At 43.3% G+C, this 141,711-nt stretch overlaps 3 protein-coding genes and 1 pseudogene across 4 annotated transcripts; all 4 read left to right on the forward strand.

Moving 5' to 3' along the window:
- Nucleotides 1–26,131: 26,131 nt before the first annotated feature.
- On the forward strand, nucleotides 26,132–95,814 carry LOC121549708 (myelin-associated glycoprotein). Of its 2 annotated transcripts, none has more exons than XM_045210408.1 (8): nucleotides 26,132–26,185; nucleotides 27,603–27,677; nucleotides 28,013–28,399; nucleotides 28,512–28,817; nucleotides 30,210–30,476; nucleotides 30,988–31,081; nucleotides 31,177–31,237; nucleotides 95,602–95,814. In XM_045210408.1, the coding sequence occupies exons 2-7, from the start codon at nucleotides 27,629–27,631 to the stop codon at nucleotides 31,229–31,231; spliced, it is 1,158 nt and encodes a 385-aa protein (XP_045066343.1). In that variant the 5' UTR covers nucleotides 26,132–26,185; nucleotides 27,603–27,628; the 3' UTR covers nucleotides 31,232–31,237; nucleotides 95,602–95,814. The 2 variants fall into 2 exon arrangements, with proteins under 2 accessions (XP_045066343.1, XP_041717484.1); XM_041861550.1 differs by lacking the exon at nucleotides 95,602–95,814 and adding an exon at nucleotides 31,398–32,343.
- On the forward strand, nucleotides 85,231–89,120 carry LOC121549437 (annotated as a pseudogene).
- A 12,740-nt stretch (nucleotides 95,815–108,554) lies between the features above and the next one.
- LOC121549436 (sialic acid-binding Ig-like lectin 7) lies at nucleotides 108,555–112,042 on the forward strand. Its single transcript, XM_045210309.1, has 7 exons — nucleotides 108,555–108,655; nucleotides 108,991–109,377; nucleotides 109,499–109,804; nucleotides 109,920–110,186; nucleotides 111,124–111,217; nucleotides 111,330–111,387; nucleotides 111,764–112,042. The coding sequence occupies exons 1-7, from the start codon at nucleotides 108,607–108,609 to the stop codon at nucleotides 112,040–112,042; spliced, it is 1,440 nt and encodes a 479-aa protein (XP_045066244.1). The 5' UTR covers nucleotides 108,555–108,606.
- Nucleotides 112,043–135,030: 22,988 nt separating this feature from the next.
- On the forward strand, nucleotides 135,031–137,595 carry LOC121549435 (sialic acid-binding Ig-like lectin 7). Its single transcript, XM_041861242.1, has 5 exons — nucleotides 135,031–135,112; nucleotides 135,448–135,834; nucleotides 135,947–136,252; nucleotides 136,389–136,664; nucleotides 137,582–137,595. The coding sequence occupies exons 1-5, from the start codon at nucleotides 135,064–135,066 to the stop codon at nucleotides 137,593–137,595; spliced, it is 1,032 nt and encodes a 343-aa protein (XP_041717176.1). The 5' UTR covers nucleotides 135,031–135,063.
- The last annotated feature ends 4,116 nt before the right edge of the window (nucleotides 137,596–141,711 follow it).

The following is a 141,711-nucleotide window of genomic DNA, read 5'->3' on the forward strand; positions in this document are numbered from 1 at the left end:
GGCGAGAGGTACTGGGGTGTGTTACCAGTCCGGTCCGGCCCGTTCCAGATCCCGGGGTAGAGCCAGTGGTGTGTGTCCCCAGTACGGTCCGGCCTGTTCCGGCCCCTCGCACCAAGTGTACGGTGCGCGTCGCCAGCCCGGCCCGGCCTGTTCCTGCCTCACGCACCAAGCCTACGGTGCGCGTCGCCAGCCCGGCCCGGCCTGTTCCTGCCCCTCGCACCAAGCCTACGGTGCGCATCGCCAGCCCGGCCCGGCCTGTTCCTGCCACTCGCACCAAGCCTACGGTGCGCGTCGCCAGCCCGGTCCGGCCTGTTCCTACTACTCGCACCAAGCCAGGGGTGCGAGACGTCAGCCTGGTAAGGCCTGTTGCTGCTCCACGCACCAAGCCTACGGTGCGCGTCGTCAGCCTGGTCCAGCCCGTTCCTGTTACTCGCACCAAGCCAGGGGTGCGAGTCGTCAGCCTGGTCCAGCCCGTTCCTGCTACTCGCACCAAGCCAGGGGTGCGAGTCGTCAGCCTGGTAAAGCCCGTTGCTGCTCCACGCACCAAGCCAGGGGTGCGAGTCGTCAGCCCGGTAAAGCCCGTTCCGGCTCCACGCACCAAGCCAGGGGTGCGAGTCGTCAGCCCGGTAAGGCCCGTTCCAGCTCCATGCACCAAGCCAGGGGTGTGCATCGTCAGCCCGTTCCGGCCCGTTGATGCTCCACGCACCAAGCCAGGGGTGCGAGTCGTCAGTCCGGTGAGGCCTGTTCCGGCTCCACGCACCAAGCCAGGGGTGCGCATCGTCAGCCCGGTCCGGCCCGTTGCTGCTCCACGCACCAAGCCAGGGGTGCGGGTCGTCAGCCTGGTAAGGCCCGTTCCTGCTCTACGCACCAAGCCAGGGGTGCGTATCGTCATCCCGGTCCGGTCCGTTTCTGCCTCACGCACCAAGCCAGGGGTGCGCGTCGTCAGTCCGGCACAACCCGTGCCTGGGTCACCGGTGCCTAATCAGGTACCGGTCAGCTGCTCCACAGCGGAGCTGAAGCTATCCGCTCCTACTATGTCCAGTTCAGCTCCAGCCAGTGGGGCCAGATCGGACCAGGGGCGCTATGGTGGGATGATTGGAGGGTGGTGGGCAAGCCCGGACCCAGAACCGCCGCCGAGGAGGAATGCCCACCCAGCCCTCCCCTGTTTGGTTCTAGTTGAGGCGAAGTCGCAGTCCGCGCCTTTGGGGGGGGTACTGTCACACCCGGGCTCTGGGACTCTATATGTTGAGCCAGGGTGTGGTCATTCTATGTGTTGTATTTCTATGTTTGGGAGTTCTAGTTTGTATTTCATTGTTGGCCAGAGTGGCTCCCAATCAGAGGCAACGAGTGTCAGCTGTTGCTGGTTGTCTCTGATTGGGAGCCATATTTAAACTGTCTGTTTTCCCTTTGTGTTTGTGGGATCTTGTTCTGTTTTGGTTTGTTGCCGTGTCGGTTGTGTTATACCGAGGACGTCACGTTTTCGTTTTGTTGTTTTGTTCGTGCATTCATTCATTAAATAAATATGTTTGCAACTAACGCTGCGCATTGGTCTACTCCATACGACGATCGTGACAATCTCAAGGCAGCTGGGACCATAGTCACCAAGAAAACAATTGGTAACACACTACGCCGTGAAGGACTGAAATCCTGCAGCGCCCGCAAGGTCCCCCTGCTCAAGAAAGCACATATACATGCCCGTCTGAAGTTTGCCAATGAACATCTGAATGATTCAGAGGAGAACTGGGTGAAAGTGTTGTGGTAAGATGAGACCAAAATCGAGCTCTATGGCATCAACTCAACTCGCCGTGTTTGGAGGAGGAGGAATGCTGCCTATGACCCCAAGAACAACATCCCCACCGTCAAACATGGAGGTGGAAACATTATGCTTTGGGGGTGTTTTTCTGCTAAGGGGACAGGACAACTTTACCGCATCAAAGGGACGATGGACGGGGCCATGTACCGTCAAATCTTGGGTGAGAACCTCCTTCCCTCAGCCAGTGCATTGAAAATGCGTTGTGGATGGGTATTCCAGCATGACAATGAACCAAAACACACTGCCAAGGCAACAAAGGAGTGGCTCAAGAAGAAGCACATTAAGGTCCTGGAGTGGCCTAGCCAGTCTCCAGACCTTAATCCCGTAGAAAAGCTGTGGAGGAAGCTGAAGGTTTGAGTTGCCAAACGTCAGACTCGAAACCTTAATGACTTGGAGAAGATCTACAAAGAGGAGTGGGACAAAATCCCACCTGAGATGTGTGCAAACCTGAAACGTCTGACGAACAAGAAACGTCTGACCTCTGTGGTTGCCAACAAGGGTTTTGCCACCAAGTACTAAGTCATGTTTTGCAGAGTGGTCAAATACTTATTTCCCTCATTAAAATGCAAATCATTTTATAACATTTTTGACATGCGTTTTTCTGGATTTTTTTGTTGTTATTCTGTCTCTCACTGTTCAAATAAACCTGCCATTAAAATTATAGACTGATCATTTCTTTGTCAGTGGGCAAACGTACAAAACCAGCAGGGGATCAAATACTTTTTTCCCTCACTGTACATTCTACTGAGCCATTTACTTTATGTTCGTATTCTAATCTTTTATAATTTCTTATGTTGTTGCATTGTGTTAGATTAATTTGGATTTTAAGAATAATGACTAAAGAATTTCACCCCAGACACAGTATAAATGTTAGAATTATCATGTAGTGTCAACCCACTAACAGAAGGGGCGTTACTAACCATTCAAGGGGGAAGGCGGGAACTGTTTAAGAAAGGTGGGAGGAGCATAGTGTCTTTGTTTGTCAAGGAGTATAAAAACAGGATATTTGTGTTTTTGAGCAGAGCTCTCCTTAAATAAAATTTACTGATAATTACTCATGGATTGTGGACCTTGAATCATTGATGATTAAAACCAGAGCTTTACAACCTCTGGTAATGATTCAAGCTTAGGTCGAATTAGAGATAAAAATTCACATGACAGATTGGTCCTTCGAGCCGGATCTTAATACATCTTTATCGTTCTAGAGACACCGAAATCCGTGCACGGGCGGGTGATAGCATCCGTTAGAGAGTCCTGGCCTTCCACGTTAAGGTTAATAAACAGGCCGGTGATTACTCTTTATGAACGATAAAGACGTTAACAAGTTTGAAAAAGCATTTTAATCCAGACTGCAAGGAAAAGGTCAGTAATTTTTATTCATGGATTTGGTAAAATGAGTTGAACTTAGTTACCAAAGTCAAAGAAGGTAATAATTATTACGACAGGGAGGGTCCGCAATTGATCCTAGAGGTAAATAGCTATTACAAAAAAAAACTAGTCCGAAATGACATGGTAGTGAGAATTGCAATCACAAATGTAAACTAAGTTAATATTGTCATTGTACGAATTGCAGTATGACAGTATAAACAGGGAAATAATTATCATCATGTGAGAGGGATGTGTCGGGATTCTATATGCGACTGGGAATTTGCTAGAACTGTGCAAACAAGTTTAACAGATGATAAGGTCATATATGTGTGAGACTTAATCCCTCGGAGACGTGATCATTATTTCAGGGGTGGAGGAAAAAAATAAGTCGCGTGAGGAAAATTGGGTAACTTACTCTTTTCATGAAACCGGAGTTTTAAATAGAAACTCTGGGTTAGGGGTTAAATAATTTTAAAGGGTTAATTACAAAAGCAAGAGGCGCACTAAGAGATTGGCTCCTACGGAAATAATTCGGGAGTGAATTATTTAAAAAACAAAAAGGGGGGGAGGGATTTCTTATTGTTCCACGATGGGAAAGACATCTTCTAAACAAGTCCGAGAATTAACGGGAGATGAAATATATATGTTAGGGAGGGATCGGAGAAATATGTTTTAGGGATCCATTTGGGAGAAGAGGTATGAATTTATTGGGCATCTCGAAGTAAAAAAGTTAGTAGACAGATGCATATAAAATTAGATGAAAAAAAAAGCGAAAGGAGGGGCTGAAGACAGGGAGTGTGTTTTTTTAAGCGCGAAAATGCTTTAACTGGGACAAAGGAATATTTAACCATCGTGACTGCAGGGGAAAAGGAGAATGACAGTCAATATTTTGGGTTCGAACAAATGTTTGACAAAATGATTCGTGTCAATTAAGAATTGGCTAAAAACACCACAAAGCGATTATTTGAGAGGTACCTATAAAATCCAACGATGTGGTCCTCTGTAGCTCAGCTGGTAGAGCACGGCGCTTGTAACGCCAAGGTAGTGGGTTCGATCCCCGGGACCACCCATAATAAAACATTTATGCACGCATGACTGTAGGTTGCTTTGGATGGAAGCGTCTGCTAGATGGCATATTATTATGCATGTGTCTGGACTTTCGCACTCAAACGTAGACGTACGTAATGGGTGGGAGGGTGGAGAATATTTGCGTTTTTGGTCAGTTGGCAGACGCTCTAATCCGGAGCGACTTGAAAAACCAATAGAGAGTTGAATTGAACTATTCTGTCGTGTTGGGCATTTGAATGGCAGAAGGTGAAATATGTGTGTATGAGGAAATTCAACGGCGGGTATGAATGATAACCGGATACTACTTAGTATTTGGTTGGTTAAATGCTAAATAAAAGATTTGAGGCGTGGTTATTGGGTAACTAGGAAGACGCACTTATTCAAAAAGGAATGGGTGGAGAGAGAGAGTTTTTTTACGTGTATTAAAAATTGCATAAGATAACTTTAGTAGTATTCTAAATAATCTATGAAAATATGTTACAAGTACGAATGACATTATTTCCTAAGAAGATAGATTGTAGGGAAGTTTCCCGTGCCTCCCCCATAATGTAGGAAGGAGCAGGAGAGGGGGGGAGTGAGAGACAAGACATCGTTCAAATGGTAGGAATGTCATTAAACGTATGCTGATAAACGATAGCAAGTATTTGTTTTATTAATTAGGGCCTAATTAGAGAGAACAGTTAAATAAATTGAATAGCGAACTGAAATGGGTTAGCGGGAAAATACAGAATAATTGGACGATTTTAAAACGATAATTTATTTTGGTTAGGAAGCAAGTGGCATTGGCTGTTGTGCTGGGGGAATAGCGCCAGCCTGTGGTGGGTTCTGGATTTGTTATAAATAACTTTATATTTTAAACTAAAATGAATAGACTACAATTGGAACATCAGAAAAAGGACAATATAATTCGTAATAGTTATTATAATTATTATTGATAGTTATTGCAGTTATTATTATCCTGAGTGGCGCAGTGGTCTAAGGCACTGCATCGCAGGGCTAACTGTGCCACTAGAGATCCTGGTTCGGAACCAGGTTCTGTCGCAGCCGACAGCGACCGGGAGACTCATGGGCGGCGCACAATTGGCCCAGCGTCGTCCAGGGTAGGGGGGAAAATGGCCGGCAGGGATGGAGCTCAGTTGATAGAGCATGGTGTTTGCAACGCCACGGTTATGGGTTCGATTCCCACGGGGGGAGGCCAGTAAAAAAAAATAAAGATTAAAATAATAAAAATGTATTCACTAGGTTGCTCTGGATAGGAGCGTCTGCTGGGTGACTAGAATGTAAATGTATTATCATTGATTCAGTAATGATAGGAGGGAAGTAGCGATAAAGTAGAGGGTTGAGTTGAGGACAAGGAGAATGATTTGTGGCTCTGGTTGGCGGGAAAAAGGAGAGGCAGAGACAGACTTAGAGAGACAGAGGAAGTTAGAGGGAGAGAATAAAAGAAAAAGAGAGAAGGAAACTGTTTAGGTTTGAAAAACAAGCAGGCTGAGAGAGATTTTACTAGGGGGTGGATCAAATAATTGATAATGGATCATTTGAATGAGATCACATGTAGCAGATTTAGAGTAATCAATTAAATAATCATTGTATACTCGAGGAATTTTGAGGGATTTTATGAAGTTAGGCAATATTTAGGTCATAAGAGGGAGCTACCAAATTAAGTTGAGCCTAACTATCTGTGATTGTTATTTTTCAATTGGGTTTTTCAAATAAAATAAAAACACACCCAGCATGATGTTTATAAAGGGTTGTTATGTTGAATTTAGGGAATTTTCAACAGTTCATAGGTGGTGTTTACTATGCTGTGGGATGGAATGGTTTATTGGGTGATATTTGAAACTAAATTCATGGAATAAGCTGCAGTAATCAGAAGAATGTACAATCTAAGGCGAGACAACTATTGCCTAGATCATTGATTTAGCAATAGGGTCAGGTAGATAAGGAAAAGAAGAAAACAATTAGATGAAGAATGATGAGCTTTTTGGTAAGGATAGACTTCTGTAAAGCTAAGGTCGTCATTATGTACTGCATACGGGGAAATCAAGTGATCTTATCTATGGGAAGGCAATGGCAGCCCATGGTAAAATCATTTGGAACTCTGAGGAGGAAGAACAGGTTATGTTGTTGCTCTCTTCCCAAACAGTCTTAGCTTTTAATAAATATATCAGGGATGTTACCCAAATGGTAAAGAGTAAAGAGGGATGACATTGGTCGTGGTTTAAAGATGATGTTTTTTTTTTGGTGGGCTATTAGAGATAACTGGGTTAATCACGAACATAGAGGTTTTTATTCTTTGCTGCTAGGCAGAATACTTAGGTGACCTAAAAAAAAAATGGACTTGTCATGTCCAACAATCAGTCTTCAGGTCAAGCCCGGGAGAGCCGGGGTAGAACAGAGGTTGAACTAAACATAAATGTTTTTACAAGATAAGAGATTGTTTGATTGGATTACTAATTGATTCTGAACTGAATGAAAGTCGAATTTAGCCGCCATAAAGACAAAGGAAGTGGGAGGAGCAATAAAGAAGCAAAAAAGAATCTAAAAAATGAAAGGCATGGCAATTGGTTGATAAATAACCTAAGGGAATGTTTAGGAAGGTGGAAAAAATTGACACATAAGCAGAACTATGTGTCAAGAGGGGGGAAGAGGCTAATTGTATTAGATAATATACGAAGGAGAGGACAAAATACTTTAAAAAAAAACATTTTTTAGATAGTCTAAAAAGAGAATGCAGTCAGAAATTGTTACATTAATCTGAACATGTGTGAAGATAGTTTATTAACCACACCCGTATGTCAGAGGTTTTGTGCCCCACAGGTGAACTAAAGGAGAAGGTGACCCACTATCTAACCAGGTGACTGGTGAGCATCCAGTCACTAGAAGGAAAACTGGAAGCAGGCCTGTTGGGAAGGGCCCTATCAGGTTATGTTGGTAACCACCTTGGCCATTAGAATAGCAGAGAGAGGAACCTGGGTCCATGTTACCCACTGCAAGAAGGTGACCACATACAAGCACCGCTTAGCACACGCAGAGTTGACGAGCGGAACTGCGCCACAGGGTGCGGGGGTCACCTCTGTCAACGAAGATCTCCTACCCAGACCTATCATCACTGTAGTGTGTTCCTAGGGTGTGAGTATGGGGTGGTACCGAGCAGAAGGACTCAAGACAGGAGAGGGTTGGTATTTTTTTGGGAATATGGGTGACCCTGAGCTGCATCATAGTCTCGGCAATAGTCGTGGTAGGTCAAAATCCACCACCACCTCGCACCAATTACGCTATGGCCTTACCATTATTAAGAAATAAAGGGAAAGCGACCCGACATACTGACCATCAAGGGCGAGTGATCTACAAAATAGGAGTCAGAGAAGGGTGGGGAGTAAGATTCAAAATTATGATTAGGGATCTTATCAGAGCGGATGAGCAAGCAACATGGGATTATAAGATCCCGTTGTATTTATGTTCAGCCCCCTCAGCGGATTGTTCCTGGGCTCAGGTATTTAGACATACTGGGGGAAGGAGATATGAGACGGGGGGGGGGCTGGACGTCCAGATGGAGGATAAGAAGGTATAACGACATCCCCACAGAGATGGTAGTAACGATAGTAAAGGTCACTAAAGAGGACATGAAAAGAACTTACTGGGATTGCGCGGACGTATACGGACGGGATACTTGTCTAAGATTATATTTAATGGCAGCAACTTCAGAAGCGGCATCTTGTCTGCTAACAGAAATCCGACTTGAATGTCTGGAGCTGCTTTGAGCATGAGAGGACTTAGTGCATTGGGATTTGATACTTATCTTGTCTGAGGCTACAGACTTGAATATAGACGATGTCGCCCTGTTGCCTCGTTGTTCATCTCCTCCACCGTTATCTGCTGTCTCCAAACGATCTTTTGCAGTTTGGATGATCTTCCTGGTTACTGCATCACAGGTGTCAATTCTGCGACGTGTGTCATGGTCAGGGTTGTCTATGCGCCTTAACTCATCATAAGCAATGTTCAGATTCTCTGAGGCAGCACTTATTTTGCTTATGTGTTCATGTAGCAGGTTGTTTGAGCATTGTCCACTCAAAGCTTGCTTGGCGTCTTTAGCAATAGCCTTCCCCTCCTCATAGCTCACAGTGAAACGGTGAGCAAATCTTCTTATTTGCTCATTGTACAGTTCTTGGCCCTTTTCTGTTAACTTTCGGTCTCTTTGGCTTCTTCGTGGTTCTTGTGAGGAAGTGTGGTCATTAGCTCTTGTGCCTCTAGTAGCCTGTGATTGCATGTCTATGCACTGCTGCTCTATACTTTCACCTACATTAACGTGCTTTCTCCCAGAGGTAAGACTAGGCTCTGACATTGTTACTTGGTGTACTTAAATGTGGGTTAAATCTAATTTGGCCTGTAGCTAAGTGATTCAGCTCCCATTAGCTATTCACATTTATACTATTTTTACCACTAATATTATTTTTTAGAACATATTCACATCTACTTCACACAAATCAATATCACGTTGTTCTATGAAATGCAAAATTCAGTCTCTTGGTTGTAGCTTAGTTAACACTTAAACATACACACAACTATACCGTATGAATATGAAGGCAAAAATGTGTCAGTCTCTTGTGGGAAATAGTTTAAGCTTCTTTGCATCAGCTGGATTCATGGTAAGGCGCCTGGATTCTTCTGTGGATGCTGCGGCTGTGTAAATGTCAGGAGCAGATGCACACTCTTGGATGTAGAGATGTCCCTTCTTGTCCATGGATCACGGCTCTTTGGTACTGTCTTCCTCGTCTACTCATGCAGAGCAGATGAGTTCTCACTGTAGCTCCTCCAGTGACAGGCATGAGGCAAGAGGTTTTGATTTGAATACAGGGCTTTAATGCTGGTCAACCCGTGAGAACTCATTCCTGCTTATCACACAGAGGTGCTAAACATCCTTTTAAATGTCCTTTATCTTCTTCTGTATACTTTCTTTGTAAGTATGCACTTAAACACGATAACAGTGGAAAAATAATTCGCTTTTTTTTGCGGTAAAGTTTCGTCGGTGCGTCGCTAAAGGCGCTCGGGTGACAACACTCGGGCGGAACCAATAATTAGTTCCGTCTTGCTGTAAACGTACAATTCAGAAGAAATTAAATAATAAAAAGTGCAAATACATGAAATAACTAAAGTGCTAATATATGAAATAAACTGGCGACAGAGGCAGTTACAACCTGGTTCAGTCTGCTTTTCAAAAGACACTGGGAGACAAATTCACTTTTCAGCAGGACAATAACCTAAAACACAAGGCCAAATATACACCAGAGTTGCTTACTAAGACAACATTGAATGTTCCTAAGTGGCATTGTTACAGTTTCGATCGGCATGAAAATCTATTGCAAGACTTGAAAATGGCTGTCTAGCAATGATTAACAACCAAATTGAAAGAGCTTGAAGAATTGTTTTAAGAATGATGTGCAAATGTTGTACAATCCAGGTGTGCAAAGCTCTTAGAGACTTACCCAGAAAGACTCACAGCTGTAATCGCTGCAAAAAGTGCATTGACTCAGGGGTGTGAATGCTTAAGCAAATTAAATATTTCTGTATTTCATTTTCAATAAAACTCCAAACTTTTCTAAAAACATATTTTCACTTTGTTATTATGGGTTATTGTGTGTAAATGGGTGAGAAAACAAATACATAATCAATGTTTTATTCAGGCATTAACACAACAAAATGTGGAATAAGTCAAGGGGTATGAATACTTTCTGAAGGCCCTGAGTATACCAAACATTAGGAACACCTTCCTAATATTGAGTTGCACCCCCTTTTGCCTTCAGAACAGCCTCAATTCATCGGGGCATGGACTCAACAAGGTGTCGAAAGCGTTCCACAGGGTTGCTGGCCCATGTTGACTCCAATGCTTCCCACAGTTGTGTCAAGTTGGCTGGATGTCCTTTAGATGGAGGATCATTGTTGATACACACAGGAAACTGTTAAGTGCGAAAAAACCCAACAGTGTTGCAGTTCTTGACACAAACCGGTACGCCTTGCACCTACTACCACACCTTGTTCAAAGGCACTTACATTTTTTTGTCTTGCCCAATCACCCTATCAATGGCACACATACACAATCCATGTCTCAGTTGTCTCAAGGCTTAAAAATCCTTCTTGAACTTGTCTCCTCCCCTTCATCTACACTGATTGAAGTGGATTAAACAAGTGACATCAATAAGGCATCATAGATTTAACCTGGATTCACCTTGTCAGTCTATGTCATGAAAAGCGCAGTAAGATACTTCTAAATGTTGGTTCTGATCTATCACCTAATACCTACTCATATATCCATTGACAGTGAGTGGTTGCCTGAACTGCATGCAAACAAGTCGTTTTATTGTAATTTCATACATTTTACCCACATATAGGCAAAGCAGTTTCCACCAAAATGAAATGAGCTTGTTAGTCCCTTTTCTGTCAGTCTCACCATATCCCCATCCCCACCATATTGCAGCATCAGCATAGTGTAGTGTCCAATAGTCCATACTTTCTCTCTTCTCTCTCTGAATCATCTGGTCCCTCCACCTCTCACTTCCTGACCCTGTCCTCCAGAGCCTTCAGCTCTCCCTCCACCTGTTGGGGGAGGTCGGCTCTCAACTGCTGGGTAAAGTACACCCTCGGCTCCTGGGTCTCCTTCTCCCAAAAGTTTGATGAGGTTTTTGTCTAGAAGGGATACAGCTTTTGTCAAAATTGACTTTTACTAGCAGGTTTAGGAGAACTAATGCAGCAGGTTCGGATAATTAACGTGGCAGTTTAGGAAAATGAGATTAAGGTAAGAGAAAGGGTTATGGTTAGCTAAAATGCTAAACAAATTCAACTTTTGACATCAATTTGACATTTGACATTTTTTTTTTTTTTTACATTTTAGTCATTTAGCAGACGCTCTTATCCAGAGCGACTTACAGGAGCAATTAGGGTTAAGTGCCTTGCTCAAGGGCACATTTACGTCATTTAGCAGACGCTCTTATCCAGAGCGACTTACAAATTGGTGCATTCACCCTATAGCCAGTGGGAAAACCACTTTACACTTTTTTTTTTTTTTTTTTTGGGGGGTAGAAGGATTACTTTATCCTATCCCAGGTATTCCTTAAAGAGGTGGGGTTTCAAATGTCTCCGGAAGGTGGTGAGTGACTCCGCTGTCCTGGCGTCGTGAGGGAGCTTGTTCCACCATTGGGGTGCCAGAGCAGCGAACAGTTTTGACTGGGCTGAGCGGGAACTATGCTTCCGCAGATGAAGGGAGCCAGCAGGCCAGAGGTGGATGAACGCAATGCCCTCGTTTGGGTGTAGGGACTGATCAGAGCCCGAAGGTACGGAGGTGCCGTTCCCCTCACTGCTCCATAGGCAAGCACCATGGTCTTGTAACGGATGCGAGCTTCAACTGGAAGCCAGTGGAGTGTGCGGAGGAGGGGGGTGACGTGAGAGAACTTGGGAAGGTTGAACACCAGACAGGCTGCGGCATTCTGGATGAGTTGTAGGGGTTTAATGGCACAGGCAGGGAGGCCAGCCAACAGCGAGTTGCAGTAATCCAGACAGGAGATGACAAGTGCCTGGATTAGGACCTGTGCCGCTTCCTGTGTAAGGCAGGGTCGTACTCTCCGAATGTTGTAGAGCATGAACCTGCAGGATCGGGTCACCGCCTTGATGTTAGCGGAGAACGACAGGGTGTTGTCCAGGGTCACGCCAAGGCTCTTCACACTCTGGGAGGAGGACACAACGGAGTTGTCAACCGTGATGGCGAGATCATGGAACGGGCAGTCCTTCCCCGGGAGGAAGAGCAGCTCCGTCTTGCCAGGGTTCAGCTTGAGGTGGTGATCCGTCATCCATACTGATATGTCTGCCAGACATGCAGAGATGCGATTCGCCACCTGGTTATCAGAAGGGGGAAAGGAGAAGATTAGTTGTGTATCGTCAGCGTAGCAATGAGATGAGAGGCCATGTGAGGATATGACAGAGCCAAGTGACTTGGTGTATAGGGAGAATAGGAGAGGGCCTAGAACTGAGCCCTGGGGGACACCAGTGGTGAGAGCACGTGGTGCGGAGACAGCTTCTCGCCACGCCACTTGGTAGGAGCGACCGGTCAGGTAGGACGCAATCCAGGAGTGAGCCGCGCCGGAGATGCCCAGCTCGGAGAGGGTGGAGAGGAGGATCTGATGGTTCACAGTATCAAAGGCAGCAGACAGGTCTAGAAGGACAAGAGCAGAGGAGAGAGAGTTAGCTTTAGCAGTGCGGAGAGCCTCCGTGACACAGAGAAGAGCAGTCTCAGTTGAATGACCAGTCCTGAAACCTGACTGGTTTGGATCAAGAAGGTCATTCTGAGAGAGATAGCAAGAGAGTTGGCTAAAGACGGCACGCTCAATAGTTTTGGAAAGAAAAGAAAGGAGGGATACTGGTCTGTAGTTGTTGACATCAGTGGGATCGAGTGTTGGTTTTTTGAGAAGGGGTGCAACTCTCGATCTCTTGAAGACGGAAGGGACATGGCCAGCGGTCAAGGATGAGTTGATCAGCGAGGTGAGGTAGGGGAGAAGGTCACCGGAGATGGTCTGGAGAAGAGAGGAGGGGATGGGGTCAAGCGGGCAGGTTGTTGGGCGGCCTGCAGTCACAAGTCGCAGGATTTTATCTGGAGAGAGAGGGGAGAAAGAAGTCAAAGCATAGGGTAGGGCAGCGTGAGTAGGACCAGCAGTGTCATTAGACTAAACAAACGAGGATCGGATGTCGTCAACCTTCTTTTTCAAAGTGGTTGACGAAGTCATCCACAGAGAGAGAGGGGGATTCAGCAGGGAGGAAAATGTGGCAAAGAGCTTCCTAGGGTTAGAGGCAGATGCTTGGAATTTAGAGTGGTAGAAAGTGGCCTTAGCAGCAGAAACAGATGAAGAAAAGGAGGAGGAAGTGAAGAGAGGAGGGAGTGAAAAGATGCCAGGTCGGCAGGGAGTTTAGTTTTCTTCCATTTCCGCTCCGCTGCCCGGAGCTCTGTTCTGTGAGCTCGCAATGAGTCATCAAGCCACGGAGCTGGAGGGGAGGACCGAGCCGGCCGGGAGGATAGGGGACACAGAGAGTCAAAGGATGCAGAAAGGGAGGAGAGGAGGGTTGAGGAGGCAGAATCAGGAGATTGGAGGGAGAAGGATTGAGCAGAGGGAAGATATGATAGGATGGAAGAGGAGAGAGTAGTGGGAGAGAGAGAGCGAAGGTTGCGGCGGCGCATTACCATCTGTGTAGGGGCAGAGTGAGTAGTGTTGGAGGAGAGCGAGAGAGAAAAGGAAACAAAGTAGTGGTCGGAGACATGGAGGGGAGTTGCAGTGAGATTAGTAGAAGAGCAGCATCTAGTAAAGATGAGGTCAAGCGTATTGCCTGCCTTGTGAGTAGGGGGACGGTGAGAGGGTGAGGTCAAAAGAGGAGAGGAGTGGAAAGAAGGAGGCAGAGAGAAATGAGTCAAATGTGGACGTAGGGAGGTTGAAATCCCCCAAAACTGTGAGGGGTGAGCCATCCTCAGGAAAGGAACTTATCAAGGCGTCAAGCTCATTGATGAACTCTCCAAGGGAACCTGGAGGGCGATAGATGACAAGGATATTAAGCTTAAATGGGCTAGTGACTGTGACAGCATGGAATTCAAATGAGGAGATAGACAGATGGGTTAAGGGAAAAATTGAGAATGTCCACTTGGGAGAGATGAGGATTCCTGTGCCACCACCCCTCTGACCAGATGCTCTCGGGGTATGCGAGAACACATGGTCAGACGAGGAGAGAGCAGTAGGAGTAGCAGTGTTTTCAGTGGTAATCCATGTTTCCGTCAGCGCCAGGAAGTCGAGGGACTGGAGGTTAGCATAGGCTGGGATGAAGTCAGCTTTGTTGGCAGCAGAACGGCAGTTCCAGAGGCTGCCTGAGACCTGGAACTCCAGGTGTGGGGTGCGTGCAGGGACCACCAGGTTAGAGAGGCAGCAGCCACGCGGTGTGAGGCGTTTGTGTAGCCTGTGCAGAGAGGAGAGAACAGGGATAGGCAGAGGCATAGCTGACAGGCTGTAGCAAATGGCTACAATAATGCAGAGGAGATCGGAATGAAATGAACTAAACATCTGGGAGAGGAGAGAGCAGGGCCTCTCTCACCAAAACGTCCACCTCAGAAACTATAATTGTTTCACTGAACCACCCGAACAAAAACTCTCCCAACTTCCACCTTTAGAAATCAGAATTGTTGTGAACCACAGCGGTTCAATGTTTCAAGGAATAGACTCAACCCACTTTATTCAGCTAGCTAACTATGACACCATAGCTAACTAGCATGCTAGCATCCAATAACACACAGTTTAGCACCAACACTTGGTCACAACAAACCACCAATAGTGTGTTAACACACTAAACAGATAATTCGTGTCATGTCTACTTCCTTTCATAACGCAGCAATAATTAAACATTGGCTAGCTAGCACAAATAAATTGTATTTAGCTGCCACAGTACAGCACACAATGGCTACTGTGTTGACTCTGTTCGAAAAAACGGCTAGCTAGCTAGCTTGCGTACACCCGGCACCGCCGAAAACAATGCTAACCTACAATAACTACCCACAACAGCCCACGATGCCTAACTATGACACCATAGCTAACTAGCATGCTAGCATCCAATAACACACAGTTTAGCACCAATACTTGGTTACAACAAACTACCAATAGTGTGTTAACACACTAAACAGATAATTCGTGTCCGTGTCTAGTTCCTTTCATAACGCAGCAATAATTAAACGTTGGCTAGCTAGCACAAGTATATTGTATTTAGCTACTACAGTACAGTTAGCTGGTCGTGTTGGCTAGCTAGCAATGGCTACTGTGTTGACTTTGTTTGAAAAACGGCTAGCTAGCTAGCCGTGCTACACCGGCACCGCCGAAAACAATGCTAACCTACAATAACTACCCACAACAGCCCACGATGCCTAACTATGACGCCATAGCTAACTAGCATGCTAGCATCCAATAACACACAGTTTAGCACCAATACTTGGTTACAACAAACTACCAATAGTGTGTTAACACACTAAACAGATAATTCGTGTCCGTGTCTAGTTCCTTTCATAACGCAGCAAAATTAAACGTTGGCTAGCTAGCACAAATATATTGTATTTAGCTACTGCAGTACAGTTAGCTGGTCGTGTTGGCTAGCTAGCAATGGCTACTGTGTTGACTTTGTTTGAAAAAACGGCTAGCTAGCTAGCTTCGTGCTGCGGGCCTATCTACAATACCTAACTACAATCTAAATACATAATTAAGCCTTACTCGACAAAGACAAGCTATGTATAACGCCAAACTTACCCGACGCCAGCTAACATTTGTCTTCTGCAATCAGTAGGTGTAATTAAGTACAGTAGCTACTAACTACCTAACGTTGATGGCTCAGATAATGAGGTTAGAAAAACGGCTGAATGGTAGGTAGCTAGCTAGCTGGCTTATTTACAGGTACTCTTAAGCGTGAAATAACATTGGAAACAACTCTCCACCGTTGCTAAACGTTACCAGTAGCTACCCGCTAGCTAGCTAGCCTCGTGCTTCGCCGGGCTCCGCCGTAAACAATACTTACCTACAATAATTACCTACGGAAACCTACAATAACTACCTAAATAACTACCTAAATAAACTACCTACAATACCTAACTACAACTACCTACCTACGATCTAAATTTTCCCGTTGCATGTCCTAATGAGCTTGACCCTGTATTAGTATAGTGTATTCTGAGCCTATTGGTATCTGGGTGCAGATTAAGCAGGTGTCTTAACCTTTGACAAAAGCTGTATCCCATCTAGACATTACTGAAAGGGCGACCATGTCCACCTTGCCGCTCATGCCCTGCAGGTCGCTGGCTCTCTCCTGAGAACCCGGGACACTCTTTTCAAGCCACTTCAATAAGAAGTGATTTTGGTAGCAGGTCAGGAGCAGGGCTGGATTACTGAATGGCCCCAGACAGCATATGATAGCAAAATGTGTAGAATAGCAGGAAATTAGCTTTAAAGCTGCAACATTTTCTGTCAGCTTCATGACAAAATGTGTAGAATAGCATTATAAAACTGTAAATACTTATCCCTGCACCATGGCAAAATGGGTTGAAATGCTCTCTGCACCATGACAAAATGGGTTGAAATGCTCTCTGCACCATGACAAAATGGGTTGAAATGCTCTCTGCACCATGACAAAATGGGTTGAAATGCTCTCTGCACCATGGCAAAATGGGTTGAAATGCTCTCTGCACCATGGCAAAATGGGTTGAAATGCTCTCTGCACCATGGCAAAATGGGTTGAAATGCTCCCTGCACCATGGCAAAATGGGTTGAAATGCAGTAAGTAAAGGGGGGGGTTGTGCCGCGGGCCCCAAATGCCGTAGTCTGACACTGGTTAGGAGAGCATTTTCGCTAACCATAACCCGTAACCATAATTCTCCTAACTTGCTGCACACATTTACCTTGCCTGCTACGGAAAAGTCCATTCCGTATCGAAGTGGCGTGAAAAGAATGTTTCTATGTGGCATCCAGCCCACCAGGCTCTGCTTGGCAAATAGACTCCAAAGAGGAAGTGAAGCAAGAAAAACAGGAAGTTATTGCAGTAGAAGTTGAGTGGTGTGTTAGAATCAGTCAGATACAATTATAGTTACTATGTTACATACCAAGTCTGTTTTTCATGTTGAAAAATGATGTGACAACAATGTGTTTTGTATCGAACTCAAAGTTAACTTTCTTTTTCTGTCTTGTGTAAAATGAATAGTGGATTTTGGTTTATGATTTAGCTCAATAAAATAAAAAAATCCACATACATACCCATTGAAGCCTGGGAGACAGGGAAGAGGGAGATGGTTATATTACCTAAAGTTTCCTTTATTATATTTATTGATGTATCAGGGGAGGACTTAGCAATTTGGGGGCCTGTTTCAACATGCTGTTGAGGTGTTCTTCTACCCCCAAAAAGGGACATTTACCCCCCCCACCCTACATAAACTGCTATTATTATGATTATCCCAACATGAAAAACATATTATGTGTAACTGTTTCATATCTGGCAGAAATGAAATGTATAGGCCATATAAAGCTGTTCAATCAGTGGCTAACACACACAGTGTGGGCAGCTAGGGCCCAAAACATGCATTCTGTTTGCAATAAAGCACTAAAGTAAAACTGCAAAGACATGGCCTGATGGCCATATGGCCTGAATACAAAGTCTTATGTTTTGGGCAAATCCAACACATCACTGAGTACCACTCTCATATTTTCAAGCATGGTGATGGCTGCACCATTTTATAGCTACACTTGACATCAAGTATTTTAGGAAATATGCTAAGCACAGGAAAAATGCTGGAGGAAAACCTGGTTCAGTCTGCTTTTCAAAAGACACTGGTAAAAAAATGCACCTTTCAGCAGGACAATAACCTAAAACACAAGGCCAAATATACAGTGAAGTTGCTTACCAAGATGACATTGAATGTTCCTGAGTGGCCTAGTTACAGTTTTGACTTATATCGGCTTGAAAATCTATGGCAAGACTTGAAAATGGCTGTCTAGCAATGATAAACAATCAACTTGACAGAGCTTGAAGATTTTATTTATTTATATTTCAGTCATTTAGCAGACGCTCTTATCCAGAGCGACTTACAGTTAGTGAGTGCATACATTTTTATTTTATTTTCATACTGGCCCCCCGTGGGAATCGAACCCACAACCCTGGCGTTGCAAGAGCCAAGCTCTACCAACTGAGCTACACGGGGCTCATTATTGAAAATAATGTGCAACTATTGTACAATCCAGGTGTGCAAAGCTCTTAGAGACTTACCCAGAAAGACTCACAGCTGTAATCGCTGCCAAAGGTGATTCAGTCATGTATTGATTCAGGGGTGTGAATACTTATATAAATCAGATATTTTTGTATTTCATTTTCAATGAATGTGCAAACATTTCTAAAAACATATTTTCACTTTGTTATTATTGGGTATCAATACTTTCTGAAGGCACTGTATACTTCATTGCAAGATGTCAGTAAGATGCTGTTAAACATTGTTCTGATCTATCACCTAATACCTACTCATATATCCATTGACAGTGTTCGGTAGCCTGAACTGCATACAGACAAGTATTTTCATCGTATTATTTTACATTTTACCTACATATAGGCAAAGCAGTTTCCACAAAACTGAAATGAGCTTGTTAGTCCCTTTTCTGTCAGTCCCACCATATCCCCATCCCCACCATATTGCAGCATCAGCATAGTGTAGTGTCCAATAGTCCAAACTTTCTCTCTTCTCTCTCTGAATCATCTGGTCCCTCCACCTCTCAATTCCTGACCCTGTCCTCCAGAGCCTTCAGCTCTCCCTCCATCTGTTGGGGGAGGTCGGCTTTCACCTGCTGGGTAAAGGACACCCTCAGCTCCTGGGTCTCCTTCTCCCAGAAGGCCTTGGGCAGGTCCAAGAGGGTTTTGTTCAGAAGGGATACAGCTTTTGTCAAAATTGCCTTTTACTTAGCGATTTGGGGTCCCGTTTCAAAAAGCTGTTGTCTTGTCCTAACCCCAAGAAGGGATTTACCCCTCCCCCCTCCCCCACTTTGTGTTAAGAATCAGTCAGTGGGCAGCTGAGGCCCATTTCATTTGAAACTGGTGAAACATGGCTAAGGCCACCTCTGCAATGTCTCAAGTGACTGAAACAAATTGTGCAAAAGTAGAAGGTTCATTAGAAAATGTCAATGTTCATAGCACTTACAGTGGGGAGAACAAGTATTTGATACACTGCCGATTTTGCAGGTTTTCCTACTTACAAAGCATGTAGAGGTCTGTAATTTTTATCATAGGTACACTTCAACTGTGAGAGACGGAATCTAAAACAAAAATCCAGAAAATCACATTATATGATTTTTAAGTAATTCATTTGCATTTTATTGCATGACATAAGTATTTGATCACCTACCAACCAGTAAGAATTCCGGCTCTCACAGACCTGTTAGTTTTTCTGTTCTCCACTCATTACCTGTATTAACTGCACCTGTTTGAACTCGTTACCTGTATAAAAGACACCTATCCACACACTCAATCAAACAGACTCCAACCTCTCCACAATGGCCAAGACCAGAGATCTGTGTAAGGACATCAGGGATAAAATTGTAGACCTGTACAAGGCTGGGATGGGCTACAGGACAATAGGCAAGCAGCTTGGTGAGAAGGCAACAACTGTTGGCGCAATTATTCGAAAATGGAAGAAGTTCAAGATGACGGTCAATCACCCTCGGTCTGGGGCTCCATGCAAGATCTCACCTCGTGGGGCATCAATGATCATGAGGAAGGTGAGGGATCAGCCCAGAACTACTCGGCAGGACCTGGTCAATGACCTGAAGAGAGCTGGGACCACAGTCTCAAAGAAAACCATTAGTAACACACTACGCCGTCATGGATTAAAATCCTGCAGCGCACGCAAGGTCCCCCTGCTCAAGCCAGCGCATGTCCAGGCCCGTCTGAAGTTTGCCAATGACCATCTGGATGATCCAGAGGAGGAATGGGAGAAGGTCATGTGGTCTGATGAGACAAAAATATAGCTTTTTGGTCTAAACTCCACTCGCCGTGTTTGGAGGAAGAAGAAGGATGAGTACAACCCCAAGAACACCATCCCAACCGTGAAGCATGGAGGTGGAAACATCATTCTTTGGGGATGCTTTTCTGCAAAGGGGACAGGACGACTGCACCGTATTTAGGGGAGGATGGATGGGGCCATGTATCGCGAGATCTTGGCCAACAACCTCCTTCCCTCAGTAAGAGCATTGAAGATGGGTCATGGCTGGGTCTTCCAGCATGACAACGACCCAAAACACACAGCCAGGGCAACTAAGGAGTGGCTCCGTAAGAAGCATCTCAAGGTCCTGGAGTGGCCTAGCCAGTCTCCAGACCTGAACCCAATAGAAAATCTTTGGAGGGAGCTGAAAGTCCATATTGCCTATTGCCAACACAGGTAGCATCTGGACTGAGTTACACCCTCAATGTGACTGTTGGTGATGGAGGACTGTACTACTGTGAAGCAAGAAATAGTCACGGCCGTGGGAAGTCAGAGGAAGAGAAGCTGGCTATTAAAGGTAAAACGGGCATGTCGGGCACAATCTTAGATTAGATATATACTATATATACAAGAGTATGTGGACACCCCTTCAAATTAGTAGATTTGGTTATTTCAGCCACACCCATTGCTGACAGGTGTATAAAATCGAGCACACAGCCATGCAATCTCCATACTCAAACACTGGTAGTAGAATGGCCTTACTCAAGAGCTCAGTGACTTTCAACGAGGCACTGTCGTAGGATTCCACATTTCCAACAAGTCAGTTCGTTAAATTTATGCCCTGCCAGAGCTAACCCGGTCCACTGTAAGTGCTGTTATTGTGAAGTGGAATCTTCTAGGAGCAACAACATCTCAGCCGCGAAGCGGTAAGCCACACAAGCTCAGAAAACGGGACAGCTGAGTGCTGAAGCGCATAGTTCGTAAATATAATCTGACCTCAGTTGCAACATTCACTACCGAGTTCCAAACTGCCTCTGGAAGCAATGTCAGCACTATAACTATTTGTGGGGAGCTTCATGAAATGGGTTTCCATGGCCGAGCAGCCGCACACAAGCCTAAGATCAACAAGCGCAATGCCAAGAATCGTCTGGAGTGGTGTAAGGCTCACCGCCATTGGACTCTGGAGAATAGGAAACCGGTTCTCTGGAGTGATGAATCCTGCTTCACCATCTGGCAGTCCGACGGACAAATCTGGGTTTGATGGATGCCAGGAGAACGCTACCTTCCCCAATGCATAGGTCCAGCTGTTATGTTTGGTGGAGGAGGAATAATGGTCTGGAGCTGATTTTCATGGTTCGGGCTAGAACCCTTAGTTCCAGTGAAGGGAAATCTTAATGCTACAGTGGAGGCTGTTATAACAGCAAAGGGGGGACCAACTCCATATTAATATTAATGCCCATGATTTTGGAATGAGATGTTCGACGAGCAGGTGTCCACATACTTTTGTTAATGTAATGTACTTTAGAGATCTTTTAGTTAGAAATGACAATAATATGTGCTGTATTTTCAGGGCAAGAAGAGCCTGTTAACCCAATGGTTTCTGGGATTGCAGCAGGAACTCTGGGGGTCTTTCTGCTTATCAGCCTGATCAGTCTTTATGGATGGTAAAAACTATTCCTGGCATCAATGCAAAACTATTTATTTATGTTGTGTTTGTGCTTTTGCATGTGAAAACCCTCTCAGTGCATTCAGAATACCTTTTTAAATGTCTTCCAGGAGGAGAAACTCTAGGCTCCCCGATGGACTTGAAATGACGGACAATCCACAGGGACAGGTGGGAATAAGGCTCAACTTTCAAAACACATCTACAAAGTGTATCTAAGGAAGTACTGAATTAATGATGAAACTCTCCAAAGCCATGAGGTTAACATCATTTTAGAGGAAGTTCACGGGGAGATGACCACACTGATAGCAATGCTACGTCTTGTGAGAACATTGAATGATAACAGAATAGCTGTTGGACTTTGACAATGTTTTCTGTAGATTGGAGCTCATTTGTTGTCAAAATGTAATTATTTTCTTCTGTCAGTTTAATTGACATTGTCATTGACATCCCCTCAGTATGTGTTGTGTAACCTGCTGACTTTAGAGTTTTACAAATGACTGAGCTTAGAACTTTACACCTGTTCCTCTCTCTGTGTTCTCTCCACAGAACTCCCCGGTTGGGACGGTGTGTGTTAACCAGACCACAGCCAGAGAGAAACCTGTGGAACCTGCAGAAGACCAGCCTGAAGAGATCCATTATGGTGACATAGACTTCTCCAAACTACGGCCCAAAGAGACCCCAGCTGCAGCCCAGGATGGGAACAGGGTCCAGGGGCAGGAGAGTGAGTACGCTGAAGTCAATGTGACCATGAGAGGGCCCCAGGAACCACACCTTAACTACCTAGATGGGCTTTATGCACAAGTGAATAAAAGAGGTGCATTTTAAGTATTTTGCCAATGTGTAGTAAATGTTTTTACGTACAGTATTGTCGTTGTGTATTTGTTTTCTGTTGGTACTTTTGATACATTTATAATTGTGTGCTCTTAGTTTATCTGCACTTTGTATAATTTATTTTAGCCAATTCATTTTGAGTGTTGAGTTCACAGAGCATCCGTTTAATGGGTTCCAGTATAGAGGAACTGCTGAGTTCAACTATCTTACTGAAGGCAGTTTAAGACCATATAAAGTCAATGATGACTGAGGAGAGAAGACACAGTTAGTTGGAGAGACAGTGGTCGGATACAAGACAGGAAGTTGGTGAAGTATGTCTACATGACGGCAGAATGGTGTTAACATCTACTAGTCACTGTTTCTCTGCATCTTTTGTGCAGTTACCAGAATAATAATATTATCTATTTTAACTTTATATCTATTTAGAAGTTATTGTGTCAGTTTTATGTTGAGTTTTAAACAAGACAAACAATTTAGGCTGATTTTAATATTGTTAATTCATACAAATAAAACTTAACATTCAACTTCAATTAAATCTTTTGGATTTTATTGGTCCAACCTTTTACATATCTAATTTAAATGGATTAAATTGAGATTTTGTGTCACTGGCCTACACACAATACCCCATAATGTGGAATTATGTTTTAAAACATTTTTACAAGTCAATAAGTATTCAACCCCTTTCCTCAACCCCTTTCTTATGGCAAGCCTAAATTATTTCCGGAGTAAAGATTTGCTTAACAAGTCACATAATAAGTTGCATGCACTCACTCTCTGTGCAATAATAGTGTTTAACATGATTTTTGAATGACTACCTCATCTCTGTACCCCACACATACAATTATCTTAAAGGTCCCTCAGTAGAGCAGCGAATTTCAAACAGATTCAACCACAAAGACCAGGGAGCTTTTCCAATGCCTCGCAAAAAAGGGCACCAATGGTAGATTGGTAAAAAGAAAACAAATCTGACATTTAATATCCCTTTGAGCATGGTGAAGTTATTAATTACACTTTTGCACATGCAAAACGCAAGAGGAAAACCTGGTTCAGTCTGCTTTTCAAAAGACACTGGGAGACAAATTCACTTTTCAGCAGGACAATAACCTAAAACACAAGGCCAAATATACACCAGAGTTGCTTACTAAGACAACATTGAATGTTCCTAAGTGGCATTGTTACAGTTTCGATCGGCATGAAAATCTATTGCAAGACTTGAAAATGGCTGTCTAGCAATGATTAACAACCAAATTGAAAGAGCTTGAAGAATTGTTTTAAGAATGATGTGCAAATGTTGTACAATCCAGGTGTGCAAAGCTCTTAGAGACTTACCCAGAAAGACTCACAGCTGTAATCGCTGCAAAAAGTGACTCTAACATGCATTGACTCAGGGGTGTGAATGCTTATGCAAATGAAATATTTCTGTATTTCATTTTCAATAAAACTCCAAACTTTTCTAAAAACATATTTTCACTTTGTTATTATGGGTTATTGTGTGTAAATGGGTGAGAAAACAAATACATAATCAATGTTTTATTCAGGCATTAACACAACAAAATGTGGAATAAGTCAAGGGGTATGAATACTTTCTGAAGGCACTGAGTATACCAAACATTAGGAACACCTTCCTAATATTGAGTTGCACCCCCTTTTGCCTTCAGAACAGCCTCAATTCATCGGGGCATGGACTCAACAAGGTGCCGAAAGCGTTCCACAGGGATGCTGGCCCATGTTGACTCCAATGCTTCCCACAGTTGTGTCAAGTTGGCTGGATGTCCTTTAGATGGAGGATCATTGTTGATACACACAGGAAACTGTTAAGTGCGAAAAAAAAACAGCGGTGTTGCAGTTCTAGATACAAACCGGTGTGCCTTGCACCTACTACCACACCTTGTTCAAAGGCACTTACATTTTTTTTGTCTTGCCCGATCACCCTATAAATGGCACACATACACAATCCATGTCTCAGTTGTCTCAAGGCTTAAAAATCCTTCTTGAACTTGTCTCCTCCCCTTCATCTACACTGATTGAAGTGGATTTAACAAGTGACATCAATAAGGCATCATAGATTTAACCTGGATTCACCTTGTCAGTCTATGTCATGGAAAGCGCAGTAAGATACTGCTAAACGTTGGTTCTGATCTATCACCTAATACCTACTCATATATCCATTGACAGTGAGTGGTTGCCTGAACTGCATGCAGACAAGTCGTTTCATTGTAATTTCATACATTTTACCCACATATAGGAGAAGCAGTTTCCACCAAACTGAAATGAGCTTGTTAGTCCCTTTTCTGTCAGTCCCACCATATCCCCATCCCACCATATTGCAGCATCAGCATAGTGTAGTGTCCAATAGTCCATACTTTCTCTCTTCTCTCTCTGAATCATCTGGTCCCTCCACCTCTCAATTCCTGACCCTGTCCTCCAGAGCCTTCAGCTCTCCCTCCACCTGTTGGGGGAGGTCGGCTCTCAACTGCTGGGTAAAGTACGCCCTCGGCTCCTGGGTCTCCTTCTCCCAGAAGGCCTTGGGTAGGTCGAAGAGGTTTTTTCATTCTAGAAGGGATACAGCTTTTGACAAAATTGACTTTTGCTAGCAGGTTTAAAGCAATTTATGCAGCAGGTTCGGATAATTAACGTAGCAGGTTAGGAAAATTAGACTGATGTAAAGAAAAGGGTTAGGGTTAGCTGAAATGCTAAAAAAATTCAACTTTTGACATTCATTTGACAAAAGCTGTATCCCATCTACACATCATCGTCGAAGAGGGTGCCCATGTACACCTTGCCGCCCAGGCCCTGCAGGTCACTGGCTCCTTCCTGTGGCACCACGGCCATGCTCTTTTCATGAAATTTCAATAAGAAGTCATTTTGGGAGTAGGGCCCGATTACCGAACGGCCCCAGATAGCATATGATAGCAAAATGTGTTGAATATCAGGACATTTGCTTAAAAACAGCAACATTTCTGATCAGCTTCAGGACAAAATGTGTGGAATAGCATTATAAAACTCTACATTTTTCTCTCTGCTCCATGGCAAAATGGGTTTAAATATAGTAAGTAAACTCCTGGGGGGAAATAGACCTCAAAAAGGAAGTGAAACAAGAAAAACAGGAAGTTAGTGCAATAGAAGTTGAGTGGTGTGTGAGAATCAGTCAGATACAATTATAGTTACTCTGTTACATACCAAGTCTGTTTTTCATGTAAAAAAATTATGTGTATCGAAATGTTTTGTATCGAATTCAATTGTAACTTTTTTTTCTGTCTTAAAGAAATTAATAGTGGATTTTGGTTCATGATTTAACTATATGTTTTAATCCCACATACATTCCCATAGAAGCCTGGGAGACAGGGGAGAGGGAGATGGTTATATTACCTAAAGTTTCCTTTATTATATTTATTGATGTACCAGGGGCGGACTTAGCAATTTGGGGGCCTGTTTCAAAATGCTGTTGAGGTGTTCTTCTACCCCCATTAAGTCACATTTAATTAAATGTATAGGCCATATAAAGCTGTTGAATCAGTGGATAAAACATAATTTGTCTTTAGAATCAGTCAGTGGACAACTAAGGCCCATTTCATTTGAAACTGGTGGAACATGATTAAGGCCACCTCTGCAATGTCTCAAGTGACAGAAACAGAAGGTTCATTAGCAGAGCAGAAGGTTCATTAGAAAATTGAAATGTTCTGAGCACTTATTTATGCATACAGTGTTTTCACAACTGATGAGGACACCCAGTACATAGACTATTCAAGCATCCTGTTATATAAATACTGTAGTATTCTTTTAAAATAATTTCTCACACTCTTATTAGGAAGTACGTCACTGATGAGATGTGAGATGTGCCACATGAATTTCATCACTTTATCTTGTCAGACCACACTATGGGTGTGTGATAGTCTCTCCTGTGGACCGTTTACATCATTGGAAGGCAAGTGTCGACTTCTTCACTATCTTATCTTTACATTTTAATGTTCAGATTAAATTTAGGAAATGAATTACAAGTAATGAAATTCAATATGTGCAAAGTACTGTTATCCGTTCATGTATTAGCTTCACATCTGAAAGACATACACTACGTGATCAAAAGTATGTGGACACCTTCTCATCAAACATCTCATTCCAAAATCATGGGCATTAATATGGAGTTGGTCCCCCCTTTGCTGTTATAACAGCCTCCACTCTTCTGGGAAGGCTTTCCACTAGATTTAGGAAAATTGCTTTGTGGACTGCTTCCATTGAGACACAAGAGCCTTAGTGAGGTCGGGCACTGACGTTGGGCGATTAGGCCTGGCTCGCAGTCGGCGTTCCAATTCATCCCAAAGGGTTTCAATGGGTTTGAGGTCAGGGCTCTGTGCAGGTCAGTCAAGTTCTTCCACAACGATCTCGACAAACCATTTCTGTATGGACCTCGCTTTGTGCACGGGAGCATTGTCATGCTGAAACAGGAAAGAGCCTTTCCCAAACTGTTGACACAAAGTTGGAAGCACAGAATCGTCATTGTATGCTGTAGCATTAAGATTTCTGTTCACTGGAACTAAGGGGCCTAGCCCGAACCATGAAAAACAGCCCCAGACCTTTATTCCTCCTCCACCAAACTTTACAGTTGGCACTAGGCATTTGGTCAGGTAGCGTTCTCCTGGCATCCGCCAAACCCAGATTCATCCGTCTGATTACCAGATGGTGAAGCGTGATTCATCACTCCAGAGAACGCGTTTCCACTGCTCCAGAATCCAATGGCGGCGAGCTTTAGACCACTCCAGTCGATGCTTGGCATTGCGCATGGTGATCTTAGGCTTGTGGGCGGCTGCTCAGCCATGAAAACTCATTTCATGAAGCTCCCGAACGAACAGTTCTTGTGCTGACGTTGCTTCCAGAGGCAGTTTGGAACTCGGTAGTGAGTGTTGCAACCGAGGACAGACGATTTTTACGAGCTACCCACTTCAGCACTCGGCGGTCCCGTTCTATGAGCTTGTGTGGCCGACCACTTCGCGGCTCAGCCGTTGTTGCTCCTAGACATTTCCACTTCACAATAACAGCACTTACAGTTGACCGGGGCAGCTCTAGCAGGGCAGAAATGTGACCTATGACGGTGCCACATTGAAAGACACTGAGCTCTTCAGCATGGCCATTCTAATGCCAATGTTTGTGTATGGAGATTGCATGGTTGTGTGCTCGATTTTATAGACCTGTCAGCAACGGGTGTGGCTGAAATAGCCAAGTCCACTCATTTGTTGGGGTGTCCACATACTTTTGTACACAGTGTATTTGATATTGGGATGGTTCAATGCAATGTGTTGTGTGAGTTAAGCTACTCTACCAGTAAGTGTATGTTTGTCCTGTTTCAGGTGATCAGTAGTGTGTGAGTTCTCACATGGCTTGTCCTGAGAACATGTTTTTTCTCATTGGCCTCTTTATGTCAGGTGAGTCTTCCACACAGCAACAACTAGTTATGAATCAGACAGAGGAATAAGCACAAGTCATGATATTTCATGGTATGAGCTATATTCCCATCTGTCTCAATGTGTAGAAAAGTGTACAGTTGACTCCTGATAAGTATAGTTTAATATTCTGGATTCAAACATTCTTTGCTCCAGATATGTCCATAATCCAGTTTAGGGCATGGAGTCAGGACATCAGGAATCACCTGTACATTGAAATGAGTTCATATGTTTTGCTGCAGAGGTAGAATATTGGGAGAGAGTGACTGTACTGAAAAGATCACAGAACCTCCCTGATGTTGTCCTTTATGTTGCAGGTGTTTTGGCCTGTTTTGGCCAACGAGGTTTGATCGCCACAATGCCAGATAGACTGGATGTACTGACTGGCTCCTGTGTGCAAATCCCATGTGCATTTGATAATCCTTACCAATATGTCTATTCATTTGACAGCACAATACTTACCTCTGGAGTGTGGATTAAAGAATCACCACAGTTTGCTCAGAGTCCGAACAATGTTGTATTTAACAGTGGTAAGAAGGTCAACAGATATCAAGGGAAGATAACTGGAAACATGTCCCAGCAGAACTGCACCACAGTCTTCTTCAATGTAACCACAAGTTACTCTGATAAATACTTCTTCAGGATTGAAAGTCAACCATTCCGTTTAACATACCCTGAAAAGTATGTTGAAATAGTTGTCATGGGTAAGAGACTATTTAACTTTTATCAACTTTTCTAAAATGATATGAGTAGAATAAGACCAAGTAGACAGTGTGCCTGTCAGTGTAAAATATATTTATCTGCAATGTATTACAGATTTGCCTCCCAGCCCCATCATTACTGTCTCAGGTGAGGTGCAGGAAGGGACCCCTGTCAGTTTGAACTGCTCTGCTGTCGCTCCCTGTCCTGAACACCCCCCTGAGCTGGCATGGACTCTCCCAACACAGTTCACACCTGAGAACCAACTGCAGGAGAATCCAGACCAAACCAAATCAGTTCTCTCCACGGTGACTTTCACTCCATCATACCTTCATCATGAGAAGAACATCACTTGTACTGCAGTCTACCCAGTAGGGACAAGCAACAAGACAGCTGAACATACCATGATGCTTCACGTTTCATGTAAGATTTAGTCCCAGTGTCCTGTAGAATAGATAATTCTATCATGTTTTCACTGATGATTATCATAGAGTGGTTTTGATTAGACTGTTCAATATACCACATCCAGATACATTCTAAATGAGTGTCACGATCGTTCGAGGGAGTAGACCAGTGCGCAGCGTTAGTTGCGAACATACTTAACTTTATTATCTAAAGTGATAATACAACAACAAAACAATAAACGAAACGTGCAGTCCTACAGTTAACACAGAAACAACCAAACGGAAACAAGATCCCACAAACACTAAGGGAAACAGACTGTTTAAATATGGCTCCCAATCAGAGACAACCAGCAACAGCTGACACTCGTTGCCTCTGATTGGGAGCCACTCTGGCCAACATAGAAATACCACAACTAGAACTCCCACACAGAACATAAACACATGGAATCTACACACCCTGGGTCAACATATAGAGTCCCCAGAGCCAGGGTGTGACAGTACCCCCCCAAAGGTGCGGACTGCGACCGTGGCTGAACATAAACAAACCAGGGGAGGGCTGGGTGGGCATTCCTCCTCGGAGGCGGTTCCGGCTCCGGGCTAGACCACCACCCTCCAATAATCCCCCCGTAGCGCCCCTGGTCCGGTCTGGCCCCGCTGGCTGGAGCTGAACTGGACATCGTAGGAGCGGATAGCTTCAGCTCCGGTGTGGAGCAGCTGACCGGTACCTGACCAGGCACCGGTGACCCAGGCACGGGTTGTGCCGGACTGACGACGCACACCCCTGGCTTGGTGCGTGGAGCAGGAACGGGCCGGACCGGGCTGACGATGCGCACCCCTGGCTTGGTGCGTGGAGCAGCTATGGGCCGGACCGGGCTGACGATACGCACCCCTGGCTTGGTGCGTGGAGCCGGAACGGGCCTTACCGGGCTGACGACTCGCACCCCTGGCTTGGTGCGTGGAATGACCACCCAGCCCTCCCCTGTTTGGGTTTTGTTGAGGCGCGGTCGCAGTCTGCGCCTTTGGGGGGGGGTACTGTCACACCCTGGCTCTGGGGACTCTATATGATGAGCCAGGGTGTGTAGATTCCATGTGTTTATGTTCTGTGTGGGAGTTCTAGTTGTGGTATTTCTATGTTGGCCAGAGTGGCTCCCAATCAGAGGCAACGAGTGTCAGCTGTTGCTGGTTGTCTCTGATTGGGAGCCATATTTAAACAGTCTGTTTCCCTTAGTGTTTGTGGGATCTTGTTTCCGTTTGGTTTGTTCCTTGTTGGTTGTGTTAACCGTAGGACTGCACGTTTCGTTTTGTTGTTCATATTATCACTGAAGATAATAAAGTTAAGTATGTTCGCAACTAACGCTGCGCATTGGTCTACTCTCTACGACGATCGTGACAATGAGCCCCTCTCCCTCAGTCTCTCCTAAGGACACCTCAGCCTCCATCAGTCCAGCTGATCCAGTATTAGTGGGCAGCTGTGTTAATCTGACCTGCAGCAGTACAGCCAACCCTCCTGTGACAAACTTCACCTGGTTCCAGATCAGTGGGGGTAAACCAACACAGGTAGCATCTGGACAGAGTTACACCCTCAATGTGACTGTTGGTGATGGAGGACTGTACTACTGTGAAGCAAGAAATAGTCACGGCCGTGGGAAGTCAGAGGAAGAGAAGCTGGCTATTATAGGTAGAAGCAGTGGCACATTCAATATGACACAACATTAAGAACAATATAGAGATAGATAGATATAATGTAGAAGATATATACTTGTTTTTGTGGAACAGACCAGATAAAGCATGCCTGCTATATGTATCTAGGCATGATACAGTTGTAGGATCTTAAATTGATTACTATTTTGTTGCTGAGAAGTTTCTTGCACCGTGGGAAATGCAGATAAGCTTTGTGATTTACATAAATTCACAGAACACCTGCACCAAAACATGGTTGTATTAATAGTATTGCACTTTTCATGTAGCCTTATTTTGGCCAGCTAATAGCCTAACCACCAATGGAACAACATTATGGACTAAACGTTAAAATCCTTTTGCTGCAGGATTATTTTGCTGCAACAATACTGGTAAAATTAAGATCTTACATCTGTACATCTACAGTACACGTGTAATTTGTAATATTAGACAATGTGCAAAATGTTTCCTCTTTTTGGAACAGATGACCATAATATGTGCTTTATTTACAGGGCAAGAGGAGCCTGTTAACCCAAAGGTTTATGAGATTATAGGAAAAACCTTGGCGTTGCTTTTCCTTTTCAGCCTGATCGTGTTCTTTGCATGGTAATAAGCTATTCCAAGCCTCAATGCAAACATATATATCATGCTGTTTGTGCTTTTGTATATGAAAACCTAAATGATTTATTCTTGTCTTCCAGGAGGAGGAGAACATCTAGACTCTCCAATGGGTTTGAAATGACAGACCGTTCATAGGGACAGGTGGGAATGTTAGAGTCATCTTTTAAAACCCATCTAGAATGTGCATTTAAGGAAGAATTGAATGAATACTGTGTTGTATAACCAACTGTAACTATGAAGTCATTCTTCTTCTGAAGTGTCTGTCCTGACACCTGTTCCTTTCTCTGTGTTCTCTCCTCAGAACTCCCCGGTTGGGACGGTGTTCTCTAACCAGGCCACGGTCGGGAGAGGGGACCAGGAACCACCACGTAACTGCCTAGATGGGCTTTATGTACAAGTGAATAAAAGAGGTGCATGTTAAGTATTTTGCCAATAGGTATTAAGTGTTAATGTAGATTAATGTCATTATGTATTTGTTTTCTATTGGTACTTTAGTTACTTTTATATTTGTGTGCTCTTTGATTATCTGCATATTTGTAGAATTTACTGGGATGAAAAGTGTTTAACTGCTACTATAGTGGTGATACGATGATGTAGGCTACTCTTTATTTTGAGCCAATTTATTGTGTGTTGAGTTCACAGAGCATTGTTTAATGGGTTCCAGTATAGAGGAACTGCTGAGTTCAACTATCTTACTGAAGGCAGTTTAAGACCATATAAAGTCAATGATGACTGAGGAGAGAAGACACAGTTAGTTGGAGAGACAGTGGTCTGATACAAGACAGGAAGTTGGTGAAGTATGTCTACATGACGGCAGAATGGTGTTAACATCTACTAGTCACTGTTTCTCTGCATCTTTTGTGCAGTTACCAGAATAATAATATTATCTATTTTAACTTTATATCTATTTAGAAGTTATTGTGTCAGTTTTATATTGAGTTTTAAACCAGATGAACAATTGGGACTGAATTCATGGTTGTTTATTAATTGCACTGTAATCAAAACCTTTACATTAAATTCCCATGAAATATTTTGGTCTTATTGGTCCAACATTTTACATATCTCATTAAAATGGAATACATTGAGATGTTGTGTCACTGGCCTACACACAACCCCATAATGTGGAATAATGTTTTTAGACATTAAAAAAATACAAAATGAAAAAAGGAACTTTCTCGAGTCAATATTTATTCAACCCCTTTCTTAAGGCAAGCCTAAATAAGTTCAGGAGTAAGATTTGCATAACAAGTCACATAAGTTGCATTGATTCACTCTGTGTGCAATACTAGTGTTTAACATTATTTTTGAATGACTACCTCATCTCTGTACCCCACGCATACAATTATCTGTAATGTCCCTCAGTCGAGCAGCGAATTTAAAACAGATTCAACCACGAAGACCACGGCGCTTTTCCAATGCCTCACAAAGAAGGGCACCTATTGGAAGATGGGTGTATCCCTTTGAGCATGGTGAAGTTATTAATTACACTTTGGATGGTTTATCAATACACCCAGTCACTACAAAGATACAGGCTTCATTCCTAACTCAGTTTCGCTCGTGGTAATGTGTTTCATGCCATTCCATTTGGACCGTTCCGGCCATTATTGTGAGCTGTCCTCCCCTCAGCAGCCTCCACTGATTTCACCATAAGGCCATTGGTGACTTTAAAACAGTTACAAAGTTTAATGGCTGAGGGTGGATCAACAACGTTGTTGTTACTCCACAATACTACCCTAAATGACAGAGTGAAAAGAAGGAAACATTTACAGAATCAACATATTCCAAAACATTCATTCTGTTTGCAATAAGGCACTGAAGTAAAACTGCAAAACGTTTTGCTAAGAAATTAACTATATGTCCTGAATACAAAGTGTTATGTTTGGGGCAAATCCAACACAACACATAACTGAATACCACTATTAATATTTTCAAGCATGGTGATGGCTGCACCATGTTATGTTTATGCTTGTCATCAAGTTTTTTAGGATAAAATAAATGGAATAGAGCTAAGCAGAGGCAAAACGCTAGAGGAAAACATGGTTCAGTCTGCTTTTCAAAAGACACGGAGACAAATTCACTTTTCAGCAGGACAATAACCTAAAACACAAGGCCAAATATACACCAGAGTTACTTACTAAGACAACATTGTACAATCCAGGTGTGCAAAGCTCTTAGAGACTTACCCAGAAAGACTCACAGCTGTAATCGCTGCAAAAAGTGATTCTAACATGCATTGACTCAGGGGTGTGCATACTTATGTAAATTAGATATTTCTGTATTTTATTTTCAATAAATCTCCAAACATTTCTAAAAACATATTTTCACTTTGTTATTATGGGGTATTGTGTGTAAATGGGTGAGAATACCAATCCATTTACTCAATGTTTTATTCAGGCATTAACACAACAAAATGTGGAATAAGTCAAGGGGTATGAATACTTTCTGAAGGCACTGAGTATACCAAACATTAGGAACACCTTCCTAATATTGAGTTGCACCCCCTTTTGCCTTCAGAACAGCCTCAATTCATCGGGGCATGGACTCAACAAGGTGTCGAAAGCGTTCCACAGAGATGCTGGCCCATGTTGACTCCAATGCTTCCCACAGTTGTGTCAAGTTGGCTGGATGTCCTTTTGATGGAGGATCATTGTTGACACACACAGGAAACTGTTGAGTGTGAAAAAACCCAGCAGTGTTGCAGTTCTTGACACAAACCGGTGCGCCTTGCACCTACTACCACACGTCGTTCAAAGGCACTTAAACATGTTTGTCTTGCCCAATCACCCTATAAATGGCACACATACGAGGAAGGCCCTCAAAATTGTCAAAGACTCCAGTCACCCTAGTCATAGACTGTTCTCTCTGCTACCGCACGGCAAGCGGTACCGGAGTGCCAAGTCTAGGTCCAAAAGACTTCTCAACAGCTTCTACCCCCAAGCCATAAGACTCCTGAACAGCTAATCATGGCTACCCGGACTATTTGCACTGCCACCCCACCCCATACTTTTTACGCTGCTGCTACTCTGTTAAGTATTTATGCATAGTCACTTTAACTCTACCCACATGTACATATTACCTCAACTACCTCAACTAGCCGGTGCCCCCGCACATAGACTATGCAACGGTACCCCCCTGTATATATAGCCTCCCTACTGTCACTTTATTCTATTGTATATATAGCCTCCCTACTGTCACTTTATTTTTACTTCTGCTCTTTTTTTCTCAACACTTTTTTGTTGTTGTTTTATTCTTACTTTTTTGTTTAAAATAAATGCACTGTTGGTTAAGGGCTGTAAGTAAGCATTTCACTGTAATGTCTGCACCTGTTGTATTCGGCGCATGTGACCAATAAAATTTGATTTGATTTGATTTGATTTGACATACACAATCCATGTCTCAATTGTCTCAAGGATGAAAAATCCTTCTTGAACTTGTCTCTTCCCCTTCATCTACACTGATTGAAGTGGATTTAACAAGTGACATCAATAAGGCATCATAGATTTCACCTGGATTCACCTGGTCAGTCTATGTCATTAAAAGCGCAGTAAGATACTTCTAAACGTTGGTTCTGATCTATCACCTAATACCTACTCATATATCCATTGACAGTGAGTGGTAGCCTGAACTGCATGCAGACAAGACGTTTCATTGTAATTTCATACATTTTACCCACATATAGGAAAAGCAGTTTCCACAAAACTGAAATGAGCTTGTTAGACCCTTTTCTGTCAGTCCCACCATATCCCCATCCCCACCATATTGCAGCATCAGCATAGTGTAGTGTCCAATAGTCCATACTTTCTCTCTGAATCATCTGGTCCCTCCACCTCTCAATTCCTGACCCTGTCCTCCAGAGCCTTCAGCTCTCCCTCCACCTGTTGGGGGAGGTTGGCTCTCAACTGCAGGGTAAAGTACGCCCTCGGCTCCTGGGTCTCCTTCTCCCAAAAGTTTGATGAGGTTTTTGTCTAGAAGGGATACAGCTTTTGTCAAAATTGACTTTTACTAGCAGGTTTAGGAGAACATATGCAGCAGGTTCGGATAATTAACGTGGCAGGTTAGGAAAATGAGATTAAGGTAAGAGAAAGGGTTATGGTTAGCTAAAATGCTAAACAAATTCAACTTTTGACATCAATTTGACAAAAGCTGTATCCCATCTAGACATTACTGAAAGGGCGACCATGTCCACCTTGACGCTCATGCCCTGCAGGTCGCTGGCTCTCTCCTGTGGAACCCGGGACACTCTTTTCAAGCCACTTCAATAAGAAGTGATTTTGGTAGCAGGTTAGGAGCAGGGCTGGATTACTGAATGGCCCCAGACAGCATATGATAGCAAAATGTGTAGAATAGCAGGAAATTAGCTTTAAAGCTGCAACATTTTCTGTCAGCTTCATGACAAAATGTGTAGAATAGCATTATAAAACTGTAAATACTTATCCCTGCACCATGGCAAAATGGGTTGAAATGCTCTCTGCACTATGACGAAATGGGTTGAAATGCTCTCTGCACCATGACGAAATGGGTTGAAATGCTCTCTGCACCATGGCAAAATGGGTTGAAATGCTCTCTGCACCATGACAAAATGGGTTGAAATGCTCTCTGCACCATGACAAAATGGGTTGAAATGCTCTCTGCACCAAGACAAAATGGGTTGAAATGCTCTCTGCACCATGACAAAATGGGTTGAAATGCTCTCTGCACCATGGCAAAATGGGTTGAAATGCTCTCTGCACCATGGCAAAATGGGTTGAAATGCTCTCTGCACCATGACAAAATGGGTTGAAATGCAAAAGGTAAAGGGGGGGGTTGTGCCTCGGGGCCCCAAATGCCGTAGTCTGACACTGGTTAGGAGAGCATTTTCGCTAACCATAACCCGTAACCATAATTCTCCTAACTTGCTGCACACATTTACCTTGCCTGCTACGGAAAAGTCCATTCCGTATCGAAGTGGCGTGAAAAGAATGTTTCTATGTGGCATCCAGCCCACCAGGCTCTGCTTGGCAAATAGACTCCAAAGAGGAAGTGAAACAAGAAAAACAGGAAGTTATTGAAGGAGAAGTTGAGTGGTGTGTTAGAATCAGTCAGATACAATTATAGTTACTATGTTTCATACCAAGTCTGTTTTTCATGTTGAAAAATGATGTGACAACAATGTGTTTTGTATCGAACTCAAAGTTAACTTTCTTTTTCTGTCTTGTGTAAAATTAATAGTGGATTTTGGTTTATGATTTAGCTCAATAAAATAAAAAATCCACATACATACCCATTGAAGCCTGGGAGACAGGGAAGAGGGAGATGGTTATATTACCTAAAGTTTCCTTTATTATATTTATTGATGTATCAGGGGAGGACTTAGCAATTTGGGGGCCTGTTTCAACATGCTGTTGAGGTGTTCTTCTACCCCCCAAAAAGGGACATTTACCCCCCCTACATAAACTGCTATTATTATGATTATCCCAACATGAAAAACATATTATGTGTAACTGTTTCATATCTGGCAGAAATGAAATGTATAGGCCATATAAAGCTGTTCAATCAGTGGCTAACACACACAGTGTGGGCAGCTAGGGCCCAAAACATGCATTCTGTTTGCAATAAAGCACTAAAGTAAAACTGCAAAGACATGGCCTGATGGCCATATGGCCTGAATACAAAGTCTTATGTTTTGGGCAAATCCAACACATCACTGAGTACCACTCTCATATTTTCAAGCATGGTGATGGCTGCACCATTTTATAGCTACGCTTGACATCAAGTATTTTAGGAAATATGCTAAGCACAGGAAAAATGCTGGAGGAAAACCTGGTTCAGTCTGCTTTTCAAAAGACACTGGTAAAAAAATTCACCTTTCAGCAGGACAATAACCTAAAACACAAGGCCAAATATACAGTGAAGTTGCTTACCAAGATGACATTGAATGTTCCTGAGTGGCCTAGTTACAGTTTTGACTTATATCGGCTTGAAAATCTATGGCAAGACTTGAAAATGGCTGTCTAGCAATGATAAACAATCAACTTGACAGAGCTTGAAGATTTTATTTATTTATATTTCAGTCATTTAGCAGACGCTCTTATCCAGAGCGACTTACAGTTAGTGAGTGCATACATTTTTATTTTATTTTCATACTGGCCCCCGTGGGAATCGAACCCACAACCCTGGCGTTGCAAGAGCCAAGCTCTACCAACTGAGCTACACGGGGCTCATTATTGAAAATAATGTTCAACTATTGTACAATCCAGGTGTGCAAAGCTCTTAGAGACTTACCCAGACAGACTCACAGCTGTAATCGCTGCCAAAGGTGATTCAGTCATGTATTGATTCAGGGGTGTGAATACTTATATAAATCAGATATTTTTGTATTTCATTTTCAATGAATGTGCAAACATTTCTAAAAACATATTTTCACTTTGTTATTATTGGGTATCAATACTTTCTGAAGTCACTGTATACTTCATTGCAAGATGTCAGTAAGATGCTGTTAAACATTGTTCTGATCTATCACCTAATACCTACTCATATATCCATTGACAGTGTTCGGTAGCCTGAACTGCATACAGACAAGTCTTTTCATCGTATTATTTTACATTTTACCTACATATAGGCAAAGCAGTTTCCACAAAACTGAAATGAGCTTGTTAGTCCCTTTTCTGTCAGTCCCACCATATCCCCATCCCCACCATATTGCAGCATCAGCATAGTGTAGTGTCTAATAGTCCATACTTTCTCTCTTCTCTCTCTGAATCATCTGGTCCCTCCACCTCTCAATTCCTGACCCTGTCCTCCAGAGCCTTCAGCTCTCCCTCCATCTGTTGGGGGAGGTCGGCTTTCACCTGCTGGGTAAAGGACACCCTCAGCTCCTGGGTCTCCTTCTCCCAGAAGGCCTTGGGCAGGTCCAAGAGGGTTTTGTTCAGAAGGGATACAGCTTTTGTCAAAATGTTCTTTTACTTAGTGATTTGGGGTCCCGTTTCAAAAAGCTGTTGTCTTGTCCTAACCCCAAAAAGGGATTTACCCCTCCCCCCTCCCCCCACTTTGTGTTAAGAATCAGTCAGTGGGCAGCTGAGGCCCATTTCATTTGAAACTGGTGAAACATGGCTAAGGCCACCTCTGCAATGTCTCAAGTGACTGAAACAAATTGTGCAAAAGTAGAAGGTTCATTAGAAAATGTCAATGTTCATAGCACTTACAGTGGGGAGAACAAGTATTTGATACACTGCCAATTTTGCAGGTTTTCCTACTTACAAAGCATGTAGAGGTCTGTAATTTTTATCATAGGTACACTTCAACTGTGAGAGACGGAATCTGAACCAAAAATCCAGAAAATCACATTATATGATTTTTAAGTAATTCATTTGCATTTTATTGCATGACATAAGTATTTGATCACCTACCAACCAGTAAGAATTCCGGCTCTCACAGACCTGTTAGTTTTTCTGTTCTCCACTCATTACCTGTATTAACTGCACCTGTTTGAACTCGTTACCTGTATAAAAGACACCTGTCCACACACTCAATCAAACGGACTCCAACCTCTCCACAATGGCCAAGACCAGAGAGCTGTGTAAGGACATCAGGGATAAAATTGTAGACCTGCACAAGGCTGGGATGGGCTACAGGACAATAGGCAAGCAGCTTGGTGAGAAGGCAACAACTGTTGGCGCAATTATTAGAAAATGGAAGAAGTTCAAGATGACGGTCAATCACCCTCGGTCTGGGGCTCCATGCAAGATCTCACTTCGTGGGGCATCAATGATCATGAGGAAGGTGAGGGATCAGCCCAGAACTACTCGGCAGGACCTGGTCAATGACCTGAAGAGAGCTGGGACCACAGTCTCAAAGAAAACCATTAGTGACACACTACGCAGTCATGGATTAAAATCCTGCAGCGCACGCAAGGTCCCCCTGCTCAAGCCAGCGCATGTCCAGGCCCGTCTGAAGTTTTCCAATGACCATCTGGATGATCCAGAGGAGGAATGGGAGAAGGTCATGTGGTCTGCTGAGACAAAAATAGAGCTTTTTGGTCTAAACTCCACTCGCCGTGTTTGGAGGAAGAAGAAGGATGAGTACAACCCCAAGAACACCATCCCAACCGTGAAGCATGGAGGTGGAAACATCATTCTTTGGGGATGCTTTTCTGCAAAGGGGACAGGACGACTGCACCGTATTTAGGGGAGGATGGATGGGGCCATGTATCGCGAGATCTTGGCCAACAACCTCCTTCCCTCAGTAAGAGCATTGAAGATGGGACATGGCTGGGTCTTCCAGCATGACAACGACCCGAAACACACAGCCAGGGCAATTAAGGAGTGGCTCCGTAAGAAGCACCTCAAGGTCCTGGAGTGGCCTAGCCAGTCTCCAGACCTGAACCCAATAGAAAATCTTTGGAGGGAGCTGAAAGTCCATATTGCCTATTGCCAACACAGGTAGCATCTGGACTGAGTTACACCCTCAATGTGACTGTTGTTGATGGAGGACTGTACTACTGTGAAGCAAGAAATAGTCACGGCCGTGGGAAGTCAGAGGAAGAGAAGCTGGCTATTAAAGGTAAAACGGGCATGTCGGGCACAATCTTAGATTAGATATATACTATATATACAAGAGTATGTGGACACCCCTTCAAATTAGTAGATTTGGTTATTTCAGCCACACCTGTTGCTGACAGGTGTATAAAATCGAGCACACAGCCATGCAATCTCCATACTCAAACACTGGTAGTAGAATGGCCTTACTCAAGAGCTCAGTGACTTTCAACGAGGCACTGTCATAGGATTCCACCTTTCCAACAAGTCAGTTCGTTAAATTTATGCCCTGCCAGAGCTAACCCGGTCCACTGTAAGTGCTGTTATTGTGAAGTGGAATCTTCTAGGAGCAACAACATCTCAGACGCAAAGCGGTAAGCCACACAAGCTCAGAAAACGGGACAGCTGAGTGCTGAAGCGCATAGTTCGTAAATATAATCTGACCTCAGTTGCAACATTCACTACCGAGTTCCAAACTGCCTCTGGAAGCAATGTCAGCACTATAACTATTTGTGGGGAGCTTCATGAAATGGGTTTCCATGGCCGAGCAGCCGCACACAAGCCTAAGATCAACAAGCGCAATGCCAAGAATCGTCTGGAGTGGTGTAAGGCTCACCGCCATTGGACTCTGGAGAATAGGAAACCGGTTCTCTGGAGTGATGAATCCTGCTTCACCATCTGGCAGTCCGACGGACAAATCTGGGTTTGACGGATGCCAGGAGAACGCTACCTTCCCCAATGCATAGGTCCAGCTGTTATGTTTGGTGGAGGAGGAATAATGGTCTGGAGCTGATTTTCATGGTTCGGGCTAGAACCCTTAGTTCCAGTGAAGGAACATCTTAATGCCACAGTGGAGGCTGTTATAACAGCAAACGGGGGACCAACTCCATATTAATGCCCATGATTTTGGAATGAGATGTTCGACGAGCAGGTGTCCACATTCTTTTGTTCATGTAGTGTACTTTAGAGATCTTTTAGTTAGAAATGACCATAATATGTGCTGTATTTTCAGGGCAAGAAGAGCCTGTTAACCCAATGGTTTTTGGGATTGCAGCAGGAAATCTGGGGGTCTTTCTGCTTATCAGCCTGATCAGTCTTTATGGATGGTAAAAACTATTCCTGGCATCAATGCAAAACTATTTATTTATTTTGTCTTTGTGCTTTTGCATATGAAAACCCTCTCAGTGCATTCAGAATACCTTTCTAAATGTCTTCCAGGAGGAGAAACTCTAGGCTCCCCGATGGACTTGAAAGGACGGACAGTCCACAGGGACAGGTGGGAATAAGGCTCAACTTTCAAAACACATCTACAAAGTATATCTAAGGAAGTACTGAATTAATGCTGAAACTCTCCAAAGCCATGAGGTTAACATCATTTTAGAGGAAGTTCACGGGGAGATGACCACACTGATAGCAACGCTACGTCTTGTGAGAACATTGAATGATAACACAATAGCTGTTGGACTTTGATAATGTTTTCTGTAGATTAGAGCTCATTTGTTGTCAAAATGTAATTATTTTCTTCTGTCAATTTAATTGACATTGTCATTGACATCCCCTCAGTATGTGTTGTGTAACCTGCTGACTTTAGAGTTTTACAAATGACTGAGCTTAGAACTTTACACATGTTCCTCTCTCTGTGTTCTCTCCACAGAACTCCCCGGTTGGGACGGTGTGTGTTAACCAGACCACAGCCAGAGAGAAACCAGAGGAACCTGCAGAAGACCAGCCTGAAGAGATCCACTACGGTGACATAGACTTCTCCAAACTACGGCCCAAAGAGACCCCAGCTGCAGCCCAGGACAGGAACAGGGTCCAGGGGCAGGAGAGTGAGTACGCTGAAGTCAATGTGACCAGGAGAGGGGCCCCAGGAACCACACCTTAACTACATAGATGGGCTTTAAGAGATAAAAGAGGTGCATTTTAAGTATTTTGCCAATGGGTAGTAAATGTTTTTACGTACAGTATCAAGTCGTTGTGTATTTGTTTTCTGTTGGTACTTTTGATACATTTATAATTGTGTGCTCTTTGATTATCTGCATATTTGTAGAATTTGCTGGGATGAAAAGTGTTTAACTGCTACTATAGTGGTGATACGATGATGTAGGCTACTCTTTATTTTTAGCCAATTCATTTTGAGTGTTGAGTTCACAGAGCATTGTTTAATGGGTTCCAATATAGAGGAACTGCTGAGTTCAACTATCTTACTGAAGGCAGTTTAAGACCATATAAAGTCAATGATGACTGAGGAGAGAAGACACAGTTAGTTGGAGAGACAGTGGTCGGATACAAGACAGGAAGTTGGTGAAGTATGTCTACATGACGGCAGAATGGTGTTAACATCTACTAGTCACTGTTTCTCTGCATCTTTTGTGCAGTTACCAGAATAATAATATTATCTATTTTAACTTTATATCTATTTAGAAGTTATTGTGTCAGTTTTATGTTGAGTTTTAAACAAGACAAACAATTTAGGCTGATTTTAATATTGTTAATTCATACAAATAAAACTTAACATTCAACTTCAATTAAATCTTTTGGTTTTTATTGGTCCAACCTTTTACATATCTAATTTAAATTGATTAAATTGAGATTTTGTGTCACTGGCCTACACACAATACCCCATAATGTGGAATTATGTTTTAAAACATTTTTACAAGTCAATAAGTATTCAACCCCTTTCCTCAACCCCCTTTCTTATGGCAAGCCTAAATTCTTTCCGGAGTAAAGATTTGCTTAACAAGTCACATAATAAGTTGCATGCACTCACTCTCTGTGCAATAATAGTGTTTAACATGATTTTTGAATGACTACCTCATCTCTGTACCCCACACATACAATTATCTTAAAGGTCCCTCAGTAGAGCAGCGAATTTCAAACAGATTCAACCACAAAGACCAGGGAGCTTTTCCAATGCCTCGCAAAAAAGGGCACCAATGGTAGATTGGTAAAAAGAAAACAAATCTGACATTTAATATCCCTTTGAATATGGTGAAGTTATTAATTACACTTTTGCACATGCAAAACGCAAGCGGAAAACCTGAATCATCGGCATGAAAATCTATTGCAAGACTTGAAAATGGCTGTCTAGCAATGATTAACAACCAAATTGAAAGAGCTTGAAGAATTGTTTTAAGAATGATGTGCAAACGTTGTACAATCCAGGTGTGCAAAGCTCTTAGAGACTTACTCAGAAAGACTCACAGCTGTAATCACTGCAAAAAGTGATTCTAACATGCATTGACTCAGGGGTGTGAATACTTATGTAAATTAGATATTTCTGTATTTCATTTTCAATAAAATCTCCAAACATTTCTAAAAACATATTTTCACTTTGTTATTATGGGGTATTGTGTGTAAATGGGTGAGAAAACCAATCAATGTTTTATTCAGGCATTAACACAACAAAATGTGGAATAAGTCAAGGGGTATGAATAATTTCTGAAGGCCCTGAGTATACCAAAAATTAGGAACACCTTCCTAATATTGAGTTGCACCCCCTTTTGCCTTCAGAACAGCCTCAATTCATCGGGGCATGGACTCAACAAGGTGTCGAAAGCGTTCCACAGAGATGCTGGCCCATGTTGACTCCAATGCTTCCCACAGTTGTGTCAAGTTGGCTGGATGTCCTTTAGATGGAGGATCATTGTTGATACACACAGGAAACTGTTTAGTGTGAAAAAACCCAGCAGTGTTGCAGTTCTTGATACAAACCGGTGCACCTTGCACCTACTACCACACGTCGTTCAAAGGCACTTAAACATGTTTGTCTTAACCAATCACCCTATAAATGGCACACATACACAATCCATGTCTCAGTTGTCTCAAGGATTAAAAATCCTTCTTGAACTTGTCTCTTCCCCTTCATCTACACTGATTGAAGTGGATTTAACAAGTGACATCAATAAGGCATCATAGATTTCACCTGGATTCACCTGGTCAGTCTATGTCATGGAAAGCGCAGTAAGATACTGCTAAACGTTGGTTCTGATCTATCACCTAATACCTACTCATATATCCATTGACAGTGAGTGGTAGCCTGAACTGCATACAGACAAGTCGTTTCATTGTAATTTCATACATTTTACCCACATATAGGAGAAGCAGTTTCCACAAAACTGAAATTAGCTTGTTAGTCCCTTTTCTGTCAGTCCCACCATATCCCCATCCCCACCATATTGCAGCATCAGCATAGTGTAGTGTCCAATAGTCCATACTTTCTCTCTTCTCTCTCTGAATCATCTGGTCCCTCCACCTCTCAATTCCTGACCCTGTCCTCCAGAGCCTTCAGCTCTCCCTCCACCTGTTGGGGAGGTTGGCTCTCAACTGCAGGGTAAAGTACGCCCTCGGCTCCTGGGTCTCCTTCTCCCAAAAGTTTGATGAGGTTTTTGTCTAGAAGGGATACAGCTTTTGTCAAAATTGACTTTTACTAGCAGGTTTAGGAGAACTTATGCAGCAGGTTCGGATAATTAACGTGGCAGGTTAGGAAAATTAGATTAAGGTAAGAGAAAGGGTTCTGCACCATGGCAAAATGGGTTGAAATGCTCTCTGCACCATGGCAAAATGGGTTGAAATGCAGTAAGTAAAGGGGAGGGGGGGGGGGCAGCCCCAAATGCCGTAGTCCGGCCCTGTTTAGGAGAGCATTTTCACTAACCATAACCCTTAACTGTAATCCTCCTAACTTGAAAACGACTGAAAACTACGAAAAAGTCCATTCCGTATCGAAGTGGCGTGAAAAGAATGTTTCTATGTGGTATCCAGCCCACCAGGCTCTGCTTGGCAAATAGACTCCAAAGAGGAAGTGAAGCAAGAAAAACAGGAAGTTATTGAAGGAGAAGTTGAGTGGTGTGTTATAATCAGTCAGATGCAATTACAGTTACTTTGCTTCATACCAAGTCTGTTTTTCAGTTGAAAAATGATGTGACAATAATTTGTTTTGTATCGAGCTCAAATGTAACTTTCTTTTTCTGTCTTGTGTGAAATGAATAGTGGATTTTGGTTGATGATTTAGCTCAATTTAAAAAAAATATCCACATACATTCCCAATGAAGCCTGGGAGACAGGGAAGAGGGAGATGGTTATATTACCTAAAGTTTCCTTTATTAAATTTATTGATGTATCAGGGGAGGACTTAGCAATTTGGCGGCCTGTTTCAACATGCTGTTGAGGTGTTCTTCTACCACCCGAAAGGGACATTTACCCCCCTCTACATAAACTGCTATTATGCTAAGCACAGGAAAAATGCTGGAGGAAAACCTGGTTCAGTCTGCTTTTCAAAAGACACTGGGAGACAAATTCACTTTTCAGCAGGACAATAACCTTGTTAGTCCCTTTTCTGTCAGTCCCACCATATCCCCATCCCCACCATATTGCAGCATCAGCATAGTGTAGTGTCCAATAGTCCATACTTTCTCTCTTCTCTCTCTGAATCATCTGGTCCCTCCACCTCTCAATTCCTGACCCTGTCCTCCAAAGCCTTCAGCTCTCCCTCCACCTGTTGGGGGAGGTCGGCTCTCAACTGCAGGGTAAAGTACACCCTCGGCTCCTGGGTCTCCTTCTCCCAGAAGGCCTTGGGCAGGTCCAAGAGGGTTTTGTTCAGAAGGGATACAGCTTTTGTCAAAATTGCCTTTTACTTAGAGTTTTGGGGTCCCGTTTCAAAAAGTTGTTGTCTTGTCCTAACCCCAAAAAGGGATTTACCCCTCCCCCCTCCCCCCACTTTGTGTTAAGAATCAGTCAGTGGGCAGCTGAGGCCCATTTCATTTGAAACTGGTGAAACATGGCTAAGGCCACCTCTGCAATGTCTCAAGTGACTGAAACAAATTGTGCAAAAGTAGAAGGTTCATTAGAAAATGTCAATGTTCATAGCACTTACAGTGGGGAGAACAAGTATTTGATACACTGCCGATTTTGCAGGTTTTCCTACTTACAAAGCATGTAGAGGTCTGTAATTTTTATCATAGGTACACTTCAACTGTGAGAGACGGAATCTAAAACAAAATCCAGAAAATCACATTATATGATTTTTAAGTAATTCATTTGCATTTTATTGCATGACATAAGTATTTGATCACCTACCAACCAGTAAGAATTCCGACTCTCACAGACCTGTTAGTTTTTCTGTTCTCCACTCATTACCTGTATTAACTGCACCTGTTTGAACTCGTTACCTGTATAAAAGACACCTGTCCACACACTCAATCAAACGGACTCCAACCTCTCCACAATGGCCAAGACCAGAGAGCTGTGTAAGGACATCAGGGATAAAATTGTAGACCTGCACAAGGCTGGGATGGGCTACAGGACAATAGGCAAGCAGCTTGGTGAGAAGGCAACAACTGTTGGCGCAATTATTAGAAAATGGAAGAAGTTCAAGATGACGGTCAATCACCCTCGGTCTGGGGCTCCATGCAAGATCTCACCTCGTGGGGCATCAATGATCAAATAAAATCAAATAAAATCAAATTTTATTGGTCACATGCGCCGAATACAACAGGTGCAGACATTACAGTGAAATGCTTACTTACAGCCCTTAACCAACAGTGCATTTATTTTAAACAAAAAAAGTAAGAATAAAACAGCAACAAAAAAAAGTGTTGAGAAAAAAAAGAGCAGAAGTAAAATAAAGTGACAGTAGGGAGGCTATATATACAGGGGGGTACCGTTGCAGAGTCAATGTGCGGGGGCACCGGCTAGTTGAGGTAGTTGAGGTAATATTTACATGTGGGTAGAGTTAAAGTGACTATGCATAAATACTTAACAGAGTAGCAGCAGCGTAAAAAGGATGGGGTGAGGGGGCAGTGCAAATAGTCCGGGTAGCCATGATTAGCTGTTCAGGAGTCTTATGGCTTGGGGGTAGAAGCTGTTGAGAAGTCTTTTGGACCTAGACTTGGCACTCCGGTACCGTTTGCCGTGCGGTAGCAGAGAGAACAGTCTATGACTAGGGTGGCTGGAGTCTTTGACAATTTTGAGGGCCTTCCTCTGACACCGCCTGGTATAGAGGTCCTGGATGGCAGGAAGCTTTGCCCCAGTGATGTACTGGGCCGTACGCACTACCCTCTGTAGTGCCTTGCGGTCGGAGGCCAAGCAGTTGCCATACCAGGCGGTGATGCAACCAGTCAGGATGCTCTCGATGGTGCAGCTGTAGAATTTTTGAGGATCTGAGGACCCATGCCAAATCTTTTTAGTCTCCTGAGGGGGAATAGGCTTTGTCGTGCCCTCTTCACGACTGTCTTGGTGTGTTTGGACCATGATAGTTCGTTGGTGATGTGGACACCAAGGAACTTGAAGCTCTCAACCTGTTCCACTACAGCCCCATCGATGAGAATGGGGGGCGTGCTCAGTCCTCTTTTTTTCCTGTAGTCCACAATCATCTCCTTTGTCTTGGTCACGTTGAGGGAGAGGTTGTTGTCCTGGCACCATCATGAGGAAGGTGAGGGATCAGCCCAGAACTACTCGGCAGGACCTGGTCAATGACCTGAAGAGAGCTGGGACCACAGTCTCAAAGAAAACCATTAGTAACACACTACGCCGTCATGGATTAAAATCCTGCAGCGCACGCAAGGTCCCCCTGCTCTAGCCAGCGCATGTCCAGGCCCGTCTGAAGTTTGCCAATGACCATCTGGATGATCCAGAGGAGGAATGGGAGAAGGTCATGTGGTCTGATGAGACAAAAAGAGTGCTTTTTGGTCTAAACTCCACTCGCCGTGTTTGGAGGAAGAAGAAGGATGAGTACAACCCCAAGAACACCATCCCAACCGTAAAGCATGGAGGTGGAAACATCATTCTTTGGGGATGCTTTTCTGCAAAGGGGACAGGACGACTGCACCGTATTTAGAGGAGGATGGATGGGGCCATGTATCGCGAGATCTTGGCCAACAACCTCCTTCCCTCAGTAAGAGCATTGAAGATGGGTCATGGCTGGGTCTTCCAGCATGACAACGACCCGAAACACACAGCCAGGGCAACTAAGGAGTGGCTCCGTAAGAAGCATCTCAAGGTCCTGGAGTGGCCTAGCCAGTCTCCAGACCTGAACCCAATAGAAAATCTTTGGAGGGAGCTGAAAGTCCATATTGCCTATTGCCAACACAGGTAGCATATGGACTGAGTCACACCCTCAATGTGACTGTTGGTGATGGAGGACTGTACTACTGTGAAGCAAGAAATAGTCACGGCCGTGGGAAGTCAGAGGAAGAGAAGCTGGCTATTAAAGGTAAAACGGGCATGTCGGGCACAATCTTAGATTAGATATATACTAAATATACAAGAGTATGTGGACACCCCTTCAAATTAGTAGATTTGGTTATTTCAGCCACACCCGTTGCTGACAGGTGTATAAAATCGAGCACACAGCCATGCAATCTCCATACTCAAACACTGGTAGTAGAATGGCCTTACTCAAGAGCTCAGTGACTTTCAACAAGGCACTGTCATAGGATTCCACCTTTCTAACAAGTCAGTTCGTTAAATGTATGCCCTGCCAGAGCTAACCCGGTCCACTGTAAGTGCTGTTATTGTGAAGTGGAATCTTCTAGGAGCAACAACATCTCAGCCGCGAAGCGGTAAGCCACACAAGCTCAGAAAACGGGACAGCTGAGTGCTGAAGCGCATAGTTCGTAAATATAATCTGACCTCAGTTGCAACATTCACTACCGAGTTCCAAACTGCCTCTGGAGGCAATGTCAGCACTATAACTATTTGTGGGGAGCTTCATGAAATGGGTTTCATGGCCGAGCAGCCGCACACAAGCCTAAGATCAACAAGCGCAATGCCAAGAATCGTCTGGAGTGGTGTAAGGCTCACCGCCATTGGACTCTGGAGAATAGGAAACCGGTTCTCTGGAGTGATGAATCCTGCTTCACCATCTGGCAGTCCGACGGACAAATCTGGGTTTGACGGATGCCAGGAGAACGCTACCTTCCCCAATGCATAGGTCCAGCTGTTATGTTTGGTGGAGGAGGAATAATGGTCTGGAGCTGATTTTCATGGTTCGGGCTAGATCCCTTAGTTTCAGTGAAGGAACATCTTAATGCTACAGTGGAGGCTGTTATAACAGCAAAGGGGGGACCATGTCACGATCGTTACCGGATGAAGCGGACCAAGGCGCAGCGTGATAAACGTACATACTTTATTCAGTAATTAACACGAACAAAACAACAAACGAAACGTGAAGTCCTAGGTTAAATAACACAAACCTTTCGGAACAAGATCCCACAATTGACTAGTGCCAAACAGGCTGCCTAAGTATGGTCCCCAATCAGAGACAACAAGCTACAGCTGTCTCTGATTGGGAACCACCCTGGCCAACATAGAAACTAAACGATCTAGAACAAAAACCAATAAAAACTAAACATAGAAAATCCACACCCTGGCTCAACAATTAAGAGTCCCCAGAGCCAGGGCGTGACAGACCAACTCCATATTAATATTAATGCCCATGATTTTGGAATGAGATGTTCGACGAGCAGGTGTCCACATACTTTTGTTCATGTAGTGTAATTTAGAGATCTATTTGTCACTTAACCATTAAACATCAGTCAGTGGACAGCTAGGGTCCATTTCATTTGAAACTGGTGAAACATGGCTAAGGCCACCTCTGCAATGTTTCAAGTGACTGAAACAAATTGTGCAACATTAGAAGGTTCATTAGAAAATGGAAATGTTCTTAGAACTTATTTTTACAGTGTTTTCACAACTGATGAGGACACCCAGTACATAGACTATTCAAGCATCCTGTTAAATAAATACTGTAGTATTCTTTTAAAATAATTTCTCACACTCTTATTAGGAAGTACGTCACTGATGAGATGTGAGATGTGTCACATAAATTTCATCACTTTAGTTTGTCACACCACACTATGGGTGTGTGATAGTCTCTCTTGTGGACTGTTTACATCATTGGAAGGCAAGTGTCGACTTCTTCACTATCTTATCTTTCCATTTTAATGTTCAGATTAAATTTAGGAAATTAATTACAAGTAATGAGATTCAAAATGTTCAATGTACGGCTGTTAGTTCATGTATTAGCTTCACAACTGAAATACCTATGTGATGTTGGGACTAAAGCTTACATGCGATATAGTATGTGTCATGTGAGTTACTATACCAATGTGTTGTGTGAGTTATTCTACTAGTAAGTGTGTGTTTGTCTTGTTTCAGGTGATCAGTAGTGTGTGAGTTCTCACATGGCTTGTCCTGAGAACATGTTTTTTCACATTGGCCTCTTTATGTCAGGTGAGTCTTCCACACAACAACAACTAGTTATGAATCAGACAGAGGAATAAGCACAAGTCATGATATTTCATGGTATGAGCTATATTCCCATCTGTCTCAATGTGTAGAAAAGTGTACAGTTGACTCCTGATAAGTACAGTTTAATATTCTGGATTCAAACATTCTTTGCTCCAGATATGTCCATAATCCAGTTTAGGGCATCGAGTTGCGACATCAGGAATCACTTGTACATTGAAATGAGTTCATATGTTTTGCTGCAGAGGCAGAATATTGGGAGAGAGTGACTGTACGGAAAAGATCACATGACCTCCCTGATGTTGTCCTTTATGTTGCAGGTGTTTTGGCCTGTTTTGGCCAACGAGATTTGATAGCCACAATGCCAGATAGAATGGATGTACTGACTGGCTCCTGTGTGCAAATCCCATGTGCATTTTATGTTCCTGACCAAAATTACTATACATTTAACAGCACAATACTTATCTCTGGAGTGTGGTTTAAAAAATCCCCACAGTTTGGTGAGGGTCTGGACAATGTGATATTTAACAGTAGTGAGACGGTCAACAGATATGAAGGGAACATAACTGGAAACATGTCCCAGAAGAACTGCACCACAGTCTTCTTCAATGTAACCACCAGTTACTCTGATAAATACTTATTCAGGATTGAAAGTCAACCATTCTGTGCAACAGACACTGAAAAGTCTGTTGATATTGTTGTCAGGGGTAAGAGACTATTTAACTTTTGTCAACTTTTCTAAAATGATATGAGTAGAATAAGACCAAGTAGGCAGTGTGTCTGTCAGTGTAAAATATATTTATTTTTAATGTATTACAGATTTGCCTCCCAGACATTGAAAAGTCTGTTAATATAGATGTCAGGGGTAAGAGACAATTTAACTGTTTACCAACTATTTTGTCCAGTTTAGATTCCTTGAATCAAAGATAAGAGTAGAACAAGTGGACAGTTTAGCTATTAGTGTAAAATATCTTTATCTGCAATGTATTACAGATTTGCCTCCCAGCCCCATCATTACTGTCTCAGGTGAGGTGAAGGAAGAGCCCCTGTCAGTTTGAACTGCTCTGCTGTAGCTCCCTGTCCGAACACCCCCCTGAGCTGACATGGACCCTCCCAACACAGTTCACACCTGAGAACCAACTGCAGGAGAATCCAGACCAAACCAAATCAGTTCTCTCCATAGTGAACTTCACTCCATCATACCTTCATCATGAGAAGAACATCACTTGTACTGCAGTCTACCCAGTAGGGACAAGCAACAAGACAGCTGAACATACCATGATGCTTAACGTTTCATGTAAGATTTAATCACAGTTTCCTGTAGAATAGATCATTCTATCATGTTTTCACTGATGATTGTCATAGAGTGGTGGGGGTAAACCAACACAGGTAGCATCTGGACAGAGTTACACCCTCAATGTGACTGTTGGTGATGGAGGACTGTACTACTGTGAAGCAAGAAATAGTCACGGCCGTGGGAAGTCAAAGGAAGTGCAGCTGGCTATTAAAGGTGAAACGCATGTGTCGGGCACAATCTTAGATTAGACATACGCTATATCTACGAAAGTATGTGGACACCCCTTCAAGTTAGTTGATCTGGCTATTTCAGCCACACCCGTTGCTGACAGGTGTATAAAATCGAGCACACTGTCATGCAATCTCCATAGACAGTAGAATGGCCTTACTGAAGAGCTCATTGACTTTCAACGTGTGCCACGTGTGTCATAGGATGCCAACTTTCCAACAAGTCAGATTGTCAAATTTCTGCCCTGCTAGAGCTAACTCGGTCAACTGTAAGTGCTGTTATTGTGAAGTGGAATCTTCTAGGAGCAAGAACATCTCAGCCGCGAAGCGATAAGCCACTCAAGCTCGGAGAACAGGACTGCCGAGTGCTGAAGCACATAGTTCGTAAATATCATCTGACCTCAGTTGCAACACTCACTACCGAGTTCCAAACTGCCTCTGGAAGCAACGTCAGCACAATAACTGTTTGTCGGGAGCTTCATGAAATGGGTTTCCATGGCCGAGCAGCGACACACAAGCCGAAGATCAACAAGCGCAATGCCAAGAATTGTCTGGAGTGGTGTAAGGCTTAGCTCAATTGGACTCTGGAGAATAGGAAACCGGTTCTCTGGAGTGATGAATCCCGCTTCACCATCTGGTAGTCCGACGGACAAATCTGGGTTTGACGGATACCAGGAGAACGCTACCTTCCCCAATGCATAGGTCCAACTGTAAAGTTTGGTGGAGGAGGAATAATGGTCTGGAGCTGATTTTCATGGTTCGGGCTAGAACCCTTAGTTCCAGTGAAGGAACATCTTAATGCCACAGTGGAGGCTGTTATAACAGCAAAGGGGGGACCAACTCCATATTAATGCCCATGATTTTGGAATGAGATGTTCGACGAACAGGTGTCCACATACCTTTGTTCATGTAGTGTACTTTAGAGATCTATTTGTGAGAAATGACCATAATATGTGCTGTATTTTCAGGACAAGAAGAGCCTGTTAACCCAATGGTTTTTGGGGTTGCAGCAGGAACTCTGGGGGTCTTTCTGCTTATCAGCCTGATCAGTCTTTTTGGATGGTAAAATATATTCCTGGCATCAATGCAAAACTATTTATTTATGTTGTGTTTGTGCTTTTGCATATGAAAACCCTCTCAGTGGATTCAGAATACCTTTTTAAATGTCTTCCAGGAGGAGAAACTCTAGGCTCCCCGATGGACTTGAAAGGACGGACAATCCACAGGGACAGGTGGGAATAAGGCTCAACATTCAAAAACCATCTACAAAGTGTATCTAAGGAAGTACTGAATTAATGCTGAAACTCTCCAAAGCCATGAGGTTAACATCATTTTAGAGGAAGTTCACGGGGAGATGACCACACTGATAGCAATGCTACGTCTTGTGAGAACATTGAATGATAACAGAATAGCTGTTGGACTATAACAATGTTTTCTGTAGATTAGAGCTCATTTGTTTTCAAAATGTAATTATTTTCTTCTGTCAGTTTAATTGACATTGTCATTGACATCCCCTCAGTATGTGTTGTGTAACCTGCTGACTTTAGAGTTTTACAAATGACTGAGCTTAGAACTTTACACCTGTTCCTCTCTCTGTGTTCTCTCCACAGAACTCCCCGGTTGGGACGGTGTGTGTTAACCAGACCACAGCCGGAGAGAAACCAGAGGAACCTGCAGAAGACCAGCCTGAAGAGATCCACTATGGTGACATAGACTTCTCCAAACTACGGCCCAAAGAGACCCCAGCTGCAGCCCAGGACAGGAACAGGGTCCAGGGGCAGGAGAGTGAGTACGCTGAAGTCAATGTGACCAGGAGAGGGCCCCAGGAACCACACCTTAACTACATAGATGGGCTTTAAGAGATAAAAGAGGTGCATTTTAAGTATTTTGCCAATGGGTAGTAAATGTTTTTACGTACAGTATCGTCGTTGTGTATTTGTTTTCTGTTTGTACTTTTGATACATTTATAATTGTGTGCTCTTTGATTATCTGCATATTTGTAGAATTTGCTGGGATGAAAATTGTTTAACTGCTACTATAGTGGTGATACGATGATGTAGGCTACTCTTTATTTTTAGCCAATTCATTTTGAGTGTTGAGTTCACAGAGCATCCGTTTAATGGGTTCCAGTATAGAGGAACTGCTGAGTTCAACTATCTTACTGAAGGCAGTTTAAGACCATATAAAGTCAATGATGAATGAGGAGAGAAGACACAGTTAGTTGGAGAGACAGTGGTCTGATACAAGACAGGAAGTTGGTGAAGTATGTCTACATGACGGCAGAATGGTGTTAACATCTACTAGTCACTGTTTCTCTGCATCTTTTGTGCAGTTACCAGAATAATAATATTATCTATTTTAACTTTATATCTATTTATAAATTATTGTGTCAGTTTTATGTTGAGTTTTAAACAAGACAAACAATTTAGGCTGATTTTAATATTGTTAATTCATACAAATAAAAACTTAACATTCAACTTCAATTAAATCTTTTGGATTTTATTTGTCCAACCTTTTACATATCTAATTTAAATTGTTTAAATTGAGATTTTGTGTCACTGGCCTACACACAATACCCCATAATGTGGAATTATGTTTTAAAACATTTTTACAAGTCAATAAGTATTCAACCCCTTTCCTCAACCCCTTTCTTATGGCAAGCCTAAATTCTTTCCGGAGTAAAGATTTGCTTAACAAGTCACATAATAAGTTGCATGCACTCACTCTCTGTGCAATAATAGTGTTTAACATGATTTTTGAATGACTACCTCATCTCTGTACCCCACACATACAATTATCTTAAAGGTCCCTCAGTAGAGCAGCGAATTTCAAACAGATTCAACCACAAAGACCAGGGAGCTTTTCCAATGCCTCGCAAAAAGGGCACCAATGGTAGATTGGTAAAAGAAAACAAATCTGACATTTAATATCCCTTTGAGCATGGTGAAGTTATTAATTACACTTTTGCACATGCAAAACGCAAGCGGAAAACCTGGTTCAGTCTGCTTTTCAAAAGACACTGGGAGACAAATTCACTTTTCAGCAGGACAATAACCTAAAACACAAGGCCAAATATACACCAGAGTTGCTTACTAAGACAACATTGAATGTTCCTAAGTGGCATTGTTACAGTTTCGATCGGCATGAAAATCTATTGCAAGACTTGAAAATGGCTGTCTAGCAATGATTAACAACCAAATTGAAAGAGCTTGAAGAATTATTTTAAGAATGATGTGCAAATGTTGTACAATCCAGGTGTGCAAAGCTCTTAGAGACTTACTCAGAAAAACTCACAGCTGTAATCGCTGCAAAAAGTGATTCTAACATGCATTGACTCAGGGGTGTGAATACTTATGTAAATTAGATATTTCTGTATTTCATTTTCAATAAATCTCCAAACATTTCTAAAAACATATTTTCACTTTGTTATTATGGGGTATTGTGTGTAAATGGGTGAGAAAACCAATCAATGTTTTATTCAGGCATTAACACAACAAAATGTGGTATAAGTCAAGGGGTTTGAATACTTTCTGAAGGCACTGAGTATACCAAAAATTAGGAACACCTTCCTAATATTGAGTTGCACCCCCTTTTGCCTTCAGAACAGCCTCAATTCATCGGGGCATGGACTCAACAAGGTGTCGAAAGCGTTCCACAGAGATGCTGGCCCATGTTGACTCCAATGCTTCCCACAGTTGTGTCAAGTTGGCTGGATGTCCTTTAGATGGAGGATCATTGTTGATACACACAGGAAACTGTTTAGTGTGAAAAAACCCAGCAGTGTTGCAGTTCTTGATACAAACCGGTGCACCTTGCACCTACTACCACACGTCGTTCAAAGGCACTTAAACATGTTTGTCTTGCCCAATCACCCTATAAATGGCACACATACACAATCCATGTCTCAGTTGTCTCAAGGATTAAAAATCCTTCTTGAACTTGTCTCTTCCCCTTCATCTACACTGATTGAAGTGGATTTAACAAGTGACATCAATAAGGCATCATAGATTTCACCTGGATTCACCTGGTCAGTCTATGTCATGGAAAGCGCAGTAAGATACTTCTAAATGTTGGTTCTGATCTATCACCTAATACCTACTCATATATCCATTGACAGTGAGTGGTAGCCTGAACTGCATGCAGACAAGACGTTTCATTGTAATTTCATACATTTTACCCACATATAGGAAAAGAAGTTTCCACAAAACTGAAATGAGCTTGTTAGTCCCTTTTCTGTCAGTCCCACCATATCCCCATCCCCACCATATTGCAGCATCAGCATAGTGTAGTGTCCAAGAGTCCATACTTCTCTCTTCTCTCTCTGAATCATCTGGTCCCTCCACCTCTCAATTCCTGACCCTGTCCTCCAGAGCCTTCAGCTCTCCCTCCACCTGTTGGGGGAGGTTGGCTCTCAACTGCAGGGTAAAGTATGCCCTCGGCTCCTGGGTCTCCTTCTCCCAAAAGTTTGATGAGGTTTTTGTCTAGAAGGGATACAGCTTTTGTCAAAATTGATTTTTACTAGCAGGTTTAGGAGAACATATGCAGCAGGTTCGGATAATTAACGTGGCAGGTTAGGAAAATGAGATTAAGGTAAGAGAAAGGGTTATGGTTAGCTAAAATGCTAAACAAATTCAACTTTTGACATCAATTTGACAAAAGCTGTATCCCATCTAGACATTACTGAAAGGGCGACCATGTCCACCTTGCCGCTCATGCCCTGCAGGTCGCTGGCTCTCTCCTGTGGAACCCGGGACACTCTTTTTCAAGCCACTTCAATAAGAAGTGATTTTGGTAGCAGGTTAGGAGCAGGGCTGGATTACTGAATGGCCCCAGACAGCATATGATAGCAAAATGTGTAGAATAGCAGGAAATTAGCTTTAAAGCTGCAACATTTTCTGTCAGCTTCATGACAAAATGTGTAGAATAGCATTATAAAACTGTAAATACTTATCCCTGCACCATGGCAAAATGGGTTGAAATGCACTCTGCACCATGGCAAAATGGGTTGAAATGCTCTCTGCACCATGGCAAAATGGGTTGAAATGCTCTTTGCACCATGGCAAAATGGGTTGAAATGCTCTCTGCACCATGGCAAAATGGGTTGAAATGCTCTCTGCACCATGGCGAAATGGGTTGAAATGCAGTAAGTAAAGGGGGGGGGGGTTGTGCCGCGGTGCCCCAAATGCCGTAGTCCGGCCCTGGTTAGGAGAGCATTTTCACTAACCATAACCCTTAACTGTAATCCTCCTAACTTGAAAACGACTGAAAACGACGAAAATGTCCATTCCATATCGAAGTGGCGTGAAAAGAGTGTTTCTATGTGGCATCCAGCCCACCAGGCTCTGCTTGGCAAATAGACTTCAAAGAGGAAGTGAAGCAAGAAAAATAGGAAGTTATTGAAGGAGAAGTTGAGTGGTGTGAGAATCAGTCAGATACAATTACAGTTACTTTGTTTCATACCAAGTCTGTTTTTCAGTTTGAAAAATGATGTGAGAACAATGTGTTTTGTATCGAACTCAAAGTTAACTTTCTTTTTCTGTCTTGTGTAAAATTAATAGTGGATTTTGGTTTATGATTTAGCTCAATAAAAAAAAATATCCACATACATACCCATTGAAGCCTGGGAGACAGGGAAGAGGGAGATGGTTATATTACCTAAAGTTTCCTTTATTATATTTATTGATGTATCAGGGGAGGACTTAGCAATTTGGGGGCCTGTTTCAACATGCTGTTGAGGTGTTCTTCTACCCCCCAAAAAGGGACATTACCCCCCCCCACCCCCCTACATAAACTGCTATTATGCTAAGCACAGGAAAAATGCTGGAAAACCTGGTTCAGTCTGCTTTTCAAAAGACACTGGGAGACAAATTCACCTTTCAGCAGGACAATAACCTAAAACACAAGGCCAAATATACAGTGAAGTTGCTTACCAAGATGACATTGAATGTTCCTGAGTGGCCTAGTTACAGTTTTGACTTATATCGGCTTGAAAATCTATGGCAAGACTTGAAAATGGCTGTCTAGCAATGATAAACAATCAACTTGACAGAGCTTGAAGATGTTATTTATTTATATTTCAGTCATTTAGCAGACGCTCTTATCCAGAGCGACATACAGTTAGTGAGTGCTTACATTTTTATTTTATTTTCATACTGGCCCTCCGTGGGAATCGAACCCACAACCATGGCGTTGCAAGCGCCATGCTCTACCAACTGAGTTACACAGGGCTCATTATTGAAAATAATGTGGAATTATTGTACAATCCAGGTGTACAAAGCTCTTAGAGACTTACCCAGAAAGACTCACAGCTGTAATCGCTGCCAAAGGTGATTCAGTCATGTATTGATTCAGGGGTGTGAATACTTATATAAATCAGATATTTTTGTATTTCATTTTCAATGAATGTGCAAACAATTCTAAAAACATATTTTCACTTTGTTATTATTGGGTATCAATACTTTCTGAAGGCACTGTATACTTCATTGCAAGATGTCAGTAAGATGCTGTTAAACATTGTTCTGATCTATCACCTAATACCTACTCATATATCCATTGACAGTGTTCGGTAGCCTGAACTGCATACAGACAAGTCTTTTCATCGTATTATTTTACATTTTACCCACATATAGGAAAAGCAGTTTCCACAAAACTGAAATGAGCTTGTTAGTCCCTTTTCTGTCAGTCCCACCATATCCCCATCCCCACCATATTGCAGCATCAGCATAGTGTAGTGTCCAGTAGTCCATACTTTCTCTCTTCTCTCTCTGAATCATCTGGTCCCTCCACCTCTCAATTCCTGACCCTGTCCTCCAGAGCTTTCAGCTCTCCCTCCATCTGTTGGGGGAGGTCGGCTTTCACCTGCTGGGTAAAGGACACCCTCAGCTCCTGGGTCTCCTTCTCCCAGAAGGCCTTGGGGAGGTCCAAGAGGGTTTTGTTCAGAAGGGAGACAGCTTTTGTCAAAATTGCCTTTTACTTAGCGATTTGGGGTCCCGTTTCAAAAAGCTGTTGTCTTGTCCTAACTCCAAAAAGGGATTTACCCCTCCCCCCTCCCCCCAATTTGTGTTAAGAATCAGTCTGTGGGCAGCTGAGGCCCATTTCATTTGAAACTGGTGAAACATTTCTAAGGCCACCTCTGCAATGTCTCAAGTGACTGAAACAAATTGTGCAAAAGTAGAAGGTTCATTAGAAAATGTCAATGTTCATAGCACTTACAGTGGGGAGAACAAGTATTTGATACACTGCCGATTTTGCAGGTTTTCCTACTTACAAAGCATGTAGAGGTCTGTAATTTTTATTGTGAAGTGGAATCTTCTAGGAGCAACAACATCTCAGCCGCGAAGCGGTAAGCCACACAAGCTCAGAAAACGGGACAGCTGAGTGCTGAAGCGCATAGTTCGTAAATATCATCTGACCTCAGTTGCAACATTCACTACCGAGTTCCAAACTGCCTCTGGAAGCAATGTCAGCACTATAACTATTTGTGGGGAGCTTCATGAAATGGGTTTCCATGGCCGAGCAGCCGCACACAAGCCTAAGATCAACAAGCGCAATGCCAAGAATCGTCTGGAGTGGTGTAAGGCTCACCACCATTGGACTCTGGAGAATAGGAAACCAGTTCTCTGGAGTGATGAATCCTGCTTCACCATCTGGCAGTCCGACGGACAAATCTGGGTTTGACGGATGCCAGGAGAACGCTACCTTCCCCAATGCATAGGTCCAACTGTTATGTTTGGTGGAGGAGGAATAATGGTCTGGAGCTGATTTTCATGGTTTGGGCTAGATCCCTTAGTTTCAGTGAAGGAACATCTTAATGCTACAGTGGAGGCTGTTATAACAGCAAAGGGGGGACCATGTCACGATCGTTACCGGATGAAGCGGACCAAGGCGCAGCGTGATAAACGTACATACTTTATTCAGTACTTAACACGAAGAAAACAACAAATGAAACGTGAAGTCCTAGGTTAAATAACACAAACCTTTCGGAACAAGATCCCACAATTGACTAGTGCCAAACGGGCTGCCTAAGTATGGTCCCCAATCAGAGACAACGAGCTAAAGCTGTCTCTGATTGGGAACCACCCTGGCCAACATAGAAACTAAACGATCTAGAACAAAAACCAATGAAAACTAAACATAGAAAATCCACAGACCAACTCCATATTAATATTAATGCCCATGATTTTGGAATGAGATGTTCGACGAGCAGGTGTCCACATACTTTTGTTCATGTTGTGTACTTTAGTGATCTTTTTGTGAGAAATTACCATAATATGTGCTGTATTTTCAGGGCAAGAAGAGCCTGTTAACCCAATGGTTTCTGGGATTGCAGCAGGAACTCTGGGGGTCTTTCTGCTTATCAGCCTGATCAGTCTTTATGGATGGTAAAAACTATTCCTGGCATCAATGCAAAACTATTTATTTATGTTGTGTTTGTGCTTTTGCATATGAAAACCCTCTCAGTGCATTCAGAATACCTTTCTAAATGTCTTCCAGGAGGAGAAACTCTAGGCTCCCCGATGGACTTGAAAGGACGGACAATCCACAGGGACAGGTGGGTATAAGACTCAACTTTCAAAACACATCTACAAAGTGTATCTAAGGATGTACTGAATTAATGATGAAACTATCCAAAGCCATGAGGTTAACATCATTTTAGAGGAAGTTCAGGGGGAGATGACCACACTGATAGCAATGCTACGTCTTGTGAGAACATTGAATGATAACAGAATAGCTGTTGGACTTTGACAATGTTTTCTGTAGATTGGAGCTCATTTGTTGTCAAAATGTAATTATTTTCTTCTGTCAATTGTCATTGACATCCCCTCAGTATGTGTTGTGTAACCTGCTGACTTTAGAGTTTTACAAATGACTGAGCTTAGAACTTTACACCTGTTCCTCTCTCTGTGTTCTCTCCACAGAACCCCCCGGTTGGGACGGTGTGTGTTAACCAGACCACAGCCGGGGAGAAACCAGAGGAACCTGCAGAAGACCAGCCTGAAGAGATCCACTATGGTGACATAGACTTCTCCAAACTACGGCCCAAAGAGACCCCAGCTGCAGCCCAGGACGGGAACAGGGTCCAGGGGCAGGAGAGTGAGTACGCTGAAGTCAATGTGACCAGGAGAGGGCCCCAGGAACCACACCTTAACTACATAGATGGGCTTTATGCACAAGTGAATAGAAGAGGTGCATTTTAAGTATTTGGGGTATATACAGTATGTCTTGTGTGCACTGAGCTCCAACAGTACTGGGACAGTGCCATTTATTTAACTTTTTAGTCTCTGTTCTCCAGAACTTTTGATTTGAAATGAAACAGTTACTATGAAGTTAAAATGCAGACTGTCAGCTTTAATTCCAGGGTATTTTCATCCATATCGGGTGAACTGTTTAGAAATTACAGCACGTTTTGTACATAGTCACCCCATTTTAGGGGACCAAAAGTATTGGGACAAATTCACTTATGTGTATTAAAGTAGTAAAATGTGTAGTATTTGGTCCCATATTAGCACACAATGACAACATCAAGCTTGTGACTCTACAAACTTGTTGGATGCATTTTCTGTTTGTTTTGGTTGTGTTTCAGATTATTTTGTGCCCAATAGAAATTCATGGTAAATAATGTATTGTGTCATTTTGCAGTCACTTTTATTGTAAATAAGAATACAATATGTTTCTAAACACTTCTACTGTACATTAATGTGGATGCTACCACGATGACGCATAATCCTAAATGAATTGTGAAAAATGATGAGTGAGAAAATATCATACTCCTCCCCAAAAATGCTAACCTCCCATGTTATTCAATGGTGAAAGGTTAGCATGTCTTGGGGGTATGATATTTGTGACTCTCTGAACAAAAGAGTCATTGATAAAGTCAATCATAAATCAATCTGGATTAATACAAGTTGCAACAGGGAGACAACTTCCAGCATAGAAGCAGAGATAATGTCTAACTGGCCTCTTGGAGTCCAGCCCTTTATATCCTAATCAGACACACAAATGTTCTGTCAACACCAGCCTGAGAGGCTTGTAGGAAGTCAAAAGAAAAGGCAGTGGCTTTGTCAGCTACTACAGAATCAGTGTTTCACAAAATACAATAATAATCAGTGTGTCCTCGGTCCTTGGACCTCCAGTCTGGAGTCAATCACTATCAACAGTTATGAGTTTAATCCATAACATACAGCATTGATTCTAGTGACCATCATCCCGAGTGTTAGAAACAGAATACTGGAAATCATGTGTTACAGAAAGGGAAACTATATCAATATTGCAAACATTATGTTAATTACTCTAACCTGAATGTGAACTTTATTCATCTTAAATATTCCCATTACATATATATTTTTAATGTATATATTTTGGGGAGTTATGTCAGTTTTTATATGTTGTGTTGATCAAGAGACACAATTGAGGCTGAAATTGATGTTTGTTTATTAATTGCACTGTAATAAAAACGTTACATTAAATGTCCATGAAGTCTCAGTTTTATTGGTCCAACATGTTGCATCATTAGATCATATAATTGGAAATAATACAAAAGTGAGAAGAAATGCTAATGAATCTTTCCCCCTGAGCCAACCAGATGTATTTCCTCCACATGTTCGTAGCCAATGGCCATTCAGTAATCCCAGGGACTAGTGAGCAAATAAAATTATATTGAGGTAACATTCTGCAAGAAATGTTTAAATTAATATGGATATTAAAGCTTGTCATGATTAGATATGATTATTTGGGCTATAACTTGTAAACATCCAATGCCGTTATACTTCATTGCACGATGTCATTAAGGTACTGCTAAACACTGATTCTGCTCTATCACCTAATATCTACTCATATAGCCACTGACAGTGTGTGGTAGCATGAACTGCATGCAGACACCTCGTTTCATTGAATGTTCTTACATTTAAATACCCACATATACTCAATGCAAAATTGCAATGTGCTTGTCAGTGATTGTTTTTATCAGTCCCACCCTATCCCCATCCCCAACATATTGCAGCATCAGTGTGTAATGTAGTGTCCAATAGTCATAGCTTTCTCTCTTCAAACATTCCCTTCTGATTCAATTCATTCCTGACCTTGTCCTCCAGAGCCTTCAGCTCTCCCTCCACCTGTTGGGGGAGGTCGGCTCCCACCTGCTGGGTAAAGTACACCCTCAGCTCCTGGGTCTCCTTCTCCCAGAAGGCCTTGGGCAGGTCGAAGAGGGTTTATTTATAGAAGGGATACAGCTTTTGTGAAAATTGACTTTTCCTAGCAAATTTAGGAGAACTTGTGCAGCAGGTTAGGATAATTAATGTGGTAGGTTAGGATACTTAGATTAAGGTAAGGAAACAGGTTTGGGTTAGCTAAAATAAAAAATGTAATCAACTTTTGACGTCAATTTGACAAAAGCTGTATCCCATCTAGACATGACCGTTGAAGAGGGTGCCCATGTCCACCTTGCTGACCAGGCCCTGCAGGTCGATGGCTCCCTCCTGTGGCTCCCAGCCCACCATGCTCTTCCTGGCAGATAGAAGTGAAGCAATGAAAGAGGAAGTGTGTGCAGGAGAAATTGAGGAGTGTGTGATAATCCGTCAGCTACAATTACAGTTACTCTGTCTCTGACAAAGTCTATTTTACGTGTTGAAAGATAATGTGAGAACCGGGTATCATTTACTGAACTCAAATTTAACTAGGCAAGTTGGATGGATTTTGGTTTAAGATTGAGCTACATATTTGTTAAAATACCACACACATTCCCATTCACGCCTGGGAGATAGGGGAGAGGGAGATTTTATTTTATTTTATTTAACCTTTATTTAACCAGGTAAGACCCATTGAGGTTAAAAACCTATTTTGCGAGGGCGACCTGGCAAGAAGGCAAAACAGGGAAATAGCAGCGTGTAAATAAAATAGTACAGAAAAATACAAAATACACACAAAAGACAAAGAGTCACAAGTTACAGATACAATTGAAGATTAGAAACAACTGCAGCTATCACAAACAGTGTTGTCGATCAGAGTCTTAAAAACAGTCAAGGACACTAACTCCCCGAACTTTAATATATTTTGAAGCATGTTCCAGGATGAAGGGGCATTATGGGAAAAAGATTGTTTCCCCATCTCAGTTCTAGCCTTAGGAACAGACAAGGACAGCAGCGACTGTGAACGAAGACTGTATTGAGTGACTGATCTGGTCAGTAAGGAACAGAAATACAAAGGGAGTTGTCCTATCAATACTTTGTACACAAAAGTGTACCAGTGTTTTAGCCTCCTGCTGGAGAGAGACGTCCATTGCACCATAGCATTTATCGCACTTATTGACAACATACTAACCAATTGAAAAATCACCTGTACATTGAAATAAGTTAATATTATTATCATATTAATATTATGCATCCTCCATAAGAATTAATGAAATTCTACACATGAAACCAACGTCAGTATGCTGCTAACAGTATAGCTTCCTCCACTGTCCCTATCCCCATACCGGGATCAACCTAGTGGTCATCTGCTCGCAAACACACGTCATCGCACTCCTTGACAACATACCAACCAATTGAAAAATCACCTGTACACTGAAATAAGTTAATGTTATTATTATTGGGAGAAACTGTAGCAATGATGTGTATCGCACTGCTTTGCTTTATCTTGGCCAGGTCGCAGTTGTAAATGAGAACTTGTTTTCAACTGGCCTACCTGGTTAAATAAAGGTGAAAAAAATAAAAAATAAAAAACCTGGATCGCTGATGCTATGTAACGGCCAATGAGAGGCTTTGAAACCACCGGTCGCTATATTGGTACCCCCAGAAGAAGCATCCTCCATAAGAATTCATGAAATTCTACACTATTTAAATAATATGTTTCAAGGACAAAATTACATGTATTTAAGTATTTTGTTGTAGAGGGGACGGTAAAATTAGTACTCTATAAAAAAAATACTTTAATGTCTTTACATTTTTATTTTTTTTATTTTTAATGTTCAGGTCATATAAAAAGCATGAGCTGTCACACCCAGAGAGAATTACTGAGGTGCTGACTAACAGAGAATAAACTGGAAGATACAAAAACAAATAGAGTTTCACACTATACATACAGTGCCTTCGGAAAGTATTCAGACCCTTTGACTTTTTCACATTTTGTTACGTTACAACAATACCCCATAATGAGAAAGCGGAAACAGTTTTTTAGAAATTTTAGCAAATGTATAAAAAATTAAAAACAGAAATACCTTTTTTGCGTAAGAATTCAGACCCTTTGCTATGAGACTCGAAATTGAGCTCAGGTGCATCCTGTTTCCATTGATCATCCTTGAGATGTTTCTACAACTTGATTGGAGTCCACCTGTGGTAAATTCAATTCATTGGACATGATTTGGAAAGGCACACACACCTGCCTATATAAGGTCCCACAGTTGACAGTGCATGTCATAGCAAAAACCAAGCTATGAGGTCGAAGAAATTGTCCGTAGAGCTCTGAGACGAGATTGTGTCAAGGCACAGATCTGGGGAAGGGTAAGAAAAATGTCTGCAGCATTCAAGGTCCCCAAGAACACAGTGGCCTCCATCATTCTTAAATGGAAGAAGTTTGGAACCACCAAGACTCTTCCTAGAGCTGACCGCCCGGCCAACCTGAGCGATCGGGGAGAAGGGCCTTGGTCAGGAGGTGACCAAGAACCCAATGGTCACTCTGACAGAGCTCTAGAGTTCCTCTGTGGAGATGGGAGAAACTTCCAGAAGAACAACCATCTCTGCAGCACTCCACCAATAAGGTCATTATAGTAGAGTGGCCAGACGGAAGCCACTCCTCAGTAAAAGGCACATGACAGCCTGCTTGGAGTTTGCCAAAAGGCAACTAAAGACTCTCAGACCATGAGAAACAAGAGTCTCTGGTCTGATGAAACCAAGACTGAACACTTTGGCCTGAATGCCAAGCGTCACGTCAGGAGGAAACCTTGTACCATCTCTACGGTGAAGCATAGTGGTGGCAGCATCATTACTGTGGGGATGTTTTTCAGGGGAAGGGACTGGGAGACTAGTCAGGATTGAGGCAAAGATTAACAGAGCGAAGTACAGAGAGATCCTTGATTAAAACCTTCTCAAGAGCGCTCAGGACCTCAGACTGGGGCAAAGGTTCATCTTCCAACAGAACAACGACCCTAAGCACACAGCCAAGTCAACGCAGGAGTGGCTTCGGAATAAGTCTCTGAATGTCCTTTAGTGGCCCAGCCAGAGCTCGGACTTGAACCCGATTGAACATCTCTGGAGAGACCTGAAAATAGCTGTGCAGCAACGCTCCCCATCCAACATGACAGAGCTTGAGAGGATCTGCAGAGAAGAATGGGAGACACTCCCCAAATACAGATGTGCCAAACTTGTAGCGTCATACCCAAGATAACTCAATGCTGTAATCGCTGCCAAAGGTGCTTCAACAAAGTACTGAGTAAAGGGTCTGAATAGTTCTAAAAAATATTACTGTGCCTTCTTCAGGGTAATGTCATGAATGTTTGAACCAGGTGATGTAGACAAACAGCGCAATTAGTGCAACCATTGTCAATAGTGAGGGGTGTGTCATAATTATGAGGTTAAATAGAATGAATTGAGTGAAACTGTTAAAAGACAATAGTTTGTAGCATATTGAATATATTAGGCTATTGTTATCATTAACTTTAGCATAACATTAGCATCAACATACATTATTGTTTAATTTAATTTCACATATATGTAATTGTTTCCAATTTCATTAAATGTTGTTACATGTAATCTTTTGGTTCAACCATAATGCATAATAAGCATCATCAACAGGGGGAACATATTGGGTGTACGCTGACAAGCTGTAGAAAGAATATATTCATTTATAAGACTTGTTCATAGAAAATGACTGTGTATTTGAGGGAGGAGGTGGGATGGTTAGCTTCAACAAAGTGTTCTTACACGTGAATGAGCTGCGGTGTTCAGCTATGCGTTGTTTTAATTGTCTTTTCGTATGTCCTATGTAGGCTTTCCAACATGAACAGGTGATGAGATAGATTACTCCCTTTGTCTTGCAAGAGATGATAACCCTAACAGGGAGTTTTCGACCTGTATGTGGGTGTCTGAAGATGGATGTTTTTGTAGTGCTATAGCACTGTGCGCATGAGCCACATTTGTAGTTCCCATTTGGAATGGGGTGTCAAGAGTGTCTGAGTGGGCTCAGGGGGCAGGTCAGATCTCACCAAGCTATCCCCAATATTGCGACCACGCTTACAGACCACCAGTGGGGGTTCCTTGAAGAGGTGTGCAATTTTTTTGTCTGATTGCAGAATATGCCAGTGCTTTTTCAGGATTGCTTTCATTTTCTCTGAACACTTGGTGTAACACTGTTGCGTTGTTTTTCTTCTTTGGTTTAGTTTTTAGCAATTCCTCTCTTGGTTTTTGAGATATTTTCATCATTGCAGCATCAAGAGTTTTGTCCTTGTAGCCTCTCATTTTGAATTTATCTGTCATTTCCTTAGCATTGCTGTCAAAATCTGATTTGTTTAACCCTGCATAACTGGCTATATGGTAGACCATTCTTGAGGGGAGGAGGATGCATACTATCCGCACGTATCAAGGTATTGCAGTCTGTTGGCTTTGTGTATAAGTCTGTATGTAATGCATCATTCTCTTTGATGATCCATAAATCCAGGTAGATTATTATTCTCTCATCAGACTGCATGGTGAACTTGAGATATTCAGAGCTCTCGTTTAGCAGAGTTTAGAATTAATTTAGTTCCTGCTGACTTCCTTCCCAGAGCACAAAGACATCTATGTATCTCTTCCATAGGAGGATGTTCTAGAAAGTAGGGGGTGTGTCTCTATTTTGTAAATGAGTGCTTCCTCAAATTGTCACACATACAGGTTCGCATAGTTGGGCAAAGGGGGAACCCATGACTACACCCCGAATTTAAAGGAAAAAGTCTGACTCAAAGATGAAGCAGTTATTGGATAATACCAGTTCAGTGAGTTGCAAGATGCAATCATTAGATGGAGCAAGGGTAGGGTCTCTCTGCTGAAGGAAGTATTGCAGGTCAAAAAATATAATACATATGTTTGCATTGTCTGCAATAGAATATACTTGTCAAAAACAAATGTAGACATTAAAAAATGCATTTCTATAGCTTCCAAAATCTTTTTTACAATAGAGGAGTAAAAATATGGGTGTGCGGTGGCTTCCAAACAGCGGACCCTGTCAGTCATCTAGTGTTAATACATATCATTGGATCTTGTCAATGATCTCAAGGCAGCTGGGACCATAGTCACCAAGAAAACAATTGGTAACACACTACGCCATGAAGGACTGAAATCCTGCAGCGCCCGCAAGGTCCCCCTGCTCAAGAAAGCACATATACATGCCCGTCTGAAGTTTGCCAATGAACATCTGAATGATTCAGAGGAGAACTGGGTGAAAGTGTTGTGGTAAGATGAGACCAAAATCGAGCTCTATGGCATCAACTCAACTCGCCGTGTTTGGAGGAGGAGGAATGCTGCCTATGACCCCAAGAACAACATCCCCACCGTCAAACATGGAGGTGGAAACATTATGCTTTGGGGGTGTTTTTTCTGCTAAGGGGACAGGACAACTTTACTGCATCAAAGGGACGATGGGACGGGGCCATGTACCGTCAAATCTTGGGTGAGAACCTCCTTCCCTCAGCCAGGGCATTGAAAATGGGTTGTGGATGGGTATTCCAGCATGACAATGACCCAAAACACACGGCCAAGGCAACAAAGGAGTGGCTCAAGAAGAAGCACATTAAGGTCCTGGAGTGGCCTAGCCAGTCTCCAGACCTTAATCCCGTAGAAAATCTGTGGAGGGAGCTGAAGGTTTGAGTTGCCAAACGTCAGACTCGAAACCTTAATGACTTGGAGAAGATCTATAAAGAGGAGTGGGACAAAATCCCTCCTGAGATGTGTGCAAACCTGAAACGTCTGACCAACAAGAAACGTCTGACCTCTGTGGTTGCCAACAAGGGTTTTGCCACCAAGTACTAAGTAATGTTTTGCAGAGTGGTCAAATACTTATTTCCCTCATTAAAATGCAAATCAATTTATAACATTTTTGACATGCGTTTTTCTGGATTTTTTTGTTGTTATTCTGTCTCTCACTGTTCAAATAAACCTACCATTAAAATTATAGACTGATCATTTCTTTGTCAGTGGGCAAACGTACAAAACCAGCAGGGGATCAAATACTTTTTTTCCCTCACTGTACATTATAAATGAGCCCCTCTCCCTCAGTCTCTCCTAAGGACACCTCAGCCCCCATCAGTCCAGCTGATCCAGTATTAGTGGGCAGCTGTGTTAATCTGACCTGCAGCAGTACAGCCAACCCTCCTGTGACAAACTTCACCTGGTTCCAGATCAGTGGGGGTAAACCAACACAGGTAGCATCTGGACTGAGTTACACCCTCAATGTGACTGTTGGTGATGGAGGACTGTACTACTGTGAAGCAAGAAATAGTCACGGCCGTGGGAAGTCAACGGAAGTGCAGCTGGCTATTAAAGGTAGAAGCAGTGGCACATTCAATATATATAAATATATATTTATCTTTATTTTAACAGGGAAAAACAGACTGAGACGTGGATCTCTTTTACGGCTGTGCCCTGTGTAAACATGTTGACATGTACGGGTTTTAGACATACAGACAAGAACATTTCAAACATACAAAACGAAAAACACAATTCAACAGAAACAATCACAGACAACATCATATTGATCCTCCATAACATGTTTTAAATGGGCAAGGGACACCAGAGTGTCTAACTTAAGTTGGATCTGCAGTTTGTTCCATAAATAAGGTGCAAAGGAACTGAAGGCAGTCCTTCCCAACTCTGTGGAGACCACAGAAGTCTCTAATGTAATCCACATCTGTGATCTGGTTTTATAATTAGTATATCTAGTGGACATTAATGATGATATATGTGGAGGTAGTTTTAAAAGAAGTGCTTTATAAATAAACAAGAGAGCATGTTGCTCTCGCCTCACAGATAGAGAGGCCCAACCCACATGTTGATATAGGATACAGTGATCAGTTTTGTAACTATCACCCATGATAAACCTGAGTGCACAATGGTAAATAGCATCCAGTGGTTTTAATGTGTTTGCCGATGCATGCATATAGATAATATCACCATAATCTAAAACGGACATAAAAGTAGCCTGCACAATTTGTTTTCTATTTACGGAGGACAGACAAGCCCTGTTTCTGTAAAGGAACCCTATCTTGATTTTGAGCTTTTTTCCAAATTCAGTAACATGTTTTTTAAAAAGAAAGCCTATCATCTAACCATACCCCTAAGTATTTATATGCAGAGACCTGTTTGATTTGAGTACCATCCAAGCTAGTGATTACAAAAGTGTTTCTAATTGAGAGTTTAGACCTAGAAAAAAACATGACATTTGTTTTCTTAGCGTTAAAAACAAGTTTAAGCTGTAAAAGAGACCCTGTAGTATCCTAAAATCAGACTCCAACTGCATTAAAGCTTGGTCCGCTGTTGGAGCAATAGAGTACATCACTGTGTCATCTGCATATAAATGGAATTTACAATATCTGACATCATCACCAATGGCACAACATTAAGAACAATATAGAGATAGATACAGTGGGGGAAAAAAGTATTTAGTCAGCCACCAATTGTGCAAGTTCTCCCACTTAAAAAGATGAGAGAGGCCAGTAATTTTCATCATAGGTACACGTCAACTATGACAGACAAATTGAGGGAAAAAACCCAGAAAATCACATTGTAGGATTTTTAATGAATTTATTTGCAAATTATGGTGGAAAATAAGTATTTGGTCACCTAAAAACAAGCAAGATTTCTGGCTCTCACAGACCTGTAACTTCTTCTTTAAGAGGCTCCTCTGTCCTCCACTCGTTACCTGTATTAATGGCACCTGTTTGAACTTGTTATCAGTATAAACGACACCTGTCCACAACCTCAGACAGTCACACTCCAAGCTCCACTATGGCCAAGACCAAAGAGCTGTCAAAGGACACCAGAAACAAAATTGTAGACCTGCACCAGGCTGGGAAGACTGAATCTGTAACGATCCCGGCTGTCTGAGTCGGGTCCTGGCTGGTGACTAGTGTTCCTGTTCGTAATCTCCAGTTTCCCGAGGGTTCGGGAACGCTCCGGGGAGCGCTCTTGTTTTCCGCACCTGCATCCCATCAGCAATCTGCACACCTGGTCCTGATCATCACCCTTCTTAGGCTCTGGCCTAACATCCAGTTCCTGCCGGATCGTTAGCCATGAACAGTATGTTTGTCAGCGTATCAGCCTTGAGTTCTAGCGTTAGTTTTTGTTGTTTTGCACCTTGTTGATTTGCTGTGTACTCACCTCCGTTTTGTTCTGTCTGCAGTCTCTCACCCGGAACCTTCACCCAACCTCTGCCTGATGGTCGGCGGCTGCCGAGCCATGTCTGGACCTACCACTGCACCCTCAACAACCCATCCACGCCACCCGCTCTGTCCCTGGATTATTCAGCCTCACTCGGGAGTCAATTAATAAACACTCACCTTTTTCTCTAAGTACCTTGTCCTGGTCTGCTTCTGGGTTCTGGCGTAGTAAACCGTGACAGAACGATCCGGCCAGTAATGAACCCAGCGGACCTGGACTCTGTTCGCCATGCCATTACCCATCAGGAGAAGATGTTGGGCCATCATAGCACGGTACTACAGGAGATCGCGTTGTCAGTTCGGAACCTTTCTACCGGTCTGACGGAGGTCCAGAACCAACGCAAGTTTCCGGTGGAGGATCCACTACGGTTTCACCCATCTCGCCTGCCGCTTCGGGAGCTGTGTCCTTCCGTGAGCCCGAGGTTCCGACGCCGGATAGATATGAGGGGGAGCTGGGAAGATGCCGTTTCTTCCTTATGCAGTGTGGATTAGTGTTCGATCTACAGCCCTACTCTTATGCCACAGACAAGGCTAGGATAGCCTTTGTGATTGCGTTGCTGCGTGGTCGGCGCTGGAGTGGGCTTCAGCCGTTTGGGAACGACAAGACCCCTGCATGGCTTCATACCAGGGGTTCACGGCCGAGATGAGGAAGCTCTTCGACCATTCCGTCCGAGGGAGGGACGCAGCTAGGCGCCTGTTTTCGCTTCACCAAGGAACTCGCAGCGTGGCCGACTTCGTGATCGAGTTCAAGACGTTGGCTGTGGAGAGTGGGTGGAACGAGGAGTCTCTGCAAGCGGCCTTTTACCAGGGTCTGTCGGAGCAGCTCAAGGATGAGTTGATCTCCTATCCGGAGCCTAGTGACCTGGACAGCTTGGTAGCCTTGTCTATTCGGGTGGATAATCGAGTCCGAGAGCGAAGGAGGGAGAAGCAATGGGGTCCGTCCAATCGATCAGCTTCTCAGTTCCCAGTCGGGTCGGGTGGTGGACCAGAACACGTCGATCATTCTCCACCACAATGGATTAGTGGAGAGGTCCTCTCTCCGATTCTGAACCCATGCAAGTGGGGCGGCACGGGTTAACCAAGGAGGAGCGTCAACATAGACGTCAGACCAACTGCTGCCTCTACTGTGGTAGCTCGGGACATTACATCTCCACCTGTTCCCGGCGGTCGTCAAACTGCCCGGCTCGCTAAAGTTGGGAGGACTTTTAGCGAGCCAGTTTCAACCTCTCAGTACCTCTGTCAGACCCCGTTTCCCGGCTACCCTTGTGAACAGGAATCAGAGCTTAGCGCTTAACGCTTTTATCGATTCAGGTGCCGATGGAAGCTTTCTTGATGCCGAGTTGGTGGAACAGCTGGGGCTTTCCAAGGAGCAATTGCCGGAAGCCATTGAAGCGACCACTCTGAACGGCAGTAGTCTGGCACGTATCACGATGAGGACTGAACCGGTTAAGATGCGGTTGTCGGGGAATCATTCTGAGATGATTTCATTCTTCATTCTGCCGTCTTCCCATGTTCCTCTGGTCCTTGGATACCCCTGGCTGAAGGAACACAATCCCACGTTCGATTGGGTGACGGGCAAGGTAACGAGTTGGAGCCTTGATTGTCATGCTAACTGTCTCAAGACTGCCTGCCCCCATTCGGTTCCCAGTCAGGTGATTGAGGCTAAACCCCCAGATTTGTCCCTGGTTCCCGAGACATATCACGATTTGGGGGAAGTTTTCAGTAAGCAGAAGGCTCTGTCACTCCCTCCCCCACCGACCATATGATTGTGCCATCAACCTGGTCCCTGGAGCTGTCTACCCCAAGGGAAGGTTATACAGTATCTCCCGACCTGAACGTGAGGCGTTGGAGACCTACATCAAGGAGTCCCTAGCTGCTGGTCTCGTTCGTCCCTCGTCATCACCCCCTGGGGGCAGGATTCTTCTTTGTGGGTAAGAAGGATGGCTCTCTTCGACCGTGTATTGATTATCGGGGGTTGAATGACATCACGGTCAAGAACAAGTATCCCCTGCCCTTGATGAGTTCTGCCTTCGACTCCTTACAGGGTGCTACGGTGTTCACCAAGCTAGACCTACGCAATGCGTATCACCTGGTCCGGATCAGAGAGGGGGACGAGTGGTTGACGGGTTTCAATACACCGATGGGTCACTTCGAGTATCAGGTGATGCCGTTTGGACTGACCAATGCTCCAGCGGTATTCCAGAGTATGGTGAACGACGTCCTGAGAGATATGATCGGTCTCTTTGTGTTTGTTTACCTGGATGACATTCTGATCTTCTCGAAGGAACCTTCCGACCACGTCCAGCATGTCCGGCAGGTTCTGCAGCGATTGTTGGAGAATCGCCTGTTCGTGAAGGCCGAGAAGTGCGAGTTTCACGCCCACACGACATCCTTTCTCGGGTACATCATCTCCAGGGGAGAGATTAGGATGGACCAGGAGAAGGTTAGAGCGGTTCTGGAATGGGCCCAGCCCGGTACGAGATTGCAGCTCCAGAGATTTTTGGGGTTTGCGAATTATAACCGCAGATTCATCCGGGATTACAGCCGTGTGGCCGCTCCGTTAACTGCCTTGACTTCCAGTATCAGGACCTTCAAGTGGAATCCGGAGGCGGATCGAGCGTTTCTGGATTTGAAGAGGCGATTCACCAACGCACCGATTCTCTCTCAACCGGACACGGGCCGTCAGTTCGTCGTTGAAGTGGGACGCGTCTGATGTGGGAGTTGGCGCCATCCTGTCGCAGCGATGCTCCACGGACAGTAAACTCCATCCCTGCGCCTACTACTCTCGTCGCCTTTCGCCTGCGGAGAGGAATTACGATGTGGGTAACCGGGAGCTTCTCGCGGTGAAACTTGCCTTGGAGGAGTGGCGCCACTGGTTGGAGGGCGGAGCAACCGTTTATTGTCTGGACTGACCACAAGAATCTTGCTTACGTGCAATCGGCTAAACGTCTCAACTCCCGTCAGGCCAGGTGGGCGTTGTTTTTCGGACGATTCAAGTTTGCCCTGACGTTCCGACCTGGATCTAAGAACGGCAAGGCGGACGCCTTGTCCCGGATGTTCTCCAAGACGGAGGAGAGTGGGTCCAAGACCGAGACAATCCTCCCCGGAACTGCGTCGTGGGAGCAGTTATGTGGAAGATTGAGGAGGAGGTGCTGGCGGCCCTTCGGACTCAGCCCGGTCCCGGTAACGGTCCACCCGGTCGGTTGTTTGTGCCTGAGTCGGTTCGTCCTGCTGTCCTCAAATGGTCCCACGCCAGCAAGATGGCTTGTCACCCTGGCGTGGCTCGGACAATGGCGTTTCTTCGCAGACGTTTTTGGTGGCCTGCCATGGCCGAGGATACTCGGGGTTTTGTTGCTGCCTGTCCAGTGTGTGCGCAGAATAAGAGTACCAATCGGCCCAGCTCTGGACTACTTCACCCCCTTCCTATTCCCCGGCGACCATGGTCGCATCTGGCCCTGGACTTCGTCACTGGGTTGCCCGCTTCTGAGGGGAACACGGTCGTTCTGACGATCGTGGACAGATTCAGCAAGTTCGCCCACTTTGTGCCTATTGCCAAGCTTCCCTCTGCCTCGGAGACGTCCGAGATCCTGGTTAGGGAGGTTTTCAGGGTCCACGGTTTGCCCAGTGATATCGTTTCCGACCGTGGCCCTCAGTTTACCTCTGCTGTCTGGAAGTCCTTCTGTTTGGCCATTGGAGCTACAGTCAGTCTCACATCTGGTTTTCACCCCCAATCCAATGGTCAGGCGGAGAGAGCCAACCAGAAGATGGAATCCACGCTACGCTGTCTGGTCTCTTCCAACCCCACCTCCTGGGTCTCTCAGTTGCCTTGGGTTGAGTATGCCCACAATACTCTTCCTACATCTGCCACTGGGATGTCTCCCTTCCAGTGCCTGTATGGCTACCAACCTCCCCTGTTTCCTTCTCAGGAGAAGGAGCTCTCAGTGCCTTCTGTTCAGGTCCATATTCGTCGTTGCCACCGGACCTGGCATCGGGCCAGAAAGGCACTCCTTAGAGTTTCGGACCGGTATCAGCTCCAGACGATCGTCGCCGGATCCCCGCTCCCACCTATACCATCGGAGATAGGGGTTTGGTTGGCCACACGGGATCTTCCGTTACGGACTGAGTCTAGGAAGTTGTTACCGAAGTTCATTGGTCCGTTTGTGGTGGAGAAGGTGATCAATCCAGTGGCAGTTCGACTCAAACTACCGAGGACGCTCAGAGTCCATCCCACCTTTCATGTCTCCTGCCTCAAGCCTGTCTTCCTCAGTCCTCTGTTGCCTCCTCCGCCTCCTCCTCCTCCTCCTCGGATGATCGGAGGTGGTCCTGCCTACACGGTGCGTCGCATCATGGATTCCAGACGGCGGGGCCGGGGTTTCCAGTATCTCGTGGACTGGGAGGGTATGGCCCTGAAGAGAGGAGTTGGATTCCGCGGCGACAGGTCCTAGATGCGGATCTCATCAGTGACTTCTACCGCCTCCATCCTGGCGCTCCGGGAGTCCGCCCGGTGGCGTTGGCCGGAGGGGGGTACTGTAACGATCCCGGCTGTCTGAGTCGGGTCCTGGCTGGTGACTAGTGTTCCTGTTCGTAATCTCCAGTTTCCCGAGGGTTCGGGAACGCTCCGGGGAGCGCTCTTGTTTTCCGCACCTGCATCCCATCAGCAATCTGCACACCTGGTCCTGATCATCACCCTTCTTAGGCTCTGGCCTAACATCCAGTTCCTGCCGGATCGTTAGCCATGAACAGTATGTTTGTCAGCGTATCAGCCTTGAGTTCTAGCGTTAGTTTTTGTTGTTTTGCACCTTGTTGATTTGCTGTGTACTCACCTCCGTTTTGTTCTGTCTGCAGTCTCTCACCCGGAACCTTCACCCAACCTCTGCCTGATGGTCGGCGGCTGCCGAGCCATGTCTGGACCTACCACTGCACCCTCAACAACCCATCCACGCCACCCGCTCTGTCCCTGGATTATTCAGCCTCACTCGGGAGTCAATTAATAAACACTCACCTTTTTCTCTAAGTACCTTGTCCTGGTCTGCTTCTGGGTTCTGGCGTAGTAAACCGTGACAGAATCTGCAATAGGTAAGCAGCTTGGTTTGAATAAATCAACTGTGGGAGCAATTATTAGGAAATGGAAGACATACAAGACCACTGATAATCTCCCTCGATCTGGGGCTCCACGCAAGATCTCACCCCGTGGGGTCAAAATGATCACTTGAACGGTGAGCAAAAATCCCAGAACCACACGGGGGACCTAGTGAATGACCTGCAGAGAGCTGGGACCAAAGTAACAAAGCCTACCATCAGTAACACACTACGCTGCCAGGGACTCAAATCCTGCAGTGCCAGAGATGTCCCACTGCTTAAGCCAGTACATGTCCAGGCCCGTCTGAAGTTTGCTAGAGTGCATTTGGATGATCCAGAAGAGGATTGGGAGAATCTCATATGGTCAGATGAAACCAAAATACAACTTTTTGGTAAAAACTCAACTCGTCGTGTTTGGAGGACAAAGAATGCTGAGTTGCATCCAAAGAACACCATACCTACTGTGAAGCATGGGGGTGGAAAAATCATGCTTTGGGGCTGTTTTTCTGCAAAGGGACCAGGAAAAGGGACTGAAAACCTCCTTCCATCAGCAAGGGCATTGAAGATGAAACGTGGCTGGGTCTTTCAGCATGACAATGATCCCAAACACACCGCCCGGGCAACGAAGGAGTGGCTTCGTAAGAAGCATTTCAAGGTCCTGGAGTGGCCTAGCCAGTCTCCAGATCTCAACCCCATGGACAATCTTTGGAGGGAGTTGAAAGTCCTTAACATTCAACATTTTTACAAGTCAATAAGTATTCAACCCCTTTCCTCAACCCCCTTTCTTATGGCAAGCCTAAATTCTTTCCGGAGTAAAGATTTGCTTAACAAGTCACATAATAAGTTGCATGCACTCACTCTCTGTGCAATAATAGTGTTTAACATGATTTTTGAATGACTACCTCATCTCTGTACCCCACACATACAATTATCTTAAAGGTCCCTCAGTAGAGCAGCGAATTTCAAACAGATTCAACCACAAAGACCAGGGAGCTTTTCCAATGCCTCGCAAAAAAGGGCACCAATGGTAGATTGGTAAAAAGAAAACAAATCTGACATTTAATATCCCTTTGAGCATGGTGAAGTTCCGCAAGAGGAAAACCTGTGTAGCTCCTCCAGTGACAGGCATGAGGCAAGAGGTCTTGATTTGAATACAGGGCTTTAATGCTGGTCAACCCGTGAGAACTCATTGCTGCTTATCACACAGAGGTGCTAAACATCCTTTTAAATGTCCTTTATCTTCTTCTGTATACTTTCTTTGTAAGTATGCACTTAAACACGATAACAGTGGAAAAATAATTTGCTTTTTTTTGCGGTAAAGTTTCCTCGTTGCGTCGCTAAAGGCGCTCGGGTGACAACACTCGGCGGAACCAATAATTAGTTCCGTCTTGCTGTAAACGTACAATTCAGAAGAAATTAAATAATAAAAAGTGCAAATACATGAAATAACTAAAGTGCTAATACATGAAATAAACTGGCGACAGAGGCAGTTACACTCCCACCAAATCACAAGTTATTTCTTAAAACTTGGAGACAAACCTACTGCATGAATAAATTAAATGAAACTCTGTCCTAATAAACAACTAATAAACTGTGTATGAGTGTATGATAGAACCATCAGTCTGCTTCTAGCAATGTAACTGTTTTCTGAATGGGTCTCTCCAGGTAAACAGGTTTGGCTGTACGCTTTCCTCTTCCATCCAGGGAGGAGTCACTGATGAGTAACTTGAGTCTCCTCACTCTTTCATCACTTCCAGGATACACCTCGATGACTCTTGCTAGCTTCCATTGGTTTCGTGGTGTGGCAGCATCTTGTAACAGAACAATGTCACCGACCTTTGCATTTCTGCGATCTTTGGTCCACTTCTGTCTGTGTTGGAGATTCAGGAGATACTTCTTTTTCCATCGTACCCAAAAGTTGTTGGTTAAGAGTTGAACTCTGCGCCATCTTTTGCGGAGGGTAGAGATCCTCCTTGACAAACTTTCCAGGAGGAGGGAGAATGATTGTGGATTTTCTTTGACAACCACTCTGAACTGCAGCTCATCAGAAGTTACACACCACTGTACTCCTAGTGCTCTTTCCATGTGTGGTTCTCCCAACATCATGGTCAGGTCCTTGATGGCTTTAGCACACTCTTCCTCAGGAATTGTGGCTAAGACTTCTTTGCTGTTGGAGATGAACTTGTGCAATCGAAGTTTGCCTGTGCGACAAAGCTCGCTTGCTTCCTTCACTAGTTGGATTGCTTGGTTTTCAGATTCTACACTTGCCAATCCATCATCGACGTAGAAGTTCTTCTGGATGAACCTGATGGTTTCTTCTCTAAAGCGTCCTTGTCCTTGAGCGGCAAGGTGCTTCAGGCCATAGTTAGCACATCCAGGTGATGAAGCTGCACCGAACAAGTGGACCTTCATTCGATAGATGGAGGGCTGGGCTTTAAGATCTCCATCCTTCCACCACAAGAATCTGAGGTAATCTTGGTCCTCTGGCTTAACATGGAACTGGTGGAACATACGTTCTATGTCACACATAACTGCCACACGACCCTTTCTGAACCGACACAAAACTCCCACCAAGGTGTTTGTTAACTCTGGGCCAGTCAGGAGATGGTCATTCAAGGCTGTCCCTTGAAACCTTACAGAGCAGTCAAAAACGACACGGATCTTACCGGGCTTTTGGGGATGATACACCCCATGGTGGGGATGTACCACGCTGGGGTCTTGCTAATATCCTCTTCAGGGACAAGCTCGGCGTCTCCACAAGCTATTGTCTCATCCATAAAGGTCTTATAGTCTCTGCAGTACTGCTCATTTCCCTTTAACTTCTTCTCCAGACATCTGAGACGGTGGATGCCACATACCTTGTTATCTGGTAAGTTTGGTCTTCCTTTCTTGAAGGGAAGTGGCATTTCATAGTGCCCATCATCCTTGAGTCTGATGCCACTCTCCATAATTGACATGAACTGGAGATCCTCTTGAGAAAGGTGTTCATCTTCTGAAGCCCTTCCTACAAAATCAGATTCCAACACCTTGATGACGTCTGTTGGAAGGACTACTTCTTTGATCTGTGTTCTACAGACATAGTGCACTTCGTTTGGGAGATTTGGAAGAACTGATGTCACTTGCTTCACAATGACTTGATGGCTTATTCCAAAGGCATCTCCAAAGTCAAGACATGGGTTGCCATAGCCGACTACACTCCAACCCAAGTCTGTTCTCTGAGCAAAGGGCTCATTTTCTTCTCCAGCAACCACTTGTCTTGGTACAAGAGCTTGAGGACAGTTGTAGCCAATTAGTAGGCCGATGTCACAGCTCTGCAGAGGAGCAATTTCATCTGCAATGTGCTCAAGATGAGACCATGCCTTGGCAGTCTCTGGTGTGGGAATATGATCTCTGTTTGCAGGGATGAATTCTCTTGAGTAAGTTACTGGCAGGTAGATTATCTTATCGGAGTAGAATCCTCTTATTTGTAGATCAGTCAGCCTTCTGCTAGGCACCACTGTATTTCTTGAAGCCATTGTGGAGAGCTTTAACTGGACTGGTTCATTTTTAGTGTGAAGCACCTTTGCTGTCTCTTCAAGGATGAAGGTCGTGTCACTCTGTGTATCTAGAAGAGCGTACACAAGAACTTCATGATTTGGCTTACTTGTAGTGGACAACCACACAGGAATGACTGAGGATGTATGGGTGCCTTTAACATTCTGGATAACTCTGTTAGATGTTACCTCGCGTGGTGGTTTTGTCACCCTCTCTTGTGAACGATCTGTCGTTCCTTCTCTTGACTTGTCACTCTCCATTTCTCCATCAGTCCTTGTTGACATTCCTCTTTCTTTGCTGCGATTATCGTGTAGGCAGGTTGGATGTCCTTTCTCACAAGTATCACAGATCCTTCTATTTTCACACTCCTTTGAGCGATGGCCAGGCTTCAGACAGCCAAAGCACAACTTCATCCCTTGAACAAACTTGACTCGCTCAGAGATGGTTTTATTCATAAATTTCCAACACTTGTGTAGACTGTGACCTGACTTCTCACAAAAAACACAGCTTGTGGAGGAAGCTTTTTCATCTGAGTTAGTTGCTAGTACCTTTGCTCCGAGAGCTCTGTTCTTTAAAACCTTGATCTGCTCACCTTCAGCAGGTTTCAGAGCATGGAGAGATGTTATTGGGTTATTAGCAATCTTAGCTTCACGTGTGAGAAACTTTACAAACTGCTGGAAGCTTGAGAATGTGTGACTGTCTTCCTCCGCTTCTATGACCTTTCAGTTCCATCTCGAGGTCAGCCAGTCTGGAAGCTTTGCAAGTAACTTCTGGTTCTCATTGCAGTCATTAAGTACTTCGAGGCCTCTGATCTGAGTCATAGCAGCCTCACAGCTCCGAAGAAAATCAGCAAACTCTTGAAGTTCGATACTGCCTTTGGAGCTTATCTTGGGCCATGCCTCCAGCTTATCTCTGAATGCTTTGGCTATGAGGAATGGATTTCCATATCTTTCCTCGAGAATCATCCATGCTGCGTGATAGGCTGACTCTGAACCAAGCAGGAAGTAGCTCTCTATAGCCTTTTTAGCAGGTCCACCCACATACTTTCGCAAGTAATATATATTTTCTTCGGCTGGAATGTTTTTCCGATCAATGAGTGTCTGAAATGAAACCTTCCAGTCATTGAATCTGAGTGGGTCGCCATTGAATATTGTTGGTTCAGGTATAGGAAGACGACCTGCACTGATGGACTCTGCAAGTGCTCTAACAAGAGCTGCTGTGCTGTCATCCTGTTTTGAATGTGCCCGGTCTTGTGGTGAAGAATGGTGCTGCAACAGATTATTTTCATGTTTAACTTCTTCCTTTTCCTTCATACAGACACTTTGATGGAGTAGACTGCTTATTTCTTTATCTGAGCACTCACTCTGATCATACACTCGCTGACGTGCCTTAGCAGCCTTTAACCTTTTAACTGTCTCTAGTCGCTCCAGTTGTCTCCACTTTGCATCTAGCACCTTTTGTCTCTCTGCAGCTTCAGCTTCAAGCCTTTCAATTCCTCAATGCAACACTCTTGTTCTAGTAGTACTTCTAGAGTAGCTTCATTGGCAGCAACTTCAGCAGCGGCATCTTGTCAGCTAACAGAAATCTGACTTGAATGTCTGGAGCTGCTTTGAGCATGAGAGGACTTAGTGCATTGGGATTTGATACTTATCTTGTCTGAGACTACAGACTTGAATATAGACGATGTCGCCCCTGTTGCCTCGTTGTTCATCTCCTCCACCGTTATCTGCTGTCTCCAAACGATCTTTTGCAGTTTGGATGATCTTCCTGGTTACTGCATCACAGGTGTCAATTCTGCGACGTGTGTCATGGTCAGGGTTGTCTATGCGCCTTAACTCATCATAAGCAATGTTCAGATTCTCTGAGGCAGCACTTATTTTGCTTATGTGTTCATGTAGCAGGTTGTTTGAGCATTGTCCACTCAAAGCTTGCTTAGCGTCTTTAGCAATAGCCTTCCACTCCTCATAGCTCACAGTGAAACGGTGAGCAAATCGTCTTATTTGCTCATTGTACAGTTCTTGGCCCTTTTCTGTTAACTTTCGGTCTCTTTGGCTTCTTCGTGGTTCTTGTGAGGAAGTGTGGTCGTTAGCTCTTGTGCCTCTAGTAGCCTGTGGTTGCATGTCTATGCACTGCTGCTCTATACTTTCACCTACATTAACGTGCTTTCTCCCAGAGGTAAGACTAGGCTCTGACATTGTTACTTGGTGTACTTAAATTTGGGTTAAATCTAATTTGGCCTGTAGCTAAGTGATTCAGCTCCCATTAGCTATTCACATTTATACTATTTTTACCACTAATATTATTTTTTAGAACATATTCACATCTACTTCACACAAATCAATATCACGTTGTTCTATGAAATGCAAAATTCAGTCTCTTGGTTGTAGCTTAGTTAACACTTAAACATACACACAACTATACCGTATGAATATGAAGGCAAAAATGTGTCAGTCTCTTGTGGGAAATAGTTTAAGCTTCTTTGCATCAGCTGGATTCATGGTAAGGCGCCTGGATTCTTCTGTGGATGCTGCGGCTGTGTAAATGTCAGGAGCAGATGCACACTCTTGGATGTAGAGATGTCCCTTCTTGTCCATGGATCACGGCTCTTTGGTACTGTCTTCCTCGTCTACTCATGCAGAGCAGATGAGTTCTCACTGTAGCTCCTCCAGTGACAGGCATGAGGCAAGAGGTCTTGATTTGAATACAGGGCTTTAATGCTGGTCAACCCGTGAGAACTCATTGCTGCTTATCACACAGAGGTGCTAAACATCCTTTTAAATGTCCTTTATCTTCTTCTGTATACTTTCTTTGTAAGTATGCACTTAAACACGATAACAGTGGAAAAATAATTCGCTTTTTTTGCGGTAAAGTTTCCTCGGTGCGTCGCTAAAGGCGCTCGGGTGACAACACTCGGGCGGAACCAATAATTAGTTCCGTCTTGCTGTAAACGTACTATTCAGAAGAAATTAAATAATAAAAAGTGCAAATACATAAAATAACTAAAGTGCTAATACATTAAATAAACTGGCGACAGAGGCAGTTACAACCTGGTTCAGTCTGCTTTTCAAAAGACACTGGGAGACAAATTCACTTTTCAGCAGGACAATAACCTAAAACACAAGGCCAAATATACACCAGAGTTGCTTACTAAGACAACATTGAATGTTCCTAAGTGGCATTGTTACAGTTTCAATCGGCATGAAAATCTATTGCAAGACTTGAAAATGGCTGTCTAGCAATGATTAACAACCAAATTGAAAGAGCTTGAAGAATTGTTTTAAGAATGATGTGCAAATGTTGTACAATCCAGGTGTGCAAAGCTCTTAGAGACTTACCCAGAAAGACTCACAGCTGTAATCGCTGCAAAATGTGCATTGACTCAGGGGTGTGAATGCTTAAGCAAATTAAATATTTCTGTATTTAATTTTCAATAAAACTCAAACTTTTCTAAAAACATATTTTCACTTTGTTATTATGGGTTATTGTGTGTAAATGGGTGAGAAAACAAATACATAATCAATGTTTTATTCAGGCATTAACACAACAAAATGTGGAATAAGTCAAGGGGTATGAATACTTTCTGAAGGCCCTGAGTATACCAAACATTAGGAACACCTTCCTAATATTGAGTTGCACCCCCTTTTGCCTTCAGAACAGCCTCAATTCATTGGGGCATGGACTCAACAAGGTGTCAAGCGTTCCACAGGGTTGCTGACCAATGTTGACTCCAATGCTTCCCACAGTTGTGTCAAGTTGGCTGGATGTCCTTTAGATGGAGGATCATTGTTGATACACACAGGAAACTGTTAAGTGCGAAAAAAACCCAGCAGTGTTGCAGTTCTTGATACAAACCGGTGCGCCTTGCACCTACTACCACACCTTGTTCAAAGGCACTTAAAATTTTTTTGTCTTGCCCAATCACCCTATAAATGGCACACATACACAATCCATGTCTCAGTTGTCTCAAGGCTTAAAAAATCCTTCTTGAACTTGTCTCCTCCCCTTCATCTACACTGATTGAAGTGGATTAAACAAGTGACATCAATAAGGCATCATAGATTTAACCTGGATTCACCTTGTCAGTCTGTCATGAAAAGCGCAGTAAGATACTTCTAAATGTTGGTTCTGATCTATCACCTAATACCTACTCATATATCCATTGACAGTATTCGGTAGCCTGAACTGCATGCAGACACGTCTTTTCATCGTATTATTTTACATTTTACCCACATATAGGAAAAGCAGTTTCCACAAAACTGAAATGAGCTTGTTAGTCCCTTTTCTGTCAGTCCCACCATATCCCCATCCCCACCATATTGCAGCATCAGCATAGTGTAGTGTCCAATAGTCCATACTTTCTCTCTTCTCTCTCTGAATCATCTGGTCCCTCCACCTCTCAATTCCTGACCCTGTCCTCCAGAGCCTTCAGCTCTCCCTCCACCTGTTGGGGGAGGTCGGCTCTCAACTGCTGGGTAAAGTACACCCTCGGCTCCTGGGTCTCCTTCTCCCAGAAGGCCTTGGGTAGGTCGAAGAGGTTTTTTTTTTCTAGAAGGGATACAGCTTTTGACAAAATTGACTTTTCCTAGCAGGTTGGTTTAAAGCAATTTATGCAGCAGGTTCGGATAATTAACGTAGCAGGTTAGGAAAATTAGATTGATGTAAAGAAAAGGGTTAGGGTTAGCTGAAATGATAAAAAAATGCAACTTTTGACATTAATTTGACAAAAAATGTATCCCATCTACACATCATCGTCGAAGAGGGTGCCCATGTACACCTTGCCACCCAGGCCCTGCAGGTCGCTGGCTCCTTCCTGTGGCACCACGGCCATGCTATTTTCATGAAATTTCAATAAGAAGTCATTTTGGGAGTAGGGCCCAATTACCGAACGGCCCCAGATAGCATATGATAGCAAAATGTGTTGAATATCAGGACATTTGCTTAAAAACAGCAACATTTCTGATCAGCTTCAGGACAAAATGTGTGGAATAGCATTATAAAACTCTACATTTTTCTCTCTGCACCATGGCAAAATGGGTTTAAATATAGTAAGTAAACTCCTGGGGGAAATAGACCTCAAAGAGGAAGTGAAGCAAGAAACAGGAAGTTAGTGCAGTAGAAGTTGAGTGGTGTGTGAGAATCAGTCAGATACAATTATAGTTACTCTGTTACATACCAAGTCTGTTTTTCATGTAAAAAAATTATGTGAGAACCATATGTTTTGTATCGAACTCAAATGTAACTTTTTTTTTTGTCTTAAAGAAATTAATAGTGGATTTTGGTTCATGATTTAACTATATGTTTTAATCCCACATACATTCCCATTGAAGCCTGGGAGACAGGGGAGAGGGAGATGGTTATATTACCTAAAGTTTCCTTTATTATATTTATTGATGTTTCAGGGGAGGACTTAGCAATTTCGGGGCCTGTTTCAACATGCTGTTGAGGTGTTCTTCTACCCCCATTAAGTCACATTTAATTAAATGTATAGGCCATATAAAGCTGTTGAATCAGTGGATAAAACATAATTTGTCTTTAGAACCATTTCATTTGAAACTGGTGGAACATGATTAAGGCCACCTCTGCAATGTCTCAAGTGACAGAAACAGAAGGTTCATTAGCAGAGCAGAAGGTTCATTAGAAAATGGAAATGTTCTGAGCACTTATTTATGCATACAGTGTTTTCACAGCTGACAAGGACACCCAGTACATAGACTATTCAAGCATCCTGTTATACAAATACTGTAGTATTCTTTTGAAATAATTTCTCACACACTTATTAGGAAGTACGTCACTGATGAGATGTGAGATGTGTCACATAAATTTCAGCACTTTAGTTTGTCAGACCACACTATGGGTGTGTGATAGTCTCTCCTGTGGACCGTTTACATCATTGGAAGGCAAGTGTCGACTTCTTTACTATCTTATCTTTACATTTTAATGTTCCGATTAAATTTAGGAAATGAATTACAAGTAATGAGATTCAATATGTTCAAAGTACTGTTATCCGTTCATGTTTTAGCTTCACAACTGAAAGACATACACAACATGACCAAAAGTACAGTGGGGAGAACAAGTATTTGATACACTGCCGATTTTGCAGGTTATCCTACTTACAAAGCATATAGAGGTCTGTAATTTTTATCATAGGTACACTTCAACTGTGAGAGACGGAATCTAAAACAAAAATCCAGAAAATCACATTGTATGATTTTTAAGTAATTAATTTGCATTGTATTGCATGACATACGTATTTGATCACCTACCAACCATTAAGAATTCCGGCTCTCACAGACCTGTTAGTTTTTCTTTAAGAAGCACTCCTGTTCTCCACTCATTACCTGTATTAACTCTACCTGTTTGAACTCGTTACCTGTATAAAAGACACCTGTCCACACACTCAATCAAACAGACTCCAACCGGTCAATCACCCTCGGTCTGGGGCTCCATGCAAGATCTCACCTCGTGGGGCATCAATGATCATGAGGAAGGTGAGGGATCAGCCCAGAACTACACGGCAGGGGCCTAGCCCGAACCATGAAAAACAGCCCCAGACCTTTATTACTCCTCCACCAAACTTTACAGTTGGCACTAGGCATTTGGTCAGGTAGCGTTCTCCTGGCATCCGTCAAACCCAGATTCGTCCGTCAGACTGCCAGATGGTGAAGCGTGATTCATCACTCCAGAGAACGCGTTTCCACTCCTCCAGAGTCCAACGGCGACGAGCTTCAGACCACTCCAGACGATTCTTGGCATTGCGCATGGTGATCTTAGGCTTGTGGCGGCTGCTCGGCCATGAAAACTCATTTCATGAAGTTCCCGACGAACAGTTCTTGTGCTGACGTTGCTTCCAGAGGCAGTTTGGAACTCGTTAGTGAGTGTTGCAACCGAGGACAGACAATTTTTACCAGCTACCCACTTCAGCACTCGGCGGTCCTGTTCTGTGAGCTTGTGTGGCCTACCACTTCGCGGCTCAGCCGTTGTTGCTCCTAGACGTTTCCACTTCTCAATAACAGCACTTACAGTTGACCGGGGCAGCTCTAGCAGGGCAGAAATTGGACCTATGACGGTGCCACGTTGAAAGACACTGAGCTCTTCAGCATTGCCATTCTACTGCCAATTGTTGTCTATGGAGATTGCATGGTTGTGTGCTCAATTTATAGCCAAATCCACTCATTTGTTGGGGTGTCCACATACTTATGTGTATATAGTGTATTTGATATGGGGATTGTTCAATGCAATGTGTTGTGTGAGTTAAGATATTCTACCAGTAAGTGTGTGTTTGTCCTGTTTCAGGTGATCAGTAGTGTGTGAGTTCTCACATGGCTTGTCCTGAGAACATGTTTTTTCTCATTGGCCTCTTTATGTCAGGTGAGTCTTCCACACAGCAACAACTAGTTATGAATCAGACAGAGGAATAAGCACAAGTCATGATATTTCATGGTATGAGCTATATTCCCATCTGTCTCAATGTGTAGAAAAGTGTACAGTTGACTCCTGATAATGTAGAGGGTTCTTTGCACAGTGCTGATATTCTCTTATTCTTAAACAAACTTTAAACTTTAGAAAATGACACAGACACTGAGTATATGTAAAATATCTTTAGTTATGCAATTGTAGGCAGACGTTAATATTGAGTCAACAGTGAAATGTAGCTCTTCATAAGTTCTGCAAAGTGTCCAAAACAATCTCTGCTTTTCGTACATGCACGCCCCTCCCTGGCAGATCAGGAGCCACCTTGTTTTCTTCTTGTGGCTATGTGTAAGCAACAAGAAATTGAAACAATACAGGTCTCTGTTCCTCAAGTTTATCTCTATCCCATGTCCTTGACTACACGCCCAGACCAGCTGCAGGGAGCTGGAGGGAACCATCCTTACGAAAAGCACAGCATTGGTAGTTAAGAAATGTCTCTGCTATTGTTAAGCATATTAATTGTTAACTATTAATATTAAACAAATCAGGTAAATACGTGATCTTTCTCTCACAGCATAATAGATAATATATTCCCCATTAATAAGTATAGTTTAATAGTCTGGATTCAATGCTGGATGAATGCTCCAGTTTAGGGCATGGAGTCACGACATCAAGAATCACCTGTACATTGAAATGAGTTCATATGTTTTGCTGCAGAGGCAGAATATTGGGAGAGAGTGACTGTACTGAAAAGATCACAGAACCTCCCTGATGTTGTCTTTTATGTTGCAGGTGTTTTGGCCTTTTTTGGCGAACGAGGTTTGATCGCCACAATGCCAGATAGACTGGATGTACTGACTGGCTCCTGTGTGCAAATCCCATGTGCATTTGAAATTCCTAACCAAAAGGACTATACATTTAACAGCACAATACTTACCTTTGGAGTGTGGATTAAAGAATCACCACAGTTTGCTCAGAGTCCGAACAATGTGATATTTAACAGTAGTAAGACGGACAACAGATATCAAGGGAACATAACTGGAAACATGTCCCAGAAGAACTGCACCACAGTCTTCTTCAATGTAACCACCAGTTACTCTGATAAATACTTATTCAGGATTGACAGTCAACCATACCGTGCAACAGACCCAGACAAGTCTGTTAATATAGATGTCAGGGGTAAGAGACAATTTAACTGTTTACCAACTATTTTGTCCAGTTTAGATTCCTTGCATCAAAGATAAGAGTAGAACAAGTGGACAGTTTAGCTATTAGTGTAAAATATATTTATCTGCAATGTATTACAGATTTGCCTCCCAGCCCCATCATTACTGTCTCAGGTGAGGTGAAGGAAGAGACCCTGTCAGTTTGAACTGCTCTGCTGTCGCTCCCTGTCCCGAACACCCCCTGAGCTGACATGGACCCTCCCAACACAGTTCACACCTGAGAACCAACTGCAGGAGAATCCAGACCAAACCAAATCAGTTCTCTCCATAGTGAACTTCACTCCGTCATACCTTCATCATGAGAAAAACATCACTTGTACTGCAGTCTACCCAGTAGGGACAATCAACAAGACAGCTGAACATACCATGATGCTTAACGTTTCATGTAAGATTTAGTCACAGTTTCCTGTAGAATAGATCATTCTATCATGTTTTCACTGATGATATTCATAGAGTGGTTTTGATTAGACTGTTCAATATACCACATCCAGATACATTCTAAATGAACCCCTCTCCCTCAGTCTCTCCTAAGGACACCTCAGCCTCCATCAGTCCAGCTGGTCCAGTATTAGTGGGCAGCTGTGTTAATCTGACCTGCAGCAGTACAGCCAACCCTCCTGTGACAAACTTCACCTGGTTCAATATCAGTGGGGGTAAACCAACACAGGTAGCATCTGGACAGAGTTACTGGTCAGTTTAATTGACATTGTCATTGACATCCCCTCAGTATGTGTTGTGTAACCTGCTGACTTTAGAGTTTTACAAATGACTGAGCTTAGAATTTTACACCTGTTCCTCTCTCTGTGTTCTCTCCACAGAACTCCCCGGTTGGGACGCTGTGTGTTAACCAGACCACAGCCGGAGAGAAACCAGAGGAACCTGCAGAAGACCAGCCTGAAGAGATCCACTATGGTGACATAGACTTCTCCAAACTACGGCCCAAAGAGACCCCAGCTGCAGCCCAGGACAGGAACAGGGTCCAGGGGCAGGAGAGTGAGTACGCTGAAGTCAATGTGACCAGGAGAGGGCCCCAGGAACCACACCTTAACTACATAGATGGGCTTTATGCACAAGTGAATAAAAGAGGTGCATTTTAAGTATTTGGGGTATATACAGTATGTCTTGTGTACACTGAGCTCCAACAGTACTGGGACAGTGCCATTTATTTAACTTTTTAGAATCCGTTCTCCAGAACTTTTGATTTGAAATGAAACAGTTACTATGAAGTTAAAATGCAGACTGTCAGCTTTAATTCCAGGGTATTTTCATCCATATCGGGTGAACTGTTTAGAAATTACAGCACGTTTTGTACATAGTCACCCCATTTTAGGGGACCAAAAGTATTGGGACAAATTCACTTATGTGTATTAACCCTCCTGTTATGTTGTGGGTCAATTTGACCCGTTTCCACTTTTGCGTTGTCTAAAATACTAGTTAACCACTCTTTTTCGCCATGAAATTACATGACTTTTCCTCATTTAGGGTCATGAACCTAACTGCAAAATGTGGACACACTGATGTGTTGTGGAATGTCTGTGTACATTTTGTATACAAACATGATGTTGTGGGTCATTTTGACCCGGAGGCTTTCATGTGTATATATATTTGCACAGGTGCAAAACAAAAAAGTGTCTTTGATGTATTTTGTTTTGACTGGTCCTGGTTGCACTTTTAGAATTGTGTTTGGGTTAAAAAGGGCTTTCCCAAGCTTCTCCTCAGTGTGAGAGCAGCAGGTCCCTGACACAGACACTCAAAAATGAGCTCCAAAAGATTTTCAATCAATGAAGTCTTATCACAAATTCTGGACTGTGACAGTGAAAAAGAAGAAGAGGTTTCAGAGACAGAGGATATTTCAGAGATAGAGGACAATGCTGTTGATGATCCAGATTTTGTCTTCATTGAAGAGGATTCAGAGGAGGAGTCTGCCGTACCATCCCCTACATCAGATGAGAGACAGAGCATGCAACAAGCATCATCAAGAGAAGAGAAGACATGGAAGTCTAAAGATGGTCATATTGAATGGTCACCGTCACCACAACGAGGTCAAGGTAGACTCTCAGCTTCCAATGTAATAAAAATGGTTCCAGGACCTACACGATTTGCTGTCACTCGAGTCCATGACATACAATCAGCTTTTGAGCTCTTTTTTACCCCAAGCAATAGAGAAGATTGTTCTGGACATGACCAACTTGGAGGGGAGCCGTGTGTTTCAAGAGAACTGGAAGCCACTGGATCGGATTGACTTGCATGCATACATTGGATTGCTCATATTAGCTGGAGTCTACCGGTCAAACGGAGAAGCAACGGCCAGCCTGTGGAATGAAGAGAATGGAAGGCCAATATTTCGGGCAACAATGTCTCTACAAGAATTCCACATAATTTCTCGGGTGATTCGCTTTGATAACCGTGATACCAGACCGGGTCGACGTGAAAGAGACAAACTAGCTGCAATCAGAGATGTATGGGATAAATGGGTGGAAATTCTACCGTTACTGTACAATCCCAGTCCTCATGTTACAGTTGATGAACGCCTTGTTCCATTCAGAGGACGTTGTCCCTTCAGACAGTATATGCCAAACAAGCCTGCAAAATATGCCATCAAAATATGGGCAGCATGTGATGCCACATCAAGCTATGCATGGAATATGCAAGTTTACACTGGGAAGCCACCCGGCGGAGTGCCTGAGAAAAACCAGGGGATGCGGGTGGTGCTGGACATGAGTGAAGGGCTGCAAGGTCATAACATCACGTGTGACAACTTCTTCACATCCTACCGCCTTGGTGTTGAACTACAGAAGAGAAAGCTGACCATGGTTGGAACAATCAGAAAAAACAAACCTGAACTTCCCAGTGAGCTTCTGAAAATGCAGGGCAGAACTGTGCATTCCTCTAAATTTGCTTTCTCTGAAAATGCAACTGTTGTTTCATACTGCCCAAAGAAGAACAAGAATGTTCTTGTAATGAGCACAATGCACAAAGATGCATCGCTGAGTGCAAGAGAGGACATCAAGCCACAAATAATACTGGACTACAATTCCACCAAAGGAGGAGTTGACAATTTGGATAAAGTCACAGCAACATATAGTTGTCAGCGCATGACTGCCCGCTGGCCTTTGGTGATTTTCTACAACATTGTGGATGTGTCTGCTTACAATGCCTATGTCCTGTGGACTGAAATCAACCAGCAATGGAATGGTGGCAAATTGTACCGACGCCGGCTTTTCCTAGAGGAGCTCGGCAAAGCTCTCATCACTCCCAAGATCCAGAGGAGAGTCCGGCCTCCTCGGTCGACAGCAGCTGCATCTGCCGTCCAGAAAATTCAAGCTGGACCATCAACACATGCCTCCAATCAACCAGAAATGGATCCAGTGGATACAGGCAGTGGCAAGAAACGGAAAAGATGCCAGCTCTGCCCCCTCGACAAGACAGTAAAACAAGCACCACTTGTGTAGAATGCAATAAATACATCTGCAGAAAGCACACACACACATTGTGTTCAACATGTAGAGAGAAAGACTGAAGGGATAATATGGACCAATAGGGGGGAAAAAACCTACTTGGGGAAACTGAAAAATCTTGTTTGTGAGAAAGGAAATATGTTTAACAAATAGTTCTTAAATATTGTTTAAAAAAAATAAAAAGTATTGTATTTCTTCTTTCTGAAATGTCTGATAAGACAAAATAAAGTTGTTTCTGTTTTTACTTAATTCTTTGACTGTCTTGAGTGTGTTTAAACTGTGCGGGTCAATTTGACCCGTAACATAATGGATGTCATTTTTTTCCAGCAAAGCACAAGGGTTAAAGTAGTAAAATGTGTAGTATTTGGTCCCATATTTGCACACAATGACAACATCAAGCTTGTGACTCTACAAACTTGTTGGATGCATTTGCTGTTTGTTTTGGTTGTGTTTCAGATTATTTTGTGCCCAATAGAAATTCATGGTAAATAATGTATTGTGTCATTTTGCAGTCACTTTTATTGTAAATAAGAATACAATATGTTTTTAAACACTTCTACTGTACATTAATGTGGATGCTACCACGATGACGCATAATCCTAAATGAATTGTGAAAAATTATGAGTGAGAAAATATCATACTCCCCCCCCAAAATGCTAACCTCCCATGTTATTGCAATGGTGAAAGGTTAGCATGTCTTGGGAGTATGATATTTGTGACTCTCTGAACAAAAGAGTCATTGATAGAGTCAATCATAAATCAATCTGGATTAATACAAGTTGCAACAGGGAGACAACTTCCAGCATAGAAGCAGAGAAAATGTCTAACTGGCCTCTTGGAGTCCAGCCCTTTATTTCCTAATCAGACACACAAATGTTCTGTCAACACCAGCCTGAGAGGCTTGTAGGAAGTCAAAAGAAAAGGCAGTGGCTTTGTCAGCTACTACAGAATCAGTGTTTCACAGAATACAATAATAATCAGTGTGTCCTCGGTCCTTGGACCTATAGTCTGGAGTCAAGCACTATCAACAGTTATGAGTTTAATCCATAACATGCAGCATTGATTCTAGTGACCATCACCCCGAGTGTTAGAAACAGAATACTGGAAATCATTTACATTTTAGTCATTTAGCAGACGCTCTTATCCAGAGCGACTTACAGTTAGTGAGTGCATACATTATTTTTATTTTTTCATACTGGCCCCCCGTGGGAATCAAACCCACAACCCTGGCGTTGCAAACGCCATGCTCTACCAACTGAGCTACACAGAAAGGGAAACTATATCAATATTGCAAACATTATGTTAATTACTCTAACCTGAATGTGAACTTTATTCATCTTAAATATTCCCATTACATATATATTTTTAATGTATATATTTTGGGGAGTTATGTCAGTTTTTATGTTGTGTTGATCAAGAGACACAATTGAGGCTGAAATTGATGTTTGTTTATTAATTGCACTGTAATAAAAACTTTACAATAAATTTCCATGAAGTCTCAGTTTTATTGGTCCAACATGTTGCATCATTAGATCATAATGATTTTTATTGGAAATAATACAAAAGTGAGAAGAAATGCTAATGAATCTTTCCCCCTGAGCCAACCAGATGTATTTCCTCCACATTTTCGTAGCCAATGGCCATTTAGTAATCCCAGGGACATGTGAGCAAATAAAAGGATATTGAGGTAACATTCTGCAAGAAATGTTGAAATTAATATGGATATTAAAGCTTGATTCTTTGGGCTATAACTTGTAAACATCCAATGCCGTTATACTTCATTGCACGATGTCATTAAGGTACTGCTAAACACTGATTCTGCTCTATCACCTAATATCTACTCATATAGCCACTGACAGTGTGTGGTAGCATGAACTGCATGCAGACACCTCGTTTCATTGAATGTTCTTACATTTTAGAACCTTTGGGTTACATACCCACATATACTCAATGCAAAATTGCAATGTGCTTGTCAGTGATTGTTTTTATCAGTCCCACCCTATCCCCATCCCCAACATATTGCAGCATCAGTGTGTAATGTAGTGTCCAATAGTCATAGCTTTCTCTCTTCAAACATTCCCTTCTGATTCAATTCAATCCTGACCTTGTCCTCCAGAGCCTTCAGCTCTCCCTCCACCTGTTGGGTGAGGTCAGCTCCCACATGCTGGGGAAAGTACGCCCTCAGCTCCTGGGTCTCCTTCTCCCAAAAGGCCTTGGGCAGGTCGAAGAGGGTTTATTTATAGAAGGGATACAGCTTTTGTGAAAATTGACTTTTCCTAGCAAATTTAGGAGAACTTGTGCAGCAGGTTAGGAGAATTAACGTAATAGTTTGGATAATTAAATTAAGGTAAGGAAAAGGTTCATGGTTAGCTAAAATAAAAAATTTAATCATCTTTTGACGTCAATTTGACAAAAGCTGTTTCCCATCTAGACATGACCATTGAAGAGGGTGCCCATGTCCACCTTGCTGACCAGGCCCTGCAGGTCGATGGCTCCCTCCTGTGGCTCCCAGCCCACCATGCTCTTCCTGGCAGATAGAAGTGAAGCAATGAAAGAGGAAGTGTGTGCAGGAGAAATTGAGGCGTGTGTGATAATCCGTCAGCTACAATTACAGTTACTCTGTCTCTGACAAAGTCTATTTTAAGTGTTGAAAGATAATGTGAGAACCGGGTATAATTTACTGAACTCAAATTTAACTACGCAAATTGGATGGATTTTGGTTTATGATTTAGCTTCATTTTTTAAAATCCCACAAACATTCCCATTCAAGCCTGGGAGATAGAGGAGAGGGAGATTTTATTTTAATTTATTTGATTTAACCTTTATTTAACCAGGTAAGACCCATTGAGGTTAAAAACCTATTTTGCGAGGGCGGCTTGGCAAGAAGGCAAAACAGGGAAATAGCAGCGTGTGCATAAAATATTACAGAAAAAATACAAAATACACACAAAAGACAAAGTGTCACAAGTTACAGATACAATTGAAGATTAGAAATAACTGCAGCTATCACAAACAGTGTTGTCGATCAGAGTCTTAAAAACAGGCAAGGACACTAACTTTAATATCTTTTGAAGCATGTTCCAGGATGAAGGGGCATTATGGGAAAAATATTGTTTCCCCTTCTCAGTTCTAGCCTTAGGAACAGACAAGGACAGCAGCGACTGTGAATGAAGACTGTATTGAGTGACTGATCAGGTCAGTAAGGAACAGAAATACAAAGGGAGTTGTCCTATCGATACATTGCACACAAAGGTGTACCAGTTCTTTAGCCTCCTGGTGGAGAGAGAGGTCCATTGCACCATAGCGTTCAAATCCCAGTGATGGGTGAGTGATCTTTAAGCACCATAATACACTGTGTCCAGAATTGTTAAGGTACTTGATTAGGCCTGCATATAAACAATACCACCATAATCCAGCACTGATAAACAAAAGTGCTTTGAACAAGATCCTTTCTGACTAACATTGGTTATATTGCCGAAAGTTTCCATTGTTGCATTTACCAATGTATCAAAGGCGGAATTAGCGATTTGGGGGCCTATTTCAAAATGCTGTTAAGGGGTCCAATTCCCCCTCCTCCTGGAACAATACTGGTCAAATTAAGATCTTACATCTGTACATCTACAGTATACGTGTAATTTGTAATATTAGACAATGTGCAAAATGTTTCCTCTTTTTGGAACAGATGACCATAATATGTTCTTTATTTACAGGGCAAGATGAGCCTGTTAACCCAAAGGTTTATGAGATTATAGGAAAAACCTTGGCGTTGTTTTTCCTTTTCAGCCTGATCGTGTTCTTTGCATGGTAAGAAGCTATTCCCAGCCTCATTGCAAACATATTTATCATGCGGTTTGTGCTTTTGTATATGAAAACCTAAATGATTTATTCTTGTCTTCCAGGAAGCGGAGAACATCTAGACTCTCCAATGGGTTTGAAATGACAGACCGTTCATAGGGACAGGTGGGAATGTTAGAGTCATCTTTTAAAACCCATCTAGAATGTGCATTTAAGGAAGAATTGAATGAATACTGTGTTGTATAATTAACTGTAACTATGAAGTCATTCTTCTTCTGAAGTGTCTGTCCTGACACCTGTTCCTTTCTCTGTGTTCTCTCCTCAGAACTCCCCGGTTGGTACGGTGTTCTCTAACCAGGCCACGGTCGGGAGAGGGGACCAGGAACCACCACTTAACTACCTAGATGGGCTTTATGTACAAGTGAATAAAAGAGGTGCATGTTAAGTATTTTGCCAATGGGTATTAAGTGTTTATGTAGATTAATGTCATTATGTATCCGTTTTCTATTGGTACTTTTGTTACTTTTATATTTGTGTGCTCTTTGATTATCTGCATATTTGCAGAATTTATTTTTAGCCAATACATTTTGAGTGTTGAGTTCACAGAGCATCCGTTTAATGGGTTCCAGTATAGAGGAACTGCTGAGTTCAACTATCTTACTGAAGGCAGTTTAAGACCATATAAAGTCAATGATGACTGAGGAGAGAAGACACAGTTAGCTGGAGAGACAGTGGTCGGATACAAGACAGGAAGTTGGTGAAGTATGTCTACAGGACGGCAGAATGGTGTTAATATCTACTAGTCACTGTTTCTCTGCATCTTTTGTGCAGTTACCAGAATAATAATATTATCTATTTTAACTTTATATCTATTTAGAAGTTATTGTGTCAGTTTTTATGTTTAGTGTTAAACCAGAGAAACAGTTGGGACTGAATTTAAGGTTGTTTATTAATTGCACTGTAATAAAAACATTTACATTCAATTTCCATGAAATCTTTTGGTCTTATTGGTCCAACATTTGACATATCTCATTAAAATGGAATACATTGAGATGTTGTGTCACTGGCCTACACACTTTACCCCTTAATGTGGAATAATGTTTTTAGACATTAAAACAAATAAAAAAAATAAAAAATGAAAAGCTGAACTGTCTCGAGTCAATATGTATTCAACCCCTTTCTTATGGCAAGCATAAATAAGTTCAGGACTAAAGATTTGCATAACAAGTCACATAAGTTGCATTGATTCACTCTGTGTGCAATACTAGTGTTTAACATGATTTTTGAATGACTACCCCACACATACAATAATATGTAATGTCCCTCAGTCGAGCAGCGAATTTCAAACAGATTCAACCACGAAGACCAGGGAGCTTTTCCAATGCCTCACAAACAAGGGCACCTATTGGAAGATGGGTGTATCCCTTTGAGCATGGTGAAGTTATTAATTACAATTTGGATGTTTTATCAATACACAGATTCACTACAAAGATACAGGCATCCTTACTAACTCAGTTGCCGAAGAGGAAAGAAACCGCTTAGGGATTTCACCCACAGGAGGTTGGTGGCACCTTCATTGGGGAGAATGGGCTTGTGGTAATGGCTGGAGTGGAATAGGTGGAATGGTATCAAATCCATGAAACACAACACTGAGTACCACTCTTCATATTTTCAAGCATGGTGATGGCTGCACCATGTTATGGGTATGCTTGTCATCAAGCTTTTTAGGATAAAATAAATGGAATAGAGCTAAGCAGAGGCAAAACGCAAGAGGAAAACCTGGTTCAGTCTGCTTTTCAAAAGACACTGGGAGACAAATTCACTTTTCAGCAGGACAATAACCTAAAACACAAGGCCAAATATACACCAGAGTTACTTACTAAGACAACATTGAATGTTCCTAAGTGGCCTACTTACAGTTTCGATCGGCATGAAAATCTATGGCAAGACTTGAAAATGGCTGTCTAGCAATGATTAACAATCAACTTGAAAGAGCTTGAAGAATTTGTTAAAGAATTATGTGTAAATATTGTACAATCCAGGTGTGCAAAGCTCTTAGAGACTTACCCAGAAAGACTCACAGCTGTAATCACTGCAAAAAGTGATTCTAACATGTATTGACTCAGGGGTGTGAATACTTTATTTTGTAATTTTTTTTTTGGGGGGGGGGGATGGTGTCACGGTTAACTAAGCCAGAACCCAGAAGCAGACCAGGACACGGTACGTGAGACAAAGGTGAGTGTTTATTAATAGAGTCCGAGTGAAGCTGAATAATCCAGGGAACAGAGCGGGTGGCGTGGATGGGTTGTTGAGGGTGCAGTGGTTGGTCGGTACTGGCTCGGCAGCCGCCGACCATCAGGCAGAGGTTGGGTGAAGGTTCCGGGTGAGAGACTGCAGACAGAACAAAACGGAGGTCAGTACACAGCAAGTCAAAAAGGTGCAAAACAACAAAACTAACACTACTGGCTCAGAGACTGATACGCTGACAACATACTGTTCATGGCTAACGATCCGGCAGGAACTGGATGTTGGGCCAGAGCCTAAGAAGGGTGATGATCAGGACCAGGTGTGCAGATTGCTGATGGGATGCAGGTGCGGAAAACCAGAGCGCTCCCCGGAGCGTTCCCGAACCCTCGGGAAACTGGAGAATACGAGCAGGAACACTAGTCACCAGACAGGACCCGACTCAGACAGCCGGGATCGTCACAGTACCCCCCCTCCGACGAACGCCACCGGGCGGACTTCCCGGAGCGCCAGGATGGAGGCGGTAGAAGTCACTGATGAGGTCTGCGTCTAGGACCTGTCGCCGCGGAATCCAACTCCTCTCTTCAGGGCCATACCCCTCCCAGTCCACGAGATACTGGAAACCCCGGCCCCGCCGTCTGGAATCCATGATGCGACGCACCGTGTAGGCAGGACCACCTCCGATCATCCGAGGAGGAGGAGGAGGAGGCGGAGGAGGCAACAGAGGACTGAGGAAGACAGGCTTGAGGCAGGAGACATGAAAGGTGGGATGGACTCTGAGCGTCCTCGGTAGTTTGAGTCGAACTGCCACTGGATTGATCACCTTCTCCACCACAAACGGACCAATGAACTTCGGTAACAACTTCCTAGACTCAGTCCGTAACGGAAGATCCCGTGTGGCCAACCAAACCCTATCTCCGATGGTATAGGTGGGAGGCGGGAATCCGGCGACGATTCGCCTGGAGCTGATACCGGTCCGAAACTCTAAGGAGTGCCTTTCTGGCCCGATGCCAGGTCCGGTGGCAACGCCGAATATGGGCCTGAACAGAAGGCACTGAGAGCTCCTTCTCCTGAGAAGGAAACAGGGGAGGTTGGTAGCCATACAGGCACTGGAAGGGAGACATCCCAGTGGCAGATGTAGGAAGAGTATTGTGGGCATACTCAACCCAAGGCAACTGAGAGACCCAGGAGGTGGGGTTGGAAGAGACCAGACAGCGTAGCGTTGATTCCATCTTCTGGTTGGCTCTCTCCGCCTGACCATTGGATTGGGGGTGAAAACCAGATGTGAGACTGACCGTAGCTCCAATGGCCAAACAGAAGGACTACCAGACAGCAGAGGTAAACTGAGGGCCACGGTCGGAAACGATATCACTGGGCAAACCGTGGACCCTGAAAACCTCCCTAACCAGGATCTCGGACGTCTCCGAGGCAGAGGGAAGCTTGGCAATTGGCACAAAGTGGGCGAACTTGCTGAATCTGTCCACGATAGTCAGAACGACCGTGTTCCCCTCAGAAGCGGGCAACCCCGTGACGAAGTCCAGGGCCAGATGCGACCATGGTCGCGGGGAATAGGAAGGGGGTGAAGTAGTCCAGAGCTGGGCCGATTGGTACTCTTATTCTGCGCACACACTGGACAGGCAGCAACAAAACCCCGAGTATCCTCGGCCATGGCAGGCCACCAAAAACGTCTGCGAAGAAACGCCATAGTCCGAGCCACGCCAGGGTGATAAGCCATCTTGCTGGCGTGGGACCATTTGAGGACAGCAGGACGAACCGACTCAGGCACAAACAACCGACCGGGTGGACCGTTACCGGGACCGGGCTGAGTCCGAAGGGCCGCCAGCACCTCCTCCTCAATCTTCCACATAACTGCTCCCACGACGCAGTTCCGGGGAGGATTGTCTCGGTCTTGGACCCACTCTCCTCCGTCTTGGAGAACATCCGGGACAAGGCGTCCGCCTTGCCGTTCTTAGATCCAGGTCGGAACGTCAGGGCAAACTTGAATCGTCCGAAAAACAACGCCCACCTGGCCTGACGGGAGTTGAGACGCTTTAGCCGATTGCACGTAAGCAAGATTCTTGTGGTCCGTCCAGACAATAAACGGTTGCTCCGCCCCCTCCAACCAGTGGCGCCACTCCTCCAAGGCAAGTTTCACCGCGAGAAGCTCCCGGTTACCCACATCGTAATTCCTCTCCGCAGGCGAAAGGCGACGAGAGTAGTAGGCGCAGGGATGGAGTTTACTGTCCGTGGAGCATCGCTGCGACAGGATGGCGCCAACTCCCACATCAGACGCGTCCACTTCAACGACGAACTGACGGGCCGTGTCCGGTTGAGAGAGAATCGGTGCGTTGGTGAATCGCCTCTTCAAATCCAGAAACGCTCGATCCGCCTCCGGATTCCACTTGAAGGTCCTGATGCTGGAAGTCAAGGCAGTTAACGGAGCGGCCACACGGCTGTAATCCCGGATGAATCTGCGGTAGAAATTCGCAAACCCCAAAAATCTCTGGAGCTGCAATCTCGTACCGGGCTGGGCCCATTCCAGAACCGCTCTAACCTTCTCCTGGTCCATCCTAATCTCTCCCCTGGAGATGATGTACCCGAGAAAGGATGTCGTGTGGGCGTGAAACTCGCACTTCTCGGCCTTCACAAACAGGCGATTCTCCAACAATCGCTGCAGAACCTGCCGGACATGCTGGACGTGGTCGGAAGGTTCCTTCGAGAAGATCAGAATGTCATCCAGGTAAACAAACACAAAGAGACCGATCATATCTCTCAGGACGTCGTTCACCATACTCTGGAATACCGCTGGAGCATTGGTCAGTCCAAACGGCATCACCTGATACTCGAAGTGACCCATCGGTGTATTGAAACCCGTCAACCACTCGTCCCCCTCTCTGATCCGGACCAGGTGATACGCATTGCGTAGGTCTAGCTTGGTGAACACCGTAGCACCCTGTAAGGAGTCGAAGGCAGAACTCATCAAGGGCAGGGGATACTTGTTCTTGACCGTGATGTCATTCAACCCCCGATAATCAATACACGGTCGAAGAGAGCCATCCTTCTTACCCACAAAGAAGAATCCTGCCCCCAGGGGTGATGACGAGGGACGACGAGACCAGCAGCTAGGGACTCCTTGATGTAGGTCTCCAACGCCTCACGTTCAGGTCGGGAGATACTGTATAACCTTCCCTTGGGGTAGACAGCTCCAGGGACCAGGTTGATGGCACAATCATATGGTCGGTGGGGGAGGGAGTGACAGAGCCTTCTGCTTACTGAAAACTTCCCCCAAATCGTGATATGTCTCGGGAACCAGGGACAAATCTGGGGGTTTAGCCTCAATCACCTGACTGGGAACCGAATGGGGGCAGGCAGTCTTGAGACAGTTAGCATGACAATCAAGGCTCCAACTCGTTACCTTGCCCGTCACCCAATCGAACGTGGGATTGTGTTCCTTCAGCCAGGGGTATCCAAGGACCAGAGGAACATGGGAAGACGGCAGAATGAAGAATGAAATCATCTCAGAATGATTCCCCGACAACCGCATCTTAACCGGTTCAGTCCTCATCGTGATACGTGCCAGACTACTGCCGTTCAGAGTGGTAGCTTCAATGGCTTCCGGCAATTGCTCCTTGGAAAGCCCCAGCTGTTCCACCAACTCGGCATCTAGAAAGCTTCCATCGGCACCTGAATCGATAAAGCGTTAATCGCTAAGCTCTGATTCCTGTTCATAAGGGTAGCCGGGAAACGGGGTCTGACAGAGGTATTGAGAGGTCGAAACTGGCTCGCTAAAAGTCCTCCCAACTTTAGCGAGCCGCGCAGTTTTGACGACCCGACTGGATCCTGAGAAGCTGATCGGTTGGGACGGAACCCATTGCTTCTCCCTCCTTCGCTCTCGGACTCGATTATCCACCCGAATAGACAAAGCTACCAAGCTGTCCAGGTCACTAGGCTCCGGATAGGAGATCAACTCATCCTTGAGCTGCTCCGACAGACCCTGGTAAAAGGCCGCTTGCAGAGACTCCTCGTTCCACCCACTCTCCACAGCCAACGTCTTGAACTCGATCACGAAGTCGGCCACGCATGCGAGTTCCTTGGCGAAGCGAAAACAGGCGCCTAGCTGCGTCCCTCCCTCGGACGGAATGGTCGAAGAGCTTCCTCATCTCGGCCGTGAACCCCTGGTATGAAGCCATGCAGGGATCCTGTCGTTCCCAAACGGCTGAAGCCCACTCCAGCGCTCGACCACGCAGCAACTCAATCACAAAGGCTATCCTAGCCTTGTCTGTGGCATAAGAGTAGGGCTGTAGATCGAACACTAGTCCACACTGCATAAGGAAGGAACGGCATCTTCCCAGCTCTCCCTCATACTTATCCGGCGCCGGAACCTTGGGCTCACGGATGGACACAGCTTCAGAAGCGGCAGGCGAGATGGGTGAAACCGGTAGTGGATCCTCCACCGGACACTTGCGTTGGTTCTGGACCTCCGTCAGACCGGTAGAAAGGTTCCGAACTGACAACGCGATCTCCTGTAGTACCGTGCTATGATGGCCCAACATCTTCTCCTGCTGGGTAATAGCATGGCGAACAGAGTCCAGGTCCGCTGGGTTCATTACTGGCCGGATCGTTCTGTCACGGTTAACTAAGCCAGAACCCAGAAGCAGACCAGGACACGGTACGTGAGACAAAGGTGAGTGTTTATTAATAGAGTCCGAGTGAAGCTGAATAATCCAGGGAACAGAGCGGGTGGCGTGGATGGGTTGTTGAGGGTGCAGTGGTTGGTCCGGTACTGGCTCGGCAGCCGCCGACCATCAGGCAGAGGTTGGGTGAAGGTTCCGGGTGAGAGACTGCAGACAGAACAAAACGGAGGTCAGTACACAGCAAGTCAAAAAGGTGCAAAACAACAAAACTAACACTACTGGCTCAGAGACTGATACGCTGACAACATACTGTTCATGGCTAACGATCCGGCAGGAACTGGATGTTGGGCCAGAGCCTAAGAAGGGTGATGATCAGGACCAGGTGTGCAGATTGCTGATGGGATGCAGGTGCGGAAAACCAGAGCGCTCCCCGGAGCGTTCCCGAACCCTCGGGAAACTGGAGAATACGAGCAGGAACACTAGTCACCAGACAGGACCCGACTCAGACAGCCGGGATCGTCACAGATGGATCAGCTTAATATTGCAGATATATTGTATCTTCTATCAATGTAATTGTCTGCATCACTTCCAATCCCCCATGTTTTTTTTTATATATATACTCCCCTTTATTACTTTTCAACCCCGCCATCCTTTCCCTACTTGGAGTAAATTAGTGAACAACAATGCCCAGGCCTCTACTTCCGGTCTATACTTACTATCTACACCTTATGGACAAAGTTAATTTTACAATAATTATATTATATATATATATATATATATATATATATATATATATATATATATATATATATATATATATATATATATACATACACACATTTTTTTTTGCTCCTGAACTTCTTCTACTCTCAACCTCTCCGATCATTTTCATGATGTCCATCCGGTTTGCTTCTATTTGCCATATCTTTCTAACTGTGCTCTTTCCCAAAAGCTCCCAACATACAACCTATATACTTATTATGGACACAGTATGCTTACATTATTAGCTATCTTTGTTATTATTTGTTGTTATTTGTTATTAATCCCATCCTTCAACTCTATTCAATACCTCCCATCTATCTCTTAACACCATCCATATTGGATTTCTATTTGCCATATATATTTCAACCGTACTGTGATGTTTTACAAAAGTTCTGAACCTTTCTATTCTCATTGCTTCTACAGATTGTGAATTAAAAATAAACATTTTTGCTAAAAGTAATATTATATTATTGATTGATTGACTATGACTTTTCAGATCACAGAGTAATGCTATCTGCAAGGTTAGCTCCAGGTAAATATTGCAATCCTTTAGCCATTCCTGGACCTGTGTCCAAAAACAAACTACAAATGGACAGAACCAAAACAAATGATCTAATGATTCTGTCTCTTCACAGCAAAATCTGCAGAGCTGGGAAGATTGTATCCCCCATATAAATAACATTCTATTGGTAGCAAGAATTTTATATAATAATTTAAATTGAAAGATTCAAATTTTTGAATCCGGTGTCGTTTTGCGTGTCAGTTCATAAACACTATGCCATGGGATCGGTACGTCAAAGATCTCTTCCCTACTATTTTGCAATCTAAATGGGACGGCTGTCAATCCTTTGGTCCTTAAGTGAAACTGATGTACTTTTTTCTTTATCACAGTTTTCCTTAACCAATTATGTTCTTTAATGCAAGGCCGACAGACAAGTTCCTTACTTTCTCCCCCTTCCACTTTCCTCTTCCACTTTTTGCGGTAAGGCTGCAATTATTTGGTTGTAATTTTGGGTAGAGCAGACATTTCCATATGTTTTTGTTATCTGCATGTGCGACATAACTCCACCAGTCCTACCGATGATATCATTTACGAAGATTATACCTTTTTTAAACATTCTGTCAAAAAATAAAGGTTTTTTTGTCAATTAGTATATTTGAATTTAACCACAATATTTGTTGCATTATTTGTTCTGTCGTTTCTGGAGGATTAAATTGAAATTGCAACCAACTTTCTATGGCTTGTTTTAGAAATAGTGATATTTGGGAGATGATTTCCTTTTCAAATAACTGCAAATGAGTTGTTGTAATCTGAATAAAGGGAAAAAGGCCTTTCTTGAACATTGGGTGAGACAATCTTACTAATTTGCTTGAGAACCAGTTCGGATTTAAGTATAACTTTTGTATGACTGAAGCTTTTAGTGATAGGTCTAATGCTTTAATATTTAATAATTTCTGTCCTCCGAATTTATATTCATTATATAAATATGCATTTTAATTTTGTCTGGCTTGCCGTTCCAAATAAAATTGAACATTCTTTTCTCATATAATTTAAAAAACTGTTCGCTAGGCGTAGGCAAGACCATAAGGAAATAGCTAAACTGGGATAATACTAAAGAGTTAATCAGGGTGATTTTTCCACAAATTGACAGGTATTTTCCTTTCCATGGTAGTAAGATCTTATCTATTTTTGCTAACTTTCTATTAAAATGTATTGAAGTGAGATCATTTATTTCCTTTGGGATATGTATTCCGAGTATATCCACTTCACCATCAGACCATTTTATTGGTAAACTACATGGTAATGTAAAAATTGTATTTTTTAGTGATCCAATACGTAATATAGTACATTTGTCATAATTTGGTTGTAATCCAGAGAGGTTAGAAAATGCATCTAGATCCTCTATGAGGCTGTGGAGGGATTCTAGTTGTGGATTTAAAAGAAAACATGAATCATCAGCGTACAATGACAACTTTGTTTTTGAGCCCTGTATTTCTAATCCTCTGATATTATTATTGGATCTGATTTTAATAGCTAACATCTCGATGGCCACAATAAATAGATATGCCGATAGTGGACAACCTTGTTTCACTCCTCTTGACAGTTTAAAACTTTCTGAGAAATAGGCATTATTTACTATTTTACACCTAGGGTTACTATACATGATTTTGACCAATTTTATAAGAGATTCTCCAAAATTGAAATGCTCCAGGCATTTATATATAAACCCCAGTCGAACTTTATCAAATGCCTTTTCGAAGTCTGCTATGAATAGCAGGCCTGGTTTCCCATATTTTCCATGGTGTTCTATTGTTTCCAATACTTGCCTTATATTATCTCCAATGTATCTTCCATGTAAAAAACCTGTCTGATTAGAATGAATAATATCCGACAATACCTTTTTAATTCTATGCGCTATACATTTTGCTAGGATTTTTGCATCACAACACTGAAGTGTAAGGGGCCTCCAATTTTGTAAATGGACTGGATCTTTATATTTTCCACTTGTTTCCTGTTTCAGTAATAATGAGATCAGACCTTCTTCTTGAGTGTCAGATAATCTACCATTTACATAGGAGTGGTTAAAACATGCTAATAACGGTCCTCTTAGTATATCAAAAAAGGTTTGGTATACATCGACTGGTATGCCATCCAACCCTGGAGTTTTCCCAGACTTAAAGTCTTTAATTCCATCCAGAAGTTCCTCCTCTGTAATTTCACCTTCACATGAGTCTTTCTGTGTGGCTGTTAATTTGACATTATCAACAGAAAAAAAAATCTCTACAATTAGCTTCAGTTAGAGGAGATGGAGGCGACTGAAACGAAAACGTATGCTTAAAGTACTTTGTTTCTTCCTTCAAAATATCATTTGGTGAATTATGGGTGACTCCGTCTATTGTAACCAGTTTCATTAAGTTCTTTTTGGTAGCATTCCTATGTTGAAGATTTAAAAATGAATTTTGTGCATTTTTCCCCATATTCCATCCAGTTTGCTTTATTTTTATAATATATTACACTTGATCTTTCTTGAATAAGTTTCTCCATTTCTTTTAGTTTTTCCTCTAATTTATTCTGAGCCTCTATGTTACAGTTTTTATTGCCATCTATCTGTTCTGTTAGACTTTCTATTTCCTTTCTTAGTATAAACTCTTTTGACCTAAATTGCTTTTGTTTTCGAGATGAGTACTGAATTGCATGGCCTCTAAAGGCACATTTAAAGGTGTCCCATACAATAAGGGGATTCGCTGTACCTGTGTTATGTTGGAAAAAGTCAGTTATAAATTCCTTTGTTCTAATTATAAATAAATTATCATCCAATAGGCTTTGATAAAATTTCCAATATCCTTGGCCACGTGGAAATTCAGTAAGAGTAATGTATATGCCTATTATATGATGGTCCGACCGCATTCTGTCCCCTATCAACACTTTTTTTTTACTTTTGGTGCCAACGAGAATGAGATAAGAAAGAAGTCAAGACGACTAGCTTGATTCAGTCTCCGCCATGTATATCTCACTAGATCAGCATATTTAAGCCTCCATATATCTACTAGTTCTAATGTATCCATGACATTCACAATTTCCTTAAGAGCATGTGGGTGATTGTTTGTGGTGAGATTTCCTTTACGGTCCATTGAGCTATTTAAAACAGTATTATAATCCCCCACCATAATAATATTGTCTTGAGTTGCTTGCAGGCTTGATAATTTATTATATATTTATTGTCAAAGAATTGTGGATCATCATTATTTGGTCCGTAAAGGTTAATGAGCCATATCTGTTTATGGTCCAATAACATATTTAAAATAATCCATCTACCTTTGGGTGTGAATACTTATTTAAATGAGATATTTCTGTATTTCAGTGTCAATAAATCTCAAAACATTTCTAAAAACATATTTTCACTTTGTTATTATGGGTTATTGTGTCCAATTTGTAAGTCGCTCTGGATAAGTGCGTCTGCTAAATGATGTAAATGTAAATGTAAATGGGTGAGAAAACCAATCCATTTAATCAATGTTTTATTCAGGCATTAACACAACAAAATGTGGAATAAGTCAAGGGTTATGAATACTTTCTGAAGGCCCTGAGTATACGAAAAATTAGGAACACCTTCCTAATATTGAGTTGCACCCCCTTTTGCCTTCAGAACATCCTCAATTCATCGGGGCATGGACTCAACAAGGATGCTAGCTTAAAAATCCTTCTTGAATTTGTCTCCTCCCCTTCATCTACACTGATTGAGGTGGATTTAACAAGTGACATCAATAAGGAATCATAGCTTTAACCTGGATTCACCTGGTCAGTCTATGTCATGGAAAGCGCAGTAAGATACTTCTAAATGTTGGTTCTGATCTATCACCTAATACCTACTAATTTATCCATTGACAGTGAGTGGTAGCCTGAACTACCACTGGGGGGTTGGGGTGCCGCGGGGCCCCAAATGCCGTAGTCCGACCCTGGTTAGGAGAGCATTTTCGCTAACCATAACCCGTAACCGTAATTCTCCTAACTTGCTGCACACATTTACCTTGCCTGATACGGAAATGTCCATTCCGTATCGAAGTGGCGTGAAAATAATGTTTCTATGTGGCATCCAGCCCACCAGGCTCTGCTTGGCAAATAGACTCCAAAGAGGAAGTGAAGCAAGAACAACAGGAAGTTATTGAAGGAGAAGTTGAGTGGTCTGTGAGAATCAGTCAGATACAATTACAGTTACTATGTTTCATACCAAGTCTGTTTTTCATGTTGAAAAATGATGTGACAACAATTTGTTTTGTATCGAACTTTCTTTTTCTGTCTTGTGTAAAATTAATAGTGGTTTTTGGTTTATTTAGCTAAAAAAATAAAAAATCCCACACACATTTCCATTCAAGCCTTGGAGATAGGGGAGAGTTTCCTTTGTTGTATTTAACAATGTATCGGGGGCTGACTTAGCAATTTGGTGTCCCGTTTCAAAATGCTGTTGTCTTGTCCTAAACCTAAAATAATAGTGGATTTTAGTTTATGATTTAGCTAAAACATTTTACAAATCCCACAGATATTTCCATTGAAGCCTGGGAGACAGGGGAGAGGGAGATGGTTATATTACCTAAAGTTTCCTTTATTATATTTATAGATGTATCAGGGGCGGACTTTGGGGGCTCGTTTCAAAATGCTGTTGACTTTCCTAACCCCAAAAAGGTACATTTACCCCCCCCCAAAAAAAAATAAACTGCTTTTATTATGATTATCACACAACTAAAAACCTATTATGTATAACAGTTTCATTCCTGGCGTAATTAAATGTATAGGCCATATAAAGCTGTTGAATCAGTGGATAAAACACACTTTGTGTTGAGAATCAGTCAGTGGACAGCTAGGGCCCATTTCATTTGAAACTGGTGGAACATGGCTAAGGCCACCTCTGTAATGTTTCAAGTGACTGTCACGATCGTTTCGACTTCTTCACTATATTCTCTGTTAATTTCAATGTTCAAAATACATTTAAGGAAATTCTTTACAAGAAATTAGATTTAATATGTTCATAGTACTGCTATTCGTTCATGTATTAGCTTCACATTACAACTGAAAGACATACTGTATTTGATATGGGGATGGTTCAATGCAATGTGTTGTGTGAGTTAAGCTACTCTACCAGTAAGTGTGTGTTTGTCCTGTTTCAGGTGATCAGTAGTGTGTGAGTTCTCACATGGCTTGTCCTGAGAACATGTTTTTTCTCATTGGCCTCTTTATGTCAGGTGAGTCTTCCACACAGCAACAACTAGTTAGGAATCAGACAGAGGAATAAGCACAAGTGATGATATTTCATGGTATGTGCTATATTCCCATCTGTCTCAATGTTTAGAAAAGTGTACAGTTGACTCCTGATAAGTACAGTTTAATATTTTGGATTCAAACATTCTTTGCTCCAGATATGTCCATGTTCCAGTTTAGGGCATGGAGTCACGACATCAGGAATCACCTGTACATTGAAATTAATTAATATGTTTTGATGCAGAGGCAGAATATTGGGAGAGAGTGACTGTACTGAAAAGATCACATAACCTCCCTGATGTTGTCCTTTATGTTGCAGGTGTTTTGGCCTGTTTTGGCCAACGAGGTTTGATCGCCACAATGCCAGATAGACTGGATGTACTGACTGGCTCCTGTGTGCAAATCCCATGTGCATTTGATATTCCTGACCAAAATGACTATAAATTTAACAGCACAATACTTACCTTTGGAGTGTGGATAAAAAAATCACCACAGTTTGCTCAGAGTCCGGACAATGTTGTATTTAACAGTAGTAAGAAGGTCAACAGATATCAAGGGAAGATAACTGGAAACATTTCCCAGAAGAACTGCACCACAGTCTTCTTCAATGTAACCACAAGTTACTCTGATAAATACTTCTTCAGGATTGAAAGTCAACCATTCCGTGCAACAGACCCTGAAAAGTCTGTTAATATAGATGTCAGGGGTAAGAAGAGACAGAGACTATTTAACTTTTATCAACTTTTCTAAAATGATATGAGTAGAATACGTCCAAGTAGGCAGTGTGCCTGTCAGAGTAAAATATATTTATTTTTAATGTATTACAGATTTGCCTCCCAGTCCCATAATTACTGTCTCAGGTGAGGTGAAGGAAGGGACCCCTATCAGTTTGAACTGCTCTGCTGTCGCTCCCTGTCCCGAACACCCCCCTGAGCTGACATGGACTCTCCCAACACAGTTCACACCTGAGAACCAACTGCAGGAGAATCCAGACCAAACCAAATCAGATCTCTCCACGGTGACCTTCACTCCGTCATACCTTCATCATGAGAAGAACATCACTTGTACTGCAGTCTACCCAGTAGGGACAAGCAACAAGACAGCTGAACATACCATGATGCTTAACGTTTCATGTAAGATTTAGTCAAAGTTTCCTGTAGAATAGATAATTCTATTCTAGAGTGGTTTTGATTAGACTATTCAATATACCACATCCAGATACATTCTAAATGAGCCCCTCTCCCTCAGTCTCTCCTAAGGACACCTCAGCCTCCATCAGTCCAGCTGGTCCAGTATTAGTGGGCAGCTGTGTTAATCTGACCTGCAGCAGTACAGCCAACCCTCCTGTGACAAACTTCACCTGGTTCCAGATCAGTGGGGGTAAACCAACACAGGTAGCATCTGGACAGAGTTACACCCTCAATGTGACTGTTGGTGATGGAGGACTGTACTACTGTGAAGCAAGAAATAGTCACGGCCTTGGGAAGTCAGAGGAAGAGAAGCTGGCTATTAAAGGTAAAACGGGCACGTTGGGCACAATGTTAGATTATGTGGACACCCCTTCAATTTAGTTGATTTGGCTATTTCGCCACACCCGTTGCTGACAGGTGTATAAAATTGAGCACACAGCCATGAAATCTCCATAGACAAACATTGGCAGTAGAATGGTCTTACTGAAGAGCTCAGTGACTTTCAACGTGGAACCATCATAGGATGCCACCTTTCCAACAAGTCAGTTTGTCAAATTTCTGCTCTGCTAGAGCTGCCCCTGTCAACTGTAAGTGCTGTTATTATGAAGTGGAATCCTCTAGGAGCAACAATGGCTCAGCCGCGAAGTGGTAGGCCACACACGCTCTCAGAACGGGACAGCTGAGTGCTGAAGCGCGAAGCGCGTAAAAGTCATCTGACTTCAATTGCAGCATTTTCTACCGTTCCAAACTGACTCTGGAAGCAACAAGAACTGTTCGTCGGGAGCTTCACGAAATTGGTTTCCATGGTCGAGCAGCCGCACACAAGCCTAAGATCAACATGTGCAATGCCAAGAATCGTCTGGAATGGTGTAAAGCTCGCTGCCATTGGACTCTGGAGAAGTGGAAACCCGTTTTCTGGAGTGATGAATCCTGCTTCACCATCTGGCAGTCCAACGGACAAATCTGGGTTTGACGGATGCCAGGAGAATGCTACCTTCCCCAATGCATAGTGCAAACTGTAAAGTTTGGTGGAGGAGGACAAATGGTCTGGAGCTGTTTTTCATGGTTCTGGCTAGAACCCTTAGTTCCAGTGAAGGGAAATCTAAACGCTACAGCATACAATGACATTCTATATTCCATATTAATGCCCATGATATTGGAATGAGATGTTCGACGAGCAGGTGTCCACATACCTTTGTTCATGTAGTGTACTTTAGTGATCTTTTTGTGAGAAATGACCATAATATGTGCTGTATTTTCAGGGCAAGAAGAGCCTGTTAACCCAATGGTGTTTGGGGTTGCAGCAGGAACTCTGGGGGCCTTTTTTCTTATCAGCCTGATCAGTCTTTATGGATGGTAAAAACTATTCCTGGCATCAATGCAAAACTATTTATTTATGTTGTGTTTGTGCTTTTGCATATGAAAACCATCTCAGTGCATTCAGAATACCTTTCTAAATGTCTTCCAGGAGGAGAAACTCTAGGCTCCCCGATGGACTTGAAAGGATGGACAATCCACAGGGACAGGTGGGAATAAGGCTCAACTTTCAAAAACCATCTACAAAGTGTATCTAAGCAATTACTGAATTAATGCTGAAACTATCCAAAGCCATGAAGTTAACATAATTTTAGAGGAAGTTTAGGGGGAGATGAACACACTGATAGCAATGCCACATCCTGTGAGAACATTGAATGAAAACAGAATAGCTGTTGGACTTTGACAGTATCCTTTAGATTGGAGCTCATTTGTTGTCAAAATGTAATTATTTTCTTCTGTCAGTTTAATTGACATTGTCATTGACATCCTCTCAGTATGTGTTGTGTAACCTGCTGCCTTTAGAGTTTTACAAATGACTGAGCTTAGAACTTTACACCTGTTCCTCTCTCTGTGTTCTCTCCACAGAACTCCCCGGTTGGGACGGTGTGTGTTAACCAGACCACAGCCGGAGAGAAACCAGAGGAACCTGCAGAAGACCAGCCTGAAGAGATCCACTATGGTGACATAGACTTCTCCAAACTACGGCCCAAAGAGACCCCAGCTGCAGCCCAGGACAGGAACAGGGTCCAGGGGCAGGAGAGTGAGTACGCTGAAGTCAATGTGACCAGGAGAGGGCCCCAGGAACCACACCTTAACTACATAGATGGGCTTTATGCACAAGTGAATCAAAGAGGTGCATTTTAAGTATTTGGGGTATATACAGTATGTATTGTGTGCACTGAGCTCCAACAGTACTGGGACAGTGCCATTTATTTAACTTTTCAGTCTCTGTTCTCCAGAACTTTTGATTTGAAATGAAACAGTTACTATGAAGTTAAAATGCAGACTGTCAGCTTTAATTCCAGGGTATTTTCATCCATATCGGGTGAACTGTTTAGAAATTACAGCACGTTTTGTACATAGTCACCCCATTTTAGGGGACCAAAAGTATTGGGACAAATTCACTTATGTGTATTAAAGTAGTAAAAAGTGTAGTATTTAGTCCCATATTAGCACACAATGACAACATCAAGCTTGTGACTGTACAAACTCGTTGGATGCATTTGCTGTTTGTTTTGGTTGTGTTTCAGATTATTTTGTGCCCAATAGAAATTAATGGTAAATAATGTATTGTGTCATTTTGCAGTCACTTTTATTGCAAATAAGAATAGAATATGTTTCTAAACACTTCTACTGTACATTAATGTGGAAGCTACCACGAGGACGGATAATCATAAATGAATTGTGAAAAATGATGAGTGAGAAAATATCATACTCCCCCCCCAAAATGCTAACCTCCCATGTTATTGCAATGGTGAAAGGTTAGCATGTCTTGGGGGTATGATATTTGTGACTGTAGTGTATTGACAATATGATGGTGTTAAATGTTGTTTAAATGGAACTGAAAGAAGGTTGATTGTTGCTATCAAGAGGGAAGGTTTTAGCGTGACGTCATATATGACAGACAGGAAGTGGGTTGTAAGATACGGGGATTGAACAGTAGAGGGAGCCATTCCACTCTTGGAAGGCTATATAAAGGGGGGAGCAACGACGGAGAGTTAGAATGCAGTAAGATTTATTTGGGTCTGGTTCTCCGGACATCGCGTCTGTACTTAGGCTGTAACCTCGTGGTCTTAATAAAAGTCTCTAAACCAACGATACAGCGTAAGGGATTCTTTGATCGACAGCAATACCCACCAGCATTCGACACGACACCACAAATGGAGGTCCTACCGAGATTCTGATTGCATTGTGCTGTTTCCTGCCTGAGACGCGAGGTGACTACTGTCCAAGCCGGTTAAAGGTGAGATTACTCACAAACTTTGGGCATTAGTGATTTCGTTGATTGGGGAGAGGGCAGTGAAGGTGTACAGATTAAAAATACTGGGATCGTTGTTGATGTGGGGTATTGCGGTCGATTACGGGTCTTTAAAAATATTCTAAAATTTATATTTCATTGGTAACTGGTGGCAATGACAAATTTAGAGCAAAAGGAACGGTAGAGAGTTATATTTCATTGGTAACTATAGACAATGATGGGGTTATTTCATTGGTAACGTTGGACAATGATGGAGTTATATTTCATTGGTAACTATAGACAATGATGGGGTTATTTCATTGGTAACGTTGGACAATGATGGAGTTATATTTCATTGGTAACTATAGACAATGATGGGGTTATTTCATTGGTAACGTTGGACAATGATGGAGTTATATTTCATTGGTAACTATAGACAATGATGGGGTTATTTCATTGGTAACGTTGGACAATGATGGAGTTATATTTCATTGGTAACTATAGACAATGAGGATTTAGTAGAGGGAAAATGATTAAGTTATATTTCATTGGTAACTATGTGCAAGGATATGGTTATGGTTATATGTTAAGGGAAGCGCAGGATGTGGGATTGTGTATTAGGCCGCAGTTAGCTAGAGGCTAAGGCTGGATTGTTTTGGCCACGTGGTGCCTCGTGGCTAATGCTTGATTGTTGCAGGTCACGTGGTACATCGTTGCTAAGGCTAATTTTTGTAAGGCTAAAGTGTGAATCATGCTACATTCTACATGGTGGCTGAGGTGGATGCTAAATGCTAATGCTAATTGTGTTGTGTGCTACATGCTAACGTATCCTTGGAGGTCCACGGCGATGGATTCAAGCCTCTTAAATTTGTTTGCATTTGGGTGGAATTCAGAGTTCTGCGCAAATGTAAGGTTTGTTGTGTAATTGTCTGATTGGAAGTGTAAAACGGAGAAACTGAGGTAGAATGCTGGCGTTCTATTGGGCGTTTTATTGTGTGGTAAGCATGGGCTTGATTTGGATGTGCGCATGCGCGTGATTTTACAGGGCTAAAACTACGACATGTGGCCGTGCTGAGCCTACAAAACAAAATGGTGGCTTTGGGGTTTCTTTTCAGGGGGTTTAATGGCTACCGGAAAAGAAAGGTGAACACGACTCTTTTCAAATCGTTAAAGTAACTGTTATGTGAACGTTAAACTATTTGTAGAGATGTAGTAAATTTATAAATTGAATATATGTTGACGAAGTATAATGCATTGATTTGAATGACGGATTAAAATAAAATTAAAATGTTTTGAGCGATCTATTTATTCTTGGGGTCAGGTTTTAAAATGTTTTGAGCGATTTATTTCTTCCTGGGTTCGGTGTGGTAGCAGAATATATATATATTGAATGTGAATAAATGCTTGTCTGTATTGTTTTCTTCCCTTGTTATATGAGGCTATAGAACGGAGCAAAGGAGAGAGAGGGGGCTAACGTGTGCGTGGCGTGACGTGACAAGGTGTGACGCAGGCAGAGGATCATTCAAAATCAGGCTAGTACTTTTTTGTCTACGGAAATCTTTCCATAGGATGTTGGATGTAATGACACTTTCTTAGACGCTTGGCAACGGACTGATCAGTGAATAAAATTTGCAGTTTGGGGTCTCTGTGCATTACTGGGCCTGACTGGGGGATTCGGTTGGAAAGCAGGTACTGACATTATTCTGTGATATTGAAATATTTGGCTTCATATTAAACAATGGTTTATATTGGTGTGGTATTGTTGTAGATTGGAAGTCCTTTATGCTGTGATATTAAAATACTTGGGTTCATATTAAACAATGGTTTATATTGGTGTGGTATGGTTGTAGATTGGAAGTCTGTTATTCTGTGATATTAAAATACTTGGGTGCATATTAAACAATGGAATTTATTGGGGTGATAGTGTTGTAGATTAGAAGTCCATGTTGTTTGGATTGCTGTGGAGTTGACTACTGGTATTCACTTTTCGGAGGGGTTAAGGTAAGTGGGTCATTAATTAATTAATTGGTAAAATAGGTGTAGAAATAAAAATTTGTCTTAATTATTCATAATTATTCATGGTTGTTAATTAAAATTTTTATTGAATAAATTAATTGATTTTTTAGGGGGCTTTAATTTTTTTGAATAATTTTTTTTAATTAATTTTTATTTGATTAATTTTTTAATATTCAAATTTTTTTAATATTCATATTTTTCAAAAAAAAAAAAAAAATCATAATTTTTTTTGTTTAGTTTTTCATATTTAAATTAAAAAAAAAATTTAAAAATTTTTTTAAACAAATATTATTCTCTCGGGTTGTTTAGGTTATATTCATAATTAAAGGGGGGAAAGCCATAGGCTATATAGCCTAAAATAAATTCAGTTCACAATAAAGGAAGATAAAAGAGGACTTACAATGGGGAGAAAGGATAGCAAGGCTATGAAAGTTATTACACCGGTTAATATAGTGGAACATAGTAATCCTTTAGTTAAGGGTATTGCGAGATTATCCGGCAAATGGAACAAAGCGTTGGCCTGACATTGAACAACCCTGGCCAGAGGAAGGACTCTTAATCCGGATGTTATCAACATCATGAAAGTACTTCTGTCAATTTACAAGGCAGATCAGAAGAAGGGAAAATCAAAGGAACGACGTAAAGAGAAGAGACAAAGGGAGCTGGGTGTTCTTAAATTGTTTGAAGAGGAAGGACAACGACTGATGAAAGATACCAACGACAAGGGAAGTAAAGGTAGGGAGAAAAGGCTAAAGGAAGAGACGTCGACAGAGAAACTGAGGGTAGAGGTTGGTATACCTTTCTCACATACGGATTCGGCGAGAAGACCCCCACCGTATGAGAAGGAAGTCGAGCTTAGGGATGCTTATCCTCAGCTTCCAGTAATTCTCCAGCAGGGGGATTATTACATCAGAGATGAAGATGAACAAATTATAGAGAGAGGACAAGCAGAAACGACCGTAAAAATGCATCCAAGCTCCAAAGGTGAAAAGAAAACGAGAAGTCTGAAAACTAAGGGTGGTATGAGGTTAAGTAGGATGGAACTGGAGGAGGACGATGATGATCAGAGTGATTTAGAGGGGATCATGGGGGATATGATCCTGTCATCAAACGGAGGTTGGCCAGAACGGAGAGAAGGGGTAAGGAAGGTTTGAAGAAGAAGGATACGAGATATTACAGTGCTGAGGAAGATTCGAAGAAGAAGGATACGATATATTCGAGTGCTGAGGGAAGCAAAGATGAAGACAGTGATAAAGAGAAGACTGAAGGTGCTGCGTATTCGAAAGGAGTTTGTCCTGCAAAGACTGTCGCAGAAGAAATAGACGGAGATATAGACCAATGCTTATCAGAACTGAAGAGTGCAAGGACTGCAGGAGAAGTAACAGAGCTACAGGAAGAACTCCAGACGCTGACCATACGGAAGGAGAAACAGTTGAGAAGAGAATCTGGAAAAGATGAGACAAAATATGCATTAAGGTCAAGGAAAGATACCCCGAGCAAAATGGTACCAGTTATCATTCGAGGTCAAAACTTTGAATATAAGCCGTTGCAAAATACTGATATGTCGAACATACTTGAGAAGCTGCCTATTCTTCAGAATGGGGCTTATCCTTGGATTTCGAAATTGGAAGAAATTACGGTGGGAACACAGTCTGCCATAGGAGACGTTAAAAGACTGTTGGCTAATCTTATTGGGATTCCAGATATGGAAGAAGTCTTCCAGAGGGCTGGACTCATGAGATATGTTGGGACGGCAGTGAATGATCCTGAATTATTGGCTGCAAGTAGGAATCGTCTGTGGAGAGCATTGAAAGATACATTTCCAACAAATGTGCATCCTGATAATATTTTGATTGACCCACTAGGACAACAAGAAAATCCGAGAGCCTATGTGTCAAGAGTTCATCAAGTGTGGAGAAATATTACTGGAAATGATCCAGATGGGAGTCAAATTGAGCAGTCAATTTTGAGAGCTAAACTGCAAATGGGACTGCCCATCTCAGTAAGAAACAAATTGGCAGAAGTGGTTGGACTTGGAAGCATGACAAAAGGTGTCTATACAGATCACATAGCTCATCAAGTGGATTTGTACAGGAAGAAGGAACTCAACCAGAAAGAGCAGGACGAAGAAACTCTTAGAAAACTCAATCAACTACAACTGGGGGAGAATAAAAAGGATAAGAAACAAGCTGTGGTGATGCAGAGTCAGTATGCACCAAACCAACAATCACTGCCACAGCTTCAACCAGAAGAGTTCCAACCGCAAGTGTATCAGCCACCAAGGACGGCACCAGTTGAGTCATATTCACAGCCAATTTCTGGACAGACACCAAATTGGAGAGGAGGAGGACGAGAAGGCTTTGAAGAAAGAGGAAGGTTTCAGCCACACTTCCAGCAATCTCAAGATGTGTGTTATAATTGTGGACAGGATGGTCACTATGCCAGGCACTGCAATTGGTCAGGAGGAAACATCAGAGGGAATTTCAGAGGAAGATACAGGGGCCAGGCAAAATCATCTAGAGGACCGGTGAACCCCTACAGGGGTCCGGAGCCAGGATTCTAGAGGTGCCTAGATGATTCGAAAGGGGGGTGTCAGCTGGTAGCGTCAGGATCGGAAAAGATCCAACAATTGAGGTGAAAATAAACAATCGACCATTGGAAGTGATGGCGGATAGCGGAGCAGCGTTCACCTGTGTTCGACCTGAAGATGCTACACATCTCCCTATGTCCAATCAACTCGTTAGGACAATCGGATTTGAGGGAGTAAAACAGCTGATTCCTCTTACGGAACCAATTGAGCTCTGCTATAAAGATCAGAAAATTATAATACCCATACTGGTATCAGAACATACACCGGTTGCATTATTGGGAAGAGATGCATTGTGTAAGTTGAACTGTACAATCAGATGTACACCAGACGGCTGTCTGATAGAAATGCCAAAGGAAAGGGGTTACCAATTGTCGATGATGACGGAGATGGATTCGTCTTCAGTATTCTGGATTGGAAATCTTAGTGAAGATTTTATGAAGCAGGCTAAGATATGGGACAGATTTATTGTTGCAAATATGCCGGATGCGAAGCTTCCGGAATATCCATTCCATTGTACGCTTAAGTATTTCAAGAAGGCTGCTCAACCACACTCAGAGGAATGGTTGAGTCATCAACCGAAGAATGTTCAACTTAGCTCAAGTTGCATTATTTTAGGACCACAAGGAGCAGCTATGAAGATAAACACAGATGATTATCTGAATAGAGAATTTGAGATTGAGAAGAGTGTGCCACATGTTACCTTGTTGGTTTCAGAAGGCTATGAGCAAAAGCAAATAGGAGAAATGATGACAGAAGCAGAGAAACTTTGTTTCCAACCAATGAAAGACAATTTGGCGATTTGGAGAAGTGAAGATCAACAATTTCTTAAAATAATGATTTCGGCTCAAGGACAAGGAGAGCCACAGGCTGTAGGAATGACACATGAATCTATTTGTCATATGAAAATGGATTCAGATCCTATGAAAGAGGAGATGTTGCAACAAGTTCCAGAAGGGTTGTGGTCTCAACATAGTACTGATATTGGACTTGTGAAATCAGCTCAACCTGTGAAGGTTGAACTTCGACCAGGAGCCAAACCTCCATGGAAAAATCAGTATCCATTGAAAGAGGAAGCAATCAAAGGAATTGAACCACAAATTGATGGACTTTCGACAGCAGGGGTTTTAAAGACAACAAAAAACCCTCGGAGTAACACGCCTTTGTGGCCTGTAAAAAAACCAGATGGAAGTTATCGTGTAGCTCATGATTTGAGAGCAGTAAATGAAATAGTGATGGACTTTCCAGCAGAAGTGCCAGATCCTCATACCTTGTTAGCTCAAGTTCCTCCAGATGCGACACATTTTACAGTACTGGACTTATGTGGAGCATTTTTCAGTGTTCCACTTAGTGTAGAGAGTCAGGATTTATTTGGGTTCACCTATAAGGGACAGTTCTATGAGTACAATAGAATGCCACAGGGGTACCGGCATTCGCCGCATATCTTCAATAAAGTACTGATGTCATGAGCACTCTCTCTCCCTGGTAGCAACATTAATTGCATTCAATTATCTTCCACTCTGCTCACCTCCCTCTCTCTACTCAGCCTAACTAGCTCCACCTGCCCTGCTCTGCTCTTGTTACCTGGCCAGCTGCACTGCATTTCCCACTCACCATCCTCACCTTGCCTCACTCTGTTCTAATTACTCTGCCAGCTGAACTGCATTTCCCCACTACCTCTCCCAGTATATCAAGCCCTGTTTTTCAGCCAAGCCCTGTCAGATCGTCTTCAAACCCGGACCAGTAACCTGCCTGTCTGCGCTCTGACTCCTGTTTGTGATACCGATCCTTTCTTGACTGCCTCCTTGTTCTACTGCCCCGTCTATCCCAACCTGCCTTCTGGACCTCGACTACTCTCCGATCTTCAGCCCCTCCGGTAACTCGTTTCTGCCTTCTGTCTCTCACCACGATATTTGCCCAGCCCTGATCTGTACTTCTGCCTGCCATTCATATTGCTGTTGTGTGTGTGTGTTCCCCCAGGTCTCCGACCACCAGAGGAGCGTGCCCAGACGTTTCACCACCCTCAGCCCGATACGCCGCTCCATCACTGGGGAACACACACACTAAGCACTTGGACTGGACACCCCCCGGACATTTGGTGACCCCCGAGCACAGGTACCCACAGGAGGACCCTGAAAGACCCCTGACACCCCTGGGACTCCTCTTCCCGCCTGTAACCTTGAATAAAGAACTCTGAATTTGAACTTGCGCTCTTGGGTCCTCTTCTGTTCGTGACAGAACGATCTGACCATCATGGACCCAGCGCACTCCCCTGACCACGATGGAGGAAGAGCCAGAGAGGACTGCCCTACAGCGACTGGAACGCTCTGAGGGGAGACATAAATCGGATGGCTGGCGACATCGCTTCCCTTCTCCAGCTATTCAACCAGCAGCAACAACAGTTCCAACTGCAGCAACAACAGCTAGCCCAAGCCCTGCAACTACTCTCAAGCCCGGCTACTCCACCTGCACCCCCCCTGGTCCTTTTGTTCCTGTACCACCGATACTCCTTCATCCCTCCGCTGGAGGTCCCAATGCTGCAGGCCCGGCAGTGCTGCCACCAGATCCCCACGCTCCTGAACCAAGGATTGGGAACCCGGAACGCTTTTGATGGCAACCAGAAGCAAGTAAGACCATTCTTGAGCAGCTGCCGAATCCAGTTTGCACTACAGCCCAGGACTTTCTCAACAGAGGGAGCCAAGGTGGGGTATGTCATCACACATCTCACCGGTCGAGCTCGGTTGTGGGGAACGGCGGAATTCGACCGGCAAACCCCAGCCTGTGCCTCCTTCAGTGCCTTTGAGGAGGAGATGTTAAAGGTCTTTGACCTAGGCTCGCCAACAGCCGAAGCGTCACAAGCTCTGCTCACCATCCGTCAGGGTAATCGGACAGTGGCAGACTTCTCCATTGACTTTCGTACCCTGGCCAGTCAAAGCTCGTTTAACCCAGAGGCACTGGTGCAAGCCTTCCTCCATAGCCTGGCGGACTATATCAAGGACGAGCTTGTTTCCCATGACCCGCCCTCAACGCTTGATGCCGCCATTGACCTTGCCGTTCGCATTGACCGCCGTATACAGACCCGGAGGAGGGAGAAGGGCCGTCTCAGTCAACCTGCCATCCGTACTCGGGTCGATACCGCTTCTGTCCAGCCCCTGCCTGTCAAGTCCCATAGCCAACTCAATCAGCCTGAGCCCATGGAGATTGGCCGTGCCTCTCTGACTCCCGAGGAGCGTCGGCGCCGTCTAAGCTCCAACCTTTGCCTCTACTGTGGTGGCGAGAATCACCGTGTCGCTACTTGTCCGGCAAAAGCCGCAGCTCACCAGGTGTAGGGGAGATCCGGGTGAGCTCAACAAGCCTTCAGTCTCCCTCCATCCGAAAGACCCTGCTTCATCTCCGCCTTCAGCTTTCTGACAAGACTCATACATTGGCCGCCCTTGTGGATTCCGGCCGAAGCAAACATCATGGACCCTGAGCTTGCACAGCAACTGGGCGTGAACCATCATCAACTGACACAACCCATTCCTGCACGAGCCCTGGATGGGCATCATCTTGGCACTGTCACTCATATCTCCGCCCCTGTGACAATCCTGCTGTCAGGAAACCACCAGGAGTCCATCCAGTTTCACCTCCTACACTCACCTGGCCAACCACTCATTCTTGGATACCCGTGGCTCCGTCAGCACAACCCCCACATCGACTGGGAGACAGGAACAGTCCGTGAGTGGGGAAGGAGTTGTCACCAGACCTGTTTAAGGGGGGCCACCCTGCCCGTTCACCGGGAAGGATCTAGCGCTACCTCCGACATATCCAATGTTCCGGCCTGTTACCACAGCCTGAAAGAGGTGTTCAACAAATCCAAGGCGACATCTCTACCCCCACACAGACCCTATGACTGCGCGATTGATCTCCTGCCTGGCACAGCACCTCCCAAGGGTCGTCTGTATTCACTGTCAGCCCCGGAAAGAAAGGCCATGGAGGACTACATTAATGACTCTCTTGCCTCCGGGATAATTAGACCGTCGTCTTCCCCCGCAGGAGCGGGATTCTTCTTTGTCGGCAAGAAGGACGGTTCTCTTCGTCCATGCATAGATTACCGGGGTCTGAACGACATCACGGTTAAGAATCGCTACCCACTGCCCTTACTTTCGTCTGCCTTCGAACTGCTGCAGGGAGCCACTGTATTCACTAAGCTGGACCTTCGCAATGCCTACCATCTGGTGCGGATGAGGAGGGAGACGAATGGAAGACAGCGTTCAACACACCAACCGGCCACTATGAATATCTCGTCATGCCCTTCGGCCTCACCAATGCCCCAGCAGTTTTTCAAGCCCTAGTGAATGATATCCTCAGGGACATGCTAAATACGTTCGTATTTGTGTACCTTGACGATATTTTAATATTCTCAAAGACTCTGTCAGAACACACGCACCACGTCCGGTTGGTCCTGCGCCGCCTGCTGGAGAACTCTCTTTCGTGAAGGCAGAGAAGTGCGAGTTCCATGCCAAGACCGTTTCATTCCTGGGGTATGTGGTGACCGAGGGCAGCATTCAGATGGATCTCACGAAGGTGTCGGCTGTCACTTCCTGGCCAGTTCCTGAGTCTCGGAAGAAGTTGCAACAGTTCCTGGGCTTTGCCAACTTTTATAGGAGATTCATCAGAAACTATAGCACAGTGGCTGCACCCCTCACGGCGCTAACCAGCACTAAACAACCGTACCAATGGACATCAGCTGCTGATAAGGCCTTCAATATCCTCAAGACATGTTTCACTTCTGCTCCCATCCTCCAGATGCCAGATGCAGCAAGGCAGTTTGTGGTGGAGGTAGATGCTTCGGACGTGGGAGTGGGTGCAGTGCTTTCTCAAAGAGCAGCTGAGGATGGCAAGATGCACCCCCTGTGCCTTCTACTCCCGTCGGCTAACCCCTGCCGAATGCAACTACGACATTGGGAACCGCGAGCTGTTGGCTGTCAAGCTCGCCCTTGAAGAATGGCGGCACTGGTTAGAGGGGTCAAAGGAACCATTCGTAGTGTGGACAGACCACAAGAACCTGGAGTATATCCAAACAGCCAGGAGGCTGAACTCCCGTCAACAGCGGTGGTCTCTGTTCTTTACGCGCTTCAATTTCACGCTCTCCTACCGCCCGGGATCTCGCAACATCAAACCTGATGCTCTTTCCCGGATGTTTCAGAAGGACGAGACCACCGCCATGACAGCTCCCATTCTTCCCAGCCACTTGGTCGTAGCGGCCCTCACCTGGGAGATCGAGAAGCAGGTCATGGAGGCTCTTCGGGACCAGCCAGGTCCAAGCACCAGCGCCCCAACCGTCTGTTTGTTCCAGCAAATCTCAGGTCACCTGTGATTCAGTGGGGGCACGAATCCCGTCTGGCCTGTCATCCCGGCATCACTCGCACCCCTTCATCTGGTCCGCCAGCGGTTCTGGTGGCGGGGGATGAGACGGGATGTCCGAGAATTCATCCGAGCTTGTCCCACTTGTAACCGAAACAAGACTCCCAACCAGCCTCCTGCTGGGTTGCTGCAACCCCTACTCATACCCAAGAGGCCCTGGTCCCACGTTTCACTGGACTTTGTTACGGGCCTTCCGCCCTCTGACGGACACACAGTCATCCTTACCATTGTTGACCGCTTTAGTAAGATGACCCACTTCGTGCCCCTTCCCAAACTACCCTCTGCTAAAGAGACCTCCCAGGTGGTCCTGGAACATGTGTTTCGTATCCATGGCCTACCCCAGGATATAGTGTCAGACCGGGGCCCGCAATTCTCAGCAACCTTTTGGAAGGAGTTCTGTCATCTCCTTGGGGCCACCGCCAGCCTATCGTCTGGATTCCACCCGCAGTCAAACGGCCAGACTGAACGCATGAACCAGGAGCTGGAGAAGGCACTGAGGTGTGTGGCTTCCCAAAATCCCCCGGGCCTGGGCTCAACACCTGCTCTGGGTGGAATATGCCCATAATTCACTCACCAGTTCCTCCACCGGGCTCTCCCCCTTTCAGTGTGTCTACGGGTATCAACCTCCACTGTTTGCCAGCCAGGAGGCGGATGCCACCTGTCCGTCTGCTCTGCGTATGCCCGCCGCTGCCGCCGCACTTGGGCCCAGGCTCGCACTGTGCTCCTGAAGTCTGGAACCAGCTACGCCGTCGGGTGCCAACCGACGGAGGACCCCAGCACCTACTTACCGGGTTGGTCAGAAGGTCTGGCTGTCTGCCCGGGATCTGCCGCTGCGGGTTGTATCACGAAAGCTGGCCTCGCTTCATTGGTCCTTTTCCTGTGCAGAAAGTCATCAGTCCAACGGCGGTCCGACTTCAGTTGCCCCGCTTCCATGCGGGTCCACCCCACCTTCCACGTCTCCAAGGTCAAGCCGGTCCATGAAAGTCCCCTGGTCCCTGCAGCTCCGGCGCCACCTCCTCCGCGCCTCGTAGATGGCGGTCCTGTCTTCACCGTCCGGCGGCTGCTCCGCCTAGGCGAAGGGGTAGGGGTCTCCAGTACCCGTGGATTGGGAGGGATATGGTCCAGAGGAGAGGACCTGGATCCCGGCCAGGAGGATAGTGGACCGGACCCTTATCACTGACTTCCACCGACTACATCCTGATCAGCCTGCAATCCGTAGGGGCCGTCCAAGAGGGGTTCCTAGCCGTCCGGCCCGCCCTGCTCCTGTCTCCCGACCGTGACCCTCCAGCTCCTTCTGAGGATGAGGAGATTCACTGGACCGCTCGGAGGAGTTCTGACCCGCCGCCTGCTCCCCTCCACCCTCCCGGCATGATGTTGTTCTTGGGACTTCTGGGGCCGTCCCTTGGAGGGGGGGTCCTGTCATGAGCACTCTCTCTCCCTGGTAGCAACATTAATTGCATTCAATTATCTTCCACTCTGCTCACCTCCCTCTCTCTACTCAGCCTAACTAGCTCCACCTGCCCTGCTCTGCTCTTGTTACCTGGCCAGCTGCACTGCATTTCCCACTCACCATCCTCACCTTGCCTCACTCTGTTCTAATTACTCTGCCAGCTGAACTGCATTTCCCCACTACCTCTCCCAGTATATCAAGCCCTGTTTTTCAGCCAAGCCCTGTCAGATCGTCTTCAAACCCGACCAGTAACCTGCCTGTCTGCGCTCTGACTCCTGTTTGTGATACCGATCCTTTCTTGACTGCCTCCTTGTTCTACTGCCCCGTCTATCCCAACCTGCCTTCTGGACCTCGACTACTCTCCGATCTTCAGCCCCCTCCGGTAACTCGTTTCTGCCTTCTGTCTCTCACCACGATATTTGCCCAGCCCTGATCTGTACTTCTGCCTGCCATTCATATTGCTGTTGTGTGTGTGTGTTCCCCAGGTCTCCGACCACCAGAGGAGCGTGCCCAGACGTCCACCACCCTCAGCCCGATACGCCGCTCCATCACTGGGGAACACACACACTAAGCACTTGGACTGGACACCCCCGGACATTTGGTGACCCCCGAGCACAGGTACCCACAGGAGGACCCTGAAAGACCCCTGACACCCCTGGGACTCCTCTTCCCGCCTGTAACCTTGAATAAAGAACTCTGAATTTGAACTTGCGCTCTTGGGTCCTCTTCTGTTCGTGACAACTGAAGGAAGATTTGGTAGGGATAGATCAGATATTGCAGAGCACTGTCATTCAGTACGTGGATGATATAATGGTTTGCTCACAAAATAAGGAAACATGTCATAGGGACTCAATTAAATTACTACAGGTATTGGCAGAAAAGGGACACAAGGTGTCACAGAAAAAGTTGCAATATTGTCAGGAGAAAGTTGTATATTTAGGTCAAAACATAACTCATGGTCACAGAAACATTTCGGACAAGCAGGTGGAAACTATTCGTAAGGCTCCAAAACCTAGAACAGTCAGAGAAATGATGACATTTCTGGGTATAGCTGGTTATTCCTCAGCTTGGGTAGAGGATTATACTAGTTTGATGGCTCCATTGAGGGCTATGGTGAGGGGTACTGAGAGTGGTCAATTCCATAGCAATCTTTCCTGGACACAGGAAGGTCATGTGGCATTTGAAACGATCAAACAGAGGTTGCAGGAGGCACCTGCACTTGCACTACCAGATTACTCAAAGAACTTTTTGCTATATGTGTCTACTTCTACTGGAGGTAGATATGCATGTGCGGTTCTTTGTCAACCGACAGGCATGGGGGACGAATCCTCAGCCTATTTCCTACTACTCTACTGCTTATTCAGAGGTAGAACTAGGATTACCACTATGCTACAGAGCAATGGTGGGGGTATATTCAATGTATGACAAAGCATCATCGGTCACGATGGGCTACCCTGTGACAATTCTTACTCATCATAGTCTCAGAAATCTTCTGAACTATGGGAAGTATACATTGACTATGCCCAGGCTCAGAGACTATCATAGACTCTTAGAGCAGGAGGATGTCACCCTTGTGAGATGTGATACAGTAAATCCAGCCGAGAGTTTACCAACTTCCGAGGATGGTGAGCCACATGATTGTGTCCAAGAGGCAGAGAGATATTCGAGGCTTCGATCAGATTTACAAGCCTTTCCATTACGTGAGGCAGACCTGGAGTATTGGACTGATGGGTCTTGCTATCGGGTGGGAGATAGATTATGTGCTGGGTATGCAGTAGTTAGAGGCAGAGGGACGGGATTTGTTGTTGAAAAGGCTGAAGTAATACCACAGCCGGGCGTCTGCACAACTTGCTGAACTTGTGGGGCTAACAGAAGCATGTTTGTTAGCAGAAGGTAAGCGAGTAACCATATACACTGATTCAGCATATGCACATAGTGTATGTCATTTGTTTGGGGCGGTATGGAAAGGTCGAGGGTTCAAGAAAACGGATGGTTCTCCGATACAACATCATGCACAAATAATGAAATTGTTGCATGCTATGATGAAGCCTACAGAGATAGCGATAGCTAAGTGTGCAGCTCACAAGACAGATATGTCACGAGTGACACAAGGGAACAAAGCTGCTGATGAAGCTGCAAAAGCCGTCGCAGGAGCGGATAAATTGGGGAAAGTTTTGCTGGTCACTCATGTAGTGGACTTGGAAGACAAAATTACGCTTCGAGATGTAATTTTGATGCAAGAAGCCGCTTCTATGATCGACAAACAGCTATGGCTAGACCGAGGAGCGGTCAAAGATGCTACTGGTCTGTGGAGAAACCATGAGGGGTTGATAGTAGCGCCTCTAGACCTCTTAGGTCTGATGATTCAAGAAGCACATGGCTTAGCTCATGTTGCGAGGGGGAGGTTCACAGAAAGATCACAAAGGAATATGGTTTTTGGGCTCCATATTTGTTTGAACAAATTGATTATTTGATAGGAAGATGCACTATCTGTCTTAAAAATAATGTTCGAAGAGGGATACCTGTTCATCCAGGTTACATTCCTACCCCAAGGGGTCCTATGCGGGAGTTGGTCATTGACTTTGTTGATATGATACAACCAGTTGATGGGAAAAGATACATGTTGGTGGTTGTAGATAGATTTTCACGATGGACGGAAGCTTGTCCAACCAAGCGTAAGGATGCTCAGTCGGTTGCCAAGTTCTTATGTAGAGAAGTCATAAGCAGGTGGGGGATTACCCGATCGAATATCCTCAGACAATGGAAGAGAATTTGTGGATAAATCAGTAAAATTGATGTTGCAAAAATTGGGAATTAAGCAACGTCTTGGAGCAGTTTATCACCCACAAAGTCAGGGGGATGTGTGAAAGAATGAACGGTGTCTTGAAGAATCGCATTGTGAAGATTTGTCAACATACAGGTCTAAACTGGATAGCGGCGCTTCCTTTAGCACTAATGGTGTGTCGCTCAAGTGAGTTACGTGATCTACGTATGACACCCCATGAGTTGGCGACAGGAAGAAGGATGCCAACACCTTGTTTGCGAACAAGCGGAAAGGGTCCAAGCTTGGCCCTGTTGGAAGATGAAATGAGAGCGTACGTTACATATATGGCCAATTTTCATAAAAGTTGTCCACATATGTTTCTGACAGGCAAAAACAAGAAGAGGTGCAGAAGGCGCCTGAGGAGGATAAGAGGAATACAGTACAACCGGGAGACAAAGTATTTGTAAAGGTATTCAGAAGGAAGTGGTATAACGAACTTCGTGAAGGACCATTTGAAGTGGTTCGTAGTACTGGAACAGCTGTCCAGGTTAAGGGGTCTCCTACGTGGTATCATTTGTCACATTGTGTTAAAGCACCTACAGAAGAGGTGCCATGTGCAGAGAGAGAGGATGGAGATAGGGGAGAACAGGAAGAGGGAGAGATTGTCAGTGTTGGGGTTAACATTGATAATGGTGACATTTCTGATGATGCCAGAGATGACTATGCAGGGGATGGAAAGGAAAGAGGATTTGGAGAAATTGATTTCCAATACGTCCCAGAAGCAACAGGGAATGTTTCAGTGGGATGTGAAGCAGCAGAGGCCACCAAGGGCAACTCTGTTAAAGGAGAAGCTAGTGATTCAGTTAGACAAAGTAGGCCTAGACCAGTTAGGAGAAAAGTCAGACCAAAACGTTACGAAAACTAGGAATGAAGTAACAACCATAACACCAACACGTCAGTCTGTTATAACAACAGTGGGAAGCAATTTAACTCTTTCAACATTGACAGTTGGTAAAGCCATAAATATATTGCATTCGATTACAAGGGATCCAATAGTGTCAGCACCAATGTTAGAACAAAAGACATTAACTAAATCAACTACTTTAATGGTAACTTTGGAAGGATTTGGGGGTACGACGGCAATAACAAATGTAGGAGGTATGATACCGACACCAACAACAACTTTTCTAAAAGTAAACGATGTAACGGAAATGACTCAGCAAATAGTCATAGAAAACAATATAGGTTCATCTGAAATAGTATATGATAATATCATGGAAGAACAGGATGGGTTCTTTGGGTTCAACTTAACATCAGAAGATACATCTGATCAATCCCGCTCGGTAGGGAAAAGAGACGCTAAATGGAAAGCATATGGATTTGATTCGGCGGTTTTGAAAATTAAAGATCAATGGGCAGGGAGAAATCTTTGGTTCCAGCAATTAACTCATGCTGTAAGATCAGTGAGGAATCTTGAGGCTCCATGTCTGTTGAGAATTCCAGCACCAGAGACGTGGGGTTCAATTTTACAGACGGTCGCTCAACCATTGGCGGGTGGGTGTCAGGCCTATGCGTTGAGATGGCTGTTGTATCATCAACGAGCATTGACAGATAAAGACATGTCGTTGTCACACCATTTGTATAAGCCTAGTTATAAGTGTTCTTGGTTAAAGGAATTTCCTTATGTGAATATGTTGGATGGTAAAGAAAGTCAGGTGACAGTGATCCCTGAAGCATTTGAGATGAGAGCAGTGAGAGCTAAAAGTTGTATTTGTTCTAATAATACAGATGAGGTAAATGGTATGTTCATGGGAATATCAGATTGTGATGATTATATGATGACTTTGGGTAAACACGGACGAAAGGTTAAAGGTGACCAATATAATGTAACTTTTTATGCACCAGGTAGTAAGAAGGGCAGGACTTTGATAGTGAGGAATCAATATTTCCCTATCAATGCAACTATTGGGAATTTTAGAGATATTTGGTGGGTTTGTGGTGATAAAGCATATATATTTTTACCCTATGGATGGAAAGGGTGTTGTTACATGTCAACGTTGAAGCTGCCATATGAGGTTTTTACAATTAGAAGAGGAGTAGCACCGAACCCAGATCAATCTGAAACTACTGTTGAAAATAGAGTTAAAAGAGACATGGCTAAATTTACTAATCTTGAAGCCTACCATTGGAGAATAAGTCTGGGAGAGAAGTGGGGACTTGGTCTTTTTCCATGGTATGGTGTAACATTCTTAGCAGATCATATTGATAATATTACATATACGTTGCAGGGATTTGCAAATGAAACAATAAGAGGGTTTCACCTTCTGTCAAATGCTCAAAGAAGTCACAGACTGACGTTGTTGAAACATGACATGGTTCTTGATTATATTTTGGCAAGACAAGGTGGCTTATGTTTGGCTATGAATCTGACGGGGGATGATTGTTATACTTTGATCCCAGATAGTTCCGATAATATCACGAGTGTTATAGATGCCTTGAAGAATATAAGGGATGCTTTTGGGAGATCTGAGAAAGCTGGATGGTCAGCGAAGTCTTGGTTGCAAGATCAGTTAGGCCCAATAGGAGCAGTGATGGTTCAGATTTTAGTCGCAGCTCTGATAGCGTTGTGTGTCATGTTTTGCTTTTGTACTTTGTTACTGACCTTTGCAAAAGCTATGATATTAAGATGGGTTGGTGTTGTGATGCCTGGAGACAACACTCAGATGCCGTTGTTGATTGTTCCTGATCTGGACGAAGATGGACGAGGGGGTCTAGATGGACTACTGATAGATAAATATCATTTTTGATTATTTGATCATTTTTCAATTTTTTTTTCAATATTAGTGTGATTTTTAGTATGATTTATGAATCAAGGGGGGAATGGGTTTATGTGATTCATGCTTCATTTATATATCAGTTTTATAGTCTTAGTGGATATTGATGTTTAATTTGAAAGTGTTTTTTGGAAAAGATACTGTTTGGTCTTTTTCTTTTTCTTCCAGAAGCATTTGGATGACATGTGGAGATTCAAATACTCAAACAAAGACAATATGAAACGACAATATGACTGGAGGAGATGAAACAAGGAGGGTGTGGCCGATTCCATCAACAAATCCATTGGAAGTCGGGACTACAGGGAGATGAAGTGTAGTGGTCTACATTCCAGTGTCTGCAATGAAATATAGACATGTGTAATACATAATTGTGTCATATTTTTAGGTATTAATTTTTGTAGAATGATGTTTGATGTTATTAGATGTTTTTGTTTATTTCGGTGAATGCTTAGGGACAGAAAGTCTAGGTAGGGAGAGGTCCACTTTTGAGGTCCAATGGGTTGACCAGCCTTTAGAGTGGATGTTTATGGATAGGATTTTGTTTGCAGGGCCTTACAGGTGTATTTAATTGCATCATAGTTTAAATGTATTTACATGGTTTATGAGGTTATCTGGAGTACCGAGGTGGTTGCCTGGGGCAGAGGGACCGTAAGAGAATTTTACTGTCTTGATTGATGGATGGATATCTGAAAAGATGGCTGCCGGACAGTTTTTCGCTCTTACACTTCATAGAGATTTCTTCATATGCCATAGTAATGTATTCCCACTTCATAAACAGTTATTGCATAGAAAGGAATTTACGCTCTAGAGAAGAATGTTTTGGTTTAATGTTAAAGATATTCAATGAGATAAATTGTTACTTGTTATAATCTTATTCTGTTGGGTTTCGAGACGTTTAGGTTGTCTCGAAAGGGGGGAATGTAGTGTATTGACAATATGATGGTGTTAAATGTTGTTTAAATGGAACTGAAAGAAGGTTGATTGTTGCTATCAAGAGGGAAGGTTTTAGCGTGACGTCATATATGACAGACAGGAAGTGGGTTGTAAGATACGGGGATTGAACAGTAGAGGGAGCCATTCCACTCTTGGAAGGCTATATAAAGGGGGGAGCAACGACGGAGAGTTAGAATGCAGTAAGATTTATTTGGGTCTGGTTCTCCGGACATCGCGTCTGTACTTAGGCTGTAACCTCGTGGTCTTAATAAAAGTCTCTAAACCAACGATACAGCGTAAGGGATTCTTTGATCGACAGCAATACCCACCAGCATTCGACACGACACCACATGACTCTCTGAACAAAAGAGAAGAGAAATCATTGATAAAGTCAATCATAAATCAATCTGGATTAATACAAGTTGCAACAGGGAGACAACTTCCAGCATAGAAGCAGAGATAATGTCTAACTGGCCTCTTGGAGTCCAGCCCTTTATATCCTAATCAGACACACAAATGTTCTGTCAACACCAGCCTGAGAGGCTTGTAGGAAGTCAAAAGAAAAGGCAGTGGCTTTGTCAGCTACTACAGAATCAGTGTTTCACAGAATACAATAATAATCAGTGTGTCCTCGGTCCTTGGACCTCCAGTCTGGAGTCAAGCACTATCAACAGTTATGAGTTTAATCCATAAAATGCAGCATTGATTCTAGTGACCATCATCCCGTGTTAGAAACAGAATACTGGAAATCATTTACATTTTAGTCATTTAGCAGACGCTCTTATCCAGAGCGACTTACAGTTAGTGAGTGCATACATTATTTTTATTTTTTCATACTGGCCCCCCGTGGGAATCAAACCCACAACCCTGGCGTTGCAAACGCCATGCTCTACCAACTGAGCTACACAGAAAGGGAAACTATATCAATATTGCAAACATTATGTTAATCACTCTAACCTGAATGTGAGCTTTATTCATCTTAAATATTCCCATTACATATATATTTTTAATGTATATATTTTGGGGAGTTATGTCAGTTTTTATGTTGTGTTGATCAAGAGACACAATTGAGGCTGAAATTGATGTTTGTTTATTAATTGCACTGTAATAAAAACTTTACATTACATTTCCATGAAGTCTCAGTTTTATTGGTCCAACATGTTGCATCATTAGATCATAATGATTTTTATTGGAAATAATACAAAAGTGAGAAGAAATGCTAATGAATCTTTCCCCCTGAGCCAACCAGATGTATTTCCTCCACATGTTCGTAGCCAATGGTCATTCAGTAATCCCAGGGACTAGTGAGCAAATAAAAGGATATTGAGGTAACATTCTGCAAGAAATGTTGAAATTAATATGGATATTAAAGCTTGTCATGATTAGATATGATTCTTTGGGCTATAGCTTGTAAACATCCAATGCCATTATACTTCATTGCACGATGTCATTAAGGTACTGCTAAACACTGATTCTGCTCTATCACCTCACATAGCCACTGACAGTGTGTGGTAGCATGAACTGCATGCAGACACCTCGTTTCATTGAATGTTCTTACATTTTAGAACCTTTGGGTTACATACCCACATATACTCAATGCAAAATTGCAATGTGCTTGTCAGTGATTGTTTTTATCAGTCCCACCCTATCCCCATCCCCAACATATTGCAGCATCAGTGTGTAATGTAGTGTCCAATAGTCATAGCTTTCTCTCTTCAAACATTCCCTTCTGATTCAATTCATTCCTGACCTTGTCCTCCAGAGCCTTCAGCTCTCCCTCCTCCTGTTGGGGGAGGTCAGCTCCCACCTGCTGGGTAAAGTACGCCCTCAGCTCCTGGGTCTCCTTCTCCCAGAAGGCCTTGGGCAGGTCGAAGAGGGTTTATTTATAGAAGGGATACAGCTTTTGTTAAAATTGACTTTTCCTAGCAAATTTAGGAGAACTTGTGCAGCAGGTTAGGATAATTAACGTAATAGTTTGGATAATTAAATTAAGGTAAGGAAAAGGTTCATGGTTAGCTAAAATAAAAAATTTAATCAACTTTTGACGTCAATTTGACAAAAGCTGTATCCCATCTAGACATGACCATTAAAGAGGGTGCCCATGTCCACCTTGCTGACCAGGCCCTGCAGGTCGATGGCTCCCAGCCCACCATGCTCTTCCTGGCAGATAGAAGTGAAGCAATGAAAGAGGAAGTGTGTGCAGGAGAAATTGAGGAGTGTGTGATAATCCGTCAGCTACAATTACAGTTACTCTGTCTCTGACAAAGTCTATTTTACGTGTTGAAAGATAATGTGAGAACCGGGTATCATTTACTGAACTCAAATTTAACTAGGCAAGTTGGATGGATTTTGGTTTAAGATTGAGCTACATATTTGTTAAAATACCACACACATTCCCATTCACGCCTGGGAGATAGGGGAGAGGGAGATTTTATTTTATTTTATTTAACCTTTATTTAACCAGGTAAGACCCATTGAGGTTAAAAACCTATTTTGCGAGGGCGACCTGGCAAGAAGGCAAAACAGGGAAATAGCAGCGTGTAAATAAAATAGTACAGAAAAATACAAAATACACACAAAAGACAAAGAGTCACAAGTTACAGATACAATTGAAGATTAGAAACAACTGCAGCTATCACAAACAGTGTTGTCGATCAGAGTCTTAAAAACAGGCAAGGAACCCAACTCCCCGAACGTTCATATCTTTTGAAGCATGTTCCAGGATGAAGGGGCATTATGGGGAAAAGATTGTTTCCCCATCTCAGTTCTAGCCTTAGGAACAGACAAGGACAGCAGCGACTGTGAACGAAGACTGTATTGAGTGACTGATCTGGTCAGTAAGGAACAGAAATACAAAGGGAGTTGTCCTATCAATACTTTGTACACAAAAGTGAACCAGTGTTTTAGCCTCCTGGTGGAGAGAGAGGTCCATTGCACCATATCATTCAAATCCCAGTGATGGGTGAGTGATCTTAAAGCACCATAATACACTGGGTCCAGAATTGTTAGGGTACTTGATGAGGCCTGCATATAAACAATACCACCATAATCCAGCACTGATAAACAAAAGTGCTTTGAACAAGATCCTTTCTGACTAACATTGGTTATATTGCCGAAAGTTTCCAATGTTGCATTTATCAATGTATCAAGGGCGGACATAGCGATTTGGGGACATTTCCCCCACCCCACATTAACTGCAATGAATATTATTATCCCACAATGAAAAACGTATCGTGTATAATTGTTTCATTTCTGACAGTAATGAAATGTATAGGCCATATAAAGCTGTTGAATCAGTGGCTAACACTCACTTAACCATTAAACATCAGTCAGTGGACAGCTAGGGTCCATTTCATTTGAAACTGGTGAAACATGGCTAAGGCCACCTCTGCAATGTTTCAAGTGACTGAAACAAATTGTGCAACATTAGAAGGTTCATTACAAAATGGAAATGTTCTTAGAACTTATTTTTACAGTGTTTTCACAACTGATGAGGACACCCAGTACATAGACTATTCAAGCATCCTGTTATATAAATACTGTAGTATTCTTTTAAAATAATTTATCACACTCTTATTAGGAAGTACGTCACTGATGAGATGTGAGATGTGTCACATATATTTCAGCATTTTAGTTTGTCACACCACACTATGGGTGTGTGATAGTCTCTCTTGTGGACTGTTTACATCATTGGAAGGCAAGTGTTTATTTATTTATTTTATTTATTTCAAGTAATGAGATTCAAAATGTTCAATGTACGGTTGTTAGTTCATGTATTAGCTTCACAACTGAAATACCTATGTGATGTTGGGACTAAAGCTTACATGCGATATAGTATGTGTCATGTGAGTTACTATACCAATGTGTTGTGTGAGTTATTCTACTAGTAAGTGTGTGTTTGTCCTGTTTAAGGTGATCAGTAGTGTGTGAGTTCTCACATGGCTTGTCCTGAGAACATGTTTTTTCTCATTGGCCTCTTTATGTCAGGTGAGTCTTCCACACAGCAACAACTAGTTATGAATCAGACAGAAGAATAAGCACAAGTCATGATATTTCATGGTATGAGCTATATTCCCATCTGTCTCAATGTGTAGAAAAGTGTACAGTTGACTCCTGATAAGTACAGTTTAATATTCTGGATTCAAACATTCTTTGCTCCAGATATGTCCATAATCCAGTTTAGGGCATGGAGTTGCGACATCAGGAATCACCTGTACATTGAAATGAGTTCATATGTTTTGCTGCAGAGGCAGAATATTGGGAGAGAGTGACTGTACGGAAAAGATTACATGACCTCCCTGATGTTGTCCTTTATGTTGCAGGTGTTTTGGCCTGTTTTGGCAAACGAGATATGATCACCACATTGCCAGATAGACTGGATGTACTGACTGGCTCCTGTGTGCAAATCCCATGTGCATTTTATATTCCTGACCAAAATTACTATAAATTTAACAGCACAATACTTATCTCTGGAGTGTGGTTTAAAAAATCCCCACAGTTTGGTGAGGGTCTGGACAATGTGATATTTAACAGTAGTGAGACGGTCAACAGATATGAAGGGAACATAACTGGAAACATGTCCCAGAAGAACTGCACCACAGTTTTCTTCAATGTAACCACCAGTTCCTCTGATAAATACTTATTCAGGATTGAAAGTCAACCATTCTGTGCAACAGACACTGAAAAGTCTGTTGATATTGTTGTCAGGGGTAAGAGACTATTTAACTTTTGTCAACTTTTCTAAAATGATATGAGTAGAATAAGACCAAGTAGACAGTGTGTCTGTCAGAGTAAAATATCCTTATCTGCAATGTATTACAGATTTGCCTCCCAGTCCCATCATTACTGTCTCAGGTGAGGTGAAGGAAGAGACCGCTGTCAGTTTGAACTGCTCTGCTGTCGCTCCCTGTCCCGAACACCCCCCTGAGTTGATATGGACTCTACCAACACAGTTCACACCTGAGAACCAACTGCAGGAGAATCCAGACCAAACCAAATCAGTTCTCTCCACGGTGACCTTCACTCCATCATACCTTCATCATGAGAAGAACATCACTTGTACTGCAGTCTACCCAGTAGGGACAATCAACAAGACAGCTGAACATACCATGATGCTTAATGTTTCATGTAAGATTTAGTCACAGTTTCCTGTAGAATACATCATTCTATCATGTTTTCACTGATGATTGTCATAGAGTGGTTTTGATTAGACTGTTCAATATACCACATCCAGATACATTCTAAATGAGCCCCTCTCCCTTAGTCTCTCCTAAGAACACCTCGGCCTCCATCAGTCCAGCTGGTCCAGTATTAGTGGGCAGCTGTGTTAATCTGACCTGCAGCAGTACAGCCAACCCTCCTGTGACGAACTTCACCTGGTTCCAGATCAGTGGGGGTAACACAACACAGGTAGCATCTGGACTGAGTTACACCCTCAATGTGACTGTTGGTGATGGAGGACTGTACTACTGTGAAGCAAGAAATAGTAACGGCCTTGGGAAGTCAGAGGAAGAGAAGCTGGCTGTTAAAGGTGAAACGGGTACGTCGGGCACAATCTTAGTACACAAACACTGTATATACAAAAGTATGTGGACACCCCTTCAAATTAGTAGATTTGGTTATTTCAGCCACACCCGTTGCTGACAGGTGTATACAATCGAGCACACAGCCACGCAATCTCCATAGACAAACATTGGCAGTAGAATGGCCTTACTCAAGAGCTCAGGGACTTTCAACGTGGCACTGTCGTAGGATTCCACCTTTCCAACAAGTTAGTTCGTCAAATTTCTGCCCTGCTTGAGCTAACCCGGTGAATTGTAAGTGCTGTTATTGTGAAGTGGAATCTTCTAGAAGCAACAACATCTCAGCCGCGAAGTGGTATGCCACACAAGCTCAGAGAACGGGACTGCCGAGTGCTGAAGCACATAGTTCGTAAATATCATCTGACCTCAGTTGCAACATTCACTACCGAGTTCCAAACTGCCTCTGGAAGCAACGTCAGCACTAGAACTGTTTGTCGGGAGCTTCATGAAATGGGTTTCCAGGGCCGAGCAGCCGCACACAAGCCTAAGATCACCATGCGCAATGCCAAGAATCGTCTGGAGTGGTGTAAAGCTCACCGCCATTGGACTCTGGAGAGGAGGAAACCGGTTCTCTGGAGTGATGAATCCCGCTTCACCATCTGGCAGTCCGACGGACAAATCTGGGTTTGACGGATGCCAGGAGAACGCTACCTTCCCCAACGCATAGTGCCAACTGTAAAGTTTGGTGGAGGAGGAATAATGGTCTGGAGCTGATTTTCATGGTTCGGGCTAGAACCCTTAGTTCCAGTGAAGGGAAATCTTAATGCTACAGCATACAATTACATTCTATATTCCATATTAATGCTTATGATATTGGAATGAGATGTTCGACGAGCAGGTGTCCACATACTTTTGTCCATGTACTGTCCTTTAGAGATATTTTTGTGAGAAATGACCATAATATGTGCTGTATTTTCAGAGCAAGAAGAGCCTGTTAACCAAATGGTGTTTGGGGTTGCAGCAGGAACTCTGGGGGTCTTTCTGCTTATCAGCCTGATCAGTCTTTATGGATGGTAAAAACTATTCCTGGCATCAATGCAAAACTATTTATTTATGTTGTGTTTGTGCTTTTGCATATGAAAACCCTCTCAGTGCATTCAGAATACCTTTCTAAATGTCTTCCAGGAGGAGAAACTCTAGGCTCCCCGATGGACTTGAAAGGACGGACAATCCACAGGGACAGGTGGGAATAAGGCTCAACATTCAAAAACCATCTACAAAGTGTATCTAAGCAATTACTGAATTAATGATGAAACTACCCAAAGCCATGAGGTTAACATCATTTTAGAGAATGTTTAGGGTGAGATGACCACACTGAAAGCAGTTCCACATCCTGTAAGAACATTGAATGATAACAGAATAGCTGTTGGACTTTGACAGTATTTTCTGTAGATTGGAGCTCATTTGTTGTCAAAATGTAATTATTTTCTTCTGTCAGTTTAATTGACATTGTCATTGACATCCCCTCAGTATGTGTTGTGTAACCTGCTGACTTTAGAGTTTTACAAATGACTGAGCTTAGAACTTTACACCTGTTCCTCTCTCTGTGTTCTCTCCACAGAACTCCCCGATTGGGACGGTGTGTGTTAACCAGACCACAGCCGGAGAGAAACCAGAGGAACCTGCAGAAGACCAGCCTGAAGAGATCCACTATGGTGACATAGACTTCTCCAAACTACGGCCCAAAGAGACCCCAGCTGCAGCCCAGGACAGGAACAGGGTCCAGGGGCAGGAGAGTGAGTACGCTGAAGTCAATGTGACCAGGAGAGGGCCCCAGGAACCACACCTTAACTACATAGATGGGCTTTATGCACAAGTGAATAAAAGAGGTGCATTTTAAGCATTTGGTGTATATACAGTATGTATTGTGTGCACTGAGCTCCAACAGTACTGGGACAGTGCCATTTATTTAACTTTTTAGTCTCTGTTCTCCAGAACTTTTGATTTGAAATGAAACAGTTACTATGAAGTTAAAATGTAGACTGTCAGCTTTAATTCCAGGGTATTTTCATCCATATCGTGTGAACTGTTTAGAAATTACAGCACGTTTTGTACATAGTCACCCCATTTTAGGGGACCAAAAGTATTGGGACAAATTCACTTATGTGTATTAAAGTAGTAAAAAGTGTAGTATTTAGTCCCATATTAGCACACAATGACAACATCAAGCTTGTGACTGTACACACTCGTTGGATGCATTTGCTGTTTGTTTTGGCTGTGTTTCAGATTATTTTGTGCCCAATAGAAATGAATGGTAAATAATGTATTGTGTCATTCTGCAGTCACTTTTATTGTAAATAAGAATAGAATATGTTTCTAAACACTTCTACTGTACATTAATGTGGATGCTACCACGATGACGCATAATCCTAAATGAATTGTGAAAAATGATGAGTGAGAAAATATCATACTCCCCCCCCCAAAATGCTAACCTCCCATGTTATTGCAATGGTGAAAGGTTAGCATGTCTTGGGGATATGATATTTGTGACTCTCTGAACAAAAGAGAAGAGAAATCATTGATAAAGTCAATCATAAATCAATCTGGATTAATACAAGTTGCAACAGGGAGACAACTTCCAGCATAGAAGCAGAGATAATGTCTAACTGGCCTCTTGGAGTCCAGCCCTTTATATCCTAATCAGACACACAAATGTTCTGTCAACACCAGCCTGAGAGGCTTGTAGGAAGTCAAAAGAAAAGGCAGTGGCTTTGTCAGCTACTACAGAATCAGTGTTTCACAGAATACAATAATAATCAGTGTGTCCTCGGTCCTTGGACCTCCAGTCTGGAGTCAAGCACTATCAACAGTTATGAGTTTAATCCATAACATGCAGCATTGATTCTAGTGACCATCATCCCGAGTGTTAGAAACAGAATACTGGAAATCATTTACATTTTAGTCATTTAGCAGACGCTCTTATCCTGAGCGACTTACAGTTAGTGAGTGCATACATTATTTTTATTTTTTTCTTACTGGCCCCCGTGGGAATCAAACCCACAACCCTGGCATTGCAAACGCCATGCTCTACCAACTGAGCTACACAGAAAGGGAAACTATATCAATATTGCAAACATTATGTTAATCACTCTAACCTGAATGTGAACTTTATTCATCTTAAATATTCCCATTACATATATATTTTTATGTATATATTTTGGGGAGTTATGTCAGTTTTTATGTTGTGTTGATCAAGAGACACAATTGAGGCTGAAATTGATGTTTGTTTATTAATTGCACTGTAATAAAAACTTTACATTAAATTTCCATGAAGTCTCAGTTTTATTGGTCCAACATGTTGCATCATTAGTTCATAATGATTTTTATTGGAAATAATACACAAGTGAGAAGAAATGCTAATGAATCTTTCCCCCTGAGCCAACCAGATGTATTTCCTCCACATGTTCGTAGCCAATGGCCATTTAGTAATCCCAGGGACATGTGAGCAAATAAAAGGATATTGAGGTAACATTCTGCAAGAAATGTTGAAATTAATATGGATATTAAAGCTTGTCATGATTAGATATGATTCTTTGGGCTATAGCTAGAAAACATCCAATGCCTTTATACTTCATTGCAAGATGTCAGTAAGGTACTGCTAAACACTGATTCTGCTCTATCACCTAATATCTACTCATATAGCCACTGACAGTGTGTGGTAGCATGAACTGCATGCAGACACCTCGTTTCATTGTATGTTCTTACATTTTAGAACCTTTGGGTTAAATACCCACATATACTCAATGCAAAATTGCAATGTGCTTGTCAGTGATTGTTTTTATCAGTCCCACCCTATCCCCATCCCCAACATATTGCAGCATCAGTGTGTAATGTAGTGTCCAATAGTCATAGCTTTCTCTCTTCAAACATTCCCTTCTGATTCAATTCATTCCTGACCTTGTCCTCCAGAGTCTTCAGCTCTCCCTACACCTGTTGGGGGAGGTCGGCTCCCACATGATGGGTAAAGTACGCCCTCAGCTCCTGGGTCTCCTTCTCCCAAAAGGCCTTGGGCAGGTTGAAGAGGGTTTATTTATAGAAGGGATACAGCTTTTGTGAAAATTGACATGTCCTAGCAAATTTAGGAGAACTTGTGCAGCAGGCTAGGATAATTAACGTAATAGTTTGGATAATTAAATTAAGGTAAGGAAAATGTTCATGGTTAGCTAAAATAAAAAATAATATTTTGACGTCAATTTGACAAAAGCTGTTTCCCATCTAGACATGACCGTTGAAGAGGGTGCCCATGTCCACCTTGCTGACCAGGCCCTGCAGGTCGATGGCTCCCTCCTGTGGCTCCCAGCCCACCATGCTCTTCCTGGCAGATAGAAGTGAAGCAATGAAAGAGGAAGTGTGTGCAGGAGAAATTGAGGAGTGTGTGATAATCCGTCAGCTACAATTACAGTTACTCTGTTTCTGACAAAGTCTATTTTACGTGTTGAAAGATAATGTGAGAACCGGGTATCATTTACTGAACTCAAATTTAACTAGGCAAGTTGGATGGATTTTGGTTTAAGATTGAGCTACATATTTGTTAAAATACCACACACATTCCCATTCACGCCTGGGAGATAGGGGAGAGGGAGATTTTATTTTATTTTATTTAACCTTTATTTAACCAGGTAAGACCCATTGAGGTTAAAAACCTATTTTGCGAGGGCGACCTGGCAAGAAGGCAAAACAGGGAAATAGCAGCGTGTAAATAAAATAGTACAGAAAAATACAAAATACACACAAAAGACAAAGAGTCACAAGTTCCAGATACAATTGAAGATTAGAAACAACTGCAGCTATCACAAACAGTGTTGTCGATCAGAGTCTTAAAAACAGGCAAGGACACTAACTCCCTGAACTTTAATATCTTTTGAAGCATGTTCCAGGATGAAGGGGCATTATGGGAAAAATACTGTTTCCCCATCTCAGTTCTAGCCTTAGGAACAGACAAGGACATCAGCGACTGTGAACGAAGACTGTATTGAGTGACTGATCTGGTCAGTAAGGAACAGA

The sequence above is a fragment of the Coregonus clupeaformis genome, chromosome 34, assembly GCF_020615455.1.
Source record: "Coregonus clupeaformis isolate EN_2021a chromosome 34, ASM2061545v1, whole genome shotgun sequence".
In the NCBI taxonomy this organism is placed as follows: domain Eukaryota; kingdom Metazoa; phylum Chordata; class Actinopteri; order Salmoniformes; family Salmonidae; genus Coregonus; species Coregonus clupeaformis.

Bases quoted from the DNA above. Each gene is read 5' to 3' on its own strand.
- LOC121549436 (XM_045210309.1), top strand. From the start codon at position 108,607: ATGGCTTGTCCTGAGAACATGTTTTTTCTCATTGGCCTCTTTATGTCA. The intron at 108,656-108,990 runs GTGAGTCTTCCA...TTTATGTTGCAG, and splicing joins CATTGGCCTCTTTATGTCAG to GTGTTTTGGCCTGTTTTGGC. The intron at 110,187-111,123 runs GTAAAACGGGCA...CTGTATTTTCAG, and splicing joins AGAGAAGCTGGCTATTAAAG to GGCAAGAAGAGCCTGTTAAC.
- LOC121549435 (XM_041861242.1), top strand. From the start codon at position 135,064: ATGGCTTGTCCTGAGAACATGTTTTTTCTCATTGGCCTCTTTATGTCA. The intron at 135,113-135,447 runs GTGAGTCTTCCA...TTTATGTTGCAG, and splicing joins CATTGGCCTCTTTATGTCAG to GTGTTTTGGCCTGTTTTGGC. The intron at 135,835-135,946 runs GTAAGAGACTAT...AATGTATTACAG, and splicing joins TGTTGATATTGTTGTCAGGG to ATTTGCCTCCCAGTCCCATC.
- LOC121549708 (XM_045210408.1), top strand. From the start codon at position 27,629: ATGGCTTGTCCTGAGAACATGTTTTTTCTCATTGGCCTCTTTATGTCA. The intron at 28,818-30,209 runs GTAAGATTTAGT...CCTCTCCCTCAG, and splicing joins CATGATGCTTCACGTTTCAT to TCTCTCCTAAGGACACCTCA. The intron at 30,477-30,987 runs GTAGAAGCAGTG...CTTTATTTACAG, and splicing joins AGAGAAGCTGGCTATTATAG to GGCAAGAGGAGCCTGTTAAC.